We start from the raw sequence: 144,179 nt of genomic DNA, 5'->3' as shown, positions 1-144,179 counted from the left end.
TAATATGGGTTACTATTTCACATGATAATCTGTCATATGATTGTACTCAGTTTGTCTACAAATTTGATTTATCTGTGATTTTCTTATTGCCACGATAGTTACGTGTAAGACCAATGTCAAAATGTTAGAATTTTATTTACAACTTTAATTTTGACCGTTTGGCCCCAAAATCAATTGAGGTTTTCCTTTAACCAAGAATAATTTATGTCCCATTATCTCTATATATTTCTGCAATTAATTCCCGTGATCGTAAGTCCAGCCCCTTTAACATCTCATTCTGTTTAAATAAGACAGAGTAGAAGTACACCACAACACGTGTCGCATAACAGGCTTCTCTAAGGTTGCTTGCAGACTTTCAAATCTATAGCTCTTTTCATTCTCTAAATGTCCTGCGGACAGAGGTTGGCCAATCATAGAGAAATTGTACATTCCCACCGTCAAGCAAAAGATAGACTGTCAGCCTACTGAGTCATAGCTTCCAATGACGCTCACTCAAATTCTATAGTTGGACATGAACCATCATAGAATACATTCGTGTGTGTAGAAATGAAATTTTACACATACTTCAATGCCAACAGATTAAATCTTTCTAGAGGTGTCGTGCCACATTTATGCATTCCAATTTTTGATCATTAAATAAGAATTCATAGTAGTGTCAAATAATGAAAGGTGATGTGAGTAGGGCACTATAACGTGTACCGTGTGACGATAACACATGGGGGTGGTGACTTCTGAGGTCGTAGTAATAAATACTAGAAATACAAAGTGTACTTATAAGTTCAGTTTAATTACGAAAACTTAAAAGCACCACTTTTAGATGGTAAAGGAAAAGTTATGTACTGCCACGTTGCTGCCAATTAGAATATAATAACTAAAAAGTATATCTTCTAGGTGGGCCTAAAATATCCAATGTTCTATTGAATTATGCGTACGACGTTTTACTTTACAAAACAATAATATTTCACTTCCCTTCGGAATAGGTAGACTCACAACCCGGGTGTCGGCGTCTTGGCACGAGACATTGAAGCTGTAGTCTAAGAACGGTTATTTCTAGAAGAGGAGTAGAGTTGGGAAGTGGTAGCCATCTATTCAAACAACACGTGAGATACATCAGCTACGTAAACTCGCCTAAAACAAATTCGCGACGGTATTAGCCATTTAATGATACAAATTACTATTTATAACAACGTGCTCGTCGCCATAAGGACGACGCCACAACCTTTATCTATCTCAATCAAGCAAATAAAAGATCTTCAAGGGTAAGTTACTTTACTATTCACATCTTTACTTTACGTTACATTCATTTTATACGTTTGGCATCAAAGGGCTAATTTAATAATACGAAAAGATAAATTTTACTTACGGACAAAGCGCGCGAGGTCTGATCGGTTACGTAGTTGGGCTGCTACAAAGGGTTAGAAGAAAAAATTCATACGCGTGCCAATTAGGTAGTTACTCCGCCCAATAATTTAGTTCCGGAACATTGGATGTAAAATAATATTATATTATACTGGCTGATTAGGTTGCGAAATTTACATTGTATGAAATTTAATTAACTAATTTACGGTACAAACGTATGAGTTTTAACATTGACTTTCCATTCTTTTTTTACTCTGTGAGTAGAAGCCACATGTTGAAATTACAAATGATTGGATTCAGTTTGCTTACAATTTTATTTATTCTGCTTTTTCTCGTTGACGTCATGGCTACCCATAAGACCAATGTAAAACTATCCACAACCTCTCAGAAAATCCTATGGAGTGACATGCACCATCATCGGAATCAGTGTTGATAATATATAAATGCAGATTTATACAGAATGTCAAGTCAATTCGTCGGTTCGTTTTCTACATATTGTCCAGACAGACAGAAAGGAAACTTTTCCAGCCCCGCGAGTGATAGGCTTAGTCAATTAAATATTTAATAAAACTGTTGTTGTATACTTAAACCTGTTCAATGAGTAACGTTTTATAAATTAACCCTTTCAGCATAACGTATTTATAGACCATTACTTGTTTTTGTTTCTTTCAAATTTGAAGAAATTTTCTAAGTTAATATTTATAAACTTCAAATCTAGTAAATGATATTATTTAGAATTTTATAACTGTATGATTTCTGGACATTTAAATAATACGAGTTAAGAAGATAAACATGCAAATTTGTGAATACTTTCTACTAGACTAAAACTAAAATAAAATAAATTTAGTTTCTTTATTTTGGGCATATGTATATATTTTCAACTTTGAACTTAATTTGGAGTTGTTAAATCAAATCTTGAACACAGAGTTCGTGGAAGTGATTTTCTCTCTCTCTCTCTCTCTCTCTCACACACACACACACACACACACACACGCGCGCGCGCGCGCGCGCGCACACATACCATTGCACCACAGAGCTCTTACTTTCTTCGGCCCAATTATTTTGTATTTGGCTATTTCTGTCACATATGTGTATAACCAAACCAACTTATGGTTGGACAACCAAATACCTGACAAACTATTTTTTTACATTCTTTAAGACTGGCCGAATTTAACGTTGCAGATACCAAGGATTTGGCAAAGAAGGAGGACTAAACAGTGAAGTTATACGAGTACAACTACAGCATCGGTGTCTGACTGGTTGGTGTTTTTAGTGTTGCCAAATGGTGGAATCTCTAGAGTTAAAGTTGAAGCGGCTGAAGTGTAAGCGAAGTGACTTCCGATCTACAACAAAACGAAGTTCCGAGCGACAGCGTTTGCGAGCACCGACACGGACACGGTATAATCGGGGTCGGTGATCGGTAGAAAGAACTGGCAGATATTTACACGCTGCTGCGGTAAATAAGTCATCAACGGCGACCGCTGCGGCCGATGGTGCTCAGTCGGAGCGTGAGTGAGATAGCATCTGGTGTGTCAGGCGCACTGGCAATTATTACTATTTGATCGGCTTGAGTAGTTTGACATGAAGCGGTGGATCCACAGTTCTCGTTATAATACCTGTACGGGCCGGAAAAAATAAACAAATACTGACCTTCTCCCGGATCACATTTCTTTCCTGGGCACTGGAAATTAGCCGAGTTGAACAGCTGACTTTGTAGATTTTAAAAGTGATTTTTATGAATGTGGGCAATCACAATAAAGGCTTTCACTGTCATATGGGTCTATAGGATAAATAAAATAAAACACATATACGTATCTAAAACAACTCACTATTTGTATTATATCACAGCTAGTTAATTTATCTCTGACATAATTTACATTTTAGAACCATAAATTCGCTGCACGCACGGACTAAGATAATGTTACTTTTCACTTTCATAAATTAATTTTCATGTTGCAAACATCTGTTCTTACACACACACACACACACACACACACACACACACACACACACACACACACACACACACACACACACACACACACACACACACACACACACACACACACACACACACACACACACACACACACACACACACACACACACACACACACACACACACACACACACACACACACACACACACACACACACACACACACACACACACACACACACACACACACACACACACACACACACACACACACACACACACACACACACACACAAAATAAATATTTATAAATAGATAAACAAATAATAATAATATAATATATTATTATTATTAGTTTCTTATTGCGTTATATTATTTTATATATATATATATATATATATTTATTTATTTATTTTTTAATATTTGTTTTTAACTTTAAAAATTCAAGTGCTCCATCTCAATTCTTCTGGAGCTTCATGTAGGACGTGATTAGGTGGAATCAATCCTTCTAGACCACATGCAGGAAAGGTGATGGGATGGAATCAATCGTTCTGGAACCTCACACATGAAGATGACAAGGTGGAACCAATCTATCTAGAACACCATGTAGGAAAGGTGATAAGATCCATCGTTCTGGAACTTCACATCGGAAGTTAATAAGGTTGAACTAATTCTTCTAGAACCTCAAAAAGGAAGGTCAAGTTACAAGATCCCAAAGTAAAAATCAAGTAATTTGTGCGTCAAAGAGACAATCGCAATCTTTCGCGATGTTCGCACTTAATTATCGGTGTAGTTACAATTCTGTCTTAGTCTCTACCTATGAATCTATAGATCACCACATCACTAATGTATAAGATTATATAGCTTGTTAATTTAGAACAAAATTTTGTTTGACACCTTCATATAGAATGTATTATTCAACACACTTAAAAAGGGTTTTAACGCGGTAATTGACGGATATTTTTAATTGCACGTGGAAGCCAACTGGTTAATATATTAAGTGTCAAAAGTATTGTTGAACACACCTAAAGTGTCTATCTATTAGGCTTGCTGGATATTGAGAAATAATATAGATATTAAAAAGACGGTCGGCGGTTTGATAAATTGTTAAGGGTATGGAAGAAATCTTGAAATAAATATAACGTATGATAGGGTATCAGTGAAGGAGTTCTAAAAAAAATTTCTGTAGAAATATCTGATGTTTTATCCTGGAGACGGCCTAGGCGGGCGTGTAATGCCGCTATATCCGTAGTAATCCTCTGCGGACCCGTGGGCAGAGCGAGGACTGGCTGGCACAAGCAGGATAGAAGGAAGCAAGGAGACCTCGACTCCCGTCTCCTCGCTGTTGCGGTGCCGATAATAATGATTGATCACGCGGTGGAAAAACTTTTCACCGCTAATAACGTTATGCTTATACCGACCGCCTCACTCCCCCCCTCCCCGCGCACAAAGCGCTCACATATACACGGGGTTTCTCTCTACTCCGGTAGACTCGCTGTGTGCCCGGTAGTAGGAAATGGCATTTTTGGCGATCCAGTATTCTATTCATGGTGTACTACAGTAATGTATGAACATTAAAAAAACCCGCAAATCGTTCAAATCCTTCCTAATCGTGACTAAAGCTATATTGGCAGACTTTGTGACTGAATATTAAAATGGATTTAAAATTTAGTTTGTTCAAAACATTTCTAAACTTTTGTTAATAGTTGCTCAGGTTCAAAGGTATAATTGAACTCTGTATTGATCCAGTAACGTTTTGTTTTGTTGTTTTACTTTTCCAGTTATTTCCAAAAAAATCCGTGTACAGGTAAATATCAGACTTCAAGTGATGATTTCAATTCATATTTTATCATAAATTTGGCACTGAAATAGGTAATAGAAATTAATCGTTTTAATAGTATCAATACATTCTTTCCACGCATATGTTCAGGACGCTGTGAAATTTGTTATTTAACGTAAAAGTCTCTACTAGTGATATAGTAATTATTTAGATTGATTTTAGTAAGGTTGAAATAAAACCAAAGAAAACATCTTGATAGATTTTTGATTGCAGGAAACGTTTGGCTTTAATAAACTATTAAAAATGAAATCGAGTTTCTATATAAAACTTGTGGGTATTAAAAGGTGGCTACATAATATTCGGTGGATTTAAATTAGTTTTTGGGAAATTACTTAGATATAACAAGTATTTTACATGATGATAATGATACTAGAATTTACTCGATGGAAAACGTGGGTGGCATTACCTGTAAAGAGCATGACGCGTGTTATAAATTTTGTAACGTATAACGATTGCAAACGTCCGAAATCCAAATCCAAACCGTCCATCGCCAATAACAAACCGTAAACAAAGAATGTTGGAATAGTTTTATCCATGATTTACTGAATTTTAGCCTCAGCTTTGAAATTTAATTACACTCCTTGTTTTGGTTAAGATTTCTCTTATTGTATATTTTAAACAATTATATATAAATTTAGAAAAAGCCTTTTTGACATTTTCTAAGAAATGATTTGTTAAGGGAGTGACTACTAGAAATAAATTTATTTAATAATTCATATAAATTAACTGAAGTTTATATAAATTGACTAAATGCCAGTTGAAATGATATGATTACTATAGACTATACTCGTTGTAGTCATTAGACTATCATTGTACACATTGTAAAGAATTCATGCTTCTTGAGAAGATTATGTTTAATTTTAGTTACCTCCCAGTGACTTGCGATAAATAATAACTATGTGTGATACTGTGTTATTACGTAATGTCTTACATCCAACGAAAATTGTTGATGGGGAACTTCTTCTATGAAGTCTTTCCCTTTCTTTGGTGATACGCATTAGTCAATTTGTTGGAAAACGCAACTAGCAAACACCCAATGTAAGTAACCGAAAGGAGTTAAAATTAAAAGCTTGTAAATAAAATATGTAAGAAGAAACCTGTTGACATATTATGTCAATTTGATTTAAGCATACCAACTATGACAATAGTGTGCCCTTAGATTCGCTACGACAATCAACCGTTCTCATTAACAGGCTGTGTATCAATGCAACGTAACTGATGGGATTGTTATAATAATATCATACAGCAGCCAAGAAAAGTGAATGTATTGTTTGTCAATAGTTCACGTTGAGTTTTGTGGGGCAGTGAGAATGTTTACAGTCCGAGGAATGTAGACATATAAAACATTCACTACCACTGGCTGCTGTAGCATACTCCTATACCTATCCTGATTAGAACTACTAGGATACTCGGCAGTGAGAAAGTTACTTCTGATGTTATAGTCCGAGGAATATTGACATATAAAACGTTCACTACCACTGCCTTTTGTAGCATACTCCTATACGTACCCTGAATAGAACTACTAGGCTACTCGGCAGTGAGAATGTTACTTCTGATGTTATAGTCCTAGGAACGTTGACATATAAAACGTTCACTACCACTGCCTGCTGTAGCATACTCCTATACCTATCCTGATTAAAACTACTAGGCTACTCGGCAGTAAGAAAGTTACTTCTGATGTCATAGTCCGAGGAATGTTGACATACAAAACTTTCACTACCACTGCCTGCTGTAGCATACTCCTATACGTACCCTGAATAGAACTACTAGGCTACTCGGCAGTGAGAATGTTACTTCTGATGTTATAGTCCTAGGAACGTTGACATATAAAACCTTCACTACCACTGCCTGCTGTAGCATACTCCTATACCTATCCTGATTAAAACTACTAGGCTACTCGGCAGTAAGAAAGTTACTTCTGATGTCATAGTCCGAGGAATGTTGACATACAAAACTTTCACTACCACTGCCTGCTGTAGCATACTCCTATACGTACCCTGAATAGAACTACTAGGCTACTCGGCAGTGAGAATGTTACTTCTGATGTTATAGTCCTAGGAACGTTGACATATAAAACGTTCACTACCACTGCCTGCTGTAGCATACTCCTATACCTATCCTGATTAAAACTACTAGGCTACTCGGCAGTAAGAAAGTTACTTCTGATGTTATAGTCCGAGGAATGTTGACATACAAAACTTTCACTACCACTGCCTGCTGTAGCATACTCTTATAACTATCCTGATTAGAACTACTAGGCTACTCGGCAGTGAGAATGTTACTTCTGATGTTATAGTCCTAGGAACGTTGACATATAAAACGTTCACTACCACTGCCTGCTGTAGCATACTCCTATACCTATCCTGATTAGAACTACTAGGCTACTCGGCAGTGAGAAAGTTACTTCCGATGTTATAGCCCGAAGAATTTTGACATATAAAACGTTCACTACCACTGGCTGCTGTAGCATACTATTATACCTATCCTGATTAGAACTACTAGGCTACTCGGCAGTGAGAATGTTACTTCTGATGTTATAGTCCGAGGAATATTGACAGATAAAACGTTCACTTCCACTGCCTGCTGTAGCATACTATTATAACAAACTTGATCAGAATCACTACCCGCTAGGAAGTGAGGGTGCTGGTACATAACGTTTTATATCGTATGTAAAAACCTTTTTTTGTTATCACACAGTACGCTACTACTCTCACTACCCAGTGGCGCAGAGGAGATCGATTTTCACTCAACAGATGTTACACTGAAACTCGTTGGATTTAAGAATTTAAATATGTAAACAATGTTTCGAAGCGGCGTTAGCATGAAAACGTAGAGTTTAGTAATACTACGGGCCTTGTAAGCCCATCAACCAAGAGCAGCAGAATGTTCTTTAACCATTTTTGTTCTTTATTAAGGAGATGCCGATACTCTTTTAAGTCTTGTTCTGCCCGTTCTCGGGGGCCATTGGTCTGTACGAGGATCTTATCAAACAGAATAAGGGGAAGAGTTGATACAGTACAAGGTCGATGGAAGTGACAAAAATTGCAAGTCACAGACAGGATCTGAACCTGCGCTATCTCGAACTCAGACTCGAAGTCCGACGTCTTAGACCGCTCGACATCGGCACTCCCCAGGTAAGACTCCTATTACTACTCTACAGTCTGGCTGTTTGCGCGTTCCAGCGAGAAATGAAATTAATAAAACCTCCTCAATTGAATCTGTGTTCAAAATTATACGTTTTAAATAGTGGTTTTAAAAACGTGACCAATGTCGAATCCTTCGAACAACCGCCGGGTCAAGAATAAAAGTTAAGATGGTAATTTGATAGCGGATTTTATTTATATCATTCAAGAATTCTAGAATTAAACACTCGAAACTATTAAAAAATTACTTATGTATCTAAACGCAAGGTAAATTTTAATGCAAGTTCCGTAATTGTAACAGTACAAGTTAGTTAGTAGTTAACGTTCATGGTCAGGTTTCTATCCTTTTTGATCGGAGAGTAGTCTAGAATTTTCAAAAGAATGAAAAGTGTTACCAATTTGTAATTAAATACTGCTGAGAATATTCAAAGCTGAGTCGTAAACCCTGCAGATAGTTCTAGAAATATCGATAAAGTTATTAACACAGCGTTGTACCAGAGGGAACAGCCACCTCCAGCACACAAGTGGAAGATCAAACCTTTATAATTGGTTTCCGGCAACGCGTCGCTCACTGAGAGAGGTCCAGCTGTATTTTTAGAGATATTGGACAGACGGTGATCCATCATAGGGTTGCTACCCTTGCCATTGGCCGGTTATCGTGCGCACACACGCACACTCACGCGCCCAGCGCTTGTAGCCCTACAGGACATGTCCACTGTATTGGATTTCACCCTTTCTTCCCTTCGCTTGTTGTAACAGGATTGTCCGTGTCACTTAGCTCAGGACACAGGCCGTCACTTGGTGGAAAGGGGAAAGGAGGATGGAAGTGGATGTGCGATTCCGGGTGTCACGGGAGGATGTGAGAGTTTATTGCATTTCTACTCCGTCAATCGTGTCGGACTGCGATTGGTAAATTCTCTATAAGTCAGATACCACTGATTAAAAGATAATAAAACAACACAAGGAGTGCCACGCCAGTTGAATACAGGCAAATATCTTAAAAACAACTCAACAAAACATAAAAAAGCTAAAAATATATATTTAATTTATTTTCATAATTAAAATAACGTACCATGGTTTGTTTATTTTCATTTCGTACTAATAGCAGAAATTGATGAATCGCATATCGCAAACCTCTAAAATTACACTGTAGAGAAACAATAAATGCGTTCTGATTTTACATAGTATAGCAGCGATGGTATTTTTCCTGTTTTCTCCATTACTAATTAGTAAAACATATGAAAAGAATAAGCAACTCTTAGTTTTTTTACCTTTGCTGTATTCTATTGAAAATGCAATACGCTTAATTTTTTATTAGAATAAAATAAGCAACTATATTTACTAATTATGAAGATGGGAGTAACCGATATTTACTTTGCCTTTCCCCATGCGTCAGAGGTGTTTGAGACTTGTCATATATTTTGCCACCGTTAATGAGGTTATTTGTCTGCCTCGTTTGATACGGTATTGTTGTTTTTGTTGGTAAATTGAGTGATGAGATCAATGAACTATAATTAATCGAAACTTTAAATATTCAGGAGTTCAACTACTGACAGGAATGTTTGTGAGAGAACTACAGACAGGAAAACAAAAGTTATTGAACAGTACAAAACAAATGTCATATAATTTTATGTTTCACGTAACCTACTATAATAAAGTAAAACTGACTTATAATTTATTGTATGCCATTTTGATTGTCCATCGCGAGTAGATCGGCGTTTTAACGTTATCTGTAAACCCCACCTTAAAAATAGCACCTTATAGAGTATTAAGTAATAGAGACTAAGACCGTCGATGTAGATGTAATTGTATAAATCTATATATCTACAGATAAGAAATATATATGTATCGATAAAAGTTGAATAAAATATTATGTAAAACATCAAAAGGTGTTTTAAAATTTGATTTTGTCTCTTGATTGTGTTCAGTAATACATTTATTCATAATTCGAGAATAGAGATATACATTTAGCACTGGTAGAATAATATATTTATAACCGAAAATAAAAAGTTTAAAGTCAGGCGACGCCGCAACAAGAGTTCGAGAGGTGGGCGTCGGAGTACAAAATGAAACCAATGTTTTTGCGCGGCATCCGAAGTAGCACATTTCGCCGCGTCAAATTCTATTTATGCATGGAAAAGACAATGGCCGAGCGTTCTAAGGCATCGGCCTTTGAGTCTTAGTTTGTAAGTTCGACAAATTAAAATCCTGTCTGTGATGGTAGCACTTTTTGTCAGTATTGTCAACTTCGTAGCCTACTGTATCTATTTAGCCATTTGTTCTGTTTGATAAGATCCTCATTCAGATCAGTAGCCCACGAAGACGGGCAGAATAAGGCTAAAAAGAGAATCGGCCTCTCATTAAAACAAATTGAAACTTTGCCCTTTCGATCTACGGCTTTAATGCCATGGAGTGTTTTCAGTTATTTCTCCTGGCACCGTAGTTTTAACTTTTCTTGTGTATTTTTTTATCCATTAGTTTCTCAACTTTTTCTCATTTCTGCTGCATTCGGCAAAGTATTTCCAGCCATATGATTTTAATTTATTTTGAGAAATATCTCTGTCGTTAACATATAAAGGGTTTAAAGCCTGATAAGATAACAAGTTATCGCTAGTTTATTAGCAGCGAGTATACTATCGCTTGTAACAGCTATTTTAGTGGCACCTATGGTGATGACTTCTCTCTCTCGATGGAGAGTTTCAGTGAGTTCAGAATTTGAAGCGCTAAATGTTGCTCTTAAGGTTACGTGATCACCTAGAGTTGGTAAATCGTTGCTTTTTACGTTTCTGTAAACCCCACCTTAAAACGCACTCATGTGTTTGAAATAATTAAGAATAAAACACAGAAACTTAAATGGAAGTTCTCTAATAAGTCTAGAAGCCACAAGACATTCTTTCTTGAACCACTTAATCTGTAGTTATTTTTCTAATTTTCAAGTAAAGCTCATGCAACAACACACTTTGAATTCGTCATAAAAATATTGACCTTTCCTCTTTCGGAATGTCTATAAATCATGATTTGCGATGTAACATTAAACCATAACCATAATATTAGGGAAATAATGCCAATGAAATAAACAGCTTAGTATAACTGTCTACCGACCGCTGCGCTGGTAGTTAGTCACTATAAGCAGCTGGTAAATCAGAATCAGTTGTTCAAATCCAGACTGAGCGACCAGAGGGCATCTTGTTATATTTTCTTATCTATTGTTACTCGTTATTACTTTTTACATTTATCTTTCTAAGTGCCTATTATTTTATTATTAGTAACGTTTATCTACTGGTAAATATTTCCAAAACTTGATATTGGAACGGTTTTAAAAAGAATAATGAAACCAATCTCTTCCTAATCATCTATATATTTCTTTTTCAATAACGTTTGCCTGTAAAATAAATCTTTTCAAAAATTAATATTGGAATGATATTAGAAATATCTTTAACAAAAACAAACTCTTTCTAATTACCTACTTATTTCTTAGTTAATAACGCTTGTCTACGGGAAAGTCTTTTCAAGCCTTTATATTAGAAATGCTTTGAAAGGGACATGGAACCAACCTTTTTCTAATTTCCTACACATTTAATCATTTGTAACGATTATCTACCGATACATTTCATATAAAATAATGCTATACAAGCGTCAACACTGTATTTTATTTTTTAGTTCATGACATTTCCCATACAAATAGTTATATGCAGAGAGTAATAATATTTAATGCAACCACTTTGTTGAAGCCTCTTACACCCTAAAACTCTGTACCATGAAAACATTTAAATTTAAAATTATTAATACAGATAACGTTTGAATCAGAAGAGGCTCTTGAGATGGTAGTGAGAAGATAATTTGTTTCCATTATTTAAAAATTATTCTCTTAACAGCTTAAAATTACGAACCTTAATTGTATAATTTAAAGCATAATACCAAAAGAATTATTAATAATTTATTAAAAATCATTTATAAATGAAAACCATGGACAAGCGAAAACCATACAGAAAATGAGCGAACGTGGACATTCCAGACAGAACGTGACGTTTGATTACGTTTAACCCCAGCCCAGAGTAAATATTAATTTAGGGTGAGTGCTAGTGGTGGGGAGAGGGGTGGATATATTAAGTCACTCTAATGCAATAAGGGCTAACAAAACCACTTAGGGAGTTAGTTACCTTATAATTAACGATGAATGATATTCCACGTAAACGCTTAAATGTGATTCAAGACATTCGAATTATGAACGTTATTGGTATGGATTATTGAATTTATATAGCTATTATATCCAATGCAATATTTATTTCGTTACCATTTCTTAATTTTTGTGTGTCACTTAATGAAACGTTCCTTTACAAGTATTTTCTATTCAAACATCTCTTACTCTGTGAAATCTCTACTTACCTTGTACATCCATTATAAGGAACTCATTTGTTCGTAGCACAAATAGTGCTACTTACTTATACTTACAACATTCTTTGTAATAATCAATAGGGTTTGGTATTAATAAATCTGAGGCAATTATGAGTTTAAAATATTATATATTAGGTGTTGTATGAAACAGCTGATTGACAGTACCATAAGCATGGAATCAGAGAGATTTCATTTGGAATGGAAAACACTTGTACACTTCTACCGACTCCACATACGAGATTAACCTTTGTTGAAAATAATTAAACATAAATATCAACCTCTTAAAGCATCAAATAAGTTGTTATTTATCTCACAATAATATCATCTAGACGATGGGGAAACCCCAGTTTCTTTGTCCATTTCTCCACAAAATATAAAAACATGGTACATTTTAAAGCTTATTTAACACAAATTTTCATTTTATGTACTGTTTCATAAAACATGAGGCCTTTATGATAGCTTCAGCTTGTTGTTTGTCCAAGACCTTTAGACTTAGTCATAAATATATCAATCTAAAATAACTTTACAATCATTATAAACAAGGAAGAAATATAACCTTGATTTAACTTGGTTTAACTGTAAAAAGGTGATTCAACTTCTGCTAATAATTGTTAATCCATGCTGTTTTACAATTGATTACATCGCGTACAGGATAACTGCAATGATTGTTTCTTATATTTATTCGGCAAAAGTCAGTGTATAAAAAATTCTACTTTATTTTATCCCTAGGCTAAATAGCCTTATGGAGTTCTTCATCGATTTATTTTAGACTCAGTTCTCTTTTTTCTTATATAAAAACCTTATTTTCGATTTGATAAGGAAATATTATTCACTTGCAAGGTGATACAACGATACGACTCCGTTTTAGTGCTGTCTCCCAGGGCTCTTGAAATCATCTAATAGACTAATCTAAATTAATTTCTGCAATATTTTCAAAGGAATAATTAAAATACTTACCATTCAAAAACCAATTACATCTAATTTGGTGGAAATCCCAAAATGGAAAATTTCCTATACAATCTTATTGAATAATGTGATTCTAAAGAAGCTGACACTAAACTTCTTGGGAATACACCTCGACAGAAAGTTGACCTAGAATGATCAACAGAATCAGAAATATGAACAGTTTTTTTGAAAAAATAGCACTTAAATATTAGCTCTTCGCAAAATATTAAGCTTATTTTTATCTCAAAACGTACAGCTAATACTCTATTTTGACCTATTCTAGAGATTAGATTGTGGGGAGCGTATGCATTCGTAAAACTTTGAGAGTATTTATCGTTTTTAACGACAATCGGAATAATTGGAAAATTAAATTACAAATTAACATGCAGTGTATTTTATACAGTTTTTATATTAATAAAATCTTGACGATCTTATGATTGGGTAACTCTCTTTTTAGCCATTTCTCTGTATTTAGATACCTGAAAAGCCCAGTGCTGCAGGTACAAGTGTATTTAAATATACGACGCAGTTTACGATTACAAGACGAAAGGTAGGAAAACTTCCATTGTGCTCAGGACCGTACCATTTCATTCGATCACCTCACAGGAAGATAATTAACGTTCTACCCGAAAGTCTCTAAAATGAAGTAAATCCGACTAAATTCAAATCACGAATGAAAAATACCAAGTGCTTTCCGCCTTTAATTACGCTGGTTTGATTCTTGACGATCAGTAATCTAGTTGAAATTTCAATGGTTTCAGCTTGATTTGCATTAATACATCCCATGAGCGTAACAAACTTAAGATGTGCTATAAAATGTATACACTGTCTTAAAGAAACTTAAATTTCTGTTTCTTACAGATCTTCTTGCCCCTTACAGATATGTTAAAATCAACCGTGTTATTTTGAAGTTATAAATTATAAAGTCACGTTTAAAAATAGCTAGAACTTTGATGGAAAGTAGAATTGTATTCCAAATGTCTACAAAATTACTAAAGATAAAAATATCGGTTTAATGCAAAAAACTAGAGTTTTTATTGTTTTTCTTTCAATTAAATTAATGGGTTTGAGCCCAAATAAGTTTCTGCTGTACAATAAGTGGTTTTACAAAATACTATAGCAAAGTAATAACAGTTGCTATACAGATCAGTATCTATTAAATTTTATAATGTAATAATGTAATAAACGGTACATACAGCTGAGTAATACCGCCATTAAATATAAATAACCTTGGCTATAAATGGGATACTAAGCTACTTATCACCCCATACTTACAATTTTCACCGAGCAGACGTGTGAAATTATTGACATGTGAATGGGCGAGGAACATGTTCATATCCATTGTATTATTACTATTACGAGTGTACCGTATGACGATAACATATGGGGGTGGTGACTTCTGAGGTCGTAGTAATAAATAATAGAAATATAAAGTTTACTTATAAGTTCAGTTTAATTACGAAAACTTAAAAGCACCACTTTTAGATGGTAAAGGAAAAGTTATGTAATGCCACGTTGCTGCCAATTAGAATATAATAACTAAAAAGTATATCTTCTAGGTGGGCCTAAAATATCCAATGTTCTATTGAATTATGCGTACGACGTTTTATTTTACAAAACAATAATATTTCACTTCCCTTCGCAATAGGTAGACTCACAACCCGGGTGTCGGCGTCTTGGCCCGAGACATTGAAGCTGTAGTCTAAGAACGGTTATTTCTAGAAGAGGAGTAGAGTTGGGAAGTGGTAGCCATCTATTCAAACAACACGTGAGATACATCAGCTACGTAAACTCGCGGACAAAGCGCGCGAGGTCTGATGGGTTACGTAGTTGGGCTGCTACAAAGGGTTAGAAGAAAAAAATTCATACGCGTGCCAATTAGGTAGTTACTCCGCCCAATAATTTAGTTCCGGAACATTGGATGTAAAATAATATTATATTATACTGGCTGATTAGGTTGCGAAATTTACATTGTATGAAATTTAATTAACTAATTTACGGTACACGAGTGTTAAATGTATTCTTCCATTTATAATTTACATTAAAACAAATATATCACTTTAAGACTTACTGAAAATGTTCTGATGTTGTTTTAAGAATATTTGAAAATCCCAGCCACAACGGGTAGCTTCTCGGGCGCGCCACACGTTGGCTGAAAGATGACGTCATAATCAGCTGGCTAGTTTCATGTCGTGTAGAGGGGTCCCTGACTAGCCATTAAACTATAACAGATTAAGCTGCCTAGCCGTCGAGTAGTCCAATGCGGTTTCCATCCGGGAAGCTGTCTAAATTCTAAATGTTAGTATCCTTTTTAAGTGACCACTTCTTTTGGCGGGATATTGATATATGTTTTACACCATAACTTTCATTTCGGGGAAAACTTTCATTTTGCATCACGGAACGTCACACATTTTTATGTTTTACGTGCTTTCAAAGTAAAATGACAGCTTTGGCGAAATGTAAAAGAAACCGTTATATAAACATCTGATCTGAACTAACATGCCATTTAAAGCTTGTTTTACTGAAATTATCATATAAAGTACATACATATCTGGCTTAGTGCGACGTTTTATTGTTATTAACTCATAATAATTATTAATTCACAGTTCTGATTTAAGTGTGGAATAACGTTTAGTAACAACTTTACTATATATGTATATATATAATGAAAAAAGGTTATACAAATTTATGTCGTCACGACAAATAATAACCACACACACACACACACACACACACACACACACACACACACACACACACACACACACACACACACACACACACACACACACACACACACACACACACACACACACACACACACACACACACACACACACACACACACACACACACACACACACACACACACACACACACACACACACACACACACACACACACACACACACACACACACACACACACACACACACACACACACACACACACACACACACACACACACACACACACACACACACACACACACACACACACACACACACACACACACACACACACAACACACACACACACACACACACACACACACACACACACCACACACACACACACACACACACACACACACACACACACACACACACACACACACACACACACACACACACACACACACACACACACACACACACACACACACACACACACACACACACACACACACACACACACACACACACACACACACACACACACACACACACACACAACACACACACACACACACACACACACACACACACACACACACACACACACACACACACACACACACACACACACACACACACACACACACACACACACACACACACACACACACACACACACACACACACACACACACACACACAACACACACACACACACACACACACACACACACACACACACACACACACACACACACACACACACACACACACACACACACACACACACACACACACACACACACACACACACACACATATATATATATAAAACGACATAAATTTGTATCAAAATTTTCATTAAAAATGAACCCAGATTTCACAATTCTTATACAATCTTCAACAAACTGCTACAGTTTTGAAAATTTAGTGTGGCTGCCGCTTGGAAACCTCATATGAGATTTTTCTAAAACTTAAAAAAATAGCTCTTAGTTAGAATTTTACACGTTGGAAACTTGGAACTTTATTCAACTCAAAGATATCATTCTTTTTAATAAACACAGAAAGACAGACGATAAACTGAGGAAGATAGGACGCTATAATTTATCTTATATTTCTTACTTATATTGACTTGACAAATAAAATAGTGAAGTATAATGTAAAATGTGAAGTAAAATAATAATGAAAATTTATAAATAATTATTACTTTAATGTTTAGAAGTTAGTAATCATTGTAGTAGATGAAATGTAAAGAATATTACAAAAATTTGTTTTATTTATGTGTATTTATTTTATGTAAATGTTGTAAAATTTAATAGAAATCAAAAACTTTGAATGCAAAAAATGTCGTGTCTCATATTATTTTAATCGTAGAAAATAACCATTTAATAATTAGCAAACGTACTTTTTCAAGATTTAGTACTTTATTCACAGCCCGTTATAAGAAGTAGTCACTTCTGTCGGTCATTCCCGTGGCTGCCTTACTTTTTTGTGTTTTTATTTATGTTATGTTTATTAATTTAAATTTTGGATTTGAAATAATTCAATGAAATCCAGTCATTTGACGGTAAAACCAAACGAAGCAAGTCTTCACATAGTGTCTTTTGATTTATGGTAAGAATGTGCACCGGTGGCAGGGACAACTTTCGAATTCGGTGCCACCGATTGACACATCATCTGCAATAAGCTGACATCAGCCTAATCAATAAACCACCTGCAGTTTACATAATATGTATATACAGCCAGCCCCGGTCTCACAGTCCATTTTATGGCTTTTCACTCGGGGTACACCTGCTTTTAGGAACAACCTTCCTCTTGTATTATATTTTACATTCCTCTAACTAGTGTAAGGTAACTGATTTGTTATTATGGTAGTGTTGAATGTTGGTTTTGAACTTTTGGTGCAATTTTTTTATTTTAGTATACTATAGATTAAAAATATAGTAGTTTCATCCACCCATGCAAGTTTCACATTCGTACTTCCGAAGTCTATTGGGACGACACAAGTAGTCTGGGTTCAATATTTCATTTAGACATGTAACGTAAAATTATCACTGCATTTCCTAAATATTTTAAAAACTTGTTACCTTGTACCAAACAAGCGTGTGTTAAAAACTAAAGCTAAAAGACTATTACAATTTTTATAAAATTTTAATGAATTATAGCCCACAAACGATGCCAGAAACAAATTCACACAAACCGAACGGTTATAGCAATGTTCGTTTAGAATTTATATCAAATAAAATTTTAATTTTGACAAAAATACACTTATGTTATTTCAGAGATGAATATACTCGCAACCATGTCTAAGTATTTCGTTATTCTTTCTACACTTAAGATCCATAACATGAGTATATACACATTCTAAAACTGCGTAAATAATATGCGTATTTTATATAACATTACATCGTATTATAGACGAATTTAAATTTCTACAACAAAATGTTGATGAAAATAAATAAATGTATTGGAATACGGTATTTTATTTAAATTAATACCACGCAAATTTCATATTAATTGTAATAAGTTTGATGCAAAGCTGATAAACGTGGTTAACAACTGCGTTATTTTTAATCCCAAAGGCAAGTACAAAATTTGCCGGCAGAGTCGGTGTATGCCCAATGGTGATGAAAATGAATCTCTATTTTAGAGCTGTTAAGAAAGAAGGGCAATTACAATATAACCTCTTATTATGAATGTTTTTGTAGAGCTCCATAGGGAACGGAGGATCGTTCATTCCAGTTATATGATACCATTTATTTTTTTTAACGAGATTTACTTGGTTTCCCTTATGAACATTTAAGTACTGTTTATTGCTTTATATTAAGTTGATTTATCTATTCAGCATATTGCTGAATAGATAAATGAGAAATAGACTGTGTGTGTACTGTGAACTGGAAAATGTCTTAGACATATTATTATTTTTTTTGAGCCGGGTACACAGGTAGGACTTGGGGAAATTATTCATTTTCTCAGGAGCTCTTTGGTTCATTTCAGACCATTATTCAAATGTTAAAGGGTGGCTCTGTTGGTCTCATCTTCGATTCCCAGAATATTATTCAAAGTATAAGCATACAACAGATCTAGGTTTAGGTTGAATATGTTCACCCGAAGCTTAACCCTTTCTGGTCAACTTTTTAAATGGTTTAATTCCTGCCATTTTAATGTTAGGCAATGTTTGATGTATAAAAAGGATTTACAAGAAGATTTACATTTTAAAGGCATTTCGAAGATATATTTGATTTATTGTAGGAAAATAAACGGATTTATTGGTAGTTTGGCAATTAGAAGGTTTGCAATGTTCTTTTCATTGTACTTTATTTCCAGTCCAGGTTATGCTGCTGTCCAGCACTGACTTGTAGCGTGCATGGTCTGTAGCGAGAACTTCCGCTTGACTCGTAATCCCTACTCCAGAGCTCTTAGTACACATCCGTGTACCGTGTTATGGAGTGGTCTACAATCTTGTTGATAAAATCGTTACTCGAAATAGACTTTGCACTGAGCACCGTTCGGAAGCTCTTCCTACAACTTTACTTTGTGGATCATAGTGTCTGCTGGTAGATATATTCTAAATACCCTTACAGGCCAAGAGGCGCTTTACTTCCGTCTGGTAAGTTTTTCGACTCGTTCCCTATCAGGGGAATCCTGAGTCCAAAATTGATGATCCATAGTCTCTGTGTGATACAAGGGTTAATGAACATCACACTTCTAGTCCACTTGGCTGTCCAAGAAATTTAGCAGATCCCACACCAACAGTGTATACATCCACAATCAATGTTTGTTGAACTACAGTGCTAGAAAGAATTCAGCTGATTTAATTAAGTTATCGTTTTTATAAATTTACAACAAGATATTTTAGAATCAACTTATCATCGCCCTACAATAATTTAATTGGTATATGAATAAACTGGTTGATCACCGATGAACTACTTTTAGTGTTGATATTGAAACACTAACTCTAAAATGAGGAAGAAATACTACCAGGTGGTTTCATGGGAACAATGTAAGTTAACCTTATTACAACTTTTGGCCTGTGAAATTTTTAATGAATATACAACAAATGAACGAGAATTATTAAGGATTTGGTTTCAGCCGTTTTTTGCCTCTAACAGTGCGTAAATGTCATTTTAAAAAATTTAATAACAACTATAGGGAGTTTTGTCTGAAAGGATTATTGTACTCTTATGTAAACATTGTCAAAGAAAAATTGTCTTCTAAAATACAAACAGACATACACCTCAAGTTAAAATTAGTCCAGATCGGTCCAAACATTTTTCTAGATATTGATGACTGGAATATATACATATTTTTGAATTGACATTTTCAAGGTACAGGTAGTTCATTATTAGGATATAAAATAGTTATTTACAGTGTAATCTACATCTGTGGTTTAAGGCAAACTACAAAACATTTGCTCATTGTACGTATACCGATACAGTATATCCAAAAATATTCTTAACATATCTTTTAATAGTAAAAAATTAAACAAAAAATCAAATCATGGCTTTGACGTTTCTTCAGTAAAATTTGAATTGACATAGGTTTTTACGTAATTTATTTTGTAAGTGAATGTAAAGTAAAGCCCAATCTAATTGAGTAAAGGTTATAATTATAATCATTAGTAAGACTAATAATTAGTCTTTCAGGATTAAACTACTCGGCTTTGTTAGCTAGAAAAGATCTAATCAATTTATTTTTAATCTCTTTTTAAATATCGCCAGGACGAAACTAGAACTGGTGTAGGAATTAATATTAACCGTGCTGAAATTCAATTTAGAAACGATAAGCTTAAATAATTAATTCTATTAAATGATGCAGCAAGTTAATAAATGTTACGTTAGATTTATTAATAAATACAATAGTAGTTCATAGATTTATTCAAACCAGTATTTTACCATATATCTTAGTCCTTTTGCAACGCTTGTTGGCGTTGGAACTTTTTTAGTCTGTTAAAGTCAGTATAGCTATTAATAGCAAAAAAGTATGAACTGATTTTGTAAATTTTGGTAGCTTTTAAATTGGAGCTTAAGTAACCTAATCTAGAAATTACATATCCAAGGAAAGTCTGCAGAAGCAAGCATAGGTCCAGAAGATGTAATTTTTCGGACATTTACGTCAATAATGATATAAGTAAACAGATCAAAAAGTTAAATAACAAATTATTGTAAAATACTATATTAGAGAAGCGTTTTGTTATTTTCCTTATAATATGTAATGTTGTATGTTGATGTGGTTTATATTACCCTTTTAATCTCCCCAAACATATTTTTTGTTAACGCCAAGTTTTATTAGTTCAGATCAGATGTTTTTATAACATTTTTACGTTTCGGTAAACTGTATTTCGTCTTTGAAAGGAAATGGGAAACATAAACATGAGTTAAGTGAAACGAAAGATTTTCCCTTTGCAAAACATACATCTATAGTCTCCCCAAAAAAGTGATCACTAGAGTGACCTCTCACTAGCACGCCTGGATAGCCACTTGGAAGGAGAAATGGTCTCCCTGACATCGAATTGGTTACGATAGTTCCGCCTCTAGCGGCTACAAAGCGAACAAGTGTGACGTACGTTGCGTGACGCGAAACAAAAGTTTTACCCCTTGCAAAACATGCATCCATATCCTCCCAAAAAAGTAATCACTAGAGTGACCTCTCACTAGCACGCCTGGATAGCCACTTGGAAGGAGAAATGGTCTCCCTGACATCGAATTGGTTACGATAGTTCCGCCTCTAGCGGCTACAAAGCTAACAAGAGCGACGTTGCGTTGCGTGACGCGAAACAAAAGTTTTACCCTATGCAAAACATGCATCCATAGCTCGCCAAAAGAAGTAGTCATTTCAAAAAAAATTCAAAATTGACTTGTTTCAGAACGTAGTTTGGAATCAGATAAGAGATCAAGGCAAGGGAAACGTTCCAGTCAAGTTCTGCAGTGTGGGAACAAAACGGAAATTCCGGATAGTGATCTCTTGTCAAGAGGTGAGTCATCATCTGAGTAGATAATCTCACCGTAGGACGAGACAACCTGTCTTCACATAGCAAGGAATGTATAAATTTTCTCGATTCTTCTGGGTAGCAATTTCCAGTGCCACGGGGGAACAGATACAGTGACTTGATAATCTTCATCGGTAAGGCAACATCCCTAGATGACAATGCCCCCCCCCAACTATAGTATCACCCACAAGATGCATTTGGTGGACGGCTCACAGACTCAACTGCATGTCCAATTTTACAGTGACAGTGGGTAGTACAGCCTAGTTCAGCTGTGTTTCTTAGAGCTAATGTAGGTTTGTGAGTGGACAATAGTCTGACGAGTTATTCTACTGCAGTTTGTTGGAAATATAGAGAGTAGGTACAACGACTAGCTTGGTGTCATTGTCGGATTTGCTGACTACAACCACAATCTTTAACACGAGGGTCTTCAAATCAGTAACGTTAGTGGCTGAAGTAAAACCTGCCAAGGATTTGGTAACGGTATCAGTATCGTATGTTGATAAGACATAACAAGTTCAGATAGTGCCTATAGTTCCATTTAATACTTGTTAACTTTTTATTTTTCTACGAGTTTACAAAGCTTCAAATGGAAAGGTTCAATCTAGTAGTGCAAAAATAGCATATAGGAAATTTAACAGCAACAATTTACATTATTTATTAGTAAAAGTCATCAATTCTATTGTACAGCTGGATGATGATGGTAATAGTCAATGCAATGTGGACCCAAGGTGGGTCAGGCCAAAGACAACTGCAAACTTAAGGTCCAGCTAGGCTAGTAGAAGGCCTATCATTAAAAAAAAAAATAGAAAATTTTAATGGTACAATCGATACTGTTCTCGGAAAAGATTTTTTTGAGTTAAATTTACAGCCCTATAAAGACAACTTCTCTGAATACAAAAAGAGTTGAAAATGTGCTTTACTCCACGTGAAATTTAAAGTATTTTCAGGTATTTAATGTAGGCAATTTAGACCATTTTGTAATCAAGCCGAAATAAAAATGCCTGAAGATACAAACGTGAATTATGACAGTAGCTATGTACATGTATTCAAAGAAGTTACGAGTATCTTAAAAAACTAAGAATTTAACACACCAAAATATTTTCCAAAACCAAAAGCGATTGCACCTCTTTAACTACGTGTATATCAATAATAAGTGGACAGTTTAGTATTGCGTAAATTTGTATTTTTTATTTCAACAAAGAATAAGATTCTCGTGGTTCTTAATAATCTATTATTCAATTTCCATGATAAATGCAGCATTAAAGTTTTTGACAAATGTAAAAATCTTCTAATATTTGTAAAAATTGTAGTTTTCTTATATCGCTTCCCTCCAATATAATAAATCATAGCGTCATCTGACGTAAGAACTTTTAAAGAGGCTTTTTAATTTTTAAAAGTTTTTAATAAGAGCTCTTAATATGGGCAAGAGAGTTTGAAAGGCAAGTTAGATGTGTTAAATGTGTTTGATCTCAATATTTCCATATTTCAAATCTTTCCGCCACACAAGAGCCGAATGAAGATCTAAAGCTAATTTAAACAAATTTCCGTGTGTACATTCATATTTTCTCTACCAACACCACGTGAAATTATTCTGGATCCATATTTCCTCCCAGTATTTTCTAAAATTATTCCGGGAATAATTACACGCATATAAATCGTTGCATCACCCAATTTGAAAGCCTAATTAAAACCCAAATAATTTTTACAGTACCGGATCATTGCAAAAATTATGTATAAATTATGCAGGACCAAGCAAATTTATTTTTTAAATTCCATTGTAAGTATCAGGTTTTTATAGTGTTTGTGTTATAATATCGTTGTGTTGCTATAGCGATCATCTGCTGAACCTCTGTAGTTCCCTAAACATTCATTGAAACATGTGGATGTAATTAAGGTGGCTGGTCGCAATTCTTGATGACTAGTGAATAATACAAATACTGCAAGTTTCTATAGTGTTATTGATATAAAGATCCTCTGCTGAACCTCTGCAGTTCCTTGAAAGTTTCTTGAAACATGAGAAAGTTTTGTGATTAAGGTGGCTGGTCGCGATTGTTGGTGACTGGTGCACAATACAAATACTCCAACCTGCTACTGAACGAATGGTCGCTGTATTATGCAGGGTGATAATATACAGTACATAATGCGTCTGATAGGCAATGAGCCTAGAGTCAATTTGCAGTCTCTAAGCACACAGCCTGATTGTTCTTTAAATCAATAGATAAATCACCCTAAGACAGAAACCGTTCGTCAAGCCACGGTACTTTTGGTGGAGGTCGTAATGGTAGGGTATAGAAATTATTAAATATATGAAATTTAATTTTTCAGGCCATATTTTTTCAGCTTGGGACACATAACATCAACCGTTACACACGTTAATAAATTTGAAATCAAGCTCAGCTAACTAAGACAGAGTGACGACTTTCAGTCTCTTTATTGAGTGACGATATAACTATTATTTGCGTATTATTATTTACGTAAAGTCGGTTTTTAAATGTATCAAACCCAGAAAAAATATAATCTGGGGAATAAATTACAGTTAGTCATTTTTAACCCCTTCGATACCCTGAAATTTCAACCTCCACCGAAGTTAGTGCGATCGTTGATCAATTTCTTGCTTCGGAAAAATTCCTCATTTGATATAAAGAAAAACATCTTGTGTGCTTACACGGTGCAAGTTGGTTCACGGTTTCTAGGCAATGATAAGCAAGGACGTATCCCCTGCAGAATGAGGTGACGATCTATTTCACTGACAATTTATGAATGGGGTGCCTGTACTGAGAGGAGGGCCCGCCAAGACGGAGGATAAATACCAATATAGGGTAAGTATCAATATAGGGTAAGTATTAATATAGGGTAAGTATCAATACAGGCTATTACTGAGCGGCTATCAATAAGTGCCTGTACTGAGAGGAGGGCCCGCCACGACGGACGATAAATACCAATATAGTGTAAGTATCAATATAGGGTAAGTATCAATATAGGGTAAGTATCAATATAGGGTAAGTATCAATACAGGCTATTACTGAGCGGCTATCAATAAGTGCCTGTACTGAGAGGAGGGCCCGCCACGACGGAGGATAAATACCAATGTAGGGTAAGTATCAATATAGGGTAAGTATCAATACAGGCTAAGTATCAATAAAGTTAAGCATCAATAAAGTTAAGCTTCTTTGCAAATGTACAGTATAAAGGTCATTAAGACGGTATTTTTGTCGTACACAATGACTAGGTCCTGCCTTAGAGAACATGATTCTTGGTAAATTCACATCCAAATCGTGTCCTTTCCATAAATTTTAAAAGTTGGGACAATATTACGACTATGTTATAATTGTTTTATACCTGTTTACACTGATTAGAAGAAGACACCAATCCTCGAATCCTTAATAACCCAAAACAATACAGCTGCAGGTACTTTTTGTTGAATTATGTGCCTAAGAGTCTGGTGTAGTGAAATTTTCTTGCATTTAACCTTTGAGAATAATATTAAACTGCATGTAAGTACTTAAACGTTTACGCTCTTACTTTTTGATTCTGGTGGTATATGGGAGATGTATCATTTCAAAGATCAACACGCATCCAAACGCTTATTAGTTTTTTGTAAAATGTATAGTTTTTTAATATTAAAACCAAAGATTAAAATGTACAAACAGACTGAGATCTTTTGATTTGATTTGATTATAGTAACCTATAAAAATATTGAAAAAACTAGAAAAAAGTGTGGATGGGTGTTAATTGTATATTTAAAACGAGGCGTCTTCTCCGATTCTAAAACTAAACACAATGTATTAAAACTATGTTTGGCCATCTCATTGTAAAGATGATAGTGATAAAGGAAAAGGTAATAAATTCGCATCCAAAATATTTTTCGTTTTTCTTGCAAAGTTTATATTGGTTATATAACGAAAGGTTTGAAATTATTTTCTGTATAAGAATTAAAATAAGAAAACAGCGTGATTTGGATACACATTAAACATTTTTGTAACATGAGACATCTCTGTCAAATCTAGGATTAAAAATAAGGGTTTAATAATGTTTTGCGTTTAACTTTGTTCGTATGAAATTAAAATGAAGATGGCCACTATTAAAGCCGGCTGATCAATCACACCGATTCTTATGTTCATTTCATTTCTCCATCCATTTCTTTGTTTTGTTGTTTACTACATTGTTTATAATCAACTTAAAATGGTGATTCATTTAAAGACTAAATTTAGAAACGCATCGTTCATTTAGTTTCATAATTAAGATAAATTTAAATTCTTCTTTAAAATATAATATCTCAAAATTTGCCGTGGGATGACCATAAAGTACTAGAGTAAATATTTATACTTGTAAGTATCGGGTATAAATTAAACTTTGTTCACTGTTGTAGTTTAAAACCATTTTAAAACCGGTAACGTAATCATAAAAATGTAAATTTGTCGAAAAATTATATTTGATTTTAATTATTAATAATTCATATCACGTTAGGTCTTTCTTTTAACTTATGAATTTGATTTCAAATTTTACTAAACAGATAAATTAAACTGAAAAGCACCTGCCAATATGAAGGATTCCGAATCATTTAAATAATAAACAAACACTTGCTATAAGATTTAAGTCTTATAAAACGCAAGTTGAACAATGCAGTATACAATACATTGAGAAAGATGGCACTGATATAAAAAAAGAACATTGTAGGAAAATCAATAAAAACTCAGAGAAATTTGCATAAGTTTGTACTTTATTGATACAACAAGGAAACTCCCTGAAGGACTTAGGAACAACATATCTTGGCTATACACATTAGAAGCCGGGTGGGCAGCTATGTCCAGTAGATTTCCCTGTGATATATTGATGATTAATTTTCAACTAATGTTAAATATACAAGCCTTCCATTAGATATAATTCGTTTTACATCCACAGTAGTGCTGTAGTTTAAAATGTAGTTAATACATTTCTCAAATTAATAATTTCTTGGTAGTCAGATTGGTTGGCACTGGATCCTTGGGATAATAACTTTGTTTTTTTTCTGCGTGATGTTTTGTTTGCTTTCATTGTAGCTAGCTTTCTAGGGCTCTAGGGACTCTAGTCAAAGCTGAAATAGAAGAACTTCAACCGAAATATAATAATTTCGTGAAGGGTTACTTAAAAATATAGAATGTGTTTGGTTTTTAAGGTAATCGTCCCAACATAAAAAATATAATGTCAAGTTACAGTGAAATGGATTAAAAACTCCAAATGAATAACTCAATTAAAACTATTTTCAGCTTTGACATTTAACAAAACCAGTAAACAACATTCTGAAGATGTATTTAATTTTTATTTTGATTTGAAATGGGCAATGTAACAGGAAATAAAATTGACCTTATAGACAGGTTTACTGCATAAATGAACATTTTAAGCATGGTATTGTTATGCAGTATAATGAAATATTTCTGTCATCAAAAATACTAATTAATTACTATAACATAAAAAGTAGCGTAAACTTAAAATTTGAAACCTAATGACTTGAGTGTTAAAACCATTCAGACAATACATTACATTATAAAATTGTGTCAAACAAATTGAAATAGAACGGTGTTGAAATAGTTGACGAGTGGGTAGCAGAGAATTTGATGACACCCTCAATTGCGATGTTATATAAATTATATCTTAGAGATAAGCAGAACCAAGGGATTTAGATAAAGGCCATAATCTAACAGGCTTCAGCATTTTACTTGTTTTAACACTTAAAATAACACGATATTCGTATGCAACTAGATCCATCCGACGGTAGATTATTGAGAGCTTAAACGTATACAGTTTAAGATACACGTGGGTACGTGAGTTTTAACGGAAGTGTGAAAGTGGAACTTCATATAATTTAAAAACTTCAAGTCCCTATTATTTAGTTAGGCAACTATATGGTGACAAGTAAACAGTACTAACACATTTCAACATTATTCCATATTGGCAAAATCACAAAACGAGGCGAATTTGCAACATGAACTTATAGAATAAATCAACCAAATTTTCTTATGGGCATTAGTAAATTATGATATTGCCACTATCGAACGACCTGCAAAGGTCAACTCGGTAAGCTATCTCACTCCAGCTCCCTGGAGAGTTCACTTGTGGCTGTTTTATACCTTCCGTCTGAACCTACAGTGAGTACAACAAAACATGTCCCTTATATCTGTTCAACCCCATGGATGTCAAGAAACGGCACAACACTAACAACAAATGTCGAGATATTTGGGTTAAAGGGTCGATCGTCAGGTCTAGTCTACTGCGGACGGTAACTTTTGGAGTGTTTGGAGCTTCCTTATTGTCAAAGTCTGTTGCTAGCCTAAACATGAGGGAATACCTTCCCCTACCTGCTTTGGCTGCAGAGGGTAGAACAGAGCTGGCCTCCCCTCCTTCTAAGGAGACATGATTGACATACAGAGTTTGCTATGCCTCCTCATGGGAATTGACAGAAGGCAGCATCAATGAAAATCCTGTCACTCCGGGAGCATAGGCAAAGGTCCTTTTAGGACATAGTACGATGAGTGAATAAAGCAATCTTACTACAGACACTGTTAAGAGCTTCTGAAGTAATGATTGTAATACAAGATGATATTATATCAATTTTTAAATTTGTAATTGTTTTACTGGCTTTTGAAATGATAAAATTAACGTTAGGTTAGGTTTCTTGATGATTCCCTCTACTACTTTTCAAAATCCATCTTTGTGGAAATCGCTTGTCCAAAACGTTACTGTTGATGAAGATAAGATACCGCTCTATTGATAGTGTAAAAACCTCAGTTTATTATATTTGTTGGAATATACAACTCATAATAACTTACAATATCAAAAGTACATTAGTACTATCCGGAGGCCATTTAAAAAAAATACTTATTCTTACCGAGAACCTAAAAACTACATTATTAGAAAGGACAGACTTTATTTGACTTACTGTGAAAATGACGTCATTATGACAATCGGTTCTTGTTTAATGCCTCCCAAAAGGAAGCAATGGTGGCGAGAAGTCTACTATGACCCTGTCTAGTTGTTATTACGCGATATAAGTCAGTTATGATTAGGTTTCTATAGATATGGTACTAATAGTACCAAAGTTAAAGATAATTTATGAGTGCTCACTTGATCTGAGCTTGAATTTGGGTACTATCGCGAGATATGTTTTTTTACGAGGTAGGCACCACCGAAGCCCGCACTGATGATCAGAGGCATTTCTGATCAGTACTTTCCCGACCTCAGATCACGTCCCTGATCGTCCTACTTTTCCGATGTCAGATCACGTTCTTTTTTCACTATATGTATAATAAATACCTACTTGTATCGCATAATAACAAGTAGTAGATTACACTCCTTCTCGCTGACATCGCTTCCTTTGGAAGGCAGAAAACCAGAACCGATCGCCTTAGACATGTAATTTTCACAGTAAGTGAAATAAAGTCCGTCCTTTCTAATAATGTCGTTTTTTTTCGGTCCCTGGTAACAAAACTCTAGAAAAATAGCGACCTATGTATAATACCAAAATACCCAAACAAATTATATAAAATACAAAGATTATCCAAATAAAAATTCTTTAATAATTGTCCTGCGTTGGGGAATAAAAGTTCCCTTTTCAGGCAAGTGAATTCCTGGATCCACCTTAATTGTGTACTTACCCAAGGGGCATGTAATTTTGAATGTTATTTCGCTGTAATTAAATTTTAGTATCATAGTTTTATGAAATTTCCTTTCTGTGTTTACAACATATCGACGGATGTCATTAAGTTTTAATATCTCGATAACGATATTCCGTAAATCATCGTACCCATAAAAAAAGATCGTGCCTATAACATCATTTAATGATATGTAAAAAAATTTGTTTTGGTTGAACTTGTTCATGTCGTAATTTCACAAAATAATTTTACTTTTGTCAATAAAGAACAATATTAAACATATTAACAACCATGTATATAGCTGTACATCTTAAATGCATACAAATGTTTCATAAATCTTTAATTACCTTTAATTTGACACCTAGGTCCTGGTTTTAACAGTTTTTAAAATGAAAACAGACAGTTTTGATAATCGGGACACCCACCTCGGCTAACTCATTATATGACTAATAAATACTATTTTAAGCCGATAAATTAATTCTGTTACATCAATATATTACAAATCACATTAAACCTATTTACACAGAACAGGTATCTTAGAGGTAATGCTATATATTATAATCCTATGTGAATCGATATAATATCTTTAATGGCTTCTGGGTAACCACTTACAAAGTTAAGATTATTTATACACTTATAGTATCATTCAATCCGGTCTCTTACCACAAAATTAAGAATTCTGTTCGGAAACTACCTACTCTCTCTCTCAGCGTGTTTTGTAAAATAAGGCAATATAAACTGTTCTTTACTATCTTGTTTATCTTACAGTAATAATAACATTTTCTTAAATCCGCATGACACAAAAACCAAGCAAATACAATAACCAATAAAAGGTCTAACTAAACTATCGAATTTACTATGAACACGGAGAAAATAAAATCAGATTTACTGGAAGTTGACTTTGGTATACTTGTTAGATGTAATGTAATTATTTTTTATTCAAATTTCACCTTATCTGCCAAAATATAGATGTTGCGTGTGGGCTTGCATTTGTTGCTTAGGTTTAATGCCAAATTCTCTACTGAATTATTATTATAAGAATAAGGAATAGTTCCAGTTACTTAATAAAGTTAATGACGGTAAAATATTTACCATAATACTCTGAAAACTAGATAAATCATTCTAATTTGCGTGAAAATCGTAAAATAAAATTCGCAAATCAATATTTATTAATAGCGGGTTCCAACGCTTTGAAGAAATATAAAAATTCGAAAAATATGTTCTAAAGTTTTCAAGATATGATCCTAAGCCTTCAGCAAATATTTTCGCACTTTCATCATGAATTTATGATTTTCAGCACTTTTTCTGAGATTGTTAGCATGTGATCTAAGGTTTCAGCATTGATAGACATCGGATAACATATTATGTGATTATGTAATAACCATTAATGGCATATTACCGTAATAATTGTTTCAAAATAATGATCACCAGCTATGGATTTTAAAGAAAGAGTTGTGTTTCACGCACATGTTGATAGGTCAACAGCAAGATATTCGAATATTCAAATTGAATTCGTCAATTATTTAGAATAATGAATAGTAAATCATTGAGGGTTTTCTAAAAGTCAGGTAGTCGACAGTAAACCTAAAGCAGATGGTAGTACTGGAGGGATCATGTGATCTGAGATTCCCTGCTGTCATCGTTGAGATGGTGGTGGTGGCCGGTGGGGGAGTTGCTGGTACTACTGGCTCCACTGAGGCTGATAGGTTCGGTGGGAACCAACCCTTCCTTCATCCGCTTCTTCTGCTTCATTCGGCGGTTCTGGAACCAAATCTTCACCTGGGTCTCGTTCAGTTGAAGAGCCGATGCGATCTCTATCCGGCGAGCCCGCGTCAAGTACTTGTTGAAGTGAAATTCCTGCAATGAACATCTAGTATTAAGGATAATAAGTATAAAAAATAATGTAGATTCGAAAAATTGTTTTGGTTATAGGTAATTAATTAAAAAATAAGGATAAAGTTCGAAATCCTTAGGAGAGAAAGTATACATTTCTGTATGGAATAACAGATTTATTTCAGAAATTACTGTCATATACTGGCACGGATACTATAACTTACTAAGCTCAATTCTACCAGGTTCACATAGTGGATTCATCGTATCATCTAAACAACCAAATCACAGATCAATCCGCAATTTCACGAGTATTAGGACATTTAACCTCATTGTTAATAATTCCCTAAATAGTTATAAAACGCTTTAGAATAGTTAATAATTTTGGAAAAGTCATTTACTTTCGCTTTTCTGTAAACCTGTTTGTAAATTCCATAAATACATGACATTTTCACCGTTTAAAATTAGTCTTTCTGTAAATTTGAGAAGAACCATACAGTTTTCTCTCGAAATAAAAATCTTTCTTCTGACGAATTCATTGTTTAAGATTTTGTGCTTTGACGGATTTTGCAGGACTGAAGAAATGTAGATGAAAACCATTAAAAATTTCGAACCGAATTACGAGGAGTTGAATTACTATGTACTATGAATTACTAATTACTATGTATTACGGTGTACTATCAATTTAATTCTAAAATTGCGGCGCGAGAACGTAACGCTCTAGTCTTATTTCTATTATCGTTTTCGATCGTGGGCTCAGGAATATCCAGTATTTATAGCTTTTTGGCTATAGTAGTTTAAAATGTTTGCATTAGCTGCAGACACTGCGACAATCGAAAGGCTGGAAATTATGTTACCATTAGTCAAACGCCCACAGTAAACCTTATGAGCGTTTGGTGGATTTATGGTTTCCAAAGAGTTAATGTTGAAATCATTCATCAGGATGCAGTAATGGCGATTATTAGTGATTCTTTCAGTAAGAATTTAAATTAAAAAAATAGTCTTTCGTTTCCACTGAAAAGCCAACTTTGAATTTTAAGTTCGAATTTTAATTACGACAGTTTTAACGTGTGTCATTTCTTGAATTAGACAGGTGACGTGAAACTTTACAAAAAAATTACACATTTGTGTGTGTTTACACATATGTCATGTAACAAATAGTCAGTCCTTTATAATTTATTGTTGGATGTTGTTTAGTTTATTAAAATCAAACTGTAATTTTAATACATCGTGTGTTAAAGCTTAAAATGTTATATTGTGGCATTTGATTGCAAATTAATTAAAAACCGCAAATATTTTAACCATCCGGACACATTTTGATCAATCAAGTAAATTATATATTATTCTGTGTGTAACTTTTGGATAACCGTAATGTTTTATGCTAGATATGTAGGATTCTATATGAAATCTTTTTATATATACCAACAAATTTGTATATTGAATAAAATTTATCTACAAGTACTGGGCAGTTCAAACTTTAATGTTTAACGACATGTATTTTAAACCATTTTCTGTGTAATAAATTAAATTTGATAAAGAATGAACATATTTTTAGGGAAACAACTTCAAACAGTAGTAGATATTGAATTAACAAATTAATCACAATATGTCGAATTTTACCAGAATCTACTGAAGTGTAACGTTTATCAGATTATATAATTACACGCACAGGTACCAATTTAGGTATCAGGATATTCTACGTATTACATAACATATTTTTACTGAACTAAAACAATTGTTAGAATGTAAACAATAAATAAATAAATATAAATATATATATATATATATTATACATGTTTTTTTTTTTTAATCAGATTATCACCTTCTCGAGTTCGGTTAGCTGTTTGTTTGTGAAATTTGTGCGGCCGCTGTTATTGAGGAGGCTGTTTGCGCCCATCAGAAGTGAAGTGTTTGACACTTGGTGGCCGAGGGCGAGGGGATTACCGATGGTCGAGTTCTGAAGGCCACTGCCGAAGTTCTGCAGAGGAAATTCTCCGTTGGAGCTTGGTTTTGGGGCTGTAACAAAACACACAGTAAACAGTAAAGTAAAAGTTACATCGTAATTATCAATTTAGGCAATTTTTTAAGTTGCCTATGATCTATACAGTTACATTTGCTAACATTGGTCCATCCAGTAGAATTACCACAAGTAGTTGTAGTCATTTTGAAGTATATTGCTTATTCTTTACTCTTTTGATGCTGATGGTGATATATATATATATATATATATATATATATATATATATATATATATATATATACAATTATGGTATATAATTACACAGACTTTTCTGCGTTGTATCTTACATCTTACATTCATTATTTTAATTATTCTTAAGAAGGGACAGTTTCTTCTTTTTAGATATACTTTAAAGACTGGGTTAATACCTTTAAGTCTAGGCCGGCTTTAAAGATTGTTAGAGCCGGTGGCTTTACAGTGTAAGGCGTCGGTCTCTTGATCTGAGTTAGTGATAACACAGGTTTAAATTCTAAGTGTGATCGTTGCACTTTTTTATCAGTACCATAGATCTCCAGTACTGTGTCGACTCTTTTCCTTACTGTGTTTGATAAGAACCTTGCAGAGGCCAGAAGCCCATGGAGACTGGCAGAATAACGCTAAAGAGGATATTTGCCTTTTCTTAACGAAGAAAAATAATCAGAGATACATGCGGGGAAACAACCGTTAATACATCGTGCACAATAAGATGTACAGTATTAATAGCACGTCCCCCGCAGGTTTTTAATTTGAGATTTTAAGACATACAGAGTGTCCCAAAAGAATCTAGACACATAGTACATCCAACACGTCATTCTACAGCTGGCAGCCACACTGACGATGCACGTGTGTCAGACACGAGCATTAACTGTCACCTGCTGACACTGCACCACTGACCTCAGACACAGCTGCACTGCTAGCTGTATACTTGCTTACAGTATCCTGCCTATTGCTTACCTTAAATAAACGGTATATTGATATGATGGTTTACCATTTGACTTACTTTAAATTGTAAAGGTGGTTCTAATTTTGACATTTGTTGTTCAAGTTCAATTCCAATCTTCTTTATTATCTCAAAATACATATATAATTACAATTTACCTCAAGCGGCGCGTGCGGGAGTTCAGTTGAATCATAATTACAATTATCTTAGTGTTCACTGTCCAATTCATATTTCCATAACATTGTCTTCACTTAAACCAAATTTATAAACTAGCCAAAAGCAGTGTAAATCCAATAAATGGTATACAACGAGATTATTATAATATTATTTAGAATAACGCAGCATTAACAGTTATATGTACAAAAACAATGTAATTACAAATTTACAAACAATAATAAATAAATATATAATGTAGGTGATAACAAGCAATTTAATTTTAATTTAATAACTAACACATTAAAATTCTAAGTAACTACAATCAATAAATAAATAGATAAAAATAAATAATGCAGTGATAACGATAATAAGAAATAAGTATTGCAGTGGTAAATAATAGAATCTGACATTCCCAAACCAAATAAATAAATAGTCTATGTATAAATAATACAAGTGTGCAACAAGTAGTATAAATAATATATGTTACTTTCTAACAGTACAACTTAAATACATTTTCAAGCAAATTCCTTTGCAAAGTTATTTGCTTGCAATGCACAAAAACAATGAAATAACAAGCAATACAAATTGACAAGAAATAACAAATAAATATTTATTGTAGGTGGTTTGAAATTTAATAAAATTTAATAAACTATAATTATAAACTATAATAACAAATAATTTAATAAACTATAATATATGAAATCTAATAACAAATAAATAAACATTCCAAGTGGCTACAAACAATAAATAAGTATTTAATAAATAATTCAGTAATAACAATACGTAATAAATATTGCATTGGTAAACAATACAGTTTAACATTTACAAACCAAATAAATAAATAGTCTAAATTGTAACAAGCAGTGTAAATAATATATATGGCTGTTATATAGTACAACTTCAACACATATTTAAACTAATTCTTTTGAAAAGTTAATAGCTTTGATTTTAACTTTATGTTTTTTATAATATAACCTCATTGCCAAAGAATCTAACAAGTCATTAAACAATTTTGGGCCAAGATAACAAAACTGATGTCTACTTGATTCCTTGGTAAAAAATGGTACCTCGAGTAAAAAAATAATTACTAGATATGGTAGTTCTATTTGATGGTTTTAGATTGAACATAAACAAACTCTTGTGGATATACGCAATTGAGGCGTACTTATAAATATGTGTGACAGTGAAAATATTGTGTTCTGTAAAAAGGTAGTTCATGCTTTCATTATATTTTACATTGTATATATCTCGCAATGCATGTCTTTGGCTCATTACACTAGGTTTTAGAACAGTGGCATGTGCACCTCCAAAATGCAATATCCCATACCTCATGGTACTCTCAAACCAAGACACATACACCTGCTTCAACTGGTCATTTCTAAGGAAATTTTTTAAATGGTAAAGTGCATACCATTTCCTTAACCTTTCTGTTACATAGTTTACATGTATATCCCATATGTATGTTGTGTAGATTCATTACCATAAAGCTTCATTTTCTTGTTACACCTCCTCTTGGTGAATACTCTAAAATTACTAGCCATCAGATGGGTGACATCTGAAAAGATAAAAGGACTTCGTCACTGGCCCGGTGAAATACCAGATAAATAAAAAACTGATAATATGAAAACAAAATTCTTTTTTGGAGGGGCAAATCTAGCAGTCGACTAAGTGAATATAAACTTTTATAACAATCCATTAGTCGAAAATCTTGGAAATAAAAATTTGTAATCTTGCACTGGAAGAGACCGATATAGCTATTAATTCTAAAAAGGACCATTGAAATAATAAATTGGCAGACGTTGACGCAATAGCAACTCCTATTTAAGTTTCTGACTCTCTTGCTGCCTTCGTAGACAAAATAAAAATCCTAAACTTTTGGAACCAGACTTGGAGACCACCATAACTATAGCAGCAATTATAGGAGATCTACTGCTCAATGGAAACATTAAGCATTTGAAATAATAAGCTCTAATCAAATAATTATCAAGAACAAATTGACAAGCTTGAAAACGAAAATCGGGCTCTTGTAAATAAGAACAATGCTCTGGTAAAGTACTTATTGAGGCTGAAAACCAGCTTCACACGGAGAGGCAACTCAGGGAGAAGCAGCTGTGTACAATTTTTGAAGGCCATGGCAATGAAAATTAAGTTAACATAAATAAATATGAAAAAAAAACATTAAATCAACAACAAAAACTTATAGAAAACCTTAAATTACAAAAATAGGAACTTTATAGTTGTAGAATACACTGGAATACATAATATTCCTTAGTCAGTAAAACAGCTGCTAGGCAGTAATTGTTTCTTTTTACGACTCGTGTTAAAAACTTATAAGTTACGGATTTGCTACTTTATTATGACGCAATGATGATAAATTATAGCCTGACTATAAAAAACAAACCAGTAATTTCCTCATTGCTCTTGCCTTACAAAGTCCAACAAACCAAGTGACTATATCTATGGCAAGCCCTCAAGTCTAATTAATGAATCGAGTGGCAGGATATTCAAAATCAGGTCCTTTCACTGTATCGGCGAATTAACAAAACAATTTGTTTCAAATATCTTTAATTTATAACAGATCAAACGGCGATCAAGTAGATCCTTTATCGAGGCTAAAACACAAGACGTTCATCAGATAAAGATGTCCCGAGGAAACAGAGGTGTGTCGAAACCGGCCGAGGTTGACAAGAGAGTTGGGTTACCTCATTATCTCGTGACGTCATCCATATTGACCGGCCGCCTTCATTACAGACTTTGTGACGTGACGGTGCTTGGTCTACCTCTCTTTCATATATACACCTTGATTGGAGGAGCTGTCGGGCAACATTAATTGGCTGATTAGTTCGCCTGGCTGCCGCTGCAAGTCGGAGCGCTGCCTGACAACCGAACCGGACTCTGGTCCTGTCGGAGCCGGATCAACATCGGGATCAGACTAAGAGACTAGATGAAGGATAGAGTAAACAACACATTGATAAAGAAGAACTTTACCCGAGTAGGCTAGTTATGTAGGTCAGTTTACTTTGAAGGATGTTTCTATTACTTACCAAAAATAATGTTCCTTAGAGCCCAAACCTTGAGTCGGAGTAAAAAATGTTCTTTATAGAAGCCTAAGAGACAGTGACTGTCCTAATATATACTGGTTACTTGATGTTTATGCATTATTTACCTCTCTTTAAATAATAATGCAGTTTAACATATTCGAATACTGGCATTAAAACTTTAAGGAAAATCAAGGAAATCAAGAAATTACGAGGTCAATGAACATTGTAAAATTAACAAAATGGACTGTTTCCACGCTATGAAAAGTTGTAAAAAAGTTATGACAAACAATAAATTTAGCAGCGAGACCGAACAATTAGGTCACATAACTCATGAACAAACTACAAGCAAATAGTACTCAGTTTTCCACCGTGGTGTAGATGGTACCTGTGGTAGGGAGGAGAGGGGAGGGGTGACAGGTAAGTGACTGACAGACCCGACGCTGGGGTTTGTAGATCAGCTGATAAGGTGACGGGCACTTCCGTGATAACAAACCGGAAGTCGCGTGTCCGCGCGCTTATCCGCCAACTGGACTAACTTAGGGCTCAACTCTGGCGACAATATTCCTTCTCCCCCAGGCCTGGTCGCATTTTAACTGATTTTATTTTGACTTTTGATTCGGTACTCCATGTTTAGAAACTATTCGCACAAATAGCCGGCATTTACGAATGTAAATGATATAGTTTTGAGTACTGAATAATCTGAGTATTTAGCACTAAATCATAGCAATATTTTATTTGAGAATACCAGCAACTATAAAAAGTATGTTCACGTTGGATGAAATCTAAAAAATCGTTTATTTAGTTAATTATAAATACACAAGAATCAATAAACTATTCTTTATGTTATAATAATATAGACTATTTCTATATTTTTTTTGTTAATCAAGATTTACTTCTCCTGTATCTTGATTGGAGTTTGAGGTTCGAATTACTGAACCAAATTTACCAAAATACTTACTATGATAAAGTGTTAATAAAGTTGTTATGGTCCCATAACATCCATATTATCTATGGTTTCTCCACGAGCTAATAATTAAAATAACTTTTTAAAACTGACAATACTTATTTATATTTGTGTGAGGTGGACCACTTAAACATGGGATCCTTAAACGGCACACTTATTAGCTACCGACCTTACATCTGAGACTCGTATTTTAACATGGGGATAGAGTTTAAAAGTGTCATAATTAGAAACTAGCCTCAAAACCATAAATGCTCTGCTTCAGAAACTGACATTTTAATGCCTCAATGCTAATTTTTAAAATACTCATACCTGTTAAACCTAATTTCTTATAGCTTCTTTTATTTAGTATAAATGTTTCCATAAACAAAGTCGATATTGAATATTAATGATGAACTTTTAGCATGGCGTAGTTTTAGCTTTTGCGTGCTTTATCTTTCTAAACTATGTGGCTAATATACTGAGGAAGAGACGATGGTGGACCCGCAACTTTCTTGAAGATAGTTCGCACTGTGGTAAAAACTTACCATCAGACTTACGATTAGAAGATACTGCAGGTTTCAAAATCTTTATAAGAATGGCCCCTGTAGATTTTAAGATTATGTTACGGTTTGTTGGGCTAAAGATAACAAAGTATACACACTACAGAGCTTCAGTTTCAGCCATGATTCGACTTGCTGTAACTATCAGGTACCTGGGAAGTGGTGATTTTTTGGGGGTTTTATCCGGTCTCTTGGCAAACGACACATCCACACATGCAGGCTCAATATAAAATACTTGAGTCTTAGCGCCGTGTTTCCCATTAGTTCGCATATCCAGAAACACAATCAAATCAAACCTTTAATTGCTCGCAACAATTTCTTCACATTGTATGGCAAACGTCATAATTATTTCTAAATTTTAAACTCTCATACAACACAACTACCACATTCAAACTTACATAATTTTTCATACATTCCAGTCTCATTCATCCTTCGCCAATTTCAACCACTTACAGCACTGGAGTCAGTTATCGAATTGGGCGGTCTCCCAGTTAAACGCCAGAAACTCGTCAACGCTATAGAATACCTTTGACACCAGAAAACGCTTAAGACGAGCTTTTGACGCCTTGGGCGTTTGGGCGTTTTTCATAGAATTTGGCAATCTTTTGATGAAGTGAACACCTGCCTGCGAAGGCAAGTGCTCATAAACTACCGTTCTGTGTCTTCCAGTTCGGTAGTTATCTCTGCCTCTAGTCCCATACCCGTGTATGTCACGTCCCCTGGTAAGGGCACATTTAGACAAACAGAACAAAGATGTTTCTAAAATGTAGAGACTGGGCAAAGTCAACAGTTTCAAATTTTTGAATGCTGTCCTGCACGACTCTCTGAAATTCAACTTTGCGATAATACGAGTCGCTTTTTTTGTAATTTGAACACCCTCAGGAAATTATTGCCTGCACAGGCCCCCCACAACACCACCCCATAGGAAAGGTGAGAGTGAATTAGCCCATAATATGCCGCAATCAATACCTGACTGGAGCAATACCGGGCCAAGGACCTCAAAACATATATTCCTGAGGACAGTTTGGTACACACATGGTCAATGTGGTTATTCCATGTCAACCCTCGATCGAGGAGTATTCCAAGGAATTTTGCGGAGTAGACTTCTTCCAATATGGAATCTGCCAACATGACAGCTGACCCAAATTGGGAGTCCACTGGGCGCAGCACGTTGGATTTCGAAGAATTTATTTGAAGGTTGAGGCTGTTGAAACATTGAACACAACTGTTGATATCGACAAAGGTTTGTAGTTCCAAACCTTCTTGTAAGTTATCTCTGAAAAAGAGAGTCGTGTCATCAGCATACTGCACGATTTTCCCCGATGAATGTACGTCGTTGGCATACAACAGGAAAAGGATTGGGCTGAGTATAGATCTCTGGGGAACTCCATAGCTCAGTTGCATTGGTTTGGAAAATTGGTTTGAGATCTGAACCACTTGAGCTCTCTGACTTAAAAATGATTTAAGCCATAAGAGCGGCACGCCTCTGATGCCATGAGATTGTAGTCTGTCAAGCAGTATTTCATGGTCAACGCAGTCGAATGCTGTAGAAAGGTCAAGGAACACGCTTAATGTATGATCCTGCCGTTCTAGCCCCTCTACAACCATATCAACCAGACTCACCACTGCGTCTATTGTTGATTTATTTTTCCTGAATCCAAATTGGTGTTCAGAAAGCAATTGGTAGTCTAAGATTGTCTTGTAAAACTGAGTCAGTCAGAAATAGCAGCTCTTCATGATTCTGATAACACTCGTTAGCAGGAAATCACTGTGGCAGTTTGACAGATCATGACAGATGCAAAATAAACAATATGTTTCTTGCATTATTGTCTGTCGGACAATATCGGCGGACAGTCGGACGATTAGTTGCAGACATCGCCAGGTACAAAATGAAACACCGTGGAGATCGTTGGCAGACAATGTTTCCGCAGCTAACTAGCGTGAACTCTTAGTCTAAGATTGTCTTGTAAAACTGAGTCAGTCAGAAATAGCAGCTCTTCATGATTCTGATAACACTCGTTAGCAGGAAATCACTGTGGCAATTTGTCAGATCATGACAGATGCAAAATAAACAATATGTTTCTTGCAATATATCTATTTGTGGACGACGTTTTATATGATAGTGCATATTCCACTTAATTTAAAGTTAGTTCACCGTAAAAGTAAAATTGGCAGACCTTCAAGACTTACGTTTTTATATTCGCCAACTGAGAATGTACATTGGTAGCGTGGCAGAAACGGATGGTGGATTACAAATATCATACCTTAAGTTTCATGTTCATTGTGCAATTTCAAAAGTTGATATTACGGTATTACTAAATTTGAACGTAATACTTTGGGATACAAAGTATGCACGTATATTATCTGCACAAAGGTTACAATGGTTTAAATTCAACATACTATCTAAACAGGTGTATTTATTACCATCAATCTCAAAAGTCAGGCATTTATATCAAATATTAAAATTATAAGTCTTGATCTTTTAAAGATTATAACAATTGACAAATACTCGTACAAGAGGTAAATACACTATTATATTGAAGATCACCATACTACGATTAATCGAAGTTTTCCATTTCATATCATGTCAAAACATTTTTCAATTTCAAGAGTTTCAGTTCACAACACGTCGAAACATTAATTACTATACACTTACATTCTTGAAATATTTTATAGAGGTGGAGAGCCGTATTCAGTCAACAGATGTTCGTATCTTCTGTAGCAGTTTCGGAACAGGAAAACTTAGATGACAGGCCATTATGATACCGGCAGTGTAAGTTTAAGAAATAAGATATTACAATCTCTTGACGTTTTTAGTTCAGCTGCAATGGAAACTGGTGGATGACGTATGGTCACTGACTAGGTTGCAGCACTTTTATGGGCATTAATTAAGAAATATCCATTACAGATATATTGAAATTGTTTCTCCTTCTGAATACATTCAAGTACAATCTAATAACTGTTCTTGATGTAGTGCAACTAATTGTCCACGACTGAATAATTAAGACAAAACACTGAGGACTGTCTGTCACATTTAAGGGTGTGCACCTTCGTGTTAAGTTAGTCTCAACAAAAGTCATCCGTAACAATTTAAAGTGGTCTCCGCAGAAGGCAAAATTACGGTTTGACTACGGCAGGAGGGTGGCCAAGACAGATCTGCAGATTCATTCATTAAAAGCCACCAGCCCTATCTGTCTTGTCTTTAGATGGTGTAGTGGGGGGGGGGGGGGAGGGGTGTCGGTGGCGATTCTGTAAACTGGCCGCAACTTTGTGGGGCGACCGGTGTAGACCACCCCGTGTCCTTGGGGAGCAGGATGGGATTCTACAACCATATAAACAGTATATTCCACTCTTCTTGACGAGGGTTGCTTAAACTGAATGTCAGTAAAGAATCGCCTGAAACGGTTTCAGGAATAATACTGAAAGTTGCAATGCAATTGTTTTGTAATTTAAGCTTATTAAATTTGTTTTTATAAATAAAACATAAAAACATATTATGTATTAAACATAACAACATACATATTGAACAAGCATATATATTGAACAACATATATATTGAACAAGCATAATCTTAAGGAAACACCAGAGGTCAAAATGGAGTCTTAAATGAAACAATAAGTTTGTGTATAGTAGGTCTTTGTTAGATTCCATTATTTGCACCAGGCCTTAAACGTTTTTCTAGGAAGTTTATAATATTATTTAACTCTCTTAGACAATCGTGATCAGACCAATTAAAATTAGGCGTTAGGTATTATCTCGTGGATGTTATGTGCTCGTCAAGATCAGTGACAAATACGGCAGCACCAAGGAGATATTAGTGTCAGCCTCTTCTGAATAAAATTGGAAATTACTTTCTAATCTTATTCAAACAATCATAAAGATCGTTTTTTTTTGTTTGTAATTCCTCCATTTTAGTTAAAGTAGTGTTCGAAAAAGTTTATGTGCTGATGGAAGATAACCGAATTCTACCTAGGTCTCTTAAAAACATGCATCTCAAATTTAACCTCTAAACGTTTATTCTTTACAAAATGACAGTGGCTTGAAATTAAAAAGTTGAATTTGTTGAAAGAGACACAATTTCTTGAATTTAGTGGACCGCAAGTGGACCGCATTTTTAAGAGAACCTACTATGCTCCCATGTAGTAATTTCTTTTTGTTTCCTGAGGGTTTTTTTTCCGGCAGGAGACACACGTTTGATTTTTGTATATTTCGTGTGAGCAAAAATAGATGGTTTCATTATTCACAACTAAGTATTTGTCTGTGGTAAACAATTCAATTGTAAATAAACAAATGACCATAGGTGAAATATTGAAAGTTATATTCAATACCTGTTCTAGCATTTAACATTATCTGCCGGGTATACTACTTTATGTAATACGTTTATCGTTCAATGAAAATGTACCTTCAATATACTCCAGATTCCTTTTACGATTTGATTCCTTTCAGGCTTGAACTGAAATTGTTTTAAAGCATATACTTACATATCTGCAGGATATTATGAAATGTAGTGAAATTAGTAAAAGCCTTTTTAATTTTTTCATTATCGAAAGAAAATTCCAACCGGATAAATTTAAATTAATATTTTATTTTTGTGGCAAATGGATAAATTATGAGGAAATTTGACCCTACTATCTCTTCTTAAAAACATCGACTTAGGCCAACAATGGCAAGCTCCAAGTTGTGAAAATGAATTGTGTTCAATAATAATTTACAATTTTAATTTATACATTTAGACTATAATTTAGTTTGTACTCCTCGTCATTTTCGAATATCTTGGATAGATGCTCTACTATTCCTTTTATTCCTAATATGACTACTTGTAATTGCTATTGTTAAATAGTGTTGCTCCTATTGTAATATAGGTAATATTGCTATTTATTTTGTAATTAGTTATTCTTTACCTTTGTTATTAAATATTTGTAGGCTTGTGGTATTTTAAATGTTAAAGTTGACATTGTAAATTATCCTGTCATATTTGTTAATATTATTTATCACTGTATTTGAATTAATTATTATTTGCGCATATAATGGTATTGTACAATGTTTCGATCCGGCTTGTCTATATGTGTAATGGCTGTAATATGATATGATAATATGATGTACTGTAAGCTGTAGATATTCCACATTTCCTAATTTGACATATTTGAAAAATGTAAGTGTCCTTCCACCTAGTACAATTTTGAAATAGAATAGTTTATCCACACAAAAGATAAGAAATAATTTAAAACAACGTTTAAAGCAGTATTTCATTGAGTATCCGTATAGTATTGTAATGTTACAACTGAGCGCGTTTATTACTGTAACGTATTGTAGAGTGGATAGTGAGACAGACTGTAGAAGGCAATGGCCAGGAAGGGAACAGCTGACTGTGCCAATAATCAGCTGTTAGTTCAGTCTGACCAGTCAGATGTTGTGATTCATCATGTCACACACAGACCGCGCCACCTGCTCACTGTCGCTGTCCGGCAAAGTACATTTGAGATTCTGCACTAATAAAGCCTCAATTCTACGATATAGGCAAGTAATAAAATACTTTATAATTATTATCTGAAAGTAAGAAACATCCCTGCTTCACTAATGTAGAACTTTTGCTAGGTTATCTGTGACCTGCGGTCATGGTCGTAGTTAAAAACATAACCTAAAATTCCTTTGTGGTGTTTTAGTCACCTTTCACAGGATAAATGAATCGCGACATTAACAGCATATAGAGTTCAATGTTTTGATTCCTAATCTGGGACTTCAAATCCTTTATAACAAAAGAGCGTCATAACATTTAGATAATAAATGTCACTTAGAGTATCGGTTTTTTTATTGGGTCCAACGAGTTCTCAATTCACTGATGATTGAAGCAAATATAGTTCAAAATAGCGTAAACAGGACATTCAACAGGGCTGGGGGGAGGGGGTTACCGTCACTATTTACACATGGACGATGTAAGAACCCCAGTAGCCTACACTTATGCGTTACATAACTTAGCTGGTCGAAAATGTTTTATTATACCTCATGGAGACCCATAACTCCCCCTTGGCTACGCCACTCTTAATTAAATATGCATAGTGAACAACCGAAAACAGGTTTATGGGTTCATGAATAACTATCATAGTTTTTCTGACTATTAAGATCAACAATATATGTTAAATTCTGAATTTATGAACAAGATTTATTCATAAATATGTTTTTACTTAGTACGAAAGGGAGGGAAGAGGCAAAAGAGTTCAGCCCACTTTCGGGTTAAAATTCCAGGAGTTACATTAAGAAAGACAATGTCTTTGAACTATTCATTGAGTCTCGAGTGAATGTGTGTCAAGAGTTTTAAAATTTCTCGTTCTTAAATAATCAGTTGTGACGACAACAAACCCATTGTTAGCCTTGTTTGTATTTGAAAGCATAATAACATTACGCGCATTATTCGTAGTTATGTAAGGCTAAAAATGCGACAATTGACTGCCACCCAAAGCTATAATAGTTACGAAGTGATGATGCCTGACGAACTGCCTGATGCCCAGACTGGAGAGAATGAACTCAAGCGATGCCACTGCTCAGGAACCAAGAGCACAGACATCACACCCGAACTAACGGAGTTGAGGAAATGTCGCATTTTGTAGTCTTTTAATATTTTAGGAATGTTTTAAACCTAAGGAAGAGGTTGGATTTCAATCCTCGAAAAGTAATTTTTGCAAGCAACATATTGCGATGGCAAATTTTATTCTCCTTCCAAATTATCCATCGTCAATAACGCATTTTATCAAAGCATCGTTATGTGTCATAAAATTCTGAAGCACAACGCGTCGAGAGGTGATAACATAATATTTTATTTTTAAATTGTAAAGTTTAAAAGTAAAACCGTCAATTCATATCGAACAACTAGAAGATGGAAGCCCATCACACAACCCAACATGCACCTCGCAATAGAAGGCGTAACGCTAACTTTAATTCATGTAGAGGTTTGATATGAATATGAGTACAGATAACGTTAAGTTTTTGTAACTCATAATGTTATTTTTCAACATCCTCATTTTTAGAATACCAATGTGATTCTTGCGAATGTCAGTCAGCCACATGTTACAACGGGACTGACGGGGTTAAGCCGTGAGTAATTTTAATAACTTAAATGATAAATACTACATGTTTAGTTTAGTTATGTTGTTTACTACATGTAAATAAACACTAATTGAAAAAAATAATCCATTTCTTCCTTATTTGTTTAGTTGCTCATGTGTTTTCAGATAATTAAAGCACACATTTTATTTTGATATATCGTAAAGTATTAGAAATATTCAAATGTACAAAGTTTTTCGTTTTTACAAAATTTATATTCAATGGTGCTTCCAATCCTACTCGTACGAGTGCAGAGTTTGACAATCAGATTCTTTTGTCCTGATTTTCAGTGCAAAACGATGCTTCATGTTTAAGTGCATGTTGTAAAGAATCGAATGCGCGACCCTGAGCTTTATTCTTTAAGAACGTTGATAAACCTCAAAAACTTCCAAGTCCTTATTTTTGGTCGTAGGTTTATAGAAGATTAGAATTCAATCTTATTTAAAAATATATAGTTAATACGCATCAAAACGCTTTCTAGTTCTTTTAAATTGTATGCTTTCTGAATTTTTAAAAGGGGAAATAGCTACGAACTTTTGATTTAATAATTTTACTAACCAAGTCACATATCGAAAACCTAAACACAATTTGGAGTGTATTAATTAAAACTTCAAAATGACTCAGACATGATCGCGTAAAATTGTTTGAGATCTAACACTGCCCTTAGGAGGCTAAAACGTAGATGACCGTCATATAGTTGGATCTTAAGTGAATGATCTAAAGCGTCGGCAATGAGTTTGAGTTAGACATAGCCACTATACAGCACTATCAACCTTGTACTGTATTCTCTTATATCGTTTATAAGACCATGCCACAATCCTGTTCGTATTTAAATAGGAGGCCGAAGTCTATTTTTGTGAAAGTAATTCACGCAATATTTTGACTGCCTTCAATGTTTAACAATTTTTGAGCTTTCTACATTTTTGATATCTGTCTCAGTGTTTATAGTTGGGTACTGTTGTGTTGCTATTTAAAAGATCTACATTTTTAAGTAGTAAATAAACCGACATAGCGGAGTACTAAAGGGCTCGACAACACGTGAGCAAGTCCTTCTGTACTTTGCAGCCCTTGGCCCTTTTGACCCCAAGACCAAAAGAGTTGGACCATAAGGAATATTTCAAGTTTCGATGACCTTCTAACTAGAGTTATCGCACTGAGGGGAGAGAGATGGGTAGACCGACAGAAAATGACACGATTTTAGAAAGAACCTGCCTAGTCCTTAATAAAGGAATATAGATGTATTATGGTGTTTGAGTCTTTATTCTGAGTAACTGTATGTATTGTGTTTCTAATTAGTTCAGTATTTTTTAATCTTTTAAGATTAAATAGACGCCTGGATTTGTTCTATCAAATTTATTTACGGTCGGTGTTACCTAAGAATCCATTATTATCTGCGCTGTCACGCCCTTTGTAAAAGGACCGAGCGTTATCGCCTAATCTTCACCTATTAGGACGGCACATGGCCCTTTGAGTACAAATCCCTTAAAAGGGCCGGTTACTCAAGGACTGATAACCTGAGAGAATCCTAGGTGTTGCATTTTAAGAGAGAACGTTAACTTCAGGTCGGAGAAGAAATGCTAAGTGTGAAGTGAAAATTGAGTTCAGTAATGGAGTAGGTTTCATGTATGACTTGAAATTATCACACTTTCGTGTTTTACGGTAGGTCTGTTTAGCGTATGTGTGTGTGTGTAAATGTAATAAAAAATACTATATAGTATTTTATTTAAATTTGTAAATTAAATTTTTGGTAGCGTTAAGTTTTACTTATTTAATGTGTGTTTTATATTGAGCATAATCATGACTTCGCAAAAAATAATTCCTGGGCTTTGACTGTTTGTATTTAGTAATAAATTAATGTACATTACTTGCTTTGCTTATCCATGACTATCTATTAATGACTTACTTTACATTCTTGTAATTTACGTCCGTGTCATTAATTATTTGACCATTATTATTAAGAACCGCTAATAAATACAATCAAGATAGTAAAGGCAGGAATCTTGATCTTTCCTCAGCCCTATAGGAACAAGGATAAGTTTCTCACATTCTTACTATCTTGTTTTAAGGCGCAGTATTATAGGTTGGTCTCATTTAAAAGACGATTAATATGCATCTAAATCTTTTTTAATTTCATAAAACTTTTTTATTTATTAGTGAAATTATTTTTAAACTTTTTAACCTGAGCATTTAAATATTAAAAAGTATAAACTTTACTGGAAAACTGAAACGCATTTGGATGCGGATTAGTCGTATATTCCAAATGAACATTTCAAGAACAAAAAATAAGGGCTTAAAAGAGTTTGAAGGTTAAAATTATTCTTATGGGGTGAAAACCAAGGCCGATGCACTACAGCCAACGCATAATGAAACAAATCATACAAAAATTACACTTACAAATTTAACAGTTGATCTGAAATATCGTACAACGTATACATCAGCGCGTAAATGTTTCAGCTACTTGTGGAACTTTATTTATTTTGATGACTAACCAATTTAATTTAAAATAAAGTTGGCACTAAGTATTAACATCGCTCCAACCACAACATTACTGGGAAGGGCAAAAAGGGCACAGGTTTAATGATAGACTCCCTTGTACTGATGCACGCTCGCCAGATTGCTGTAATTAACGCTGTTACTGGCAGCCCATTTAATTACTAAGAGAGTTAACTTTTGGCTACCATGACTTTATCTAGAATTAAAATCTGCCGAGGAAATTACTTCACGAAAACTGAAGATCACATTACAGTTTTCCAGCAAGTGTTTTGCTCAAATGAACTATAGCATTTGATTGTATAGAGAAACATATTCGAAGAAATAAAATTATTGAAACAGACTTTGTTCCTATAGTGCTATTAATTCAGATTCGAACAGATAAACGTCAATGTTAGATCATGTATACTTCAATTATTTTGGAGTATGCTCAACCAGGCTTTAATAATAGAAATTGAGGTTTATTTAATATAAATCTCAAAGTAACTGGAAAAAAAATCACAGTCCTCATCATAAATTGTGAGCGCCAGTATTTGTATCACGTTAGTTATACCTGCCGAATACATAACAAAATGACGAAATTATCATAGTCAAAATAGTCTGCAAATACCCAAATCGTACTTAGCGCATACTATTTTATTACTTGATCAACGGACTAACTCACTCCTTATTGCACACAGCTGTCCTGATAATATACTCGTACTTTATGCAAATTCCTTTTCATCACGTTTTAACGATTATTGGCTGTAGTTGGTGTCATTGCTATTAGTTTTTATATTTTTGTAACTGCATGGAATTAATTAAATTAAAGTCTCTAATGGCTCCTTACCATTTTGGCCTTTGAAATCTGAAAATAGTTTCAAACATTAAATTATTTTGCTTACGCTTTGTAATAGACAATGTAATAATTCGCGTGAGTCACTTTATCATTTTATTACATTACACTATTAGGTTTCTTCCGGAACGTGATCATAATTACCGTTATATTCAAATCCATCAAAGCTATTAAAATAAAATATTAAAGTGTCTTAAGATGGTGTACAAAAATATTGTCGATGGATGAAGGTAAAATATCGACTCATTTTCCAAGGGTCTACTGAATGAGAGGAAAGGGCAAATGGGTTCTACAGATAACTCCGACACGGACAACACTCCAGCACTGTCCATGAATAATTGTCGGGAGCCAGACGCCGGAAAAAGTGTAAAAATGAAGAAGAGCCTGGAGGTCTGTTCAGTGATATCCACGAGTCACTCACTACCCGGAGAGGGCACAAAAAGCGAGAAGCGTGTGACACCGGTGGTGCCGGTACGCTGGCCGGTGGCGCCGGTGTATGATACGTCATGGACACCGGTGTAGTTGGCGCCAACAGACATCGGACATCGCCTGCTCGTCTCACTTGATTACGTTATTGGAATCTCCTGTCGCTGTCCATCTCTGTCCGGGGTCTCCTTCCTGCTGCCTCGTTCCTCGACTCGTCAAATTAATTCATTATTGCCGAACATTGATGTGGCCATTTTATATTAGTGACACTAAATGAGGGAATCTAATACGTACCTAACAATTTCAAATATTATAGATGTAAGTCATCTAATCGCTATTAGTTAATCTAATACACACAACTTGATATTTAAGCTAGTCTATGTCATAAAAGACCCTAATCACGGTTTTTTACGGAATCATAATTACACATTTCAGAGAACCTGAGAAATTTAGACCCTGTCATTAGTATATGTAATTTAAGGAACCCTTCCCTTTCTAAAATCTCTCATTTGAAAGACCCTTTCCTTTCTACAGCAATTATACACTTCCTTATCAACAGCTCTCATTGGGGTAACTTTTCCTCATAAGCAGATCTCATTTAGGAAAATCTTCGCTGTAAAATATGGGCATTCTTTTCCTATAATAAATTTCTTATATGAGGGATTTACTTTCAAACATATTTCATTTAATGGCAATTACACCCGAAATATCTTATTTGACGCTTTGAACATAAATCCAATAGGTAGGCTGGTTAAAGTAGAAGTAAATAATTATCATATCTTTTTCGAAACAGATGAAGCTTTTTACTTTGTAAACTGACAAAATAATTGTAGAACTAAACTTGAAGAACTTTTTATAATTAATATCTATTCATAAAAATGGCGTCTTTTCAATAGTAAAACAGCAAGTATCCCAAAACAATCATGAGATATATCTGTTTTATCTTCGTTCAAGAGTAAAAAATTAACATTTTTACTACACGTAGATTTTTCCATTACATCATAGCTTCGTGTTTTGTTAATAGTCTGGTGAAATTTTAAATGGGCTGCCATCTACAACGACAAGAGCAATCTTCTTCACGCGCACTCCATTGCTAATCACTACTCACGAAACATTACTTAATTTAAAACTCATTAGACCACGCTAAATTTATTTCAACCCCAGTTATGTGGAAATCTGACTTCGTATGATGATTATTATAGCATGCAGTTTATATAAGTATTTACACTTGTAACAAACGTAAAGTGAAATTTTAAAATTGTTTTAAAAAATAGCGTTTTATAAGTTGTGTATCAATATTAAATTATTATTACACAATTTAATGAATAAGAGTTAAGTAAATTACATGAATAAAAGTCTGGTAAATATGGCAACGAAACGTTTTAAATTAATATTACAGTGAACAATAGCTTCATTTACAACATGAAAGTTCAAACTTTTCAATGTTATGCAATGAACAATAGCAATACATAAAACATTGAAATATTTTAATAAAACTACTGTTGTAATGTGTCTGACAACGTTTTAAGTGACACTTTTAGTGGACAGAATAGTTCAAATTAAAAAATAACAGAGATTTAAACTTTTCACCTTGTGTTTAAACTGCAATATGCTTATTTGAAAAAAATCATTTTGTACTGTAGTCGCACCATAACACTATAAAATCGAACCATACAGGGTGTGAAAAAAGTACGTGTTATCCTTAATTATAATAAGTTATTAAGGCCTTAAGCTATAAAAGACTCGATACCAATACATCAACATTAATAGAACGTCGATGGCCGCACGGTCTTGACTTTGGATTTGAGATAGATAAATAATAATGATTAGGTTTCATAAGATCCTCACACAGGTCAGTGGCCCATGAGGATGGTAAAATAAGGCTTACAAGGTGGTTGGCTTGGTTTTATAAGAAATATGGTTTTTATTAGCACCAGTGACTCATCACATCCTTAGGGGTAGGTCCTTGGGGGAGGGACAGTGGGGTATTTAATAAATATCAGAGATGTTAAAATAAGAGACAACTGATATGTATTGGTAAAACCAGGTGCACAATTGATGAGACAAATGACAAATTGATGGTGCACCAGATGAGAGTACCTCTTCACCTAGGTAACACTATACAGGTATGTTGTAGTTTAGGTGTCTTGATTGATTCAATTGAATTTTAGCTGCAGTTCACCTTCCTCGAGCATCTGGTATCTGATGCTGTCACAGAATTGACTGCTGTAATCTGGAGTCATGTTTGTCTGAACATATCCAAAAAAAGTCGGCGAGGAGGATTCTCAAAATGAAATCTTTACATCGTTTTGACATCAAATAAAATGGAATGGAAGGAAGGTGAACTGGAGCTAAACTCACAGTTGAATTGAATCAACCCTTCCTACCATAGCTACGTTATGTGAAGTATATGTGGTTTAGTTATTTGTTGTTTGAAGTATTTTTAAAAAAATACCCAATATTTCTTAATCGATAAAAATACCGACTTTAAAGTCACAACAATAAATTGTTTTAGAGGTAAAACTGTCAATACTAGCAACATTACGTTATATTACTTTATCTTACTTTTTACGAAACTTAAAAAGCTTGTTACAGTACACCTAAGTTTAAATTTATATCTGAAACAGAGTCACCCTTGCCATTTTCCAAGTACACATAATATATCGTACATACACAGCTTTTACAAAAAGCTATAATGTATAAAGAAACGTAAATGTTTTCTGGTAATGTTGAACATACAAAGTATTCCCCAAGTATAACAATAATGAACGAAACGTTGCCAATGCGGTGTATAAAGGAATCATTTTTCATTGTCTCCTCACCCTTGCTTGGGAGGCAATTTACGTTTTTGTCGACTTGAAAATTACTGTGTGGACTTTTTTGGAAATATATTTCGAGTTGTATCAGTCAATCTAAAGCGACGCAATTTCGTCGTCTTTTTGGAGGCTTTAATGGGTCCGGTGGCAGATTAAAGCCCCCACTCCGGAGTTCGCGAATCCCGTCCTACAAGTCCCCCTTTCGCTCATTGTTACCGCCGGCCATTGGCGTCGTGCGATTGGCTCTGACTCACTTATCAAATAATCCTTCCCGTGGATAACCCTCGATAATCCTGCCTGCTGCTCCGTTAATGAGTTCCATTTGCGATCGGCTGCGCCCACTACTAGTATTGGAAGTAGGCGCCCACCTATTAGTATAGGTGTAGCCTACTCCTTGCACCAACCGGCTTTGTGCTTATTTATATAGATAATTCGAGTTAACGTTAGGTTGCCTGACTGCGAGCTCGGAAGTCAAATAATTTACTTTGGTTTTGTAAATTTATTGCAGTTTTTGGTAATCAGTAGAGTGAAAATAGTCTGCTTAGAGTCGGATTTCAACAAACTTACTTTACGTGTTAATGCAGTTACTTCATAATTACACTTAGATGAGAGTCACGATAAATACAAAATATAACTTTATATTGCCTACGATAGTTAAAGTTATCCTTGTGATTGTAAACAATGCTCTACAAGGAGTAATAAAACACCATTAGTCTGTTCGGCACTTAATGTAGACTAAGGTTAAATATTGTGACAGAGACCTCCCGACCTTGGTGACTGGAAAAGAGTCACACATGAGAGAAATAATAATTTCAAGGTGCTTTTCAGGAGTTTCAGATTATTCCATTCACTAAATCTGTATGTAATCTACGCTACTTCTTAAAATATATACCTGAAATCCATGAGAGCTTTTGTGCCAGAATCGCTAAAAGACTTACAACTAAGATCGGCACGAGATTTCATTTACGGAGAGCATATCCATATGAGTTTAAAGAAAAAGTTCCGACTCGAAAAGGTCATATGAGAATATGGACTCTCGAAAAGTTGTATTTAATGGTGTCGAATGTGATAAATATCATACAGCAAGGTGTTTAGTTTCATCAATCACTGTCGTGTTGAAATGTTCCTGGGAGCTCTTGATAAAATAAGTAATACCTAAGGTACTGCTCATCGCAGAACTCTCCCGTACCATCAGCTAAGAAACTGATCGTTGTGGTTAGCGTAGCAGATGTCGCACAGGGTATGGTTACTACGATATATCTCTTCTTTTCTAGTCTTGTGGTATTCAAAATTCTCCTTTCGTGAAACCCACACCACAGATTTCCTATACTTTTGCGAGAGTCATCTAAATGAAATGCAGTTGCAAGTAGCTTCACCATGCTATCGGTTGTTTGTTGCGAATAACTATGGTAATACAGCTACCTGTAGTTGTCATACAGGTTTAGTGTTTAGGGATTTTCTACATGACCTTTTGGGTGGGAGATGTGAAAGACGTTTTACCTTATGTTCAGAGTGTGTAGTATTGATTGAGGTTTATTGGTATTAATTGGTTACTCGTCTACCCCTGCCCCAGCAGGTCTAGCTGTTCCTCTGAATCGTACATGTCCTTCATCTGTTGACGTACAAACACGTTCTTGCTTAATAAACCACATGCTGCTCCAAGTGCTAGTTTTCCTGTCAATATTTCTTTCGACCTTTTAGCATCACGCCATTGGACTTCAGGCACCGATTAGGTACAATTTACACAGAGCTGGTGGAAATTTTAATGGCCGTTTGCTATCCGATTAAGATAAGAATGTTCTTTCTAAGATTATAACCTTAAATTAAGTCCCTTGCAATAACCGAAGATAAAGGTCAAATTGTATGATTGCAGATTTGAATAGACTAAATAGCCAATGTTAGCAGCTATTTTACTATCTATATTATTGCCACCAGGGCCGGCTCCTCCATATTGGCAACCTGGGCGACCTGTTGGGGTAGAAATGTTTCAGAAGGGCAAAATTGAGAATATTTTGGGGATAAAAAAAAAAACAAAAAAACACTAACTACATAAAAGTTTAGAACTTTTACTACTAGCTTACTTTACTAGTATTTATCGTGCGAATTGATAAGTAATGGAAGGTGAAGGATATTTTATTTTACTTTAGTTGTCTTAGAAAATAGTAAAGTATGGTTTGGCAACGTCGTGCAAAGCGACAATCCTTTAATTCGCCGTGTATAGTTGTTATATCACCGTATTTCTCCAGAGGTTAACGGATTTCAAAGGTAAAAATATAGCTTCGGTAAATGTTCTCAAACAACTAAGAATTTTATCTTTTTTGAACTTTGTTATACAATTCCTTAAATAAGCTACATTTTGTCTTGAAATCGTATTTCAGAACTATTAGAATTAAATACTTGTAATTGTACTACACCAGTTAATGATCTTTTTGTAGTCCGTTATTATAACTACGTGGCAATGTTTCCGCGGGACCTTTGTTAGCTTTCAGGTATATTAAAATATGACGTCGATCGCTGAGGATACAAAGCTTTACGGCACAGTGCCTGCAGTGAGACAAGTGAACCACACCGATAGATGGTCAAAGGAATTAAACCGAGACGAGCTGTTTTGGTATCTGTTCTGTAATCTGTATTGTAAAAGACGTCAAGTTGTTCATGACGACCATTTAGGTTAAGTTGTAAGGCTTGGGACAAAGAAATAGTACAAAGTAGCAGTGTAAAAAAATAAAGTTCCTAATTTACATTTGAAGAAGGGGTGTTGTCAATAAATATCTTTAATTTCAATTGTCAATAAAAATCATTAACCACAGTTAATGAAAATTAATGCAAATAATAAATAATATTTAATTATTTAATAAATGTAAATTATTTCTTATAAAACTACTAAAACAGCTTTGCAAAATTTTACACACGGCAGTCTTTGTAAAAGGTGTAGATATCTAAAAAAATACTTTTACGAGGATAAAAAATTTGTTTTCACCTAGGGAGCCAAAAACCCTAGAGCCCGCACTCATTACAACGCAATATGAATCCATTTAACATTGCCACGTTATCACCGCAGTAATTGTTATCATCCTTATTATCAACAAGCTTTAAACATTTATTATTGCTTTAAAAATATAACTAATTATAACTAGATATGGTGACTAATTACTTGATTCTTTTGTGAATAGTTTTACTGCATTAGGTATCAGTTGATAAATACAATTACTGTTATTTAGGCTTGTAAGTAACTGATAACCTTGCACTTATGATGATGACATTATTTCCTCATCTTTATTTCCTTTCTTACAATAAATCATTGTCAACAACAGTCGTTGTGCCTTCTAATACACCATATCCTATTTACCTCCATCGTGCTTCTCTGATCTCCATATACTTCTCCTCCAATTCTAAGAGCCAATTAATTATTACTTGCATCAAACATAGTGCGTCAGAGTTGGAGATACCTATTGTACACTCTTTCCTAACTACGTACCACAGTGATTCCACTCACACTACCATAGTTACATGAGATATTTCGGTAAACAGTTCCTTTTATACTTCTTCTATGGTAACCTGCTATCAGTATATGAGCTTGAATATCGAGGGAAAACTCTACAAAAATAGTATCAAGTATTATTCGCGTGATGCCAATATGAGCCAATTACTTTAAATAAATAGCTGTCTTTATCGTGCAAGCGTTCTTTAAAGTAAAACTCTGATTTATGAAAAAAATGCGGGTGACAAAAAATTAAATTTTTGTGGCCCAAAATTTAACAAAGCCTTTTTCCCAATTTCTAGGCCTGATCGTTGGAAAGTGTATATGCCAACCCTCGGATAATAGGCATACTTTTACTTATCTCATGTAAAAAACATTTTACTCAGATATTCCAGTATTCCAGAGAAAATAACCTTAAGCCCAATCGTAATATAAAAATAATGTAGCATTTAACCTGTAAACGATAATATATTCAAACTTTCCAATGTTATAAATAAACTTCAATGTTCTATTCTGCAACCAAGTAAAAACAACCTTTCTATCATGTGTACACTGCGTGTTATAGTTAAGAGGGTATATTGGATTACAGGAACTATTACTGATCGGCAATCTCTAACTTAACAACCATTGGCAATATTAGAGATAAAGGAACGAAAACGTTTTTCGTATTTTCAGAAAAGTATAAAGGAAGCGATTCCACGTTGGAAATGGTACTTATTTTATCCACATGAATTTTGTGAAAACATGTCTTTAGACTAATATTGTATGATGTACATTATAGGTATATTCAAAATGCCAGTTTGTGGCGCTTTATTCAAATATTCTTTTTAAATGTAGAGTACTTTTAAATCCAAAATCGCAAGTAGAGGAAGAAATATGAAACTATAATACCTCAATCTGTGAAACAGGTTCTTCAAAACGTGTAATAATTCACTAAATATATAAATAAAAATTCGATGGATACCTTTAGGGAGTATTGTTAGTTTAATTGTTCCATTAACAATTAGTTGAGCCCATTTCGTGCTGAGTTTTGTTTTCTTACTGCTTTTCGATGCTTTGACAGACCAACTATTGCATGGTCTACCATTTTAATCTCCCCTTTATTGGTCCATTATTATTATCCATTATTGATCTCCCCACGATCTTACCCATACAGTAGTTTATGTGCAGAACTATTAGCGTCGAAGACGGTTGGTTCCTGTTTTTCAACAAGACGTCGCTCGTGTTATTCAACAAATTTCTATTGAAAAAACCCTGTTGACATAAGTCATATGTCAACGTGGGAATTGAAGTATGTTATAGACATATTTATAACCTACTCACAGAATTTCTTAATTATTCTTTAAAAAATGCAAACTAGGAAAGGTGACTCTGATTTATACAAAATGCTCTCTGCTTAGTGAAAAACTACAGACCAATATCAATACTTCTAGTTTTCACTGACATGTTTAAAAACCATTTCGTTAAAACCCAATTTTCCTTCCCACAACCTATTTATTTTTTCGGCCAAGCATGTCTTTAGCGGAAGCTGTAATAGGTTTCGTTAATATGATATTTGAAGAGTAGAAAGAAGATTGTTAGTGTTTTCTATACTTGACCAATGAGTTTTATTGTGTTGGTCATAAATTTGTATTTCAAAAACTTCAGCGTTAAGGGTATTAGAGGATAGTCTTCTTCATAGCTTAACTCCTGAAATACAGAATATAGTTAGTTACAATAACCAATCACTAATCCAATTTCTTCACAAGTGGAACAAAAATATGGTGTCCCCATCGAATAATCCTCAGTCTTTGTTGTTTTTTATATGTACAGTAGTATGTAAATGAGGTTGGTTCACTGCTACTGCATTATAAACTAGTGCAGTATGCGGAAGATACGACTCTCCTTTCAATTAACTTAACAATAAATTACATTTAACACTGTAATGATTTAAAAAGGAATGCGAACAAATCAAAATGTATAAATATGTATCTGTTATCATTTGGCGTTAATGTCAACAGTACAACTGTTATGACTGATGACATTATTCTCAAGGAAGCTGAATCAGTGACGTTCCATAGAATATACCTTGGAATATATCGATGTTTGACTTTGCCTTGGAACAGTCATGTAGACAGTGTTTATGCAAGAGTGTGTATTTTTGTCATGAGATGTCTTTCGAAATGTTATTCAAGACACATCCTCCTTATTGCTTATAACGGTGTCTTAGTTTATGGGCAAGCGTTATGGGGGTTCTGCTCTAACAATGTTATCGTAAGATTACTAAAAAAAATAAAAAATATGAATTACAGAGTGGAAACCGTATTTCACCGGGCACCGGGATGAGACTATGAAGAGTTCCTTGCTAACATATTGGAGACTATACTGGTCAGCGCGAACAAATGTACTCACATGCGTGTAGAGAAATACGAGAAATACTCCTATATAACTACGATATGAGAAGAAGAGGGAGCAACACCGCGCGTTAGTAGTGTAAACACCGCAGGTATTGTATTTATTAACAGCCTTCCAGTTAATATGAAAAGAACCCAGCCTCAGGCGTTAAAGTCTCGGGTAAAATATCGTTATGCATCAGTGGCGTTTTAATTCGAGAGGGAGTTCCTATGTCACAATTAGGGGATCGAGGAAACCCGGACTGGACCGGGAAGGGCTGTGTAAACAGCATGGTCGTGTGAGACGTCTGAATGGTCAATCAATGGACCGCGTACTCACATGGACGTGTATATAATAATTGCTGTTCCAAGCAATAAAGGAATATCGTCTCGATATTGTTTGCGATAATCGCTAGTCAAGGTCACATTAAATCTCAGGCGCTACCAGAATAGGCGATAGTTAAATCTTGTCGCCTTCATATCTTTTTTATTTAATTAAATAGTTATTCACTATGTGTACGGAAATACCGGGATGTTCCTTTTGTCACGAAAGTAAGTTTGAAGACGAGGCAATAGCTACGTCGACTCCCCAAGGAAGTTAAGTCGGTCCGAAGTTACAAGAGGTTCCGAGAAGGGGCGTGTTAACATGGGGCTAATCCCTTTAAGCTGTTTACCCGCCCCAATTTGGTAATGGTGGAGGAGGGAGTGGGAGCATTATTCTTGAGCCCCAATATTAGCTCAGACCACTTGAAGGCGATATTGTAATTCACCCCCAGCGGGCACCGCGCTTGTCAATTCTTTAAAATATTACTTTACTCCAGCCAAATTTAATTTCCTTTTTTGTAGACAATGGAGGACGTTATGGTTATAACAGCAGAACACAAGTTCAGTAAATAAATTGTATTATTTTAAGAAGTAACATATTAAAACCCTCATTATTAATGAGTTTCTATTAATTAACATAAAATTATATTTTTAATCCGGTTGAAAGTATCTCAGCTTGTTTTTAAAATTAAACACAAAAATTCGTAATTAATAAAATAAATAAATAAGGAAGTGAAGGAAGTTAAGTAATTAATTATAGATTTTTTCTGATTTACAAATGACAGGTGAGTCAGAATAAAATTAAATTATGAGACAGATTTAAATTTATCTAAAATAAAACGCAGTTTCAATAATGTTCACGAATAATATACACGTAAGGGCTGGTATCATTAAATAATACCGAATCCTTGAATTTACACGTTATTGACAGTATATTAAATTAATAGTTTAAATTAATGAGGGATTATATATTTTTTAAAGGATAAAAATATTCTTGGTTATGTGTTGCAGAAAAATTTCAAACTCCGTTTCGAAACAAGAAGTAAACTCTATTGTATTGGTCTGGTGAAAACACCTAAATCGTAAAGTTCACTACACAGGGAATTATGAAAAGTTTAAACAATAAGTTTTATATTTTATATGAAACAAGCCACTAAGATAAAAAAAAACAAAATCTCAATGGACCCATATGTACATAACACAGACTAATCAATAACATGCATTGGAAAACAGTGAGAAATTTAAATGCCCCACTTTTGTAATGTGATTTTAATTTTAGGTTTCCAGTGCTCTGAATTTTGATTATAAAACGCTTATAACGTATTTATTGTTTTAATGATAGTTTCATCAAAATTGAAAATTTTTACTCTGGAATGAATTTTCAAATACTAGCATTTTTAGCGGTCAATGTTTTAAAACAACCTATTTATTTTTAAATGAAATTTTACGGAATGCACGTATACTTTTTAGAACAATAAAACAAGTTAACGAATGCATGGTATTTTCCCAGCAAGTATTTTCAGATGTGGATAATGTTTAATGAGTGCAGGAGCCGGCTTTATTTTTCATTCAGGTAGTTTATCAATGGACCATTGATAAATCAAGTCTCCGATAAACAAAACCAATTCTAAACTCAACGAGCGGACATAATGCTAATTAGTGGCCGATTTAAGTCGGGCCAGATTATGGAAATTGATGATAATGAGCAAGGGATCATTGGTGGACCCAGTCACGGGCTTGGCGCTGCTCGGGATGATTACAAAAACTCCATTCATTTGAAACGCTTTTGACTTCAACTGTTAGGCTAAATTGAATTGAAACGTTGTTATGCTTTTCTTATAATTCTGTGGTTTAATAGGCTGCTATATTTGTATTGTTGAACAATAAAAAATAAAATAAGCAAATGCGCAAGTATTTTAAAGCTCATTGGTATATATGTATTATTTGAAATAATAAATGAATCACAGACATTAACAATCGTTTTGTGATACAGAGATTAGACTGCAAATTTAAAAAATAGTATTTTTGTGATAAAAAAAAAATTAGAACTTCTACCTAGTAAGCGGAAAATGTGTTGAATGATTTCCTATTTTATTTTATACAATGCAAAAGTGTCATAACAAACAAAATATTATTACAATTTTGACATTAAACATTTATGCTTACATACATATTTGTACATCGATAGTTCGATATTTATGTCAGATTCATGATCTACCAGTTAAACTACCAGTTAATAGAGTACTTAATACAAGACAACACACACAGTCCAGTGAAAACTAATCACATAATGTCGTTGAGATATACATAAATGAAAGAAATCACGATGTAAAAGTTGAGTTGGCAATTCTCAAACATCGTCGTCTGTTACACGGGCAAGAATACGCATAGAAAGACGCAACACGTTACGTCATAAACGCGTTCTCACGCACTAACCTCGTTCACGTGACTCCAAAGCAAAGACAGGAACGGGTTTTAAATCTTATTCAAATGTTAGGATGGGGAATGTCCGTACTAATTCAATTGTCCACTAAAAGCCTTTTTCGTCAAAACATATTTAAATGAGACTGTCAAGTTTTAAGACATTTGCTTCAAAGTTTAATGCATGGGCTAGTAGGGCTAAAGAACAATCTTCTGATATCTATCTTTTCACTAAAACCGATTTAGCAACGATTGATTCGGTAATCTACGAAGGTGACTAAGTAGGAGCGAGATTACTTAGAAGGTTGACCGATAAGTAATTCTATTTTTACAAACAACCCACATACCCGGCCATGGGCGGTGTGGTTCTGGCAGGTTGGTCATTGTACCGATGTGACCTACAATTCTAATCATAACTGGCCAATTTTGAGCTACTGGTTTCTAAATTACGTATTAAGAGTTCCTTCCCTAGATAAAGTCCATAAATTACATCATAATTGGTCACTTATGAGCTATTAGTTCTTAGATTACCTGCTAGAGGCGCTTACCTTAGATTACGTCATAATTGGTGACTTTTGAGTTGTTGGTCCCTAGATTACGTGATAGGAACACCTTCCGTAGATTACGTCATAATTATGAGATATTGATCCCTCTAGATATTGAAGTGTTTGAAACTCCTTCACTGGGTTACGTCCTTTAGATTACATTATAAATTGTTCATTTTTGACCTATTGGCCCCTATATTACGCGTTAGGGGTGCCTTTCCCTGCTTAAATCTCTAGGTTAAGTAATAATTAGCAACTTTCGAACTATTGTTCCATAGATTAAGTGTTAGGGGCGCCTTAATAAACACGTACTTTTTAAGCCACGTAGTCAAAAAAATTGGGTCGTTCATCTCTTATGGAATGCCACTGATATGATTTCTCAGAAAGGGCAAAAGTTAGACTCCGAGTGACGCGACTGGTTGACTTCTTCCGGGGCAATCTAGTGCGTGTTTAGTAGCACAAGGGAGTGCTTGTTCTCTTCTTATTTTAATGCTATAAATTGCACTAGGGTATTACCATCTGTAAAAAGAGAACGTTTTTTCCTCTCGCTGATCTCTCTTATTAAAAAGGAATAAAATAAGCATCATAAAATATGTCCTTTTCTTTCTGTACAAAAGAATTAGTTATAATATTAAATCCAACTAAACTATTCAATATGTTAATGGTAAAATATTCATGGTAAATACTTGCTTTATGCTGGTGTAATCCCGATATGAATAATACTTAGTAAACTACAAGTGTTGCACCACCGTTTGTAGCAAGCAACTCAACGTTGCGTGAAGAACTATAATAATTCTTAGTTCCTATGCTTACACGGTCGGTGTCATAAGTAAGTTTTCCGGTTCACACCACGGTCGAAACATTGCTCACGCGATTAAATTCTTGAAATGTTTCTGCCTTGCTATGGAGAGCCATCTTCAGTTAAACAGAAAGTGAACGTTGAAATATGTCAGCAATATTTCAACACTTAATACTAAATTAATTTAATAATAAATACTAAGAAGTTATTATACTTCTATAGTTTGGACTATTCAAAGGATAAAAATAATTAATTGTGTTAAGAATCGAAACATTTCCTCTCTAAAATTTTAAAAACATCGACAGATCTGTGTACGTTTCACATTTTATACTTTTACTTGCAAGTCAAAACTGGTGGATCCGTTAGGGTTACATACCAAACGAGAGGATTCCGTGAACATAGGCCTAAAGACAACAATTTGACTTTTTGGTATGAAAATAGTACGATATGAAAATTAAAAAAATCCTATACACATTTTACGGGATCTGGCATTAAACTGGAATATTTGGCGCTTCACTTGATTTAGTTAGCACCGTCTAACAAAAATGTCATGTGTTTCACAAACACCATTAACTAAATTTCAGCGTTCCCATCATATGCTTGTTTTTTTTTTTTTTTTTTAAGAATATTGTAAATTGAAATACGATTCACAATTATGTTGATAGAAGTGGATGATTTTAACAGCTTTACTTTTACCGTATTGCAAGATATATGTGTATTGCAAAAGTACAATCAACATCCAAACAATAATTCTTTAATAGTTATTATAACTATACTTAATGATTAGAAATAGTTCAAACATTTGTTGAAATAATAACATCAATTCTGAAAAGAAATATTTTTTAAATGTTTAAATGCTCCATTAAAGGAAATAATAAGAATAATTAGCAAAATTATTCTCTGTCTAGTAAATGTTTAAAAAATGCAAAGTGGATATAACTGTTATATTTACACCTGTATAAAGAGATATTTCTATAGTAAACTTTTGACAAATGTCAACAGATCAAGTTATGAAAAGAAAAAAAGAGATACCACAAGTTAAGTAGAAAAATGTTTTGGGTATTTGACTGTACATTTATAATAAATCTGATGATAGATCTTTATTTTATTAATAGTTGTAGTCAGTGTAATGAAGTATAAAGGGTACTTCAGTAAAGATACAGTATAATAAACATAACCTGAATTCTACTTCCAAGATTTCCGGGTCATAGAAAGAAAAACTAGTAACGATTTAATTACTTGAAACAATCGTTGAAAGACAAGGGTATAAATAATTATCTGTTACCTATATATCACAGTTACCGTAAATATACTTTTTGTATTCCGAATTCCTTGCCTTTCCAGAACCCGAGAGGTAGCTTGTAACTGGCCTTTCTTTAGTGGACTGGCCTTTCTGAAGTTAATGAAGTCCTAGATGTGGTAGGTCCTGCAAAGCTAACCCCTGACTGTGAAACCCACCCAAGTTTCCCTTCAGTTCTCGCCCCAGCCCTGCTTGCGCCACCCTCGGCCTCCGGCCCCAGCCCCGAGCGACGTGGACCCACAGGACCCTCGGGACCAAGATGGCGGTGATCGATGGAAGGGGCGGACACTACTCCAGCTGCCAGCCAGGATCTGCCAATTAATACAATTTTGTCACTTTCGTTCCGCGGTTCGCGACAACTCCAACTATCGGAAGATTAGTGACGGGGCGCCGCTGAGTCATGGGGGTTCATGTTGGGGTCATTTGTCGGAAATTGTAAGCGAGCTATTTATTATGTTGGATCCGAACGAAGGTCTTGTTGTTTCTTTGTCCGGGTCGACTCTGACTCGTCGAATTCGTCCTGGGCGCAGAACATACACTATTTCCATTTTGCCAATGGTCTCCTTTAGGCATCACTTGTATTACGCATAGATCTAAGGTGGGTACAATGGATTTTTGGTAGGGTTATTTTTTTATTTAAGCGTAAATATCCTCTAAGATAAATAAGAAGACAGAGCTAAATTTAGTTGGTTTTTTAATCATTGCGCTATGGCTTACGTGCATCTAAAAGTGTAGTTTCGAGTAGTTTTTTTATCAATACCACGGATAAATGGCTGAATTTAGGTGCGCGATTTATTATAGTATGGATATAAGTTGTGTTTTCAGTATTCACATGTTTGTATAATGATTTATGTCTTTAGGAAATTGCACTTTTTTCATAAATGTATCTATTGTTTTCGATGAAATATTACTCAGTGAAATGAATTTTTTTATGAATACAAAACGTCACCCAATTTGATTAATATTTTCATATTATTATCTTCAGCCGTTTTATGGGGGCCAGACTACAAGATACCGCCTAATATCATATGAAATGGCTAATGTTTCTTGTAGAAACACATTATTCTTTATTTCTTGTCTTTAATAAATATATCTTAAACAGTTGCAACTAAAAACTTTAATTTAAAATTTAATTTAGCCATCTGGACTCCTCAGCCATTACACCATTACCTGGACATTTCAATAAGAAATATAAGATATATTTTAAGGCTATATTTTGTTTATTTACTGCTTTTCCTTGGTAAACTACAATATAAATTTTAATAAATGAAATAAAATATTAGGGGAATACATTATATTAAAATACAAAATTTCATTAGAGAAAACTACGTTTTGTATTTATGAAATATTTTATTCTCATCAGTTATACTTCATATGCACACTTTAACATATTAACATCCTTATCTTTAGCCACTATATAGAGGGTCTGATTTTAAAATGGCCAAAATTAAAATCCTATAATTCGCCGTGTAGTTATTAACTAAGTTGTTTAAAAATTTTAACCTCTTCATGGAAAATGTCTTAGTGTGTGCACCGAAGAAGATTATACATTGTCTTATACAGAGCGTTTCAGTACTCCAGTCGGATATTTTGTGGGATCGTTTCTACAGTTATAGTGCTCATTTTTAAGTAAATTTGAAATGAAAACTTGTGGTACTCTGTAAGTATACATATTGCATTAAATCATATTTTATTTGAAATCCAAACTCAAAACATATTTTACACAGAATCGTATAACAATAAATTTCTTTAGATAATTTCATTACAAATCTAAAGAGATGTGTTTCAACTAAATCTAGTAAAGAATAAGCAAAATATTGCAACTTTAGTAAGGTAGCACGCGTGCTGCGCAGTTACGAGTACTCTAGCCAGTCCTCAGCGCCACAATTAAATGATTTAAATGGTGGCAAGACATTTATTAACTATAAAATATAGGCTTGTGGTTGTAATAATATTTTAAGAGTAGTAAATGTGTATTTACCCACCTGATTGCCATACAAAATACCTTCAACTCGCCATCGCTTGTAGTAGCTACGGCGAAAAATACTAATTATTGTGACAAAATATTAAACTCCGTTAAACAAACTTCATGAACCTAATTTAGTAATTCAGCCCGGTAATTTGGTGTTTGCGTCTTTGTGGTAAAGAATCAGCTGACTGCTCAGTACCAGGCGTCAGTGACAAGTGTAAGTACAGGTGTGGGCACACGAGTCATGGGGTGTCAGACCACGTGATTAATGGCAAGATGGCGATTTACACCTGGTCGTGTTAACAGGTGCTTGGTAGTGATTAATGTACCTGTTGGTAGCAGGAATACCGCAATACCGCAACCGAGACTTGATAGTCGTCCGCACGTCTAGGTGATGTTGGGACGCGTGAATTATCTTTCTACGTCAGTGAGCTCCTTATCGGTATGATTGGTAAGGCTATTGATAATGCCTTGCCTTGCATGATGTGTGCATTCGGGTACTCGATACTAATATATCTATCTACACTTAAGTAGTATTCAGGATTTTTTATTACCTGTCATTACAGCATACGGTGTACAAAGTACAATAGTGATAGAAGTGCCAAGAGCCACTTTGCACTGTACAGTGGACACAACCGGTATAGGGATTTCCAATGAGCGGCGGTCTCAGAGGCGATAGTTTTGGTGGAAGTCGAATGGAAGGATATGAAAATAGTAAAAAATGTGAAACGGTATTTTTTCTTAGATCATATTTTCCTACCTCGGCACATTTAATAACAATCGTAAAAAACTTAAATAAATGTGAAATCAGCGCCAGCTAACTATATTCTGACACTGAAAGTGGTAAATTTTAGTCTCTTTAACTAGTTATATGACGGTTAAATGACTATTATTTATTCCTCAAACGATAGGTTTTCAGTGTGTCAAGCTAGGAAAAACACGATTATCGTTTCATATGTTTAATCCTTTCGAAGTGTTCCTGTATAAATTTAAATAAAAACTAGGTTGTGTGCTTGTACAATGTAAATTGGCTTTCAACTCCTGGACTACTGAACTCGATATGGCCATCACTGTAGTCCTTTACGTTATAAATCCAACTTTTATAAAGTCATTACAAGTTTAAATGGGAGTATATCCTTACTTTAGGGCAAATTTACGGACGCAGTTTAAAACTGTTAATGTGGGTGCAATTTTCAAATATGGTGTTCAACTTTAGTTTTAATTACAGACCCGAATAATTATTTTACGATGGTTTTGTCGAACTTTATCCTTACATTGTTATTTTTATGATAGCTTCATGACTAAATAACACTAATCATAAACAATAACAAAGTAGCAAGATATGTACATCACTGTCACAAACCAATCGTAAACAAAGGGATATTTATTTTTGTTTATGTGTTGAATTTGTTAATGATTGAGTGATGTGATTAGTCAGCTGATATTTTAACAGGTCTACCAACATACACACACAAAGGAAAAGTTTTAGAAGTAGAGTTGTGCCAAATTAAAATAGTAATATAATAATAAATACTGCGAATGCGTACTATATTACACAATGGTACAGCTGATGTACCAAACTAGCATTGGCATGGCTTATATTGTTGGCTATAAAGAATAATTATGGACACAATTGTAACACGCAAATAATCATACCTGAAAAGTATTCCTAAGTAACCTAGCAACTAAAAACAATAATAACTACTCAGTAATAACAATAATAAAAGGTAAAAACATAGGTTTTAAAGTTTTTTTTTGATAATCAGTCCCCTTAATTATTGCAACTCCATGTTCATTGGTATTAAAATAATACTTAGTGACAAGCTTCTCACTTTTGGAGGATACCTTTCTCCGAGGACTCGGAGCTATAGAATATGCTATGTTTGTGTTTTGAGATGGGAACAGTACACCACAAATGAAAAGAGCGAAACTCCGTGAAAATTATTCAAGCCAAAAATTCTACGTACATTAAATATCGTTCAAATTATCCACCTATAAGGCAGCAATATTTAAATCATATAAAACATTTTCTTTTCAAAATTCAGCATATTACACATTTTAAATACATTTTGTTCTAAGACACAGGCAGTGCAAAGCAATTGGCAGTAACAAATGCTCTTGTCTCTGACAGAAGTTTAATGTTAATATGACTAATCAAAGCGTGTATACAAGCACAAAGAGTAACATATCAAAAGGATGCAAATTCATGCACAAATGTTTTTCCAGAAGTACGATTTGTTAAGATTTGTACGATAGAGTTTTCAGTTGTAGCGTGGTGTGTAGAAGTTGCCCCCTAGTAAACAGTAGTAAAGAGACATATCGACAACGACCGCGTTGCACGTTATTGTACGTATGTACGTTTATTATCCCATGTCGTGCTGTGATCCTACACGCCACCGAGTCCTGTACTACCTGCTGCGCCATAAAAGTCCTTATTGCTCTATCTTGCCGCGTCATTAATTGCACTTGGCGTACTTAAACTCTTAGTTTAAATTCAGCTTAAAATAGTGCTGAATCATAGGTCAATGTCTTAAATTGAAACGGTGAGTCAGCTAAACTTTTATATGATGCATAAAATTAATTTCTCAACGGCTATCAGAATTCTAAACTAAAACACCAACATTTATAGGGGGTTTATAATGTGTATGACCAGTATATGAAAGTTGAACACGTGAATTACGTATTTGCTTTCTACTTTTATTTCAGATATACAAATTTGTAAATTTTAACCAGATAATGTTTTATTGCGAATAACTCTTTTATTCATTCACTATCCAGAAATTAACAGTCAAAAATACACATTTCACATTTCGCTTGAAACGGATTCAATACTATCGTCCCGGCAATTTGGTATTATTCTTGTGGATTGTTTCTGCCAAATCCATTGTTCATTGAATTCCGCCCCATTTAATGTTTAAAACCACGTTGATATACAACCAATTTTCCATTACTCATCAAATCAAACTCTTAAGCAGCATCAAACTCTTCTTTTCCTCCCACGTAGCATCTAACCAACCTGATTATATTTTTTTCTATAAGGGACCCACGTCTACATGTTTCTCTAACATGTAAAATATTCCTCTGCCTCTATGTTTCATAATTTTATCTGGTTCAAGATTTCGCATATTGATTTTGGGATTTAAAAGATTTTCTTCATTCGTTCGATATAAATTTCTCATGGTCGGATCAATAAAAATTTGCAGATTTCATTTCACGTCACTTTCCACATGTCACTGAGAGTAATCAAGAAGTAGATTTAAAAAAATAACTACTCGGTTATGACTGAATGATCTTTGATCTCAATCTGAAGACGAAACACCTCTCATTACAGCGGCAATGAAATAAATTGCAAAACTTTTTTTATAAAATCACTAAATGTAATATAGTTTATCTATATATTCTGTTTATTATTTAAGCGAGTCATTTCTTTTTTATAGATACTCTTTCTTACAAACTTATTTTGTGTGAATAAAGTGACATTTGAACCAATCTAGTGAAGCACAATAAGGAGAAAAAAATCACCATTGTATGCAATACTGAAACTTAATACAGTTTAGTATTATTGATCTGCATTACAAGTAGTATTAGTTTTAAAATAATGAATTCATTAAATATTAGGCAACGGTTTTCATCATTTATGTCCATAAACAAGTTTTATGATGCACAGTAATTATTTTACACGCATTAAATTAGTTTTTACATTAGATAAACCTTTTGTAAACCTTATTTTTGTTTTAGAGAGCGATAAGAGTGAGTCAGCTGCGTCTGACACAATCGTAACAGAAAAACAGCTCAACAGTTATCAATAGCTACCTCTGGATTCTAGAAATCACTTTTTATTTTTATTGTTATCACAGAAATACGATGCTTGAAAATTTGGTCCGTTTGACTCCAGAAATTTGTTTTGTAAATATTGTTTATACCTGCTTTATTAAAATCATTTCATATACATTTTTAAAGATATGTAAGGGCCTAACTTTTTTTATTAATATAAATAGTAAAATTCTCTTTTAATTGGATGTTAATGTTTTCATTACTTAATTATTTGCACTTAATTTCGTGTTCCAGTAAATCTACCACTAATTAATCTGGTGTGTATCCTGTGTTATATTTCATACTGTATCTGGGCACTGAAGTTAAAAGAGGAACCACTATTAGTGACCGGGTGGACTATTAGTTTGCATGTCCTTGAATGGAATACCCATTCATGAATCATAGGCCTTAACATAATTGTTTCTTACCATAACCGATGTACGCTGTAGACGTCGGGTTATCGTGAGAATTTCTACAAGAACGGACCTTATTAGACAGAGTACAAGTTTACTTACTGCAGTGTTAAAAAGAAAAGTTGAAATGAATTTCTAGATAGTCGGCCACCGCGCCCTACAGTTGCCGCCCCCGCGTCAGAGCCGAGTGCCAGACTAGAAGGTGAGGTCCGGTTTCACAGCCGTAATTAAATCCAGAGCCGCAACGTGTCGCCGCGGCAGCTCCCTTTAATTCGCGTTATCAGGACGGTTATCGCGGGGGTTGGACTGATAAAATAATTTCGGCCATGTCGTGCGCACGAGGGCACGCACGCACGAACGCACGTAGGACACGCACAGGAAACGGCTTGTGACCAGTGCCCCGTCACGGTGGTGTAGGGTCGACCACTAAAGTGGTCACAGCATAAAAGTTCAATTTTTTAAACTTGTGCACCGCAATATAATTATTTTTATTTTCGACATTAGTTTTGGATGAAATCGTTCATGCAATCGAAAATTGAATCGTTACGTAGAAATCTCGATTTCCCAGCACTGCCCTATCTCTTCGTACTCTATATACTCGAAGTGTCTCTATACATGCATTCTATTCCGAATGTTTGCAAGGCTGAGGGATTAATAATAAAATTAGGTAAAGCAGGGACCTGAGACTAAAAAATCTACAGACCAAAGGGAATCCAAAACTCTACCAAAGAACCTTTTTTTTCTAAAATGTTCTATATTGTAGACAGGTTAATAGTTAGGCCCTACTCTACTGTATCGATTAAACTCACGTGGATCAAAGCGAGAATATAATACAGGCTGGAGCCCTGATACTGTGACGTTACATGGCTCGTTCGAGTGCTTCGCTTCATGAGTGGGAATAAGCGAGTGCTCAGCCTTATAATTGTTGATATTTTATAGCTTTATTTTTATAGTGAAGGTAATTTAAGGTGATACTTGCTAGAGAATGTTTTGATTTGTTAAGAGTAGTTTGTTTACTTAAATGAGTTATATTTTCTTTTAAAATTACTTTTTAAAGTGATAATTTGTACTTATTTATACAAAAAGAGTTGGTATCAGATAATTAATAAAGATGATTCGCGATCGAGAGCTTATAATTAATCAGCTGTGGTAAATACGTGAGGAGTATACGGCCGGCCGGACGGATAGTATGACGTAGTGAGGGGGGGGGGTAGCACTCCGGCCTGAATTATACTCTGGCCTTGCGTGGATCCAACTGAATGTTTGATCATGTATGTTGTGATGATAACTGTACCCACAGTGTATACATGATTTTTAATGGTTATACATAGAAAATAACTTATCTTTAAATAATTCGAGCGAATACCTGAGTGTTCATGATATAATTTCAGACAATTGTAAGGGGGTCAATTTTAGCAACCTATGAAAAACTACAGTAAACATTAAAAATATTAAGTTTATTTTTAAATTGTGCTTTACTGTTACTGCAAAAGGGATGGACAAGGATTTGCTAGTAAATATTACAGTCATTGTAAGAATAGTAATAGCTAATAGTACTAAGAGTATTAATGATCAATTAGTAATATCGATTATGTAAATAAGTAATAACAATAAGTATCTTGTAGGAAATGTTTAAACAACAAAAATTACTTTAAATGCCAAAAATTCTTGAAAATTCTCACGACGAATAAATAAATGAAAATTAAATCGTACGAATAAATAAAAAAGAAATGAAATTAATGATGTCACTACCCTAATAATGGCAAGATATCTGACAGTAGCTACTAATACAGGGTGCTGTAGCTACAAGACTTGGGAAAGGGTTGCCACCCCCTTGAAAGGATGACTAATGAACACTTAGTGAGAACCTTTTCATTACTGTCAACGATTTGTCCAATAATAAACACGGTCTGTGACGAGGAATTCCATAAATGCATTCTGCTGAAAATTAAAACTTCCACGTTTCATTTACATTTCATATACTAAGTGGCTGGATCGAAAAAATAAAAAAAACTTGACAAAATTAACCCAATATTGCACCATCAACTTTGAATACCTGACACTGTTTCATGGTTATTCTTTGTTATTTCTTGAACTCTTAATTTGTTAAGTTCATAGTATATATTAGCTTCTTGGGAAATACGAACAAAACTTGCAATTATTAAGCACAACACACATTACAAAGATGTATATTCTTATTAACGGCAACGTCACTCATGGATAAAAATAATACTTTGTTATTTCTGTACAATTTTAAATACGTAATAAAGGAATTCAACTGACTATAATGGACGGAGTGTACTTATGTATCGCGGTACTCAGGGTGCTAATGGGGTGGGACGGGAGGGTGCTAAGTATCTCACCTTGTAATCTAACAAATCACCCCGACCGTGGAGTGCCGAAGGCTGGTAAACACCCTGTAATCAGTTTTTGAAGGGCCCTCGAAGACTGTTATCAAAAGGCGGCTGTACAGTGTAATGGAGCATGCAAAGTTGTACTGATTCCCCTTTCATGTTACGTACTGTGCGTTCACTGACTCATTTGCAACATTATTTGTAATTTTTTCTTAGAATAAATACTTTTAAGAGTAGATTATGTATTTGATCAAGTTTTCTGAAGAGATTCGAAGTCAGTGTAACTTTCTTTATAAATGATATTGCATTAGAATTATGTGTTACATTTGGCTTTATATAATAATAATTCCTATATTCTCTTCCATCACATGACTGAAGTATACAAATCAGAACCCAAACAATATTACATAAAGAATAAAGCAAAATATATATTCTGTAACAAAAATATGAACAAACACATTACTTAAAATTATATTAATAGATTACTATATTGCTAATGATATATAATAATAATTTACCTTTTTATAGTACAATATGGAAAACAAAAACAACTAATTATTTTAAGAGAGATGTGTTGGAATGTTAATGAAATATAATTTAAAACATCAGTCATGAATGACTCAAAAGTACAAATACACACCTTCTAAGGGACATATTATAGTACCTTGATCGAAAGCGAGAGTCATCAAGTTTCAAAATAAACAACAAATTCACTCACAACAATAAAAGGAAGCCACTCACAAACACCCCGCCCCTATGTATTAATTATATATTTTTATACCTAAAAAAGGCAAATTTTAATAGATTCGAAACGTGTGCTCCAGATTATCACGAGTAAAAGAGAGTAACCATTTTCTGATTTTGTTCTTAATGTTGATGAAAGATAGATTTATCTTGATGCCTATTGCCATAGTATTATAATGTTTTTGCCCTGAATTCTGAAATAAAGTATTATAGGATTTAGATAGTCTATTTTTTCCTTGATCTCTTATAACTCTTATATTACAATCAGTTATGACTCCACTCATCCTAATATATGTCCAAAACTTTAAAAACAAAAAGATGTCACAGAGTCACAATTTCAAGTAATACAAATAATGGACACAGCAGTGAGTCTGTCACGTCCACTTATAATTCTTACCAAAGCTTTTTTGAATATTAATAATAGACTTCAAATTAGTAAAATTACATCCTCAACAAATAGAAAGTCTATACTGTAGTTTAATGAATAAGGAAAAATATATTTTACGGAGAATTGCTATTGGACAAAAATCTGAAAAAGAGTGTAAAATTCACGAGTAAATATAGGTGATTTTTAAATGTTTGTAAATGATATTTTAAATATATTTTATCATTATAATTTTATCATTTCAGGAAGTTTGTCAAAGAGGCATTTATTTACAATTTAAATTTTACAATAGTAATTGATTAGCAATGACGCAAATAGCAATGGCAAAGTTAATACCTAACTTTTACTTCAGATTGTGCCAGTGACGAATTAAAAACATCTAATGCATTGCAAATAATATTATAAAACTTTTATAAGACCTTAATGAACTTGCCTGTGAATGTTTTAACTTAAGGTAGTTGAAACTAAAACTTGCATTGGTACTTGAAACTGGTCTTCCTTTGAATTGTGACATGACATTTTAACAGTGGCTTAAGAAGAGTTAGAGAAATGAAAACTAATATACCTCAAAGATATATTCTTTCCTAGTCTACAGTCCAGAAAACAGCAAGACTGTAAAATAAAACCTTATCAACAATTATTTTGAAATGTTGTATGAACTTGATATGGACTTGCCCTTTATACCAGACTTCTCAGTTCTCCGTATATATGTATATTTTCTTCTCCAGAACAATAAGACAAATTCAATTATGACACTGGAAAAATCTTAGATCGGGGTAGGCGTCTCGGTCTACGAATGGATATTATATATTATAAAGGCAATAAGGCACACTCAGTTATGGCAGCGTTAGTGAATTTAAACGGCCGGAAGTATACCGAAGTAGGCTTCTCGGTCCTACGTATTCATATTATATTTTCTTCATGGCTACTGCAAGACAAAGTCAACTGTGGCATCGAACATTTCTTATACATGAAGTATATGACAAGGGCTTGAAGTAAACCGGGGTAGGTTTCCGAGATCTATGTGTTCTTATTTTCTTGATCGGGGTACCAAAGGAAACCCAATTATGGCGTCGGAAATACTCGTATTGTATAAATTATTCGAACCAGAAATGCTCCTACATGTGCAAAATATAATAGAAGAGTCAGGTTAAACTCTGATATTTTTAACCGTGAACAATGAAATAATATGTACCTAATGTATGCTTACTTGCGTTTGGAATGTTTCATAGGAATCCATCATATTAAATGATAAGTGTACATCATATTATTTTTACTACGTAGTATAAGAACTTCGATACAGGAAATTGCGTACAAAGCTGCGAGCAATAGCTAGTATTTATTTATTTCGATTTACTAATAATGTTTGTATTAATAATTACAAATATAATAATAATTGTTATCTTGTTTTGTTCGATTTTTATTTCAACATAATGACTATATAAAGTTGTACTAGATTTCTATGCTGTTTATATAGGTTTTTCTACATACTGCTGCTATCTCTCTAGGATTATTCATTAATCTTTACATATTAATATGAATAATATTTTACATAATAATGACTGCGTTGTAGATCAGAGCTATTACGGTTTCTGTTCTGAGGAATTCATGAAGCAAATTCTTGATGATTATGACCATGACCAGTCTTTTCAGTAAATAGGTGTGATTGGGAGGAGACGGATGCACTTTAAATCTAAAATACTTTTAAAAAATCAAGTGGATTACAAGTAATCATTTATTCGATGAATTAAAATTTTACATTTCCTAAGAAACACTCTTGAGAAAAGTGGAGACAGGCGATTTGAAACCATTTTATCTGCGATTCTGTCAATCATACAGGCATTCACTGAAATACCTTCTCACTTTTAACATATCAAAAGTTCTAAAACAACAAACGTCTTATCAATTCTACAAAATAGCTAAATGTTTATTTTTATTCTCGAGATGGGATGAAAACAGTAAATAATATATATATATATATATATATATATATATATATATATATATATATATATATATATAGTTTGGAACGCTTAAAACTATCTTTTTCTACACGACGAATCTGCTTGCTTGCATATATTATATAGCAGGTTTATATGCTTTTTTCCTTAATTTTCTCAGAATTGAGTTTTGATTCTAAAATTTTAAATACCTCCAGTTTTAAAAGATACTTTAGTATACCAAAGAAATACCTAAATACAAAGAGCACATAACACAAGAAAACATAACTGTCGGATCACGTCTTGCAACTTATCCAGATGTTTCTTATGCAACGTGTGCTCCACTTAAAACCATTTACAAGCAGTGCTTCACAAAAATACTACAGAAAATTTGAAAACCTATACTTTGAATCTAAAAGTATTAGTCAAATTCAATGCTAGACATGGCCTAAAGGTTACATTGACTCTATAATAAATCCTCTAAGAACAAGAGTGTCAGAGATACATAACAGAGCAAGCTGTAGTGGCACATGGTTTGATGTATAACTTACATTACAAAGAAACATATTCACTCAAAACAACAAGAAAAATAGCGCAAAATTAAGAAACAATAATGTAAGAACGATGGAACAAGTCCATCAGTTCTACACAAAACCTAAATTTCCCATTGAGTTAAATGTACAGTGAATTTTCCAATAATGGTTATTTTAGTAAATTAAATTGTATTTAAAACATCTAACCAATTGACGTAATTGATTTTTTATTTATATATTTCTGTGTTGATGTTTCTGTTAATATAGCCATATTTATTACGTTTTATACGGTTTAAACTAATATATAGAACTTTTTCATTAATATCTTCTGATATTTTATTCTATAATGATGTATGTAAATATGTATGTTGTGTGTAAAAATTAAGATAAACATAATAGTGAGTATTATTATATACAAATTGATCATACATAGTTCATGTTTAGATATTCAGCAAACTCAGGAGATATATCATGTCCTCTTACATTAAAACCAGTTCTAAGGCACAGTTAACACTGACAACGGCAGTAGTTACGTCACAGCAGAAGTTGCGTTCTCCGATTACACTAGTGACGTAACGTGTTGTGAGTATGACATGAGAACGTTCCGACGGCTGACGAGATGCGGGCTCGAAGGTTAGACTACTGGACGGAGGGAAAGTCGTTCGTGTTCAACATCCCCAGACTTGGAAGGATTTGCCAACGAAGTGGCCCACATTTTAAGTGCAACGGTCCCAAACTGATTTAATATTCGCGCAACTTTCATCTTTTTTTAGGAAAACTCGGTTTATTTCGAACATTATATTCTTATAGGGTTCAGACAAACCCCTTAAAATATAGTAAAACAGGAAAATAAAGTTATACATGAAACACAATACAATTAGTGTTTATTTCACATCAGTCTATGGTGAATGCTATTTCCAGTTGCAGGTAAATCGAATTTATTTATTCTTTCAACGGCTACCACCGGTTTACAATAGCGCAAAAAGTAAAATGAATACATATTGGAAAGAAAAATAAATATAATTGCTTGTTTCTAAACATTGTTGTGCATCGTTAAATTTCGACATGGATTATTCTATAGTTTTAAATAAAATACCAATACAAATGAAGCACTGTGTTGTATTTTGTAACTGAGATTTAGCTTGGAGCTGAAAAAAACTAATTTTCTGTCTGTCTGTGTATTTTTTCACACGATCTCTTGAAAAAGAACTGACCCGCAGACTTGAAACTGTGCGTGAAGTTTCACTCATATACGAGGAAAACTAAGTTTGATGATGGTACACGTCACTACATTGGTTCGTAGCCATGATAGTACACGTCATTACATTGGTTCGTAGCCATGATGGTACACGTCACTACATTGGTTCGTAGCCGTGATGGTACACGTCACTACATTGGTTCGTAGCCATGATGGTACACGTCACTACATTGGTTCGTAGCCATGATGGTACACGTCACTACATTGGTTCGTAGCCATGATGGCAACGAGAAAATAGCAAATTAGTAAACGTGTAACAAACTCAATACACTAAAAGAGATGAAAACGTGTGATATATAAAAAATGTAGCCTAACTACCCCAACTCATATAACATCATTTTATGACGACTTGGTGCGTAGGGTTTTATTATTTAAACACTGATATTAAGGCCAATGTATTGAACAAAAATCTGAATGTATCATGTAGCAAAATATTTGGACAAAAATGCCATCTGAAAACATTAAATTTTGAATGAAAGTCCATTACTACATAGAAAAGAATGAGTTCTACGATGATGCATGTCCAACTACGGAATTTGGCTGAGAGTCGTTGAAGCCATCTTGAGAATGAAATGAGGAATATTTTGAAATTTTGTATGTAACCTAAGTGAAAACTATTACGACACGTGATGTGGCGTACTTCTACCTTGTAGATATTGCATGATTTTAAAGAAATACGTAATCGTATGAATATATTTTTCACAGGTTCTACTGTACTTAATAACACATTTTTAATAAAACATCACACTAATGTTCAATGCATAAAATTTTGCAATTACAACATTCCACGAGATGACGGATAAAATTATACTCTAGTTTAGCCAATGGGGGAGAATCCAAGGAATGATATGATAATGGTTTTATGACTCAATTTATGAATTGAAATATCATTACCTAAAATTCTGCTAACCAACATTTCCAGTGAAAAAATTACAACAATGATATCAACGATCGTTATCCTTTTTAAACCTCTGTCTAAAATGTCAAAGTATGAAGATGATTATATAATTTATCAAAGTTTCATACAGTATTTGGTCTCCTAAAAAAATATTTTTGTTTGTGTTCAAGAGACATACAAAATAAGAAGTGAAATATTTTTATAGCAAAACAATGTTACGATTTTGTAACTTACTGTTACTTCATATTTTGTGTCATACTTTCATTTATTTTTAATTAATGTTTAGATAAGAAAGTAAAATTAATAATATATTTATATGGTAATATTCACAGCCATCAATATTTCACCATTTTTTTCCACTTATGTTGGATTCGTCAAAATGTCAATAAAATTTACATTTAAACGCACTTAAAAATAATATCTGTATTTATTCAGTCATTTATACAACGTCGAATTAAAACTTCACAAACAAAAGTAATCAACAGTCAAGTTAAATTATTACAAGTTATTAAGATGTCTTCAAATTTTGTTCCCTGCAACACTTAAGGATAGATTAAAATGATTGATGTAGCTGACATTGTAGTGTTGGTAAGGAGTGGAACCATGAGGTAAAATAGAGGGAAATGGTGTTGCGTGTTCCATTAGGCCTTAAACGCATTTTGATAGTAGGGTTTGGGGTGGGATAAGAAGTAAAAGGCAACGGTAAGGACTGTGTCATGACAACACATCGAAGTGGTCAAGGGGCTCAATACAACCCTCCCCTTGTACTGCAGGCCGTAGAGAGAGGGCTCAGTGCTTAAGTGGTGGCCATTCATGCCTTGTTAATTGTTCATTTGAGTTGTTATTGAAGCGTTGCGGTCCATACGTGTAGTAACTATTTATTTCCAAGTAAAGTAAATTAGGATTTAGTGAGAAATATTCATAAAATGCATAGTATAGCTGAGTCATTTTGCACTGTATAAGCACAAAGAATGGGTTTTCGGGAAATTTATTTTAGAAAGAAGCGATCTTCAGCCACAATAGTCTTCTAGGAGATCGGAATGCGAGAGTACCAAAATATGCAAAGATCATTTTTATGAATTATATTCTTCCTAGCTTGATACACTTAAAACCGGTTGTGAAACACTCAAATAAAAGTTAATTCAGGGTCAGCTTCCCTTAAACAGACCCTGGAAGTGATCACTTTCAGTTCTTTGTCTACTTGTCTGACGGTGAAATAATTATTATTTATGTGTCTCACAGTTGCTTCAAGTGCATCAAGATAAGAACAATATAAATTGAGAAACAAATTATCGTTTTGTATTTTTAACCCTTTCTGTGCCTTCTCTTTTAGACCTCGACCAAAACTAGTAGCGTAGCTAAAAGTAAATTCCATTTTTAGGAAAATTCGATTTCAAGAAAAACCAAGTTGCGTGTTTGTAGAGTACATATTGGCTCTCAGCTTCCAGACTAGTAGATAGAAAGAATTGCAACGATTTTAGAAAAGAGCTAGAAGCTAAAATCCTAATATATTTTTTCGTATTCATGAGTACTTTAATATAATACTAGTATTTATTATTCAATGCACATTTAAGGATTCATATTATGATACGGTTTACATATACCAACAGTTGTGTTTAATATTGAATCAGTTTGCATTCATAATGAAATATTCTTAATATCACTAAAAGCGTCTTCTTGTGTGGAGATAATGCTGTTGTAATATATGTTAGAAATTTTATTGGGGCTGTATTTTATATATGAAATGCGAAAAAATATGACACCATGGTGCTAAATCCACTTTTGTTGGATGATACTTTTCAACGGCTTTGAATATTTAAAAAACAATCGCTTTCTGAACTGTAAACCTTACTCGTAGCCAAAGTGGCGAGCGTTAGGGAACAGTGCCCAATGTGAAAATAGCATTTAATAAATAGGCTATTTCTCTTAGGTGCAAAACTTTTTTGAAAACTATAAAAATACTTTAAAACAATTTCATGGAAGTGGAATTTTCAAATGCTTTATCCATGTATAGGGTACAACGTTTTCATAGAAGGATTGATTTTAAAAAGTAAAATAACAAACTGTATATAATATATAAAGATTTATTTGAATAGTCTGTCATTAATGTAGAGAGCCTATTGATGCATTTTCAGGATCCAAAATTTGAAGAGAACTAAAATCACAACACCGACTACTCTTCGAGCTGAGTTTAGACGTGAAAATATAGTTGTCAGGGCGTACATAAAATATTTATTGCTACCCATTTAGTACCTAGTTGTTGTTTTGTTAATATATACTTCACTTCTCTTTATTCCTTTCTTGTTATTCAAAAAGCACTTATGCTAGTAAATAATTATATACCATACAAAGGTGTTCCACCTATTCGCTGAAAGCTTAATCAGAACCGTATAATAAACTATATATTGACCTTTTCAACTTTAACAGGAAAACTCAAAGCCAACTACGGTGTACTGTAGAGTTCTACAGATTTAGAATAGTACAGAGCAGAATAGTATTTAATATGGCAGTAAAACGTAATAGACTATTCTACCATGTACAGTATAAGCATTAGATAAAGGGACATTCTAAATTTAACTGACTCATAGCAAGTAGTCAAAATCTTAGAGAACGTAAAGTTTAATTATACAAGAAGGATGTGTAGATTCATTTTGTCAGCGTAGGAGTCATCGCATTCGTCTGTGACCTCAGACTGCTGTACATCTCGGAGTCACGTTCAACTCATCCGCTGCACAACTTCCTGCTTTAAATGTATCGTAGGTTTTCTCTACGAAACTGGTCCTCGTTCATCAGCAGCTCCACCGGCTGGTGGTTCGGTATCACTAGATGGATATCAGTTACACGGTTCTTCAGCGAGATCTTCGCTTTCGGCGTCTCTCTGAACTTCGGACGAGCTTCTGACTCAACAGTTGACTCATTTTTCTTACTTCAGGAATATTCTGGAATTATTTCGTTGCCGTTCTCGAAAGATATAATGCCTTTCTTCGTTAGTTATGTTAATGGCAGAACACTTAAATTTCATGAAGTACATTATAAAAGTTTCCGAAAAATATTGCACTAGTATACTGATCCTAAAAAAACATTTTGTCTAAATACCAATTTTTAATAAACAAATGTTCACTGCAAGCAACATTCTTTTTAGTTCGCAGACAGTGAAAATAATTTGAGTAAAAAGAAGCTATGATAATTTTACTTTGACAAATGCGTCCTAGCTTTCGTTGTTTCACACTATTGCCAATTGCCAGTTGGTTTTCTAATGCCTTTAAGGTAATTGAGAACATTTGAAGCAATGTTACATGTAATGTTGTGTTGATCTTTAGCTCAATATGTTACAATTTTGATTCAAAAATAGTAAGTAAAATTAAAAGTAAGAGTAACATTTGTATTTGGGTACGAAGGGTATAAATAAATTGACGAAATTATGCCACACTCTCTTCTACCTCACACCTCTTATGGAGGACAAGTGTAAGTGGTAACGCTACTGACAAGTTAGTTTAAAGTCAATAGTCCACAGAAAGAAGAAGATTTGTGAAGATCTTTTCTTCAAATACAACCTCAGTCATTACAACAAAGGCCTTTCGGCAATACTTTCTCTCAATTTTGTGTCATGTGTGTTATTCACGTTCAGTCACATAATACTAACAGTAGTATTCCGAAATCTGGAAGTAAGCAAACGCTCATCTAATTAAGGATTCAACAGGTACTTAGAATCGAGCCACTTCCCTAAATTGGTATACACGTTCCTTTTGGTTCAGTATTGATTTTTGTATCAAAAGGTCAAAGGTCAGCTGAGCTACTGTCAGTTTTTCAGAAGTTACATCAGTCAGGACATGCAATTACCACTGCCAATCATCCTAAAGAGTGTTGAATTTCTTTCATGGGGACAACCTGAAACTTTTCACAATTAATAAGCATGACGAATTGATAGTTTGAGATATCGATCATAAGCTTTTACTGATCCGGGAAAAGGTTACTGTTCTTTCGAAAATGTAGATTTTCGTTGCGTTCTGTCCTCTAATACTCCGTTGCGTCGGTACATTAAGAAACTCGACAGGGTCTTCTTAAATCCACGTCGATTACGACCTCGCAACGTGAGATAGTTCTTGATATAAAAGGTCCTAGAGACTTAAAAATTGGTACATACGTGATGCAAAGATTTGTAATAATATTGGGGTAGACAAGTTGAATGGCCAATCCATTTGTGTATCTTTGCGATAACTTTTGAAGGAATAGTCCTAGAGGCATGCAATTTGATACTTGGGTTTCTATTTGTCCAAGGAAGAACTATATTTATATTTGTGTCAAAATATGTGTTTTAGTCTGTTATTCTATCCATCCGTCTATGCTATAAGTCTTCATAGGTTCTGGGGACTTGAAACTTCGCACATACCAAAGACGAAGTGTATTGATTTTGGTGAAGAACAGTGCATCCGTCGTTGTGTCGTATCTTTCGATACTCTGTTGTATCGGTATATTAATATCCCTTGTTGTCGACTTATAAAGACCTCTGAGGCCTCATAAGAGGTAGTGCATTCGAGGCTAATCCGGTTCAGTCCATACTTTTGTTGGATTTATCTAATAAGGCACTTGTGTGAACCGGCACAAGTTGTTTGTGAATGTTGGTGAATCTATCTTTTTAAGTATGATGGTAACATTTCTTCAGCCTTCTTGGAATTCATATTGTGTACTTTAAAGTTTATAAACTAGTAATAAACGGACTATTGAAGTATACTGAAGTCAATGAATGGAAGAATAAAAGTATATTAACGCAAGGTTATTCACTGCACACGTTGAGAATTGCAGGCTTTCACAGTTGAGGAAACCGCTTCCTCAAATGTTACTTTAACCAATCTGAGGATCCACGATCGATTATGCAATACCTCTGAATACTCCTGATACCATGCCATCCTACTTTATCAAGTACGATAATGGATACCAAAATAACAAATGGGTCCGTTCATGTCTGCTTTCACTTTGAAACGAACGGTTCGACTTCCAGCGTACCCTTCACTTCGGTCGCAGTCCGAGCCGCTGGTGAGTGTGGCTCAGAGGGAGGGGTGCAGCTGCTGATGCAAACAAGTAATATGCATTTAGAGGATCGGAGAGGGCGATGTTTGAGCTGGGTGTTTGGTAACCGGATCCTTGCGCAGATTACGTCACTGGCGGGCAGCACAGGACAGTGCAGGTAGTCGCCACGGTCATCAGCTGTTTAAATACCCGCAGTCCACTCCCCCCCCCTCCCTGCAGATAGCTGGCTGGGCATTCGACAGCGCGATAGCTCGCTATCAGTAATCATTTTCACTGCGGCCCTTAATTACAGACTTCCCTTAAATCATTAAGAGCGGGATATAGTGAAACGACAGTGAATCTTATGTACTTTTGTGCCTTTACTTTGGATTGTAGCGTTGTACGAGATGCATCGTTTAGAAAAGCTTATTCAAACGCTTTTTCGTTTTTTTTCTGTATAGTTTATATTTAAAGGTCACAGTACAAAAAAGTTCGAAATTTTTTAAATAACCGTTATACATATCTGAAAAAGAAAGAGATATTAAAACTCGTTTTGATGAGTATTAATTTATATTAAAAAAAATAATAAACGGCTTCCATAACTATACAACTAAAAAAGTGCTCAGCTGTGTTTGAAATTTAGCACTGTTCCTAACGGCCAAAAAATGTATGCTGACAATATATTTTTCTTGAAAACTTTTTTGCTTTTTGAATATTTTAGAAATGAGTTTTGAGACAAAAAATTTGAAATTAATTTTTTAATGACCTATCAAAATATAAATAAACCCGTTTGGATGAATATTAATTATATCTTTGAAATGAGTGTATTGTAAAATTATTTCTGGATCAAATAATAACCAAAATATCATATTATTAAAACTTTCAAAAACTCAACAATTACCCAACTCTTCAGTTTTGAAATAAAGTTTGTACAGATTATTTTTATGTAATAAGGAAGTAAAATATTTTCTGTAAAATATTGTTTTGTAATAACAGTGAATTGATCGTTAAGCTACATGCCAAATTTCAACTTATTACATCAAGTCGTTCTTAAACTAAAAATTATCGAGCAAACTTTTCAAAATGATGATTGATTGGGTAATCGTAGATTTGTCTTGAGTTTGAATTTGATACTTCGGTTTCTTTTTTTTCAGAAGTAATACCTGAAAAGGTTGGTGGAGACTTCTGGATCAATCTGAAAGTGCGAATAGAAATAATTCAGTTTTACATTATAAGGATAAACACGAAAATTGTAATATTTACACCACATTTAATGTTTTAAAACATTTTACAGGAAAATGCAACTGAGTTTAAAATACAGAAGGATTGACATTCATCTAATTTTGAGTTATTTTCTTTAAATAAATAACCAAAAGTGGCGAAAATATAGCTAAGATATGGAGAAATATTTGTATTTATATATTAGTTTTCCATTGTTTAATTATATTTATCATGCACAATTTCGAAATCACTACTTCCAAGTACCGAAATCAGCATTATTAGTTAATTTAGACTGTTTAGACTTTCAATTTAACTGTTCAAAATAAGACTAGTGATGTGTTTAATTTTATACTGAAAAGTGAGACGCAGTGGAAACAAACAGGCTGTGGAGCGAGAGAAACGAAAGAGGCGCTAATCCGCACTATCAGCTGCCTTGTAATCTCCGCGTTGATAAGGGAGATTAGCTGCAAGGCTGTCATTGACTGCTGTCGCTTCTTGTGCGTTGACTGCTAGCCATCAGGCTACCGCTGCCGTCGCACATACCGCATGTCCCGTTTACTGGCGGTTATTTCGGCGGTTTCTTTAAATATAACTGTAATAACCGTATCATACCTGCTAATTAATAATTGAAAATTTTTAGCTGCCCAACTTATGAAAAATTAAGCTTGAACCTACAAATCACTAAGAGATTAGCGTTAAATATTGTCCAACCCTGACTAAATAGTTCTTGTACTTTACATTAACTGGTACGTAAAGTAAGTTATTCCCTATAAGCAAGGAGGGGAAAAAAGTTAAACAACTACTTTTCTGTTAATAACTATTACAACATTGCTAACAATTTTACCAAAACCTGACAATTAAAGTCACGGTAGAAATCATTATTTATAGTGGATAGGAGGAAATATAAGTGTCTTTGTTAACATTGTAGGGAGATAAAAAGTGTGTGGATAACGGGATGAGAGTTACTCGTCACTCTTCAGAGAAATTTCACTTTTGCTTCCACCTTGAATAAGTAGCACTCTTATTCCTGATACATAAATAATTATTACATGATCCTACACGTTAATTTGTTGCATCCCATCAGTGAGATAATGACGCCTTTATCGCAGTAATCTGATCGATTTAGACTTCTGATAGTAAGAATAGTATAGGACACGATGTCTGGAATGAGAGTTTTGTAGGATAGAGTATTTATGGATCTGAACTGTACTAAAGCAAACCAATAGTCTACAGCCCTTAGTCTAGAACTGAGAAGCAATTTGCATTGTATAGGATAAGCAACATAGATTTCTTGAACTCGATAGACCTTATCCTAAGTGTCGATCGTGAGCCGCACTAGTTTTGCTAGAGGACGAAATGGAAGGGTATCGAAAGGGATTTTTTTATTCTTTTAGGACTATAAGCAGAGAAATTTCTTAGTCCTAATATGACCTTTGCGCTGTTTCCGGAGTGACCAAATATTTAGGATGGGTAAGATTGGGGGTAGGAGCCGCCTTCTGTTGAGATCGAACATTCCTTATGAAAAAGGTTAAAGGTATCAAACGACAGATTTTTTCACAGATCACGTTCCCCTTAGGTTCACTCATTGAAAACCGTCTGTCAGACAAATAAATAATAGTTATCGCAACGTCTGACCAGTATATAAAGAGACTAAAAGCTACATTTTGAATATATAGGTCTGTATATAGTAGGCGATGGTGATATAATCTTTATTACGATCGATTCACAATGGGCGAAATTCCTCCACGAACTTTATTAAAAATCAGGTTTTGTGCAGAAGTAATGCAAATTGGGTTTTTTGGCTAGTTAAGTAAATACTTATAAGCACTTAATAGGTACTAACCTGAAATTTAAACCATATTTTGGGTGACATATTGAAAATCGATTAAAATCACGAAAATGCGAATACAGCGAATACATCAGGATTTCGTGGTAAACGAAAACTCCTCAACAAAATGTTAAAAGTTAGTTTTTTATCAAGTGTACGTTTTGATTAAACTGAGTCATGGGATAAAAAGATACGTAAGTTTGAAGAATACCCGAGATATTTTCCTATTGTTCTTTACTTTAAAATCGCAACGTAAACGTCATTTATAAATGTGTTATATAACGTATAGGTGGCCCAATTTGTATGGCCAGTATAGCTTATAATGTCACAAGTTATGTTGTAATTTGGGTCTTTATGATTTTGGATTTTAGGGGATTAAAAGGAGAGAGGTTAAATGAAGAATATACTCAATTTTGAATTCTTATCAAATCAGGCTACTTTGAAGCTGATGTATTTTTGTTAAGTACAGTTGTTTAGAAAAGTGATAAATTTTAGGGGAAATAAAGCGACAAGCCGCAGTATATTTCCAGCTCTTTACTATATATACTCTGATATGCGTAAAAAATGGTCTTTTTCTCGACTACACTTACGTAGATGTGAGAATGTTGTCTGCTCCTATTGTATTATAACGAACACCGAGAGACGACAATATATGACGATTAGGCTTTTATCTCTTACCACACTTAGGTGGTAAACAATTTTATAACTCCTGTTAATTGTCATACTTTTATCAATTCTAAAACTCAAGTCGAAATTAATTGTATTCTAATGTAACATCCTACGGGACTAATATTTTTTGCCATGAAAGGGAAAACATAAATATATCCGGAAAAATAGAAATACATGAAACAATGATTGTTCCCGCCAGTAACCACATAATTAATTTTTATCTCTTTATTTGAGATATCAGTAAATCATTGGGGTTGCAGCACGGTCAGTGAGTGTGTGTGGGTCTATAGCATTACAAACTGGGATTGCGGCTGGGCCCAGATAGTTTTACACCCACACACCCGCAGTCACACAAGTGCAGGGGATTAGGATCAGCCATATTTTTGCCCAATTAGTCACCGAGTGCGTTTACCCAATCAAACCTAGATGTTTGTTATTTATAATTTATGCTAAATTTGTTACGATTTGTATTCTCGTATATAGGTTCTAAACATGGTAACGAGAAAAATGATATCAAACAACGTACAATAACTGAAATTCCCACATATTATTACCGTCATGAGTCTATGATGTTACTGAATGACCCGGTCAGTTGAATGATGGGACGGAAAACGGCAGGTGCCGTGCTGTCCCCAACCCCAACCCCTAGCCATCTGCGCCCGTGAGTGTGGGAGTGGATGCGTGCGAGTCGACTGTCACTTCAGCCGCAATCCTTATTTGCTAGTGCTATGTAATCCTTCAGCACTATGTGCAACACTATGTACGATATGTGGACACGGTGGATAACCGAATGTGGCTGGTCAGTGTGGGAGTGGATGCGTGCAAGTCGACTGTCACTTCAGCCGCAATCCTTATTTGCTAGTGCTATGTAATCCTTCAGCACTATGTGCAACACTATGTACGATATGTGGACACGGTGGATAACCGAATGTGGCTGGTCAGTGTGGGAGTGGATGCGTGCAAGTCGACTGTCACTTCAGCCGCAATCCTTATTTGCTAGTGCTATGTAATCCTTCAGCACTATGTGCAACACTATGTACGATATGTGGACACGGTGGATAACCGAATGCGACCGGTCAGTGGAATCGAAATGGAATACGATTAACCCTGAGTGGAGTTCGAGTATGTGCTCATGAGCATGTGCTCAAACTAGCTTGAGCACTTCGGCTTTATTTACGTTGAGCTACTGACAAGAGCAGGTGTACACTATACCGTGTGATATATCATTTAACAAATCGAAAAAACGACTAGTCAATCGACAGGTTTTACGCAAGTTTCTTACACTGTATCCAATAAAATCGGTAGTAGTAGTTCATAAATAAAGTTGTCTATCTCTTTCAGTGACATAAGCATGGGTTCAGAAGTAAAAAAGCCTGAACTGATCAATAAATATCAAGATGCGTTTATTGCCTTAAAATGTAGTTTTAAATTAGTGGTTGATCGACAGAATTTCGACATAATAAAATCGTACTGGCAATAGAGAGTTATACATAATACACATCGTGTACATTTTAACAATATTCACACGAATAATGTAAGTGGAACGTGTGATACTTGTTGACCATTGAAGTGCACCATGTGCAGGGCCGAGGCTGTATGTAGGAGTCACGTGACGCTGCTGTCAGTTTCAATCTGTAATCCTATCGACCCGCCAGTGGTCAGTTGTCAATTGCTTGTGTCAATACCTCGACGTCCAGGCCGCATTCGCATTCAATCCGACTGTGTGTGCCAACAGTCACGTTGGGTTATCTTCAACTGAGTACCAACTTACCCAACTTAAATTTTCTCCTAGTAACTTACAGGAATAGGCATTTAGCGTGAACACTAGACATAATTTTCGGAATACGGAATAGTGCTTTTCTACCTAAAACGCCAAACAAAAACAAAATGAGTAAGACTTATCAAACTTATCCTGTTTTTTATGGAGATGTAAGGACAGATGTAATATAAGCAGGAATTTAACCTCTTTCATAATAAGTTAAAGTCGGTTTATTATAAGGTTAGTAAAGAGTAGTAAAGAGAGTTTCATTTGTTTAAGAAAATTGAATACAATTAACTGCATTTGAAATAAACTCTTTGACGCTTACCACTGGATTTGAATAAGGTCTTCTCAAATTTAAAATAAAAAAATGGTTTCTTTATTCGTGATAACAGAATCGTAATTCTGTTACTCTCTAATATACAGGATGTGATTAAACCAATACAACGGGGTATCGAAGGATCTGACGAAATGTATCGAATATTTGAACAGACGGAAAAACAAATAGGCGGACTGTCCCTTTTACATTTTGACCCAAAAATAATAAAATGTTTTAGTTTAGTGTTATCTTAAAATTTAACTGGTTTTATGAGCTGCTGATACATTTTAAACTGAAAGTAAACAATAAAAAAATCAAACGACGTATTACATATTTTTAACCAAATAAAAACCCCAATTCAGACTGTATTAAATCCAAAATCAACATCAGCTTTTTAGTTAATTCCATCGTAAGGCACTACTGAAGGGTCCGTGAATTATCATCCTAATTCCTACTAATTCCCAATGCTTCATGAATATATTAACGTATCAGGGATTCGCGACAGAAAATATGAATATTCCGAGGCAATATTGGTGTGACACACAATACATATGGAACACACGTCACTCGTTATCTGACAGGGTACATGGCTGCCTGTCTATCTGTCTGTCAGCTTGTCTGTGGCTGCGTGTTTGGTTTTCAATCTGCGACACTTGATCGGCGACATGACCGAAAACTCCAAAATGATCTGTCCATTTGGTACGTTGAGGGTTGTTCCTTCTGGGTTTTGTCAATACAACTTTGATGACGTAATATTTTGGGAATTTTTTCCTATTCCTACAAAAATCAACTTGTAAAAGAATACAACGTGTGGGAATTTTGAGTTTTACTTAAATTTTACCTTACGACAAATGCAGCGTCTGAAACTCTAACACAGACTTGACTCATTGAATCAGGAGGAAATGTTGCAGAGTTAGATTCACACGCTGTACTAAGCGTAAGATGAAATGAAGCTAAACTCAACATCCGCATTAAGATATGGGGATAGACAGTACAAAGGTTAAAGACTAAATAGTTCTACATATAACTTGTTCTGTTCTCAGATTATACTCCACCGAGTTCATAGCCACACGTTTTAGTCTTCATTTCTTTTGAACCAAGATTTTACACGCATTAAGAAGAGGATTACTTCCAATCCTAGAAACGTAGTATTTTATTTATGTAACTTATAGTGATAGAAAATGTTCAAACTCTGAACTAATCCATTGTCCAAAGTTAAGTAAGAAAAAGTATGCTTGATTGTTTTTTTTTAAGAAATAAGGTTGAAAATTTAGCATTAAAAGTATTTTTTTTTAGATAAGTAGTGTCTACACTGTGAAGTAAGTTAAATTTTAAATCGTATAATATTAATATTTTATTAGTACTCTAGTCGGTTTCATATTTTATTAATCCATTTATACATTTGTATAATCATTTAAATTAGAGAACGACAGTTCTTGGTACATTATTATAAATATTGTGCTATATTTATCGTTAGGTGAAGGCAAAGGAAGAGTAAAAAAGTATTATTATATTTCGTATATCGTATCAAAACATTGAATTTTGCAAAACATTTTATTATCAGATCTTAATATTTTATTAAATATTTGCATTAAATGTTATACTTTAATGAGTGTTTAATAAAAACTTATAACATGCAATTTATAAAGTCTGGCAAATGATCAGGAATGCTAGTACAAATGTCTGTAATTTCTCCAGCTGTTTTACGTTCTACCATGTACTGCTGGTAATGACGGTTTATGCCTGTGCATTTGTGCATGTTTTATTATTGTCAAAGCTCAGTGAGGCTGTTCACAGCTCGGCGGAATATTCTTTGAATGTCTTATTTACTAGAAACAAACCTAGCTCTGTTTTAAATAAAATTTGTGGTTTTAAATAAAATAAGTATTGTGAGTGTAGGCTACTATACTGTCTAGATATACAATTAGTTTACAGTATAATGGGGGTTAGAATGCATTCCATAAAACATACATATATATGTTATTAATAATATCAGGTTTACAAAGGGAAAGAATAGATATGAACTATTTAATAAAGTGACATAGCTCTGGGTGGGCTCCTAGGATATACCCATAATGCTGTTTGATTGAGTCATGTGGCAATAAGGATTGAGTTACATTGTTTCTGTTCAAATCTAGAAAATATATGAAACATTTATCCAAGATGACGTGATGCTCATAGTTATACACATGAATTATAAAAGACGTTAATGGTTATCGTTTTAAAACGTTGATGAGATAAAAATGTTGTAAAAAAAACATTGAACTAAACATTTTAGTTTAATATGCTTAAAAACGATAAGACAATTCAGTAATTATTTTTTAATATTTTTTCGCTATACATACCTAGCAGCCATTTTGTATTTGTTTATTCATTAAGTTAGAATTTTTGAACCATTAAATCCATTAATACCAAACCTGGCAAATATAATGCTTATAAAATCACTTATCACAATGCGTATCACTTTATAAGACAGCCATTAGTATATCACTGTAACATTTATTACCCAATCCATGATATACTATTGAACATATTACACAATATAATCACTACAAATGAACCCTAGTAGTGACGCTAAGGCACACCTTTCAACCACATATGAACTAAACAGTTATAGTTGCGGCATTACCTTTTCTAGCAAACTGATCACATTTCCCTTAGCAATAAGGTAAAATCTAAATTGTTGATAGTGTTAAAATAGACACTATCATTAATTATCTTTTATAGACTATATTATTATTATATTGTGGTTAGGTTGCATCATAATTGAACTTTTAAACATTTCGTCGTTTTCAATTTACATAAGTTATAAAATCATAAAGGCTGTCATTTTACGAACTGATGAATAAAATACACAACCTTTTACAAACTCACAGTTCCTAAAATAATATATTTTAATTAGTAAATTTTTGAGAGGTGTGAGAAAAATACACATATATTAATATAAATATAGACAACGGAGGCTAGCAACACAACTGAGGCGTATACAAAACGGTTGACTTTTAATAATTTATATATTCTATAGGATCTAGAATTCAACAATTTTGTTAGAATCCTGGTTATTATGAAAAGTTGTAATTGAAATAATGTTTTGGTCAGGTACAGTTAAAATTGTGATTAGCTCATTGGCAAAAATATTTTACTACCTCCAATAAACGTAATTGAATTTAATTTGTAATAAAACAGATTTGAAAACCTCTTTACTTGATTATTACTGATTATTAGCAACAGAAAATACTTGATAATCTTGATATTGAAGTAATAGCATCATAATTTTGCGGAAACTATAATTAATTTAAAAAATTTGTTTGCAGGTATAAAGAAGCGAAGCTGATGCTTTTTATATTTTTTTCTTGGGTTTTCTGAGTTTAACATCAATTATGTATCAAAATTGTTTGGTGACACCTATAAAAATAAAATTTTTATAGTGTATAGTTACATTTTAAAGTATTATATTTATGTATATCTTTTGAAGTATCTATATTTAGGCAATGATGAAAATTATTTTGTTTAGTTAAAAAAAAAAAAATACTCTCGCTGAATTAAACTTAACTTTTTGAAGTTTATCCAAACAGTAAATGGAAATTGTTGTGATCGAAATGAGGCCCTTGAGATGTTAAGATTGTGTAGAACACATGTTCAGTAGCGATGGTGATAACGTTGATATTGACGTCTGGCTTTCAAGTGCTGATACTGATATTGTCATACTTACTTGTAATCGTACAATTACTACTCGTACCTCAGATTTGAAGTCTGTTTTTGACATCTGCGTGAGATGGGGAGATGGATTACGTAACTTGAATTTGGCAAATAGCTGCCTGCGCGTGGCTAAGAGATTTTTTAATTACGATGCGTCTGGTTCAATATAATGTTGGCATTTAAAAATTAACATGTACATGAATAGGTTAAGTTTGAGCGAACTTCCTTGATAAAAAATTATGGAAAATACAAGACAAATTTAACCATTTATTCAAAATCTCGATATTATTTGGGTTATAATAGTGCACAAATAAAGTTACTTTATTTGCAGGCGAACTATTACAAAACCATGAGAACCGCTTTAAACTTAGTGTTTTATTAAAAGGTTTTATGGTACATTAAACAAATTCAATATTTAATGATTTAGGACTACGTTTACACTTAGCTTCCATTCTCTCCACCGCGTGTGTACAGCCCGAACGTTTTTTTGGCACACACCCAGTCTCAAGCTACTTCACCCTATGAGCTATGCAGCAATTCGATGAGCTGGTTCCTTTCTGAATTGTATTTTAAAGTTCCGTTGAACTCTAACAACAGCATGAGTCTGAACGAACTCCAAAACACAAAACGCTTTTTGTTGCTATGTGGCAGCCATTTGATCTAAAGAAACTTATCAGAAAACCGATACCATAGATATGTTCATATAGGTAATATTTAATATGCGGTAATATGTTCATAGAGTAATTGTCTACTTTTTCACATATTCTGTACATTATCCTGAGTAATAAACTCAAAACAAATTTCATTGGGGAGATTAACAAGGATCCAGTTAAGGACTTTTTAAAACCTCTCCACATAAAATAAAATGCTCGTAGACCGACTCGACGGAGTATCGAAAGACTGTACAGAACGTAACAAAGGTATTTACCGAACTGGCTGTAACGGTAACTTCGTTGCCCTTTGATATTTTGACCCCTTTTGTACAAACATACATTAAAAAAATATCTAAATATATTAATTAGAATAGCACAGAATATCGATATGGCTTCTGAAGGGCAACTTTGCTAGCCTTTGAACTTTTGCCCTAATACCAATAAAATTCTTCCTTTATCTAAGAGGAACTTCTGTGCCAAGTTTCAAGTCTCTAGTACCTTTCTATCTGGAGTTGTCACACAAACGACCAGACTGACGGACGGACGGACAGACAAACTTCCGCATGATTTTAAGAATGACCTGTCGGGTCTTAAATATTGTATTGAACCTCTTTTGAACTAATAATGCATTTGATGAAAACTCCAACAGATGACAGGAAAATCGCGTTGTCTGTGTTATCTGAGAAGCCAGCGAGTTGTCGACAGTTTCAATAGGTGTCACCGCGGCTGGAGGTGATAACTGAAGTGTGACACGACATTTTCTTGATCTGCTGTCAGCGTGGAGTGGCCCCATGACTCATCGCATCTTGGAACCCCATAGACTACAACGTGTTCATTTAAATTCGCCTGGAGTACTTCTTACAGGAGGATAGCGTGCGAAGGGAAATGCACTCGAATAGGTCAGTGTCCTAGTTCATGTTGAAAGCTGTGTAGCTTGTATTGTCCATTCAACTAATTGACTAACATCCGATAATATAAGAGGCTATGGATGATTACACAAATATTTACATACTTATTTGCACCTTTTGCTTGAATTTGTTTATGTGTAATCCTTGTACACGTATGAGCCTTTAAGAATGTTAGAAATGTTTAGAATGCCAAGCTTTGCTGAAGAACCAAAATGATCACTCCTAAGACTTCCAAAATACAAAAGGATATCCAATTTTTCTGTTGTTAATCACTTCAGTAAATTCCTATTGCTTGCATCACAGTTACAAAGTCAGAACTTTACCTTCTTACTATTAAAAGATACGATGTTATTACCCCCTTCATTGATAATTTACCGTATACTTTCACAAAATATTACTGTATCAATGTTACATCAATCAATATTAGAATTAATTATTTCAATGTGACTGATAGCGTACTGGACTTCATAGGTTATTATCGTTACAAGAAATGAAAGTTAATTGAGATTTAAATCAATTTGAAATTGTACTATTTGAAAACGTTTTACTAGTTTTACAGAAAATTGTATTTTTTAGAGCGTCCTTTGTTTAAAATTGGTTTTATTTGCCGATTTAAGTATTATTAGAATGTTTTAAATCCTACCATACAACGAAAGCATATAAATGGCAGTTTGTGTGTTGATTACTTAGTTCCATCTGACCGTTGGCTTTCCCATAGTAATGCGTTCTTATAATAATATTTAAAATATTTTGCATAATAAGTTCGAACTTGAAGGGAATAAACCCATGCTATGCCTGAGAGCTGCGTGCTCAGTTACGGATTCTAAGATAGAGCCTCTAATCAGCCAAGGACGTGAAGGAGGCTAAATATTTTCTTGTGAACCTATCTTGCGGTTGGCACCACTGGGTTATCTTGAACGTGATATGACGAGGGCCGCTCGTGGCGTCCTCTCCTCGCTAAGGAAATATTTGAAAGGTCTCACACAGTAGTCTGATAGGAGCCTTATCTTGTTGGACAAGGGCTTGGTAAATACTCGGAAAAGATGGAGCTGCAATCTGTTAGTCATGTAATGCACCTAACGCGAACCCTGTTTGTTCGCGTGTCTCTATAAAGTCATATTTAAATAAATGAATAACCGTGCCACTATTTTTGGTGTTTGTCGGTTTATACCGGTTTTCAGCAGAGGTATTTTAACATTAAAAAAAATCACTTACTATTGATAACAGAAAGGCTAAGAATTAGCTTAAAATCAATGCTTTGATCAGATATTTATGAAGGTGGATTGTGATGAATATAAAGATGATGCAATGTAATCATCAGTAGGCTTACAGAAACATAAAAAAATAACTTAATAAATGCGAGCAGTTTTAAATAACTGTTACTATGAAAATAGAGTTCAGACTCAGTACTTCGATCTGGTCTAACATAGGCGGGGAAATCACTATGACATCATCTGAGTGCCGATGCTGAGCGGTCTTGGACGTCGGACTAAGAGATAGAGATAGCGCAGGTTCAAATCCTGTTTGTGACCATTGTACATTTTATTAGTACCATGGACACTGTACTGTATTTACTCTCCCCATTATTCCATTTGATAGTGGCAGTGACACGTGAGCAATAATAAGACTTAAAAATCGACCTCTTAATTTTATAACAATACATTTTCTTTTTGTTTCTATCTCATTAAAGCCCTGTTCTAACGGTTGGAGGAACTCTTATGAAATTTTAGTTTTATTCTCAGTGGGCAGGTTCAAATATTTGCTTATACATCAGACCACAAATTATCATCGTATTTACTACATTTAATTAGGCGTTTCCTCTCTAGTTTTTAACATCCTAGCATACAAACTTTTCATCCTAGTAATGTAAAATTTGTATTACAGTTTTTATTGGTGTATTGGTGGTACTTGTATACACCTTAGCCACTGATAATTGCAATTGTTCTCCGCTCAAAAGTTGAAATGCGAATTTCTTTGAGTGTCATTGAAGACGTTAAAATATATCTAACTAAACCGAAGTGTGCCTGTGGTCTTTGATATATCCTTTTAGCTGGACGCCAAAAATTTCGAATGTTTAACATATGTTGTTATGGAGACAATGTGGAGCTCTAAAAACCTATTCAATGGGGTAGGTGCCAAATGTACTGCAGTTAGTTTTTAAAAGTCTACAGACTTGTTTTGCCGTGGACAAAGCCAGAAATAGCTATTTAACGGGCTAAACGCACATGCTCTTTGATAGTTGTGGCTATAAGCTATCAATTAGAGTAAATCTTTTAGGTTATGTCACTGTTCTATTGAAATAATACTGAGATAAGTTTCTTTTGTTAATATGGAGAACCAATTTGAAAAACTATATTAACTTTTAAAAATATGGTTTTCAATTAATAGTTTAAAAACGTCGAGAGCTGATAAGATATAAAAAGATTCCGTTGAATAAACAAAAATAGAAGTTTAAATTTTTACGTTTTAACAAAGCTTTATTTATATCCTGTGAAATTGATAAGTTCGTTGTTATGAATATTATTTTTTACTTAGGCATTTACAAAATGTATATTTTTATTTATAATCAATATAAAACAAAAAGGGAGAGAAATTAATGACAATATTCATTCGTAAACACCTAAAGGTGATAATATTTTTAGAAACTCTGTGTTTGATGGAAGTGTGCCATGGTCAGAGATCCCTGTACTATATATACATCTAACATGTTTAACACCTTTTATTCCTCCGTTGTCCATACTGATGAGGCGGACTTATCCTTGGGAATCAATACTGAACCTTGTAATACTCACTTAATATCACCCATTAGCATTATGCCTTTAGTAAACACATCAGGTGTCAAGTAAACAAGTCATGACTGCGATCATTTCCCTAAAAAATAGGCGTCTTCTGGTTGGGATGATATTTCATTCAAACTCTTCGAAGAAGTTAGTGATCTTACTACTTACCCGTTAACTTTTTTTAACAAATATTTCATCCCAAGAAGATAAATTCCCTCATGCATTGAAGCATGCCGTGGTAAAACCGCCCCATAAAAAGGAAAGCAGGGCGAAATGTGATAATTATAGACCGATTTCCTTTCTACCTACATTTTCAAAGGTTTTGAGAGATTATTTCTTAACATGCGTATTTCATTCTGTGTTTAAAATGACATCATCTCAATGAGTCAGTTTGGAGTTTTGAGAGGTAAAACAACCGTAGACACAATTTTCCATGTTATTTCTAATCCAGGCGTTTGATTCGGAGGAGAGAGCTGAAGTGATTATTTTATTTACTGTATAAGGCGTTCGATACCGCCAATCATAGTATCTTATTAAAAACACTATATTTGGGTGAAATTAGAGGAGTTTCTCACTCGCGGATCACATCTTATCTGAGTAAAAGAACGCAATCCATCCAAATATCTTATAACTGCCCCCACATGATGTCGTGCGTTTATTCTATCTAGTCCAAAAATGTTCCTGGAAGTTGGAGAGAGGGGTAAAGTGCATGCTTCTTGAAAGCTCCTTTTACCTTTTACAGTGTCGTCGAGTTTTGACTTGAAAATAAAGGAGGCCACTTAGAGATTATTAATTTATTAGTATAAATGCACGTGTATATTATTTGTGTAAGTAAGCGTATGTGTATGTATAATTGATAATTCAGACCAATTTGAATTGTTAAGTTTGCATAGTGAAACCATTATATTATATTTTGTATGATGAAATTCTGAGTTCTTATTTGGTTTGAAGTAAAAAAATAAAATAATTGAGAGGACAAAGAATGGTTAATTATATAAAACGTCGTATTACTCAGTATCCGGAAGTAAATTCATTTGCAAAGTATGAAACACCTTAATATACACAGTTAAATGAACTAGAACAAGTTAGGGGGACAGGTCATGAAAGCTTCCACTAGGCAGCAAACGACTGACACAATCGATTGTCGAGAGTCGAGACGTCATTTGAGCTGCATTCCACTTGGAGGTTATTTCACACGCTAGCGTGCTTCAGGTCCCAAGGCGAGTGGGGCGGCCACTTTTCCGGAAACATATGAAATTCTTATCAACAAACACGGTTTTATATTTTAGCTATCGATTTTTAAGTCGAGGTACCAACGTGTAATATTTGTATTCCTACAATAAAAAGGTCCAATAATTGATTTAATCCTTAATTGCAAAACTTAATCTTATTATGCAACTTCTTATGTAATGTTTTAGACCTATGGCCTGATTGTATTATAATTTAGTTATGTACATTACAGTTCTCTTACAATATATACCTGGAGCCTATTAATGATAGGGTTGAGTTAATTATGTCAACAAGAAAACAGTCACGTTATATTGCCATACTTTAATCTTTTATATTATCTGTATTAAAGGTTAAGTAGGGATTGGTGTTTCACGTTGGAAGTACGCTTGGGAAGGTAACGGGAGGCGTACGCTAATTGGCAAAAATAGGCCTGTCATACTATGCGCAATAATAGGCAAGTGCATGCTTCTGTTTCAACCGCAATAGATGAGGATGCCTTTCTTAAAAACAGTGATTTACAGTTTTTATTGACAGATGCTGAACCGTTAAAGGTAAAATAGGTTAATGAAACGTTGCAGACAAAGTAGAAAATTAGGAAATATTCTCGAACTTGTCAGGACCTGTAACATGGTCTCTGTTGCTATGCAACTCTAAGTTCTGTCCCATATTGCCCTTTATCCTTGCATTGCAGATATGAATAACAGTTTCCCTGATAAGAACTGATGAACAACAAATAAACTAAGTACACTAGTAATCATGTTACTGCGTCACTGCCCTTTGGAAAAATGAGCTTGTTTGCCTTCGCAAGCTTGGCCAAGTGTGGTTCCTAAGTAAACACATGTGTAGGATGCAGAGACCTTTAAAATGATGTACAATGACACATGTTTGCATTTGGAAGTTTTGAGATTCGAAGATTCGATGGACTCTGGAAGATTCGAAGGACTCTGTCATTAGGATACCCTGAATTTTTACAGAGTTGAAATTATATTTAAAAATCCTTAGGGTCGATTTAAAAGGGAATCCGTTTAAACTAAACCTCTGCAGTTAGCCGATTGACCGCTAGACATTTAAGGCGTGTGGTCTGAAACACCCTATATACTCAGTTCATTTAAAACTTAAACTTAAAACTAGATATTCAATTTTTTGTGGGGTATGAGTTTGGAAAATCAAACCAGATTTTGTTCAGAATTTACAAGCAACCATAGTAAACTTGATATACATGAAATTAGCCCCACATGGACCACAGAGGCTTGTGCGTGGTGACAAGTCGATTCCTTGTTGCTGTGCACAGCGGTATCATAATAGCTTATATATTAATAATAATAAACAACTTTATATATTATTAAAACAATGACTATATATTAAATCTAAAATAAAAATGAACAACTGTAATATGTTGGCCATAGATCTCATAAATTATACCACAATACTGAATAGTCTAATTATTTTGATATACAATCATAAAATAAAAAACAAAATAAAGTATGTTATTTAGTATAGAATAAATCAATGAATTGAACAACATTAATTACCAACGTCAATTAAAGTTAAATTTAGGTTATTAGAGGTCAAACTTTTGGAGATAGGAGACGAAACGACCTAAGACGGCCATAGCAAAACAGTAGAACGGTTTGTTACCTGTAATAGTTTAAGTTAGTCCAGTAAATTATTGTGATCATATATATTAGTCTCGTATATAGATGACAGCAGCGCCTCAGCGTGCTCAGCGCCGATCTCCAAAACAAAACCGGACAAAACTGTACATAACTGACAGGCATATTAAAAAGTATTAATGCCGAATTATCGAATAAATAAATCAAACAAGCCTTTCGGCGAGAGAACTCATATGGAATATTAATAGAAATTAACATTTAAAACGAGCAACAATGAGATCTGTAAAGTTTGAACCATTCATTCAGCCTGTGGCGTGAACTGAGTTTGGATTGGCTACAGGCGAGCTGACCGCGACAGGTTGCTTCGCTCGTAACTGATAGCGGACAGCGGGAACATCAATAGCGAAAACGGACTAGACGTATATAGCACACAGTGAAAGTTGCTCATCCCCCAGGCAAACAGTTTAACACCTGTACTACTGCTCTATACTGAGCGAGATCCGCTACTCCCTATCCTCTTTCTGCACCGTAAGGCGTCTGCCGCAGTCATTTTCTTAATCTGCTCCTTGGAAGAGGAATATCGTTTATCTCCAACAAACTGAATGGTTATCCTCTGCATGGTCAAGTTATATCTGTGGATATAATAATTATGTGACTTAAGAGGTAAAGACATACTCTATCTCAGTCCAAAACATCTATACACGCCAGTACCGTTTTTAAAAGCGAATGCAGTATTAAAATAAACCTTTTAAATATGCCAACTAGGCAAGGTTATTTTATTTAATAATACTAACTTAAAAAATTAGCGTTGACTTATAATAATGTCTCAATTTAATTCCGTAAAGACTTTTGAGTTCAATACATGTATTTATTTACAAAATATTTGTGGCTGACCTGTCCTACCAATGCAGAAGGACACCCATACAACGCATTAAACCCCCAAATTAAAACATACAGTACATATACCTCTCACACTGTTATAGTATTAAACTTTCCTGCAGATTACGTAGTCATATTAACCAATATAAAAAAACCCGTAAGAATATCGGTGTCATGTAACAGTTGTTTAAGTGAGGTATGTATTTCCAAGTTTGTATAGGTTTCTTATGATTAAACACAGGCTAAATTACAGGTACTTTTCCCACATTACGTGTACTAAGGGTACGTTTTACGAAACTCACATTACGTTATTAAGTTTGAACTGTTTCTAGTTTTCGTTCATTGTCGTAAGGTTTAAAATTATTTATTACTAAAAATCCATATTTTAAAGCCACAACTATTTTCGTCACATTCAATTGGTGTTCTTTCTCGTTTAATATTGCATATTATGCAACTCGTTAAATGCATGCATTTCAGATCTATCATCAATTTTTCTCGAGAAATTCCAATAAGAGTTGGTGGTGTTTTTGTTTTGTTTTTTTTTTTACTTAAAAGAAACAGAGTTAAAACTTTTCCAAACTAAACCATGGAGAATTCACCATATAACCGATGATTACGATGTGCTTGATACATGAAACATTAGATTAATTAATGATTAAAATGTACAGATACCTCTCCCTGGTGGAAAAATTCTGAGCTAAAATAGCATAAAATCATATCATTTCTGGAACACAAAAAGATATAATCCTTTTTCCCCACAAATTTGATTTATTCGTTTTCATCAGGGTCTAGTGCATAATAATGTAGCAAAACCCCCATTTAAGTGCGCCATTCACAGTTTTGGAGGAATAGCCCTATGTTGAGTTATATTATGTCATATTGCCGCCTAACCTTACGTTTCCCGTTAATAAAGCTGAAATTTTGTTTAAAAACAAATTAATCAAAGAAGCATCCTCATTGGAAATCTGGTCACGTTATTTGTGATGTTGGTTTATCTTAAGAAGCTGAAACATTTATTTACGAAAATTATATTTTCCATTTAATGAATAGGAATACTATTTCTTATAATTTAAAATATCAAAGTATGTCAAATACTTGGGATACTGACACGATATTACTATTAAATCAGTATATAATAAGAAATGGAAGGAATTTCTCAGAACTGAACTGTTAACAAATATTTCGTCTTGAGTGTTTCATTTATTCATCATCTAAAGGTAAATTAGGTATATATAATATTACGTACTTAGGTAATTACGTATATCTTTTAGGTTACGTTCGTAATTAGATGATGGTGATTCGTTCATCTCCAAAACATAAATATTTTTTTAAGAAGTTTAACTACGGAGAGAGCGCTGAAATGTTTAAGTCGGGGTGATTTCTCAAGAATGAAAGAGAAATGTCAGTTGAAAGCGTTCTCACGATCGAGTGAGTGGAAACAAAGGTGGACAAAGGTCGTGGTTGCGGATGGTGTGGGACGGACAGGTAGACAACAAACAAACAGACGGACAAACACAGTGGGTAGCTACTGACAGCGTGTTGACTCTGGTGACTCCTGGGACATCGGCTCCGTCTCCGGCAGTCTTCTGCAAGGATCGGCCAGGAATTCGGCTACTTTCCGTTCTCTCCGACTCAGGCGCGCCAGAAAGTTAATAGAACTACTCTGGCTCACTTTGATATTCAAAATAACATAAGATGTACTGGTTGTCTGAATATAAAATTTTTAAAAGTTTTATGGTGATTTTAGGTGACTCACATAATGAGGCTTAAATATTTTTTTTATACTTTTTAAATGTTATAACATTTAAACAATTGGAACTTTTAAACAGATATAGAATCGCTCTTAGGCTTACGAAATAAGAAGAGGTCATCTACTACTCTTGTTTAATAAGTTTTTACTTACTTTACTGTTTCGTTTTGTCATAAAATAGAGCATTCAGTTTTGAAACATACTTTTAAACTAATTTATCGGAGAGTCTCATGAAACGAAATTGGTAGAGTGGCTTTTAATAAAGTAAATAGCGTTTATTTCTGGTTATCAATATTTCACCAACTTAAATAATTTAATCAATGCTGTGCTTAATTTTAATGAAAGTCGTGAGATGCATTTTATCATTCACGGTTACTTAAAACAATATTATGATAATATACCATTTTAAAAAAGTTGCAAAAATAAGTTTTTACAAAATTACAACCAAGCCATGTGGTATGGATGGATAAGCCACGTGATAATGTGGTATTACTACGTTAAGTTACTACGTTATATTTATGCTAGTTTATACATTAAACAACAAAATGTATCACCAAAGTCTAAATTTTCCAGTTCACACTCGTCGATACATAGCTTACACAGTTAAATTGTTGAAATATTTCGGCCTCACTGGATAGAGCCATTAATCTTGCTGAAATTATTGTTGACAGTTTCGGTTAAACATCTGCTGCAGTCTAAGATGTCGCTCGTGTGGATTGCCACCTTAACGGAATAAAAATCAAATATTTTTGAAGGAATTCTATTCAAATGTGATTTATGCACTTTTAATCATTTAATGGGAGTATTAATGATACAATTTAATAAAAAAAATTCAAGTTTGGAGATCATAACTTATTATTAAAAAAAATGATAATTAAGTATAAATCATGAGATTTTGTCTTATAAATTAAGATTTACAAATTTTTTAAAGATAGAAACGTTTTCTGACGTATGAAGTGTAATACCGTGTCAAATTCATAAAAATATAATATTCGTGTTTTATTGTTAAAAAAAATATTTAATTTTATAACAGATTTTAAATATATGTTGTTCGTGGCATTTTTTATGCATCTAATCTGAATTTATATTCGAAATTTATTGAATATGTACTAAAAATTTAATCGAAAAATGTAAACATCTATAAAACGTTTTTCTAAAATCACGGGGGTTTGTAACACACCTAAAAACATAGAAATTGCAAAAAAGTGCCAGATTAGTTTTCAAAACCCTGCATATAAAATGTTATTATTATATAATATAAATTATATGGTAGATAACAATGTTTCCATGGGTAAGCATGACAACGTGTAAGGAGGCCCTTTTCTATTATAAATAATAATAACCTGTTTTATATAAAAATAATAACATTACAATTTGGTTTTCTTGCTTATCAATGAAATAGTACATTTTTTTAGTTTATACTCTGCATTTTCTTAATTTTTTATTACTTGATCATTTATAATATTAAAACAAAACAATTATCAATTCATATTATTCAATACAATCACATAGTAATATTTCACCCCTTCATAATTCAAAGATATGATTTATTTTCTTTTTAATACAGTATACAGTACCCTTAAAATATACAGCCAATATTTTATTTAACGTTTCATTGTTATTTTAATTATTTTGTTAGTCGTAGGAGACTGTTTAAAATATTATGCAGATTTTATTTCTTTAAAATAATTTTTAGAACAGTTTCTGATCATATAAAGAGTTATAATTTTATTTTATATTGTAGCTATGTTTTGAGGATTTAAGTTTTGTTCTATTACAATTTTATCTTACGCTAACTCCAATTTAAAAGACATTATTCCATAACAGTGACATTTTATTTATATTAGATTTATTTAAGCATTAGTTATTACTAGTAACAGATTGCTTGTAAACAGTATACTTTAATTAATTTGAAAGTAGCTGAATATATTATTTTTACAATAAAGTTATTTATATGAGTTTATATACGGATCTATGTTTAAAATTTACGTTTTTTTCTATATTTCCTCACATTCGCAATTTTAACTTTCAACCTGATTACATTAAACATAATAGTATATTTTAATTAGTTAAACTTACACAAAGTGAACTGTTGTTTTATTTAGTACTTCAATGTTATTTTGAATTATTAGTTACAATTTAAAAGAGAAAAACCCCTTGTTATCACTAAAGGAAGTATTTTTAAGCTCATATTTCATAGTTGTGTTAAAATTTTTCTACATGTAGAGCAATCGTTTAAAATTTTTAAAATTTTATCTATTTTAATATTACTGTATTGATTTTTTATCTCATAAGCAATTCGTTTTATATTAATGTTAAAAATTTGTAACTTTGAGTATGACTTTGTGTGTTGAGTTGTATTTTATTTATTTTGTACTGTTTGTAATGGCACGTGTTTAAATACTGCACTCAGTAAACTAACTTTTGTTTTTAATATATATATTTTTTAATTTATTTGTTTTTTTTTCTTCTGAAACAAAATCATTAAATAATCAGCGTGGTTGGTGATGCGGCGGCGGACGTTGTAGCGGGATGAACGGTGTGACGTAACTGCCACTTGACTTACTTGACAGTTACCGACGTGTTTACTGTGAACAATTTGACTCACACAATGACGTTAAGCAATACTTTTAACAAATTCAGTACTGACACTAACGTTTTAAAACTGATCCATTTTAATATTCGCAGCTACTTTAAAAATATAGACAGTTTACTAATTTGTATTGAAAGTTTAAATATTAAATTTGACATTATTATTCTTACTGAAGCATGGATTGACAATTTATAAAAGTTTTAGTTTCTCTAGAAAATTATGATATTTATAGCACTACAAACAATTGGAACAGAAATGATGGAGTGGTTATTTACTTGAAAACTGAATTGCGCGGGGTTGTACAACAGATTACTTTGGGGGAGGCGACAGGACTGCAACTGAACTTTGAAACTGACGGTCGACCCTTACAGTGTACTGGCGGTGTACCGCAGCCCGTCGATGAACTGCAACTTGTTTTTGGACGACTTACAACAGTATTATTCTACAATCAACGTAAACACGACTTATATTTTTACAGGCGACACAAACATAGGACACTTTAACATCAAGTAAAAATGTAAATGAGAAAGACTTATATTTAAATATCCTATGCGGAGTAGGATTTATAGAATGCATTAACAAACCCACAAGAGTAACAGAACAGTCTACAACTTGCATTGATCATTTTTTATAAAACACTCTGACTGTAATGCTGTAACTGCCGGAGTTCTAACTACTGACTTGACTGACCACTGCGCGGTGCTGGCCGGGGTGGAGCGCAGAGCTCCCCGCACCCGTCTTAATAGTGACATTGACACTTACCTGGACCATGAGCTACTACAGAAACTGTTGGGGGAGCAGTCATGGGACCACGTGCTGCAGCAGGAAGACGTTAACGTCTGCTGTGACATATTTTTACAATCTCTTGAAGATCTAAAAAATTTATCTCTTAAACCGAAAAGAAACAGTACGCGCAACAAAAAGCTTAAACCGTGGATAACAGTAAATCTAATTCAATCTATCAGAAAACGAGACAAACTTAGTAAAACATTAAAAAGGCAACCATTTAATGATACGCTCAAAAAATTATTTTAAAACTTATAGGAATAACTTGGCGAAAGAGATAAAAAGACAAAGGCAGCTTATTATAGAGAAAAAATTACAAATTCATCGAACTGTCCAAAAACGTTTTTGGAAAGTTATCAATGAAATTAGCGGTGGGGCACGATCCAATACCCCATTCCCCATTCACAACTTCCTGCAGGCTTCAGATCATGGGGGCGCTGAAGTTAAGGCTGTGGCAAACTCTTTTAATATTTTCTTTTCTAATGTAGGTTCACATTTAGCAAAGAAGTTGCCGCGGTCCGGCAACCCGCCCCTCGTGGATGATGTCCGCCTATAGAACCGATCATGTGTTCCGGCTGATGCCGGTAACAGACAGCCAGTGGAGAGATTGCGTTGCCGGATTACGCGGTGGCTCTGCTCCTGGGGTCGATGAAATTCCTACATCTGTTTTAAAAAAATAATATTAAGAATCTTTTACCACCGATCAAACATTTAATCAATCTCAGTTTTACCTCAGGAGTTTTCCCAAACAAATTAAAATTAGCCAAAGTAATACCTTTGTATAAGTCTAATGATAAATCCGATATGAACAATTACAGACCGATTTCATTGCTAAGTGCGGTCGGTAAAGTACTGGAGAAGTGCGTAAAATATCAGTTTCAAAATTATCTTGAAATAAATAATATTATATCAAAATCTTCAATTTGGAATTTAGGCCAGGTAAAAATACTTCTGACGCCCTTTTTGAAATCAATAAACTTATAATAGACGCTTTAAAAGAAAATTATAAATCATTACTTCTTTTTTATTGATCTAGCCAAAGCTTTCGATTCTATAGATAGAAATTTTGTTATTTAGTAAACTTGAATGTATTGGAGTCCAAGGGATGGCCTTAAATTGGTTCATAAGTTATTTTAAGCGGTCGAAACCAAGTTGTGTGTATAAATAATATTAGCAGTGAACCTCAGGAAGTAAATTATGGAGTGGTTCAGGGAAGCACGTTAGGTCCTTTATGATTTTTAGTGTATATAAATAACCTAGATAAACTGAATCTCACAGGAAAAACTACTCCTGTTTGCAGATGATTACAGTGGTAATTCATAGCGAAAAAACTTGGCATGAAGTATATGAAACTGCTTCCCAAGAATTAAATTTATTACATAAATGGTTTTTCTGACAATATGTTAACTATGAATGTCAGTAAACAAAGTGTTTACCGATCGCACTACGCGCTGCGAGCGGGCCACCTGCGGACCTGCGGCTGCTGCTACACTCGTGCGTTGACTCTCTCAATACTGCATGTGATTGCCAGCTGATAGAGAGGGTGGACCAGTACAAGTATCTCGGTGTAATTATTGATGCAAAACTCAAGTGGGAACCTCACGTTAATTGTATAAAGTCCAAATTAAGGAAATTAATTTATATATTTCGTCAATTAGGCCAAATTCTTTATTATAATGAGTTAAAAACAGTTTACTTTGCGTATGTACAGTCCATTTTACAATACGGTATCATCGCATGGGGAGGGGCCTATAAAACTACATTAGAACCATTAAATGTTATTCAAAAATCAATAATAAAAGCAGCTTTTAATAAACAAAGACAATATTCATCTACTCTGTTATTTATGGAGACTGATATTTTTTACAATTAGGCAGTTATTTATTAGGACTGTACTGGTCTACACCTACTCTCATAAAGATGCCGTCCTCACCCCTATTGTTCACAGTTACCCTACAAGAAAACGCTGTGAGTGTGGGCTTGCAGGTCCCTTTAATTAAACTGTCTATTAACCTCACTAACGCATACTATGTCGCCAACACACTGTACAGACACTTGCCCTCTGTGATAAGGGACCTGCAGGACGAGCCTGTTAGTGGCTTCAAGCGGCTGGTCACTGCCTGGCTTCGTATGATCGGTCCGGACGGTGCTGAGGCCCTCCTCTCCCCCACTTACCGTTACCAATGAAAACAACGAAATCATTGCTTATTACTAACTTTACCGATACAGTCATTAACTTCCACTCATCACTGTCATCCGTGCGTCATCGTCTCTGAGATAATGTATTTTTTGTTTGTCCATCTTCATTTGTTTTTACCGTGTTTGATTTAAATGCGTGCTAAGATAGCATATTCTAGTATTTTTGTGTGATTCTGATTAAATGTTATACTTTAAATTATGTATAGACTGTCAAGTTTTTATTTTTTTTATTTTTTAGTTAAAGTTTCCCTTTAGTTTCATTTCTGTTTTTATTTATTTATTTTTTCATTAACATATAGCATTTCTTATTTTATTATTAATACTTTGTACATTCTAGATTTGAACTGGACTGCACGCACAGACTTTGTTCTATGTGCTGTCAATTTTTCATGCATTAACATGTACAAGTGTTGGAAATTTGTTTTTGAAAAATAAAATTTATTTGAGTTTGAGTTTGAGTTCTAGTTACCTATTATATTTGGCTAGATGGTTCCGAGACGGGTTCACCGAAATCCGAAATTCAATGATTTTGTAATATCGTAATACTTTCTCTTGCGCTATGATTTAGGGACAAAGATGTTATATCACTTACACAGATAATGAACAGTACTGGGTGATCAACTCAAGGTGGCTACTATTAGGATTTCAGACAATATTAATCGTACAATCAACTTTGAAATTGGAATATTTCATATGCTTATTAATATATTTATTATCTTTTCTGAAGGATTTGAGTTTAATATTCATAGAGTTTTTTCTTGATGTTATTTATATACTTGGCCGTTAAACCGCTAGGAGCGCCGAAAGTTTCAGAAACTTTTTTGAACAGTTATTACAGAAGCATGCCTTCCCCCTTTTAAATGAACAAATTCAACTCAGAAGGCAATATTTCTTTCAATGGAATGTTAGAAAGCGGTTACATTTTCGCAAATACTGTATTATATTTAAAAACTATGAAAAATAGTTATTTACTATCATTTAACTATGATTTAACGCAGATTTTAAATAGGTCGTGAACCCTTCTATGTAAGTCATTTACGGTTCATACTAACGTATTATTAGGAATTATTGTACAGGAGGGCGCTCACATTTATTTATGAAGATTTATGAAGGTCACATAGAAAACCTACTTTATGTCATAATAAAGTCATTATAAATAATTACTTTAAACAGTAAATTAAGTACATTGTTTGTATAAAATAAAATATTTGTGATATTTAAACAGCTTTCTAACATTTCATTGGGAAACATATTGCATTCTGAACTAAAGATTTTTTGTTTAGAAAGGGTAAAACATATTTTAACAACTGTTAAAAAAGAGTTTCTAACTCCTAGTGACTAAACGGGAAAGTATACCACAATAACATCAAGTATTAAAAGTCTTACAATTGCATATTAACTAAAATAAGCATAATAATAACCATAAAAGTTTAATGATTATCATAATGTTGGACCGGAATGCACCACTTTTATGGACTTCTGAATTCCAAGAACGTAATTCCCGTACGTGTTTTGAGTGGCAATGTATATATCTAGTTTTAACTGATATTAGGAGTGTTAATTCTTACAGTCTAAAACATGAACGTCAATAAAAGTAGAATAGCAGAAGATAAGTTTAGAAATATCTGTTTTGAGGGGAAAATTATATCTAAATGTTATTTGCATGTAACGGTTTAGAGCAGTAAAATGATGTTTATATTATTCGGTAGATACACAAGATATAGTATTGTATTAAATGTATTTACGATAAAACCAAGATAATTTTGAAAATTCTTGAGGGAAATACGATTGAGTTTACACTTTTAAACGTCTAAGTAATACAATAACAGATGTAACAAAATTGATCAATAGTAACGTTGATCAGCGGTAAAGCTCCAGGAAATATGTTTGATACTGTTTCGAACATATCCCGATAGGTAATAGATTATGTTATTCATTAGAACAAGAAAAATAAGCCATATGATAAAGCCAAGCACAAACAAGACTAATCTACCAAGGTTTGTGAAGGCCTGGAAAATCTTAAGAAGGTAGGGACAAAAAAGCGTGGTTTATAATAATGTTTGTAAATAAGAAATACATCTTTGAAAATTTTTTCCGATAAAATAATGTATGTATTTATAATGCAATAACATTTCATGGTACTTAATCTCCTGAACTAAGTTATGTAAGTTACATGCGATTAAGGGGATGCATTCAAATTTTTGGTTGGAACTATGTTTTAGTAAATTTTTTTTAAGATACCTGCCATAAAAAAGGTTTGTTGACCACTATACAAAGAATTACAGGAATTATAATCCGAATACTCAGCAGTGTTTAATTAGCCCCAAATAAAAACGGATAAAGATAAAAAATGTGAAATGTATACAGTATATACGTGAGTTGTAGGTCTTAAGCTACCAGACCTTAGATTGGACGTATTTTTATTGCTTTACTACTAAAAGAAATTAGATTTTGACTAAACATAATTTAAGATTATGTTTTGTTGTTTTAAATGTGTTCTTCAGGAAATTAATTTATATATATATATATATATATATATATATATATATATATATATATATATATATATATATACCAACAAATATGACATTTCCTCCAGTCACCTTACAGGTATATGCCGTAAAAAAATTCATATCCCTACCTGTAACACGTTAAATCAATTATAATATATATATATATATATATATATATATATATACCAACAAATATGACATTTCCTCCAGTCACCTTACAGGTATATGCCGTAAACAAATTCATATCCCTACCTGCAACACCTTTTCTTTAGATCTGATTATAAGATGTCTCGAAAATATAGTTAAAATTCCAACCACTTGACCTGGAAGCTACTGTTTTTTTATTTTCCTGTCTTCTTAAAAAGTATCTTAAAAATCTATAACGAAAGTTTTGTTGAGACATTTAGAGAAATATTCCAAATAAAACTGATTGCACCATCTTAATTTCGCCGCTGAGCGTCCGATATTTTTGTTTTATTAACAAGCCAAGCGGAGTTAACAGTGCTTGGAACGCTTTTAGTACAATTTTTTAAATTCAAAAAAACAATGTGAGTATAAATTATATCACAATATATAATAAAAATTACGTTTGCTATTAGTAGAGTTGTATTTCATCTATGGGCCTACAGAGGGAATTTGTCTCTTAGGGCAGCAGTCACACTTGGCTGTTTCACTCTTGTGATGGTCTCTTATCATCCTCTTAATCATCTAACCAAGAATCAGGAGCCGCTACTGTGGAGAAACAAAGCTCCTATGGTCTGAGCTAGCCGCATTTTAAGATTTGTAACACCTTCACGTCCCCGTAGCTCGGGAAACTCACGAACACTTCAGTCAATACGGGAATATTCCAAGTTATATGTTATGTTCTTAATTAGAAAAAACTCGTCAAGAAAGAAGATTTGTCAGGATCCAATAACAAGAATAAACATGTTTATTCCATATTACTTGGTCGACAGGTTTGATTACACTGGCAAAGGAAGGAGACAACCGCAAGGAGAGGTACGTCTATATGTATTGTTCTGAGGGCCCAGGTAGTCCCAGGTGTTTGGGCAGCGGTGTCAAAAATGACATGTTTCCCTCAAGTACATGGAGCGTGAAACTGACTTTCACTGTTATGCACACCCCAGTCAATTTGAAGTTCGTGTCGAGGTGAGTTGTTTTGGAGATCAGTGATTACAGTGAACATTATCAAACTGTAATTCCCTAACAGAATGAATAAAACTCTGACTTCTGTTTGCAGCCGAGCCAAAGGAAGATTTTTCTAGCTCGTGGGATATCGGCCTTGAGCACTTTAAACATCCTGTGTGGGAGTTGGAGGAAACTGAACCAAAAAATGAAAGAATAATATTGTTAAATTTGTATTTTATGAATAAAAGTAGAATATTTTGAACTTAATGATGTTCATATTTTCTTATATATTAACATAGGAAAGCAATTAAAATTTATTTATTTTTTAATTATTTAGTATAATTGGTATAGTTATTGTTTATGATGATAAACATATTTTTAAATGTAGGAAAGCCCAATGTTAGGTCCTATTTACTTCAATAAATAAGAACTTTTGCTAAACTTGTTCACTTCATTATGGTAAACGTTATTGTTCATTTATTAGTTGCTTCACATCTAGTGGAATTTTACCTATAAATAAAATTTGTATTAATCCACTAAGGTGTAACAGCTAGTAAGCAGATTTCTGTTAAATAGGTGCTCTTCATTTAATGCAGTTATTATTCAATAATTTCCATGAGTCAAAGGCCGCTTTTCTATCTGTTTTCTGCGTTTTAAAAGTTTTTGGTTCCACAGGGCCTCTTCCTGTACAACTTAAAAATTAAAATAATTCTGTTTTCATGTATTAGTTAAACAACTGTGCTAATAAATAGCCTCTTCATTTCTAAAATCATAACATGATTACACTCTACTAAACAGTTACTTTCAATTACATTTCTATAATAGTAATAGAATATAAATAGTAATGAATACACTTTCAAATAAATTTTCTGAACACTGCAGAGAAATATTTTTTTGGTCACTGCACGAGAATTTACAGGCATTTCAAGTAATAGATTTTCTAATCAGGAAATGTTTACAGTATGTGTATGATATAGTATAGTTTGAGGGATTGACATGTAAAAAATGTATTTATTGCTTTGACTTTGAATATACTTTGAATAAATATAATTAAAAAATAACAAACTTTAAATAATTTATTTTCAAAGAAATATCTTATTCTTACAGATACAAAACAGTACTTCCTGAAGCTCTATCTTCTGTTCAAGCTGTACAAGTTTTGTCATTTTAAGTTGAAAATAACAGCCGTTTTTATTTAGGCCTGATTTCAAAATTTCCCATGTAATTTCATGTAGAGTGATAGATAAACATTTTTTCATCTTGTTAGGTACGAGTACGTGTTTATCACAAAATAATATTTTCAAACACAAACTTGATTGCCCCAAATGAAAGGACGTCCTATTTTACGAGGCGAAGTTAGGGGTATACCTCACAACACAACCTGGAGACCAACAGCTTAAATATGGCTTTATCACACTTTTATTTGAATGGATTTTGTTCTTCTGAAACAATTTCCCAGTGTACTAAACTGGTACTCAGTATTCAAATAATATTTATAGCAGAAACCTTCACATCTATTATATGTATCCAAACTCAAAACCTTAATTTGTTGAAAGATGCCTGTTCCATAAATTAACACACCATCTTATAAATGATAATATAAGATAGATAATAGTAAATTGCAGTATTTTGCACAGTAAAGAAACACGAGGTGAGAATATAAATTCAAAATGTTCGTATGATTTACCATTTTAGTGACAATGTATCGCTGTTGAAATGTCCGACAACTTAGACGAGAAAAGACCGTGAAACGGTATCAAAATATTCCCAGCTCAATGCACCCTCTGTCAGAGACATGGACTTGTGACGTGTACAAGGGTTCGGGAGGGTTGCTCAGGTTTGTAGTAGCGGGTGGGTGGGGGGTGACGAGGGAGAAAGGTGAACTTGGGACCATTGGGATTACAGGACTGACTTCACTCTGACATCTTGGAAACTTCGACATCTTGTATCCGGAAAACTCAGCATTATTTGGCGTACAATGATGTTCCGAAAATTATTATTTCACTGTTGGACCACCTTGTACAATAAACACTTTTACACTTTATTTTTTATTTTAATCACGATTACTATTTGGAGTAAATATATTGTTAAAGTTAATCAACATTATGACAGAAACCCCTTAGTTCAGTAGTCATTAGTAATCGGAATGTTAAAATAAGTCATTCTTCGTAGATTAGTGGACATAGTCTCAAATCTCTAACAGAGGGATCACGGGTTCAAATCCCGGGTAGGTCCAAACACATGTGATCGGAATAAAAAAGCCATGTGACCCCAAAGTAGCCAGCATAGCCAGTAAGGCCTTAGATTTAGAAGGGATACAGTGTTTTTATTGTTTAAGAGCCGGCTGAAGTGAGACGACCTACAGTTTTACCCCATAAGAATAATTTTAAACTCCTTCTAACACTTTTGTGGCATTCATTTTGGTCGTGCCTCACTTTAAAAATACGATTTCGTTTCTTCGTACGAAAGCTTTTTCGTTTGTGTTTTTTTTTTTTTTTTTTTTTTTTTTTTGTAAAGTGTGTACATTTTGTATATAGTATGAATTATAAATATATTTTCTAAATAAAGGAAAAAGGTTTGAAAAAATAAAAATATGTTTGGATGCGTATTGATTATATTTAAAAATTTCACATCTCCTAAGAGTATACGACTAAGAAAGGGCCTTAAAGTGCTTGAGTTTTTAAAGTGCTCCCATAGGTCTAAAAGCAAGATGGCCGACAGTACAGCCGGCTCTTAATAATAATTTTTGAAATTAAGGGTATAAAATGAAAATGAGAATCAAACAAAAACTGTGTAGAATAACACGTAATTAGTGATTTCAGTAATTTAAATTTACAATAAAATATGCACTAGTAACAATACATACAGGGTGATTCATGAAGTTTCTCCCCCCACTTTTACAGCACATTGTACTAGTAAAAATAATGAAAAAACTTTATATAAACATAGGTCCGAAAACGCTTCGTTAGCGAGTTACAGCTAGCGAAAGATTTCACCTGAATTCCTGGGTAAAGAGTAAAATAAAGCCATACTGAACTTTTGGAAAGGTTAATTAAGTAAGAAATATCGTGGATTCTTATTGTATTTTTACCTGATAAAGCTAATAAAATAGGTTTCAGAACTGTACCTGTAGTAGTTTTTGAGGGATTCAGGGTTAAATGCAAAAATTGAGGCACGAAACAATGTTTTTTTAAGTTTGATGTATAATAACTTTGTTAAATTGGTAATAAATACATAAAATCAACAAACATTAATTATAGAGAATTTAATTCTGAGAAAATTGATATAATCAAAGTCAAAAAATAAAAACAGAAATAAGTACCAAAACATCGATTTTATTCAGTATAATACATTACTAGCTGTAAAGAAATACCGTACGGTATTTAGTTAAAATAAATCAAAAACAAAATGTTTGTTCCTTAATGATGAGATAAATTGAGAAAACAAGATTAACTGTTAAATAAATTTGTTTGTAAATAAAAATATCATGTTTTTAATTACATTGTATTTTTTTTTAAATAAAAAATTTACATCAAATGTTCGAAAAATAAATGAAGCAAACATTTTCCCATTATTGTTTACTAATCATCGAAATGCAATTTTTTGTTTTATTAATTTCTAAGTTGGTAACGCACGAATAACAGCTTATCAAACAATGGTATTCTGTACTGTTACGTTAGAACTGTGTATTAGTGGTGTTTTGCAAGCTACAGCAGGAGATCGGGTTCTGTGAATCGTGTTATTAAATGCAACTTTTCTGTGAGTTATAATTCGATTGTTTATTCAGAGCGAAAAAATGCCTTACTTATTTACATCAGAGGAATACGCTGATATGGTTTTTATTTTGGGTTACTGTAATGGTAATGCTAGAGCTGCTGTAGAAGAATATGAACTACGTTACCCTAATAGGAGGATTCCAGATACCAAAACAATTTCAGGAACTTTTCGTACTCTTCGGGAAACAGGATCACTACCAAGTACTAGAACCAATTATGAACGAGCTGTCCAACTTGATGATGATATTGTTATTAATGCTGTTCATCGCAGTCCAAGTGTAAGTACACGACGTATTTCTAGCCGGATAGGAGTTTCGCAGTCAACGGTGTGGAGGTCACTTAATCGAAACAAATTTTATCCGTTTCATAAACAAAAGGTTCAACATCTACAGCTAGGGGATGGGTCCGCTTCGCTTGGAGTTTTGCAATTTTTTGAATATTAATAATCAACTCTACAAGCGTATTTTGTTACGGATGAGGCACAATTTCACTCGGGATGGTGTCAATAACTTGCACAATGAACACTCATGGCAGAAGAAAATCCACATGAGGTAGTGGAACAGAACTTTCAACACCGATTTAGCGTCAATGTCTGGTGTGGCCTTTTGCACAATCGGCTGATTGGACCTTTCATATTACCTGGACGCCTAAATGCTGAGTTCTATTTGCATTTCCTTCAAGAAGAGTTGCCGCAGCTGTTAGAGAATGTTCCTTTACATCTCAGACAAAATTTGTACTTCCAGCATGACGGAGCACCTCCCCACTTTTCACGTGCTGTTTCTGCTTACTTAAATCATCAATTTCCTGGACACAGGATTGGTCATGGAGGGCCTCACCCTTGGCCACCAAGATCACCAGATCTATCTCCATTGGATTATTGCATCTGGGGATGGATGAAAGACATTGTATACAAGACCAAAAGTGAATTCTCGTGATGATTTAATTGTCCGTATTATGGATTCCGGCTGTGCAGATACAGGGAAGTCCTGAAAAATTAGGAAACGCAACAAAAAGCAATACACAAACGTGCTGCAAAATGTATTGATAATGATGGCCTCATTTTCGAACATCTATTATAAAAAGGTGCATACGGTTGGCCCCAACCTGATTAATTTTGCTTAAAACTAGCAATGTATTATACTGAATAAAAATCGATTTTTGGTACTTATTTCTGTTTTATTTTAGACTTTGATTATATCAATTTTCTCAGAATTAAATTCTCTACAATTAATGTTTGTTGATTTTATGTATTTATTACCAATTTAACAAAGTTATTGTACATCAAACTTAAAAAAACATTATTTCGTGCCCCAATTTTTTTGCATTTAACCCTGAATTCCTCAAAAACTACTACAGGTACAGTTCTGAAACCTATTTTATTAGCTTTATCAGGTAAAAATACATAAGAATCCACGATATTTCTTACTTAATTAACCTTCCAAAAGTTCAGTATGGCTTTTATTTTACTCTTTACCCAGGAATTCAGGTGAAATCTTTCGCTAGCTGTAACTCGCTAACGAAGCGTTTTCGGACCTATGTTTATATAACATTTTTTCATTATTTTTACTAGTACAATGTGCTGTAGAAGTGGGGGGAGAACTTCATGAAATCACCCTGTATAATTTTCATGCATGATGAAATTTTACCCGCAGAATAAACTGGCATCTATTAATTCATCCAATAACGACGTTTCACGGAAAAAAGTAAAAAAAAAAAATTAAATACTGTCGTGTTTTCCAGTTGACCGGGCAGAGCGGAGCACTAAAAGGAACACGCCAGGCCAGAGGGCCAGGGCGGGCGGACGTAGCGTGTGTGAGTAGGGCCGATAGTGAATAATTAACAACGGAATGCCATTTGTGAAACCGCCATCAGTATCATATTAACACCTGGCCTAATCGATACATTACAGACCAACTCCGTACCCGGCGGTACAAATTATGATTCACATTATTGGTGATCAAACGTACTGACTGAAACCTCCAACTTCCCTGAAAAATGTTTTCTACGGGCTCAATTATTCACAAGGCGAAAACTAATCGAACTAAGAGTGGTCAAAATTGAGTCAATGGTTGAGTTAGAAAGTGAGTAACATTAGTTTTCTACATTCGATAACAAAAAATAGTAAAACAATAATTGTGAGTAAAGGAACGATATTGATGGAAAGCAAAAGATAGTCGGAACGTGTTATTAGGAAATAATAATAAAAAATATAAAAAAAAAACAGCTGATCGTGTATTACAGATGGGTTGTAGCTGAATGCATCTACTTAGAATATTGGTCGTTAAACACACAGAACGTTGTTGTCTTTGTTATTAAGGTAATGCTAGCTATCGAAATGGTTTCAGCGTTCACTGAAGAAAAAAGCAAATTAAAATAATTATATGGGTTATTTAATATTGCTATACATTATTCAAATCTAAATTACATAATCTAGTAACATAATAGTCATTATGTTTAAAAAAAATTGTGGCTCCGCCAGGTCTTGATCACAAAAGGTATATTTAAATAATAACACTAACATTTTTAAACTATTTTACAATGCATTTGAGGTTTCCATTGAGACGATATCGTGTTGTTAATTGAGAATTTACTACATTTTTAATCAACCTGCGGTATATAAATTGTAAGAAGCTGACTTTAACCACTACATTCAATTAATTACATTAATTTTTCATGTTAAATTTTGGTGATTAAATTTTGTTAGTATTTATGACATAAAACTTCGATTTTAGATCTAGAATTGCCTCCTTTTCCAATAAACAATATCTTGTACAGTGAGCAAAACAAGTATCATTATCGTCATCATTATATACACAAAGTTGTGCGAAGCGCTGTGAAGAATATTTGCAGCTTTGCAAAGATATGTGCATGTCTGACAGCCTTCAGTGGTTTCGGTTCGGTGGACAGAAGGATGAGGTTAGGTTGTAGATCTGGTGATGAGGTTGATCTTTATAACAAGGCAACAGCACAAACTTCAGAGAATCTGAGTAGTACATTGTCTACGCCTCAACGCCCAAAAAAGTTAATTAATTTACAGATTTTAAGAAATTTATGGGATGCCAGTTACGATTTATTACTAACCGAAATCTACAGGAATTTCGTCCTTATTATTGAATACATTATGTGCATATATTATGTCGTCCTTATAATTAGAAATATGCACAAAGATTAAATGAGAAGGTTATCATTCGATTTAGTCAAAGTTGTATTTAGGATATTGTTGTGTCTCCATCAAGAATCTATTTATAAAAAGTACTGCCTAATCTAAAGAATAATTCCGTGGTTTATACCTTGTAATTTAGAATTTGAGTCGTAAGCAGATTTTGTCATAAGCATACAATGATTTATAATCATTATAGGGTCCTATAGGCCTTCAATCTGGTTTTTCTCGAAATCAATTGAGGAATTTTTTCTTAAAAAATAAATCGATCCTCAGCAACAGTAGTTTAAGTGATAATCGAAATGAGAGTATATCGAAAGAGTAAAAATATGAAATAATAATTATTTTCAGATTATATTTTCCTAGCTAAAAGCTTGACACACTCAAGTCAAACATAAGATTCATCAACAATAGTTACATCCTCGTCAAACAAGTAGATGAATAAGTTGGAAGTCATCATCTTAAGAGTTTGTATATGGCCCAGCTAAGGCTGAATTAATTTTCATTGACGTGTCTGACAGCTGGCTTTCAGTGTGTCAAGCTAACAGAAAGTATGTTCTGAGAAAAAGTTATCATTCCACATTTTTAACTCTTCGATACCCTGCCAGTGCGACCTTCACTAAAATTAGCCCTGCTGACGATTGATGCCTTTCTTGGAAAAATTCCTCTATCGATTACAAGAAAACCAGGTTATGCTTTTACAGTGCAAATTGACTCTGGCCTCCTAGACTATGATGTGATTATATTCGTATTACTTACATTCATAAGTCTTCGAAGTATTAATGGAAATAAATGGCATATCAACCTGGCTAAGAACTTAGCAGAAATATTCCTATTGTTTTATCAAGTTTCAATTTGATTGGGCTTTTTGCGATAATTATCGTTTTCAAAACCTGCGTTAAATTGCCTATACGTATAGATTCTGATTCTAGGTAGTGCTTTTGGGCTTTAGGAGTCATGTAGGGTGAAGTTATGCTGAAATTTTCTTCAAGTGCTACCCTGAGAACAAATGTAATATGCTGAATTTGCATACAAAATCGACCTAAAATTTAATGGGGCGTGTTAAACTGTTAACTCTTCTTCGAGTTAATGTAGAAATCGCACTAGCTCAGTGTGTCCATTACCGGTGGATTAATCGAATCGTGAGCCTAGCCCCAAAGGTTGGGGACACCTATCACATTTAAGTGATGTAATCCATTTCGTGACTAGAAATGTTTTATTGTTAAATTCGCAGGTCTATAAAATACCTTCTATAAATACATAAAGATCATAAAAACATTATTTAGCTCTCTTTGAGGGGCTACAGACATTTCAATTAGACAACTTAGGCCCATTTTGTAACCAGGCCCAATTAAAAGACGATTTTTAATCATTTATGACTTTCTATTAAAAAAATATGTTTTTTTACTTAACGAAATTACATTTTTAATAAATAAAAACATGTTACACCTCAAAGCTATTACGCATGTACATACTATAAAAATGTCACATCTTTATCTTCAGTAGTTATTATTTGGGCTTGATTACAAAATGTTCAAAATTGCCCATTTTATCCCCTTAATTTTAGGTGAAGTGATAACAAAACAATGTATTCAAATTTTGTATTAAGGCCTAATAATAAAATAGGCCTTAGGTTTAAAAGCTTAAAGGTTTATTAATTCAATATTAAAAATGTTTACTAAACCCAGAACCGATCACTCCATCTTATCAACATAGAGGACCGTTTCATTTTTATATACACATAGTGACCATTACGTTATGATTACATTTTTAATAATTCTTTGCTATAGTAGAGATCACAACATTTAGTGCACTGTTTAAACTAGTCGTCACGAAAAAGTATGAAATATTACGTTTTTAAGTTGAAGAAATATTTGTTTTCCTATGTGTAATATATATGTTACGCAAAATATATGATAATTTACTTTTAACGTATTTCACTGTTTACTGTTTAAAAGAATTAATTTTTTTTATAATGACAGAGTAACTTAATTAATTGGGTTAACCTGTAATTTTAATACAATAGACATGTTATATACAACAATATGATCGTGGTTATCAAATATAATAGTACTTATTTTAAATTAAATCACATAAATTTTGAATTATTGAAATGCCAAACCAGTTCTGTAGTACTTGAGAATACCTTAGATAAAAAACAACTAAGTTGTACACTTTGTAAAAAACTATACGACATCGTGGTTATCTTTTATTAAAAAATCTGATATATAGTTAAGCACAAAAATAATGTTTTTTTAAACACTCAAATAGAAAATATTGTTTTTTTTACATAGTAGATACATATCCTTTAAAACTGTCTCTACTTAAAGTTTACAATAGCAAATAAACTATATTTGTTACTAAATGCAAAAGATTAAAATTTATAAATAATTTGTTAAAGTGATGAAAATTATTCAAAACATTAGAAACGAAGATTCTGTACTTGCTCCAGTTTTAAGTAAGCGTTTAAGACAAATCTTTATAAAATCAGATCAGTTTGTTAAACAATAAACAATCATATGATTGAACAGAGTTGTATAGCACTAGTTAATATTTGTACAAAGTATGCTTACAACTATAGAAGAGATGTTTTTTATTTTAAATTACTTTATATGTAGCTTCCATACTGTAATTATTATATTTGAGAAGTTATTCTTTACCTTGTAAATGGATGAAACAAAGCACAAATAAATGCAGTGACTGTGACAGCTGATGTATTGGACAAACTGGCAGAAATGTTAGTTAAACACATTTAAAGAACATATACAAACATTTAAAACAAGTAAAATTTCTGCAAATGAATTGAATTTGGCTTAAAATTAATCAGAATCTGACCAGTTACAAAACTACGGAAAAAAATTTGAAAATTTGAGACATTGAAACAAAAGGAGATATATAAAAGAATTGCATATTTATCTAAATTAAAATAAAGATCGTAAAATGTTCTGAATAATATAAATCTAAAAACAGACAGACCTTTGACAGTTGAAAAAAGTGTATAGGAAGAACTGATCAGAGTTATAACTATATATTGAACCTTATTTGTTTTAGAGGTTATTTAGAGGTAAACGGTTACTAAAGCTTGGTGAAGCACGTTTATGCAGTATAAAATGTGTAAAAGGGGTTTTAATTTCTTATTTTTTATACTAAAGGAGAAATAGGTTTTCTGCATTGATTCTACAGTATTATTTGTTGGCTTACAGTTAAAGGTTTCATTTGAACTGAGGATTATCGGGAGTCATCTGATGCGACAACTAATTAACTATGAGAGACGACCAACTGAAGTTTTATCGATATACCTAAACTTCATATCTACGTGATAATGAAGAAATCGATATGAGACCTAACACGATTAGTTATGATAATGTTCTGAAGTTGACACGGTACTAGCCAGTCTGATACCGAGGCACGCTACCCATTGATCTCGATAACAGTTGTTCTGGACATTCTTGTAATTAGGGAAATTACCGAAATGCTTTTGACATGGTCATGCGATATTTTCTGAAGCAGTTACCGACAGCGTCAAGGGTATTACTGCCAACTCTACACTGCTCCGTGTGGAAATTTATTCGTCAATTCCAGTATGATTTAGTATCCGACTACTTTCTTGACGGTATGCTGCCTACTATGACTACAATGATTATTACTGCCTGAAAGTACTGATGTAGTAGTGACTCAAAAAACATGCGTACATCAACAATTTTTTAAAGCTTCATACTTTGTGTCCATAAATGATTAAACTTATCAAATCACATTTAAAGGACTCTCCTTTATCACTGCCATCGAATGTTTTTTCGGACAGTTTCCAAATTAATTATAAAATATAATAAAAGTCACAGACGAAGTTATTACAATGGGCATCATGTTTAGAATTAGAAACTTTTAACGTTAATAATATTTTATAGAAGGAAATCCACATATATGTGTGAAAATACAGAAAGGGAGTTCACACTAACTATTACCCTATTCCTCTAGTTAATTATTAAGAATTCAGGGTTATAAAAATAATTTAATAAAAAATAAAAATAAGTAAATTTTGCTCTCTATAAATATTCCACAAATTTGATATGTGCATTTATAGTTTAACAATATACAATACTTAAGCATATTAACAAAAATGATTTTTTATGTTGATGTGAGTTCCATATTTGTAATTATGAATTATAAAGTCCTGATTTGTAATGCTGTCAACTGTTTTTACATATTATGTACTTTTTAATGTTCTCTTTAAGCTTGATAAGTATATGTTTAGTTTATACATACGCAAGACTGAATAATATAAGAAATATAATTTGTTGTATTTGTTATAATTCCGTATCTGTATTTATTTACTGATAAAATGAATTATTTATAAAATAATTGCCATCATCCTGTATTTGGTTTAAAAAATCTATATTATTTCAGAGTTACACAAAACAACTATACATACTCAAAAATCCAAAGATGTTTTTATTAGCAAAACTGTTTTTTCAATTAGTTTAGAAAAAAAAAAACAAATCCTAGCTTAATATTATCCTTAATAACGATTATTTGAGTTTTTATGTAAAGCGCTGCAATACCGAACTGGCAGTTTTAATTTAGCAATTACATAGCATGAAAAGTCAGCATAAACAATCGGTTTGGTCTTGGGAAGACGATATGTGGTACTCATATATGTGGCCACAATGTAATTTATCATATGATACGACAAAAAGTGCCAAAGAAAAGAAGACATATATAAAGGAAGGATGAAACCAAAAGCACAATAAGGAACCTCCCAATTTAGTAATGGAAAGTTTTTGTTTTTATTAAAAAATACTTTTTTCTCTTAGCGTAGCATAAAAATCTAACCTGTATTTTTCGAGTTATTATATTTGTATATCTAGTTTGGAATTACGTCTATACTTATATTTTTAAAACTCAAATTTAAACTTAAACTTATTTTAGACTTTAAATTTACTGTACAAATTTTATATATATTAAAATGTATTATATTGTTTATTGTAAATGCTTATGTATATTTCTCTAAATAAAAAAATCTAGTAAATATATCAACGTTATATGTTATAGTAATTAGTGCTATTGGTTGATAAACAATCTGAACTTGTCTAAATTAATTCTAACCCCGAAAACATACCTTATTTTTTTATTTTTATATGAAAACCGTGCGTTGACTTCACTAGACCGCTCTAGTGCTAGCTGTGATATGATGTTACATGCAGAGCTCATTAATCTCCATTGGATTCTAACCTAATGACGATAAACTAATTAATGTATTACCTTACCAGTCATAGGTTTTACTACACTTGGTTTCCACAACTTCTTCAGGTCTGAATGGACAGTTATTAGGTCAACTGTTTAGTTGTTCTTTTCCACGAAGTATGAATTGTGTTATGAGTGAAAAGTATGAAATGCGTTGTATTATAGGAGTTCAAACCATAGCTGTAAAATTTGTTTAAAGCGTTGTCTGTTGTTGGAACTGACATATATAGTATATACTAATAAAAATAAATATTCAATCTACCCTTAAATGATGGATCAATTCAATAAAAAAATATATTGATGGAAGGTGAACGTACTTTGAGTATAACAGTGGTTTTATACAAACCGCTAGCTTATTTTGTGTTGCTTCCACTGAAAAATTATGGTATTCTAATGTAATTTCTTTGGAAATATAATGTATGTTTTCTAGTGAAATAATACACATTTTGGAATAAAACTAATGATTAAAGCAATAATATATATATATATATATATATATAATTGTATAATCAAAATAATGTATTTTATTACATTCAGTAATATCATGGTTTAATTGTGGTATTTATATGTTTAGAAAAATTCAAAAACAAATTTGAAATAGATTAAAAAAATATTTATAGATTATTTTCCAAATGAATTGTTAGACGCTAACACCATATCTCGTGAAAATTACAAAGATTTCTAAAGTTGCATTTATTTGAGCTTTGAGAAGTCAATTAAACTCGCCATAATGTTTACTTTATTTAGTGCTATTTTTTGTTTACTTCTTCATGGAATTGATGGTTATATTTTTAAAAACAGTTGTTATATCCATAACCTTTGGAGTGTAGTTTTTTACCCACAATGCACGTAGTTTTCAATTTATCTACAAAGCATATAATTTAATGCATTAAAACGAGAATTAATCTACTACGATCCACAAAATCGGAAAAAATATTATTCCAGTTGTTCTTGTATTAATTAATAAATACAACCGTATATCTCGAGAACGTTAAAACATATGTCAAAGCTATGCATAATACGTAACATTCAGTTCAAGTTTAAAGTTAAAAGGAAATTTGTGAAGCGTGAAAGGAAATATACTTATTAATATTTAAACTTTTAATACTAATAATTAAATAAAAATATATTTCTGTAGATGGTTTGATGGTTGCATATAATGTATTATATATTTCGCATTGCAGCAAATAGAAAATAATACTTAACAATGATGTATTCTATATTTAAGTTATATCAGCATGTATTTGTTATAGGTGGGAATTAAACGCAACCAAAGAGAGTTATTTTCATAAATTTGTTCTAGATGAACATATCTAGTCCTTAAAACCCCCTTTACATCATTAGAGAACCAATCGAGCACAGTTTATGGCGGGTGGTTTGTCTACCTTTGCGTGCGGCCACTGCCCTATCGTAATTCTCGTGGTTCGGGATCACGTCATTTGGGCGCCGCGCTATAGCTGTTTGCTCTTTTGTGACCCCAGTTATAAAAAACAAACATAAACAGATTAATCACCTTTCTAGGAACTACAATTTATATCCAATATGGATAAATGATCGATATAATGACGAATTAATAATTTTAGTGGTTGAAATATGAAATTTGTGTTTGAAAACAATTTATAGATCATACTATAATAAAGTTACTTTGCATACCGCATTTTAGAACATGAGATTAAATGCCGAAATAACAGCATACAAACATTTCGCCATATGAGTTTAAAAAGACATTTGAAAAAATATTGATATATGAAATACAATATAAGTGTAAAACGATATTTTAATTATAGAAATTTCACTGTTTCTGGTGAATGAAATTGATACAATTACAATAGTTTTATCCTTTATTTAGAGGAATTATTTTCATATTTATTTAAATGTTACATATATCCTTTTTTTAGAAAGTAGTTAAAATTATTCTTGCCAGTTATAGCATATCCGAATGATGATTTTTTTTATATATTACCAACTAATATTTTACACCAGTAAACATTATTTATGTATTATGTTTGTAGTATATAACGCATTAAAAAATGAAAAATACTAAACCGTAGACATGAAGATTAAGTTTTAACTGTTTAAACGTTACATAATTATTATAATTATATTTGTCATCTACTTATACTATACTCTTCAAGAAATATTTTTCAACTGAAACAAATGCATAATGAATAGTAGTAAAAATGCTTAAATGGAAAAAACAACTTTGTGATTACGTAATTGAAAAAATTCATAAATGTTATTTTGGTATGTACTTTTATTCTCAAGTCTGACTTACATAACATAGCCTGTCAACATTGCTCTAGGTGATAAAAGTTGCTCTTTCTTTGCAATATTTTTTAGACTATTTTTAGGTTTGATTTTGACAATAGGTTTATGAATTATCAACAGTTCATCAATTAATAGCTGAAATCTATTTTGAAATTTTTATGAACAAACATTAAGTAAAAAATTCAAGAATTGCTCATAGACCTAAATAATTGTTTATAATGTATAATAAATATTATAATTTATAATGTAGCACACATGGTAACTAATAAAAAATAAGTAAATCAGATTGCAATAAAATTACCCTCATTAAAAATGTGATAAAATGATTAAATTAAAATTGGTAATATCATTTGTTCACAATAAGGATATTTTAACTACATTGCTTCTCATTCCTCATTATTATTATTATTTTCTCCCCACACGAACACTTTTACAATTAAAATGGTTATGGATAGGGTAATTAAAAGTAATTATTTGATGTAACTGTCAGTGTGTCTTCGTACGTTGTCAAAGAAAAATATTTACGCGAATCAGTAAAAAATATAATTCTTAAAAATACAAACAACTTATATTTTAATAATTGCATTTGTTTAGTGTCATAAAATATAATCATTTCACCACCTAGGTAAATTGCACTGTGCTCATACTGTACGCTACTGCATATAAATATATAATAATATTTTAAAGTCTAATTATAGAAACCAAGAAGACTTAAGTCCGGTACAGCATTTATTTCCGGACTTAAGAAGGTTTTTCCTCAGTATATTATTGTAAAATTATACCAGTTAATCTACTCTTTTGTCATCTCATTTAGAGTTTTCTGTGAAATACTCTTAAATTAAGTCAATTTTTCTCTCTAATTTGATTTATAACTTTATTTTTAGAAGGTTACTTACATGAATATTAGATTTTTACAGTCTGTTACTATCTATTCTCCCACACACAATTCTGCAGTGTCAGAACGCAGATGACTGAGCTTCATTTAAATAAGTTTATTCTTTTATTGTTTGAGTCAGCTATTAAACTGATGTTACATGCTCGTTATATTCATAAATGTTTATATGCTCTACTTTCTAAACGATCAAGTATGTAAACTGGAAATAAAGCAGGTATATTTCCAGTTATTCATATTTCTACAGTAAACTAATTATTATTTTGAAATCCAACGTCTGTATATGAAATATGTCGTTTCCTAGTAAGCATTCGTCTTATGCAATAACTAATATTTTTGATTATCTTTGAATTTTTACCTTGAGGTTTGGGAACGTTCCTCTTGACTTGCATCCACTTGTAAGTCGGCACCGTCTGTTGGGGAGAAGGTCGGTGGCTGTGGTGTCTCTGGTCGTAGTCCATGGAAGGCATGCTCTGGGGAAGTACCTCCTCCTTGACCCCCTGGAAGTGTTGGGTCTCCTGCAGGAAGTGCTGCCCTGTGTCCGGGTGGGACGGGGGCAGTTGGTGATGGTGGTGGTATGCGGTATTGTGGATAACGTATCCTTCATCGTGATGGTGATGGTGGTGATGCAGGAGATCTTGTTGAAGGTGTACCTCTTCGTGGTGTTTCTGAGGATACTGTAGCCTTTCAAAGTTTGGCTCGGTCTTCTGGTAACTCGGGGTGCCGTAGTCTAAGTCAGTATAGCTTAGTCCGTTGGAGGTGATTATGTTGAAAGACTCGCCCTGGTGCGAGTGTCCTAAGTGGTAGAATCCCTCTTCGTGAGGAATCTTCTGGCACTCTCTCTGGCACAAGTCTTGGTACTCCTGGTAGCCTTCTACGGCGTAAAACCCCGCATTGTACCCTCTACCGGGGGACCCGCCGGACCTGCCCGCGACGAAGTGGTCCCCCATCGAACTGTGATCTTCGTACCCGTGGAACTGTGTTCCGTGAGAATCCTCCGCGGCTCCGACACCGTAACCCATCGCGTAATCGCCCGTGTAGATACCTCCGCTGTTGTTGTACATCCCTAAGTTCATTGTCATCATCTTTCAACACATCGAAAGTTCTGAAACGCACTGACTAGAACGGCACTGGCACTTCGGAAAAGTCACATTGAATGGTCAGCTATGTTCGCGTTCTGATACAACACCTAACAAATTGTCGTTCCCATAAAGGAAGAGTGCTACTTATTCTTTTGAAGAAACACACCTGTTGTTTTTGGAATGTTTTGAGATTTTACCGCAGTACTCTCGGCGAAACCCGATGCGCAGCGCGACCGCTCGTCGGCTACTGGCGCGCTTGGCGCTGTATCACTTGACAGGGGGAGGTGCCCGAAGAGGGCGGTGGGTGGAGCCTCGACCAATCACAGAGCCACGTTCATATCTCCTATTGAGATGTCACACTCCACCGTACGCCTATGATGGATTAGACAGTTTTCAGTTCTGGTTTTTCTACCTCCTCGGCCAGATGTATTTGTAATTGTAGCAGAGCCTTTGTTATGGAAGTGGCTACTGGCGGACCCTTCTTCCCCTCCCTGGAGTCACCCTTATCTCTTTATTCATTGACGTGCTATTCAATGGACCTTTGTCCCGAAAATGGCTCCCTTTTGACACAACATGTGCTGAAATACTAGTATGAATATGTTAAAATGGAGACCCTAACCTTGGCCTTAATGTCGCCGTTGTTGGCCCTATGTTTTCGACGTGTCGGCTTGCGGGTACGAAGCCTAAGGGGTACCAAGGGCAGAACCAAAATTAGAAAATTTTATTTTATTTGAAAATAGTTATATAAAACAGAAAAATATGTGTAAATATACTTCTCGATAACTGTTCAACCTACCTCTAATATATAATTCTGGAATATTCTTATACAGTCTATATTAGTTTAATTAATTAATTATGTTTCACATAGTTTACGGCTAAGATCTATCCCTGTTTATTGTAGTCTACTCTGTCTTTGATTAGCAGCTAAAAACAGGTTAAAGCGTCTATAAAGCATAATCAGGAGAATTAAAAGGCATCTATAATACTCATATGAGTAAAAGACTAGTACTGCGCGTAATACTATAGTATTAGTATAGACGTATTCTGTGTGAATGTTGAAGAAGTAATCAATGAATTAGAAGAGAGATTCTGAGTTAATAATCATATGCGGGATAGCTTTTTGCCGTCTATTGTTTTAATTTAAATTGGACAGTGTTATGCTTCATCTAACCAACCCTTTGTTTTGTTAATTTTGAAGTATGAAAGTGATTCCATAGAGTAAGAAACGAGCTATCTCAAAGTAAAATCTATATTTCCCTCTTTGTCTAAACATGTTAATAAAACTTTCTGAACCAACCAACAGGATGCACATATTTTACATTTTGCGACAGAAAACTAACCAGCCATTAGTACCAACTCTCATTTCAAAATCTAGATCTGAATATTTCAACAAGGAACCAAGCTGGTTGCTTGATATTTGATGACGTTTTCTTGTCTATGATTGTTATAAATATATAATCAATTTTTGTAACATATATGATTACTGTTCCTGGAGTTTTTTTTAATCTACGTTACTCTGACGCAATCTGCTTCGTTTTCTTAGCAAGCACGCTCAAAAACCACATTTTTAATGTTTTGGGCTCTTGGAAGTTTTGAAAGATAAAATTTGTATTTAAAAACTACTGCTATGAATGAGCAGATTTTTCAAAACAAAAATCAGTGTAGAAACATTTGATGATGAGTGTGTAGAAAAAGAATATAGTAAAATTTATGAAAATAAAGTTAAAAGGGTAATTGATTTTGTGAACAATATTCCTAAGTACGTGTCTTACAGCAAAAGTTATAAACTACTAACAATAAGTTCCTTCTGGTGGACGTGAACACAAATAAAATGTATGACAAGTACAAATCTGGGCTGGAAAATCCTTTGAGATTTGTACTTATACAAAAAGCTTTATTCTAACTTTAACTTGACGAGAAAAGTACTTATGAGATTTTGTAACAACAACAAAATATCTTGGATATGGCTAGAAAATTGAGGTAGAAGAGGAGGAAAAAGCAGTATTCAAATGCAAACAAGAACGTTGGAGCGAAACCACGATTACAAGAGAAAGTATGAAAGCACACTTGAAAGCGAAAGTAATGACAAAATAATTGAGAAGTCATAACGTATGATTTAGAAAAAAATATTCTCTTATCACTACCAACTTATATCATGTTTTATAAGAGAATTTTATGGCTTTATAGACTAGGTATTCGCACTGATAAATAGTACTGTGGTCACTCTTTTGTTTGGACTGAACATTCAGCAAGGACTTGAGTTCAAAAAATGGGTCCTGGATTAGACGTTTTTGTAATGAATACCTTGAGTGTAAAGTAGTGTTGAGGAATTGATGCCAGATTCACTTCACCTCCAAAATAAATATTTTTTCATTAAATTGTTTTAGTTACTTCTCGAGCTAATTCTGAACCAATTAATTCAAATGCAAAATATAAGTATATGTATATAAATAATTAAGCGTTTATGGTCAATACATTTATTTACAAATTTTCCTTCTAATTATTATTATTTTACATCTATGTTGTCTTAATAGCAGGTACCATTTTTCATACATGTTTTTTTTTCTAAAACGTATGCTATTTGTAACAAAACGTTTTAAATTACTTTTACTGATGCAAAGTTGACCAAGCTTAAAAACATATTCTAACAGCAAAGAGTTTGTTCGTATGACAAAGTTTATTTACCTTATTGCTTAAACGGCATACCTAATAAAAATGATTAAAAGTTAATAAAAATATAATTTACAAAAGGAAATCAATTCAATAACTGTATGAACACCAGTTAAAGATTAAAGGAGTGACATGTTTTCTGTTCAATAACTGTATGAACACCAGTTAAAGATTAAAGGAGTGACATGTTTTCTGTTCAATAACTGTATGAACACCAGTTAAAGATTAAAGGAGTGACATGTTTTCTGTTCAATAACTCCTTATGGATATTTGATTTGTTATTAAATAACATTTAGGAAAATTGCACGTTTTAAGTAGTTTTGTCTTGACGATACTAACTTTTTTGTGAATAAAATTTATATTTACTAACTGTTACCCACAGATTTTTCAGTCTTATTTATTCATATGAAATGTTTATCACTTTTCTACCATTTCATATAAAACACGTACCTTTTAGAAAAATTACTTCAATGGCTCAGCTTGGAAACATTTATAATCACATAAATAATAATACGATAATTATTGTGCAATAAATGAAACAAGTTTTTAGAACTTTACAATTTCGTGAATAAACGAAAGTAAGAATAAAAACATGATACCTATGTAACACACATTTCTGTTATAATTAAGTACTTCCGTGTGTTTGATATTCCACGTTTAAGTGTCCTATCCAGAGCACATGTGGCATAACAGTCTTCGCAAAGTGTTACATCCATGGACACTTTATTCTAGTTGTGTTACTTGTAGAACGTCGACCGAACTATTTTTGAGTTCTTTATTAATATCAGTTTTAGGAAAGCAAAATTCTGTCAAGTGCAATTGTCACATTAATAATCTAACTTTTATATGAGGTAAGGACTGTAATTATTTACGTATCTGAACTCTGAAATTTAATCTGCAATGACATTTTTTCAAAGTAGAATATAATACGTTAGTAAATGCCTTGTGATACTAGTGTGTGTTTCATACATTAAAATGCAAAAATGTTCATGTCTTTCGGAACATTGTTTTGATTTATTTTCCCACGATTTTCATGATTTAAACCAATGCTACAAAAATAACTATTACATTCTTAGTCCTACTAAAATAAGCTAACATATAAATTTTAAAAACTTTTAGTGTAGATTATACGCCTTTTCAAATATATGCAAGCCAAATTCTTTTTAATATCCTTGAATATAAATTATAATGAATTTTTATAGTAAAATGGCAATTTTACACTCACTTCGTTAAGCGAGTACGATTTGAAAAGTAAGGAGAAAAACTGATAGAAACTTATTTTTATTAGATTTATCTTCTCTACGAAAAATATAGGTGAGTATAAACACAAATATTTAATTTCAATTTTATATAAAAAAAAACAACCATTACAAGGAAAGTGTGTGTAAGGAGTACGATTGGTTTATTCGGTGAATAATTTTAAGTACATGTCTAATTCATTTCGTAAATAAATTTCTCAAATTGGATAGTGCACTAAATGTACTTTTTTCTTAAAAAAAAAAAAAAAAAACATATATAGCATTCAATTGAGGAAGGTTAAACATTTTAGGTCCATGTATACTTAAAGAAACAGAATAAACGATTTAATCCTACATTAATTGAATTTTTGCTCCAAATTTCAAGCGTAGGACAAGTGTTGGCTAAATCCTATCTAAGCCCATTTCCTCATTAACTGACAACATATCTCTTTTAACACTTTAAAAGGATGATTTGTTAAAACATAATTATGGTGAATAAGTATTTACGCAAAATGTGCAGAATCATTTCCAAGTAAATTAAATTTTTTAACTTTTCGAGAACAAAACCAAAAACTATTATTGTTGCAGTTTGTCAGGGTTACATGAACAAGAAGCGTGCAGTTTTGGTTCCTAGTCTCTCCATATAATGTAAAGGCGTATTACTCATAGTAACAAAATCTGTCTCTTTGAAGTTTTGAAGCGTTATATGTAAAAGAGTCACAACTGAATTCTTCAGCTTAACGGAATTTTGGAAGACGGCTTCCTCAGGCCAAAAAGACAAATTAAGCCTTGGTCATAAAAATGTGTAAATTGAAATTGCGTTTATTTATTCCAATGCAACAAAATAATATTTTAATTTCACAAATTGTGTTATATATCAAACCTAAAACAATGAACTCTTTAAATCCTCTACGCGTTCCATCCTCAAAAATCAAATAAATACGAGTATTTCTTAGAAGCATTAATTTTTGCTCTGAAAATTAACATTAGCTTTTACTGAAGCAAGTATTGTTTGAGGTTTTGCGTTCAAAAGTAATAATAACGACGAAAACTTAAACTGAAAATTTAGCACTGTTGTAGAACAATCATGATGATGACAATTTAGAAAAGAAAATCATGTTCTCCAATGAAGCTCATCAAAACACCCCCAGTAATTTAAATATTCGGCGCGAACAATTGATTACTATGAAACATTTAACGCTCTTTCAGAATATTATGTCCATTTGCAGTTTTTACAGTGTCCCAGATTTATTACAAAAATTTAATGTCACTATTAAAAATACTTATGTCCGAATCAAGTAGCTAATGATATAAATTATATATAAGTTATTTAATGTTATCTGTACACATACACCTATTAAATTTCTTCTTGTCTAAGAATTAATTGCAATTATCTATTCTGTAGTACGTTACGGACTTGTCTTAATTGAATACGTAGATTTTAAAATAAGAACAAACTATATATAAAAATCAAAACGTGTATTATCTTTTGGCACAAAAATGAAAGCGGTCTTTGAATTTTACGCAGTGTAATAGAGCCATTTGTAAGATTAAATTACTAATTTTATCATACATAAATTATTATCATACCAATGCCTAGTTCATATCTGTACATACTTAAAGTAATGTATATACTGTATTTCAAAAACAATACTAAACATTTACTTTTGTACTGAAAGCACAGAATAATTATATTGCTTGATCGCAAGTACGTAGATTATTATTGCTTGAAATAACCCAAAATGTAGAAGATAATTGAATTAATCTTAGAAATTGTTATAATATCCTTTTCAAAATTATGGGACATGTTTATCTCAATTCAGGTTTTCTAGGAAACGTTGCAAAACGTGTACAGGATTCCTTAAATAAGGTATCTCTTGAAATAGGACTCGAAAACATGTATTTCTCCGCGAAATCAGTGCAATGTAGTGGCCGATTCAGTTACACGTGGGAATTTAAACAAAAACAAGAAAATTATGAATTGTTAAAATACTTAACATATTTTCTTTGAAACATATTTTTCACGATTGACGTTAAACATGGATAGATAATTTCGGAAATCGCGGCGTTAGATTATTTTAGAGTTTCAAAAAGTGTGGCCCTGTCGGCGTGATGTGGCGTACGCAATAAAATCAACACCAATTAGTGATTTTTGTTACAATTCCTTGAATGCTAAATTTCTTCTCACCACATACCCGTCCAGTACATTCCACCAAAAATTAGAGATGAATGTTCCCTAATATTAGCATTACCTTACTTATCAATATTATATATTAAGTTTTATCTGCTACATAAAACTGGACAAATTTAAAGTAGCTTCTGTTTATGTCTAACAAGGGAAACATCTGATGTATAACAAACTTCATATATTAAAAAAAAAAAAAATTGAAGAGGTTTACGTATGTATTCAGTATGTGTTTGAATATCCCAACAGAAGTACCTTTGTGTATACAATAATTTTGACACCTACCCAAAATATGGGTTTGTAAAAGCAAGTAAACATTTCCTAAACTGTAACCTCATCGTGTGACGCCTTAATTTTAAAGTGTTTATAAAAGACAAACAATGTAAACTAGACGTGTAAGTTCATGTCATCCATTACATCGTCCAGTTGCAATTAGACCTTAACATTTGTTTGTACCCATTGATTTGCGTACATTGATATTCTTTTTGTCATTGGTTTTGTCCTTACAGCATAGAACCATATCAAAATGACTCAAATTTCCTTGATGGTCCATCTTTATTTTTATTTGTACCCATCAACCCTTTGATGCAGCGTGGGGGTGCGGTGGTGATTATTTTTAAATACATCAAAAATGTATTTAATTAAATAGGTGATGATATTAAATATTATGAAAGTATAACCGAAAATTCTCAACCATTCAGGAGATAAGGTAGTGAAAAGATATTTGGGTCACCAGATCTAAATATATAAAATTACATAATGTAGAGACATTTAACACAATGATACAATTATTCTTCTCACTATTTATAACTTTTAACCAATTGAAATTCTTTTAAACTTTTATAAACTATTAATAGAGGTTCAAATTCAGCTTTGACATTTCATATAATGTACTTGTCAGTACAAAATTGCTTTATTGCTTATTAGTGTGGAAATTAAAAAAAAAACTTCTTGTAGTAGGTAAGACGGTAGACTAAAGAACGCACGGAACATGTAAAACGTCGTTCCAATCGAGTAGAATACAAGGAGCTCACCCTTCCCCTCCATTAAAGTCAGCCGACAGGCTATGCTCTGACAGCAGTTGATTAATCAATTAATCAACCGTTAAATGGCAATCAACTTGAAAGACTCAGGTGGTCCAGGCGACTTCTCAACAAATGCCTCTTGCGTTAAAATGGAACTTTCATTGCACGTATTTAATTCCGAATTTCATTATTTATTTAATGTTATTTTATTTGATGTAGTTGAATTATTATTATTATATATATATATATATATATATATATATATATATATATATATATCTTATTAAATTTCACAGCTTAAATTTAAATTTAGTTAGGAAGAATTGGCATATGCCTAAAAGTAAGCAATACTTTAATAAGGTTTGTATACGAAGATTTGTATCAAAATAACCTAATTTTTATTTAGTTGGCACATCCTTTCAAAGTTTTGTATATCCTGTTCTAGTATCAGTTTTTCTATACCCAGCAAAGGAACTTTCAACTAAACAATATTTTGTTATTAATTGTTTATGGTCTACTTGTAACTTGAAGTATGAAAATAGCCTCTTTCACGTCTATTAGCCTACGGAAGAAAACAAGTTCATAAATATTTATTACTGTTCCTTCCCCATGTTGAAATTAAAACAGATTCTACGGTAAATTTATTTTTATAAAGCATCTTTGAAGAAAAATTAAGTACGAGTACATAGGCTACTGCGAAATAGTAACTTATGATAATTGCAGATATTACGATATTATCTCACTGATAAGTTATATTTGTACGTGTTTACTCTTTTATAGTTGAATTTAAACCGAAAAAAATATATATTCAATACAGTAAAAAGGTCGTATTATGTTTAGGCTCTAAATGATTTATCAGATAATTATCTTACTTTACATTTGTTTATTTTTGTCTTTGTCTAAACAATTTGAAAAAAATATTTGTTGCAAATAACTATAAATCCTTATATTAGAAGATATTTCACTCGCCTATAAGAAAATCTCTTATAGGTTTTTTGTTGTAATGTACTTTTGCATCTACATTAAATTAAATTAAATTTTACAGAAAATATGGACAAATTCAATATGGCAAAACAATATATGTAGGTTATTTAAAAAACATTGTTATTAAATGAAAAGGCGAAGGTTGGCCACTTGTTATCCTGTAGGTAAGGTTGGCATTATTCTGCCTATTATAATGTAGTAGAACCCTGGACGAGGATATTGTTAAACAGGTCAGGGAGGAGTGTCAGTACAGAGTTAGATGAACGAACGAACATGGATTTAATTTTTGCGGGTTTACAATCAGCTAAGTTATGCCCAGAAGGCGTTGCACAGGTTGTGAGTTCAGAGATACAGAGATACAGAACTTGAGATCTGTATTCATTACGTCTGTTGGTTTAGGATAACCTCCAGTCTGCTGACTTTAAATAATTTCACCTTTCATCTGAAGGATAATAAATCTACAAGTTTGTTTGGAAAATACTCTCAGTACTGTTTTACTAGTTCAGATGTGCCTCAGACTCCTAGATCTTTGTCTTTTCCTTATTCCATTAGATAACGTCCACCCTTATCTGTGACGACCATTTATGACTGTACCAAGTCAAGCTGAGTCAAGCAAAATAGTGATTATTTCTCATACTCTTTTCTTCTCTCTTTATGGGACAGGCGTCAATTGGATCAAGAAAATTAGGTTCATTGTGGATGGTATTGATAATCTTACAGATTTGGTTCGTCTTTTAGCTCGTAAGCAATCCAATCAACTACAAATAATTGGCAGAACTTAGTACTTTACTATTCGTATCTATTTTTATATGGATTAACACATTTTATAACAACAAATATTCTTGTGTCATGATCTACCTTGAAAAAACCAACGTCGATTAAGTATATTGGAGGGCATAATAGTGAGTTGGGTTAGGCAAATGTGGCAATTCAAACTTGTGCAGAAGATATTCCTTTTGTTTATGGTACCTGGACGTACCTCTTAGAAGTTTCATAAGCTGATTGGAGTATACATATGTGGAAAATGCTTTCTTTTAATATTCTTTTATCTTGTCATGAACTTGTAGTCTTGTTCATATACAAGTACGCCACACCACGACCCGCGTAACAGGCTTCGTTGAGATTGTAAGCAACATTTTAAGTAATTTCATTCTCGAGAGGTCCTACGGGTAGATAGACAGACAGACATCATACAGAAAAGAAAAATTTACACCCCCTGTCTAGACAACTGAGAATTGCGTCTCCGTACTGAATTTAACCATTAGTGACTCCATGGTTGGATATGCATAAGCTTAGTACTCACTTTCGTCTACGTAGGAATGAAGTTACATGCAAAATTGAAAATCTACAGATGAAATCTTTCTCGTGATATCTTGCTACAAGATACATTCACATGTTTCCGGGGTTGGCACAACTGGTTCTGTGAAGTGAGTTTGTGGTGAGATTTAGCTGCGCATAAATTACAAGTTTTTGCAGATTTACACTGTTAATTGGACATTTTTATACTACTGAAATTGAACCATTAACATCTTTATTGAAGTTTGAAGTAAGGGACGCAGGCTCTTAGTTAATTATTCAGCTGACAAGTGGACTCCGAGCTGACTCGCCATGTGACTCGACCTGATCGGCGAGTGTCCTGTAGTGAGCAGTGACTGGCGGTGGGCTAACGGGCAGTTATCAGTGACACGCGTACTTTCCATTCGATTGGTTTATTCCCATGCCATTTTTTGTAAATTATGCGAATATTTTCTAAATGACTGAAAATAAGATTTATAAATTGTTCACGCCTCTGTCAATTGGTTAGTATAATAATTGGTTAGTAATGTCCTGTTAATTGTGCATTTTCCCTCAGATACAGACGTATACTATATAGTGTTGCGATTAGCCAGGCTGAAGGGCACAGGTTATGCTATATATCGTGATTACCCTTTTAGTTACGAGGGAGAAGAGGTGGAAGGTAATGGCGGTATGGCGTGAACTGGTAGACGATGAATCATGATCTAAGGATTGCAATTTATCTGGGAGGACGTAAGCTGGTAGCATCAGGTGGTCGAGGTGGAGCTAATCATCTGAGGGACATAATTCACCACGATCTCACAGATTTCCTTTCGAGGCTCGCTGGGGAGGATGACAGACAGAAGAAAGTGCAAGTTCGGAGGCTACAGGGACAAAAACAGCTACTAACATGGAGTCTGCGGGGATGCCAGGGTCAACTTGGACCTTCGCGCAGGTGACGGGGAGTGGCTGAAGGTCAGAAGCCAACCCTTCAACATATTCAAGCCATGTTCTCAAGGGACTTAATAATTATGAGTTAAATGTGTGTGGGCTTAAACATAAGGTAAATTATACTTTATCTATAGAATTTGTTTATGAGTTTGATGTTACCTTTTTATTTGAAACATTTATAGATGACAATGGTAAACAGTATATTTTAAATAGATTTTCAATAGAATACAAAGTTCATTTCAATGTTGCAAGTAAGAAATCTTAATTTGGGCGTAACATAGGTGGGTCAATTACTTAAATTAATTGATTAGTATCTCCTTATTTTAATGTACTTAATTTTATACACATAGGCAAATTCTCTTTGATACATGTCAATTTAAAAAATATGGATTTATTTATTTTACCAATATATTTAACATCATCACCATCATCATCATTATCATTATTATAATAAGTGGGATATGGAATTTCTTAAATTAACAAAATTTTTGGAAACAAATAGTTTAAGGAATCTATTGCTTGTAGGAAATTTAAATGGGCGTATTTCTAAAGAACAACTTAAACTGCGTTAACACCTAAGTTTTCCACAAGCATTTGTTACTTTTTCTACAAAATAAAGCAATGTTTTTGTCTTCCACTTGTGGAGAGTCAAATTTTTTACTAAATTTTGGTTTCCCTCGGAGTGTCCGCTTAAAAATAAGTTAAGATAAAAAAGTTGACAGCTAAAAGTGGAAGATTTGTTGCTGCGCTCTTTGCGCAAGCAACTTGTAGGAAACTAGCGGAGATTTGTTCCCCCGGTCATGATTTCGGCGCTAGCATCAAAATAACATACAAAAATAATATTGGGCTAATGATAATTTCTTATACTCGTATATAAAATTATTGAGTTCAGTTAGTACTCGGCTTTAATAACTACTGAATATATAAGCAATGTTTATTGACTTACCTTGGCATTATTCTTCAGCACTTTTATCAAGACCTTACAAAGATCCTTGACTCTACTGCCTAAACTCTTCCCGCCAATTCTTTTCTCTTGTTACTCTAAACTTGAAAAGAGTAGCTTTTAGTTGCCAACTTTTAGTTTTCTACAAACTATCTTTTGTCGGCTTTTTGTTGTCAACTTTGCTGTGAACGAAGCTTTATGTTTGACGGCGTAATTGCAATTTTAAATGAGAGTTTGTCGGATCTAAGAGATTTAAAGAATTCTGTAATCAACAGTAAAGGCAAGGAACTGTTAGAGTTAATGGGAGACTTTGGTATGATAGTTTTGAATGGAAGATCTGAAAGTCATAAGACTGGCAATTACATATTTGTAGGACCAATGGACAGTTGTGTGCTAGACCTAGCTCTTATGACGGGCCAAAGTTTACATTTAATTCGGGACTTGAGGTTGTCTGTCACCCGGGTTTGGATCATCTGCCAATGAAAATTGTATAAAAAATGAAAGAAGGTGACAAAATTGATAACAGCAATAATAAAAATAATTTGTTGCATTACTACCCAAATTAAAATGGGAAAAAAGAAATAAAAACCTATTTTGTACAGCTGTAAGTCACTTGTAACGACATTCAGATAAATGTTAATAATATGATTCATTGCATTACGATTTTAATAAACAATGAAAAGCACCGCGATGATAGACGAAAGGTGGGGCCAACTTTTAAACAACCGTGGTGTGACTTCGAGTGTTACAGCTCTAGAAAGAAGGTCTTTGGATTAAATTATATTGGAAAGTGGAAACGATGTACAAATCAGCGTCAATATAAAACAATTCAACATTATGGGAGTATCATTTTAAATATAAATAATATTTCGAATTCATAGGGTTTTGGTAGGCGATAATTGGTTTTAAGAAACAAAATGGAAGAATGGTGGGAAATATTTCAGTGAGTCATTGGATTGTAAATTTTAAGAGCCTGCGAAATCCCTCTTTATTATCAAATTATATCTGCTACGCAGATCCTCTAATTGTAAATAATGTCAGGGAAGTACTGAGTAAGCTAAAGAACGATAAGGCTCCCGGTTACGACAGAGTCCCTTATGGGTTTTTTTAAATACGCTCCACATTCCCTACTTGAAAAACTACTCACTATTTACAATAAAATGTATTTAAACGGCAATATACCACATAACTTTAAAAAATCAGCTGTTTTTTCCATTATAAATAATTAATACATCGATGTAGTAGAAAACTACAGGGGATTATCACTCATAAGTTGTGTATGTAAAGTATTTTGCAGCATAATTTTAAACAGGTTAGAAAAACGGATAAACGAAAGAAATAACTTGACTGATTTCAAGCAAGCATTAGGAAAGGCTATTCTACTGTAGATAACATTTTAATTTATCTAGATTATGTGTTAATATGTTGATTGATAAAATATCATAAGGTTCTACTCAGCTAGTTTACGAATTTATTTACCCTGCTATGTTCTTGTTGCCACCATAACTACTAATAAGAACTTTTACATTGGTAATGCTCAGATAAATCCTATCATCGAGCGCAGTGTTGCCCATATAGAAATTGAGCTTCATGCAATATTTCAAGTCTATAGGTCAGATGTTATTTCGAGTTATAGCGAGGAGGATAGACAGACAGGCAGAAATTAAAATTTCCAAGTCCCTCGAGTGATAGGCTTCGCTAACGCTCAGCTAATACATATGGTTATGGTTAACCATATAGTAATGTATTTTTATATTTAAAGATAAAAGCCTAGTTCCTGTTTCAGAAACCACAAAAGACCCAGGAAGAGTGCTTATACATCATTATTGCACCTATAGATTATTGCTCTTCCTGTAATCGTTCGGGAATTATCAAGCCCGTACGGGACTTATTTAAAACCCAGTATATCAACCTTTAGATAAACTTCTGTATAATTCTAATGAACAAATTTAAAGCAAGAGGAGGGAAAGAAGGGAATTTCGATGATGATGATTATTGAAAATGACGATCGGTGATTGGAAACTCATATATAGCACTGTGAAAGGTAACGGTATTCTCAACGGGGCTGTTTCTGCAGACACAGGACTAAATGCGATTATGACGATGATCCTCCCAATACCCAGCAGTTATCATGGTAATTCCCATATTGGGAGTTACATCGTCCTGATCTGGGTAGGCTACATAGAAGCGGTATAATGCGATGCGCTAATAAGGAGTCCTTACAAGGAATATCATAACACAGTCCAAAGTCCAAAGCTTGGTATAGAAAGCGAAAGTGTTGCTTTAGTAAACAAGTGAAGTAATATGCAACATTTCGTAGCATTTTACTGGGTAGTTTCTAATATATCACATTTGTTATGGAATCGCTTAAAACTTAAAAGCTGGACTGAGTTGAAAACAATGTTGGTGTCTCGATTTAAATTTGCTAGTCAACGTGAATGTCTGTGCAAAATATAATGGTATTTGTAAGTTACATGTTTTTTATTTTTGTAGTTTGTACAGCCCCGAAGCTGAGAGCCAATTACCATTGTATATGCACGCATTGTATATGTACTGGCTTTTCTTGAAATTGATACAGGGGTTTGTTTTAAGAAAGAAAATAATTTTCAGCTACGCTTGTTTTGGTGCAGGTCAGGGCCAAAGGGTATAAAAATGCTTGAAGTATGAAACTATGATTATTTCCGCTTTTATTTTTAAGGTAAAACACAAAATACATCGTCACACAGATAACTAATTATTATTTTACAGTCAGAAAACTATATAAAGAGACCGAAGTCATCACTCCCCTCCTGTTTTAACATAAAACACATCTAGAGCAGCAGCGTACAATTGATTTACATCGTAGGGGAAACTTCTCTTTGCATTATATAAGCGCTCATCCTGGAAATTTCAAGAAAACCCAGGGTGTTTGCTTATGAAACAAAAAGTGACTCGCGGCATTCTAAAAGAGGACTGTGAAATACCACTTTGCAAAATGCAAAAGTTCGCTATGTTGTGTGAACTGTGATATTTATTCATTCAGTGATTTCATTTTCAGTCTTTATATTTCGTCCATTCGTCTCGGAAATATGGACAAATATGTAAAATCAACACCAATATTCCAAATTCAGAAACTCCCTCAAAGATCCTTAAACCTCTTAAGCATCACAAACTTATTACAACTTTTGAATCCGTAGTTGAAAGTAGAAACACTTGCAAATGAATGGACTGGATACGCATGGTGAAATACTATTTATTTTTTAATGAGATTTATTGTTATTTGTACGTCGAAATGTTATCCAGAATTATGTTCACTTTTTGCTATGGACTACATCGCAATACTCTAATGTGAAATATAGCTTACATCACATCTTTATATAGAACTTAAAATAACTGAACTTCTATTAAATTATGTTTAAAATGTTGAGAATTAATTAGCTATCGTCGTCTAGCTATAGACACAATAAAACATTTGATAGAATATGGAATACTGGCAATATTGAACATTGTATATTCAAGGACAATGTTACTAACTTGATTAAGCGCTAAAGCAATGACAGTTTATCCGTATCAGAATCTTTGATTACGTGGCCCATCTCGATTTTCTTGTCTTCTACAAAATTGTAATGTTTATTTTTGGGTTTTGACCTCATCTCGCTTTAAACAATTGTATTTTTATCTGAATGCGTCTTATTCTTTCAATTTAGGATATTTCATGCTCGACAAGAAGAATAATCAATAACAATTCTGTAACTTAAACCTTTCTATTTTATATACGGGTTATCTAGAGGACGCGACAAAATGTTTGTGGTTAAACATACAAAGATAAACATAATTTATTACATCTTACTTTCATTACCCTAAATTAATTTTTGTGGTTCAGGTTCAGTCATCTGTTTTTTAAAATAGCAAATGCCTTATTTAGTCTATATATTAAAATACTTATATTTCTACTACTTCAGTAAACAATCATATACAACTTGATTCATGCTTTTATATGAAATTTATATTTACGGGCCGTGAAACAAATTCTTAGTTAATAGTAGTAGCAACCAACAATTTTTATAGATTTTTGTTTGGAACACAATTCCTTATTTGAATGTTTAGAGCACTTTAAGACATCACCAGTAGGAAAACATTCTTTTGATTAATTCACGATAAATTGTAGGTGTTTAAATAGCAAAATATAGGCAGTTTTGTAATCAGGCTAAAACATGTCTGAATATACAAATATTACATTTTTACTGTTTATAGACAAGTTATAACTTTAGGAAGTGGAAATTAAATATTTTAATGAAATATAATTTACCTTTATTTAATTAAGGAATTAACTTTTTCATAAAAGCACGTTACTCACCCAGTAATATTTCACGTACA

At 33.4% G+C, this 144,179-nt stretch overlaps 1 protein-coding gene across 1 annotated transcript; it reads right to left on the bottom strand.

Annotated features, from left to right (window-relative positions):
• Positions 1–26,990: 26,990 nt before the first annotated feature.
• On the bottom strand, positions 26,991–128,786 carry LOC124369797 (homeobox protein Hox-A1-like). The gene is made up of 3 exons (XM_046827898.1): positions 127,829–128,786; positions 33,569–33,762; positions 26,991–31,773 (listed from the first exon to the last, which is right to left on the bottom strand). The coding sequence occupies exons 1-3, from the start codon at positions 128,553–128,555 to the stop codon at positions 31,528–31,530; spliced, it is 1,167 nt and encodes a 388-aa protein (XP_046683854.1). The 5' UTR covers positions 128,556–128,786; the 3' UTR covers positions 26,991–31,527.
• Positions 128,787–144,179: the final 15,393 nt, after the last annotated feature.

This window comes from Homalodisca vitripennis, chromosome X (genome assembly GCF_021130785.1).
Source record: "Homalodisca vitripennis isolate AUS2020 chromosome X, UT_GWSS_2.1, whole genome shotgun sequence".
In the NCBI taxonomy this organism is placed as follows: Eukaryota; Metazoa; Arthropoda; class Insecta; order Hemiptera; family Cicadellidae; genus Homalodisca; species Homalodisca vitripennis.
Note: the sequence above shows the minus strand (reverse complement) of the source record. Positions and strands in the feature narration are given on the sequence as shown.

Bases quoted from the DNA above. Each gene is read 5' to 3' on its own strand.
- LOC124369797 (XM_046827898.1), bottom strand. From the start codon at position 128,555: ATGATGACAATGAACTTAGGGATGTACAACAACAGCGGAGGTATCTAC. The intron at 33,763-127,828 runs GTAAAAATTCAA...GTTTTGTTACAG, and splicing joins GAACGTTCCCAAACCTCAAG to CCCCAAAACCAAGCTCCAAC. The intron at 31,774-33,568 runs GTGATAATCTGA...TGTTCATTGCAG, and splicing joins AGCTAACCGAACTCGAGAAG to GAATTTCACTTCAACAAGTA.